Genomic DNA, 144,179 nt, shown 5'->3' with positions numbered 1-144,179 from the left:
AATTAACGTTGAGAATCATTCCACATTTTGATTACACGCGCATCGTATAAATTGACGAGATAATTAAGACCGTTTGTAGAAAATATATTGCACTCGATGTACCATAAACATGTGTTTTCAATATTGTTCACCATTTAAAAAGCATATGCTTTTATTCACAGGAAATTATGTCCATGTCCTTAACACCATATGCATAGCTATATTTCATGTTCTATGTTATTCTAAAGTGTTCATGTATTTGCTTGATTGAACTTTTAGTTTAATCGAAATGCTCTAAAATATAATCACAAAAATAACGCGAACCCATTGAATAGCTACGCAGACGGGTGAAAGCTAACTGATATCATCATGCGCCTACCTTGTGATACTTAAATTGTATTAATACCGTGGACGTTATATTTTCCATTGTAAATAACCTTAATATAAAACGACTATTCGATAAACAAAATGTATCCGTTTTAACTTTGTAATTTAATTTAATTATTAGTCGGTTATACGTTTCTTACCTCTTTTAGATTTTGTTTGCGTTCCATTTTTATTTTGTTTAAAGTACCCACATTGATTTAAAGTATAGCCAAATAGGTACAATAATAAAATGTTCCCAATGAAAGGTAATTAGAATCAATCAAAAATGAACATACACTAAATTGCAATTTATTAAAACAATAGTAATAGCAGGTATTACATAGTAAACTATCTATGTGCACAATGACACATGCACATTGGGTAAAATTATGCGCACACTTCTAGTGTCATGACATATCTCGTTTCTTTATTAATCGACACATTTAATCTTTAACCGCATTATCAGAAAATCGCAACAGAGCGTCTAGCCATTTAGATAGATATAGTAAAGTTTTTTTACTAGTGCAACAGAAAACACAAGTCGCTAACACACACGCACAATAACGCACACACATAAAATAAACAAACACAAACAAATATATATTGGATCCACATGTTTGGAGCTGTGCAAATAAAAGGCGTTATTAACTTGTTGTTGAGAAGACCCGCGCCTCAGTCCTGGCGCAGTGTCATTCATAAACCATTATGTGAACATTATAATTCACCTCATATAATCGCAGTTCAAATTAATTAGCAGAATCAGAGCTAATTGATTGAAATTTAATTTACATATACGCTTACAAGGCATACGTTCTTATAGAGGTCGGATCCTCTCTTAAAGGCGAGAGATTCTCATACAAGAGGGATGTTCTTGGACAGGATAAGTCTCATACGGCGGAAGCAGGAAAGTTGTCATGCAGATGAGAGATTTTCGGCAAGAAGAGATATTACCATTCAATAGGAAGGTTGTCAGACATGAGGGAAGATTTGCAGCAATAGTAAGGTTCCCAGACAGAAGGAATCTTTCATGCAGGTGAGTGATTATCAGGCTTGAAAAATGTTCTCAAGCAGGATTACAATATCTTCCGAATGTTTAGTTATTCGCAGCAAATGCGTTGACTACATGACAATTAAATGCTACACTCATATCCGAGATATACGCCCGGTCCTTATATATACGGTGGTATCACGTACATCTTAAATGTATTAATAACAATTATCTCTATTTAATGCATTGATCTTGTAATAAACTTTGTGAAAACATTCAGTAAACGAGTAACCTTTTTCAAATCATACTGTATGTAGTAATGTGTATATCGTTGTAAGATACGATGACTCGGCGATTTTAAAAATGATGTCTTACTGGCGCTGTATATGTGATAATCGTAACGGAATTGTACAGGTCGAGATAGGATATATATAAAGAAGTGAAACTCTAGCTGCTGGAGCAGTGTTGCATTATTATCATTTACAATTTGTTGGTACTATATTAAAGGCAAATGACCACTTGCCTAAACAGTACAAAATAATACAATACAAAACAACATAAACACATAAAAGAATAAAGCTGGCGTCACCGCCTTGGAACGGTCAATGCAAAACACTGGGAGTTTAAACCGATTTAAGAGAGTTCAACCTCACTCTTGGCAATACTCATGAAACATATAGGTGTAAAATAAAATGTAAACTCATAGCATTGCAACTCAAATTAATAGTACAAGGGAATTAAAACGCATTCAATTTAATTAAAATTTAATACTCAATGGTAGGAAGGAGACCAACAACATTTTGGAGGAACGATGAGTGAAATTTCGGAAAAGTGTGAACTACAGCCCTTATTTTTACAAAACGATTTAAGAATAGAGCATCATATAGTTAATATTTCAGATCAGCATCGTTCAAATACAGGAAGAAGCAAAATTGGGTGTCGAAGATCCATATAAGAAAGATTGGTTGTTTTTATGAATGCTAAAATAATAATCAAAAAAGAAACGCCCGTCAGAGACAAAATATTAATAAAGTTTAACGATATAAACACGATGACCTATGCATAGAGCCAAATCAGTCAAAGTGGATCGGATGACGACATATAGAAGCGATAACATGATGACGTCACCAGTAACAAATTCCAATATATTTGAATGGGCAGTACCATAAAATAAAAATAATATTAGAGGGACATTACTGTAAAATCGAATATATAATAAAACAAATGCTAAGTGCATTGAATATTTTAGAATCAAACATATAAAATGGTCATTCCATTAGTAATTCCAAATTTTAAGAGAATAAAGATATAGTGATTCGAAAGTGCAGTAATGTCTGCAACACTTTGTACAATATTCCCATAAAGATGTTTCGATTTCCTGTATCACAATCGATTGAAATAAAAAGTCAACACTTAGGACCTCTGCATAGTAAATTGCTTACTTTTTTATTTTTAATAAAATAAAGATCGCCAGTAAAACATGACAAACTAGACTATATTTTTTTTTTGAAATGGGACCAGTCAAATGATGTCAAGTTTATATGGCATTGATATATGTGGTAATAGCATTATAATTAAACACGATACTTCTAATAGGTTTACTATATTTGTAGCAAATTAGTGGCTATTCAGTATCGCGGAAATAAGGGGTTTCAACCGACGCACATTTTTATCATAGAATATTTTAAGAAGGTCATTTAAATCAAGACCTTTGTTACAAATCCCATTTAATATGATTTCTCGTTCTGTAATTTGAACTTTCAATGACAGTTTTAAGATAAAAGTCAGTATAATATTCATTGATAAAATCACAGTCATTAAGTGGGGTGAGATTAAAGTAAAATAAGTTTTCATGCTTTATCGCTATGCGTCTAAAAAATAACATAACGAGAGCAAAGTGCACGTAGTAATTAATGTTCACCCCCATGTTGTACTATTGTGTATCAGTCATTTAAAGAAAGCAGTCGTCTAACTTTACATCTTATGTTACCATTTTCTTTTTGCCATGTGAACGTTTATTTCTTTAACGTTTACTGAAAAGAGAAAAGGAATTTATCCATTTGTTTTAAGAAATATGTTAAACATTAAATATATTATTATTTAATATAAGTGGGTAAGCTGATTGTAAACGTTTAATCCATTCAAATTCCGACACGCGCCTTGCTTTTAATTGGTACTGATTTCAAGTACTTTTATCAAAAATAAGTTGTTCAAAATGTTGAATATAAATAGTTGTTACGCAATGAGCAGTTTTGTTAAGTGGTGTTAAATAAGTTGCAAAATGTATCATTATTTTTAGTTTTATATAGATGCTCTCTAAAACGTGTTTTAAGTGATCTTCCAGTCTACGAAACGTATTGCGGACAGCAACAGGGTACGTTTTAAATAACGACATACACTACATTCATAGAATTTCATGAGATATCGGATTTAATGTGATAGCATATTGTCGAAAGATCGCGAAGCGTTTTATTTTTATATTATCAATGATTTATACGAATTTATGTGTGCGTCCAATTAAATTCAGTTTAAACATACATTTATACAAGTGTGTTCCTCACTTGAATTCCATAAAAAAATTATGGACACAAGTTTGTTCACAAGCATAATATATTTAAGACAAACTAGATAGCTACGCAAATACATAATATATAATTTATAGCATCATGCGCATACCGTGTGATGATAATATATATGAATTGTCAGCTCGATAAACGGCTTTCAGCCGTTTGGACTTTGTAATTGTATTCACTAATTGAGCGCGCATCCTTTGCTGACCTATTCAATTGACGTGTGTTTAATCTATTCAAACATCCGTTATATACACATTTGTAGAAGACCTATCAACAGTCAGCCAAATTAATGCACATAAACGCAGTATTAAAATGTGTATACTGCAAAGATGTGAGATTGAAACGAAAATAAGCATATGCTGTATCATACGAAATTATTCGATCAAGGAAAAGTACAAGTACTTAATATCAGACTATCGAAGTGCACTATTGCAAATACTAATTGAATACAATTCGCAAAATAATACGCACACTTAATATTGCAATTCATGTGTTGACCAATATAACTCAGCTTAGATAGTGTCAGGTTAATCATATCGCCCAAGTTTACTAAGGATAAGAAGTATTGCCTAAAGCGTGGACACATTTTTTGTAATTTTTGATCTGACGACTTAGTTTAAGGATGCAATTTACTAACATTCAAACTACGCTTAGATGTGCACAAGATAAACAATCTGACAAATTGTATCTCGATTGAGTAACAAATGTGGCCTATTAAAGTTTACCTCTTGATTTAGTTTTAAGACGCACCTGACACTAGATAAACATACTTACCACTTAATATTCTACACGTTTCATCAATGTTTTGTTATAAATGTACCCGCTAGAATGATAACAATGATTGTTTTTACAATTTGAACTCATACGCCTAGATTTTGGACACATATGAACCATATTACAGCTCTTCTTAGTTGTCAAGATTGTCAAGATAAATGTGGTTACACATTTTTAGCAAGACTAAATTCTAAATATGACCCCTATATTAAAACTAAGTTTTTTTTAATGCAAATATTGACTTGGAAAATTAATTTTTGGAACACATACTACCAATTAAAAAAATCAGCCAATATATTTTCAAGATATACATTCGTACCAAATTAAAAATGTATTCGATTACAAAATATGGACTCACATTCTATACCGAGCTAAAAGGTAACAACGCAAGACGCAGGTCGCCGGACACAATGTGATCACAAGACATCACCATGACCACTTCGTGGTCAAGTGAGCTAATACAATACAATATTACACCTGCATGTTTGCTTCAAGTTTTCTGCGGCCGCGTTTGTGTAGTGAACTCAATGCACGCTCTTATGACTAAATAGCAAACGTATGTACTTTTATTAACTATAATATTATAGTATAAGTTGTTGTATATCACGTAAAATGCGATGATATTGTTTTATTGGCATGGGCTTTTTCTTTAAACAAAAAACGCACTAAAACAATGCTGCATACACCATCGTATTATGTCATTTGTAAGCTATACAAACATCTATTTTGTGTTCATTTTAAGAAATTAACCCCACAAAGTCAGCTTGCACGAACGTCAAGATCTTAGATGCAACGTTGATCATTATCCTTGGACACTATTTGTCGGACACAATTTCGGCAATACATAGCTGAATCTCATGATTTAAAGTTATTTAGTTTCGAAATCATTGACCAATATTGTTGAAAGCAGATTAATTAATACAACTAATGACATGAATTTATTTTGATTCCGGTCATGGCATTTATAGCGGATTTTGCGAATGTCTGGATGGCATATACACTTTACGCACTTTTTATAAAAGAATTATTTAAAACGAAATTTTAAACAATATAATAAAATATTTATTGTTTATATACCATGACATGTACTGCAATAGTGTAGCCTTTACAATCCCAATTAAACAATGTGCTAATGGACGATGCCATCCCCACACGTGTTAAAACTTGTTAGCAACCAAATAAAGTCCATACCTCTAACATTATAACAAGAACATTATCTTACCTGAATACTTCAATCTGTTCGATAAATGTCCACAGTTACCGCTAATCTAAGCTTATAAACTATGTTTGAATATTATCTCGAGTTTTACCTTCGCCACACGGTGCAGCGATGTGTCTAACGTTATCAAAATAGCTACGCAAATAGGCGATTTCTAACTGATATCACCACGCTCTATGCTTGTGATACTTGAACGTATTCAAGACCTTGACCGTTATCTGTTCCTTTATAAACAACCTATATAAAGAAGACGGCTCGATAAACTACATTCAGTTGTCGATCATTTTCTACTGACGCATTTAAGAGTTGGATTTTCGTTTCATTTGTCCATGATTAAAGGTACCATATGTCGACGATGCAATGAATACAATGTGCGAAATAAAAGGTTATGAGATTGCATCGAACAGTCAGGTACATTATATCAAAGTGCAATACCGTGAGCTAGGGAAATAACAGGTACTGAATATTAACTATCGAAATGCAAATTTGCCCATGCACATTGTATACAATTATTCTGCTATACCATATCTGCTGTTCCATGTATAAACACATTGGACCTTCAGTTGTATCATAAGAAAAAAACTGTAATATAACACCTTTTTAGTTATGGCAAAGTATATACTGTCAAATAGTCAGACAAAACAAATGTTGCAAAACTAGCAAAGAAATAGAAAACACAGTACACAAACACAATACAATAAATACGGGATCACTGATTTTTAACGGTGAATGCATATCAGTGGGGTTTTACACCGGTATTAAGAGCATAAAGCCCATACTTATACAATAGTTATTCATAAAGCATTTATGTGTAAATTATTATAGAATTTCATAGCAATGCGATTGAATTAAAATACGTATACAATAAATATTTCGTTTTCATGTAATTACCTTTAAAAGCATCGCACTGGTTGGATATAAATAAGGACATCAAGATTTAACTGTATTTAGGTTGGATGAATTACCGATGATAAAATTAAGAACATGCGTTTATCTAATATATTCAGCATAAGTTATTTTAATTGAATCTGTGAACGCTGAAGCCGCTATTCATGTGCATCAGTGTACTTTGTACACACAATACGAACTAGAAATCGTACACGCTTACTGCGGACATGCTAATATTGGGGTAAACAGACTGTTATATAAAATTTCGTCAACAATAGTTCGCGTGTAGCGTCAACGTGTAATCTGATACAGTGTTGAAAACTGTTTTTTCTTTGCGTTGATAAAATATGCCCAGTCAGCATATACTATTATGGCGCATGTGTATTCAATCAAATGTATAAATTATTATTTTTGTATATGTATGGTATACATATGAATATTGTAGGTTGTACGTCTTGTCACATTTTTAGAAAGGTTCTTAAAGGTGGAAATTTATGTCGACCAATTTTATACAACGTAGTATGCATTAAACGGAAATATACACCCCATACAATGGACCAAAACATTAGCCAACTAGTGGGACTTTACAACAATATTTATTTAAAAAAAAACAAACGTTTTTTACATCTAATAATAAGGTTTCAAATTCAACAATTCTTTTGGAATAATTAAATTAGTTTGTATCTGATTCGGCAATCATTGAAATCGTTCTCTGAATAATATTCATTTTCGTAAGTTTTCACGTGCATTCATTCGAGCAAACAAATAGCCCTCACATTTTCATACAACGAATATGACTACAAAATCGGTTCTACCCCCTGGTTGTTGTTTTTTATGTAGAGCACCTCAGAAATGACCCCAAATACAAGATAAGATCCCTGGAAATTTGTTGATGGGCGAAAACATCACAACCCTGTTATATTGTATGCTGAACTAGAACATTTACGTTTTAGTAGCATCATCATGCTTATTCCTCGTAATATGTGCTATTATAATATAATTTCCCAGTTTACAAATTGTTCCTGTACGTTGCAAAAACATGTCCGCAGCGATGTTTTCATAACATGGTTACACTAAATCCGTGCTAACACTCAAGAAGTGGCATGTGTGTAACTTGCTTGAACTTTTATCTTATCGCAAATGAGTTAAAAATTGATTACGGTCGTACGAAACATATAGCTGCTATGTTTTAATTGAGGGTGTTATTTTGGCTTAATTGCAACCTTGTATGAAATATTGATGTAACTTCTTTCTAAAGATCGTTAAAGAAAGTAATTAAATTTATGTAGTTTTGTTTTAAATTGTTATTAAATGATTAAGAAGATCATGATGATTATACGTATCAGTATCATGATTTATGTTATTAGTATAATGGGAAGAGTTAATTTAGGAAAATGAACAATAACCCACATTTGTAATACGTTTCTATTTCCCATTATTCAGATTAATAAAGCTTTTCCAAGAAAAGCACACAGTGCTTAAATAGTTTTCAAAAAGAATCGTATCGTTTGAATCGTATTTGACAGTTCACTCTATTTAGCTACTCAGGGCTAGTTTCCATGGACAAAAATATCAGTCAATCGGTATAATAAACAGTCATAGTAAGTTTGATTTACTACAAGCATTAATACAATGAATCAAATACGCATCCATAAATACTGGGTTTGCTGGTAGATTTTCGAAGTATTGACTGTACACAACACACCAAACATATCCAAAGTCAACCTGTAATATTGCAAGTTTTGGAATTTACCTCAAAAACGAAGACTTTTAATTTCTGATAACAAGTCATCTGGGAGAACCGGTACTTTTCTGCATCCTCATGAACGCCAAAACGAGAAACCCTTGTATTTTCGCGCTAAACCATTACAGTTCTATCTCTTCAAACTAACATGCATATAATCAACACGATGTATCAAAAAGAGAATTATTTAATTTACTCATAGCTATGAGTAAACATATAATTATACATATTTACAATAACTCTCATGACCTCCTCCTCATTACAAATTTCCTAATACATTATTATACACAGACACAATATATATTTCGAGCTGTCTTGCTACTATGGTGTTCTCCAAAATTTAATATGCCATTCAAACTATCCAGTTACTGAAAAGATCAAGTGGAAAACATCTGTTAATGCAATATAAATTTGCGTTTTAATAAATTTTGTCCAACTGACCACACAAGTCAACTGGCCCATCCACATCCGACCAACTGGCCTAAGAAATGTAAACTGACCTCGTAAGCTATCCGCGTTTTACTTGTCAGACCAACTTGCCTTCCAAACAGAAAACAAACACAAATGATAAATTAACAACAACAAAATTGCTTAACAACTCACACAACTCACGTTCACTGCTATTAGTATTGTTATAATTACAGTATTTAATTAAGCAGATGTGCATTACATTACGAATTATGCATGACACTAATGCACCTAAATCATTATCACAAATCATAATCGAACATAATCGATCATCTTCCGCTCATAAAAATAATGGCAAAACACACTTTCAGTTGAAGCTCTTTTCTACCTGCAACGTTTCTACCACAATCTATCCACATTATTGTTATGAGTAGTAGGCACCATTATGGAGATAAACTCTAAGGAAAACAACAACAACATACATGTAAGACCAAGAACAATTTAACATAAACAAATAAGAGTTGAATTATATTCATACCCGTGCTTACCTCTTGTGGGCCATCAAGTGTTGCGGACGCATTCTTCGGTATTGTGCACCGTGTATAAAATGCGGATCAGTCTTCGGATACATTTGTTTTCAAATGCCTGTATATTGCGTTATGTGCCTGCCTGAAGCGTCTAGGTCTAGCAGACTTACAATATGATGGAGACTATGATGTGTACAGCCTGTTCTCGGTGAGGAAGCTAATGTAACTGCTTGTCCACAATCGCTCAGTCTAGCAATCGCTGCGGTCACCATAGCAATTATTATTCGGACATGAGCGGTACTGCTACCAAGAATAGCTCTTAATCCAGCCTGTTCTTCGGCCGGCAATTGCAAGGCCTGTCTTTTCAATCGATTGAGACTGATGCATAGCATGACTTTGGTTGGATGACTGATAAGGCTTATGGTGCGGATAATCTCGCACAACATAAGGTTGCCTTATTTGAAAGGGATTCGATCAGTGACTGGGTCCACTCCTTTGATCATTTCTACTCTTCCCAGATACATTGGCATAGTGTCTTCGGCGTCTCTCCTCCGTGCTGAATCACCTCGAAAGATACATTTTCCACTTCCGGTTCCTGTCTTAAGACTACGCACTTCTTCTTTATTTCCTATTTTGTTTTGAGTTTTGGAATTTCGGAAATGAAAACTTGGTACATTACTTTGCAGTTATTGTTAACACGAGTGATACTTAGCTTTTGAATCTCGATATAATACAGTATCGTCAAAAGTGTACTCTGGTATTCGAGCCTTACTTTACAATACATAAGACAAGGTCTGACATCAGTCACAGGTCCTACGGTTACAATGGTTGAAAACTGTACAGCGACACTTTAGAATGAAAGGTTATGGCTGAATGGGCATAAGAATAATGTCGAGAAAATCCTTAAAATCGTGTTGAATACGTTTCAGGCATCTAACAACACGATCTTCTGATATGTAGTCCATCAATATTGCCGATCCGTTTCATGACAGCGTCCGCGATGCTTTTTCTGTTGAAGCTATATCTTTTTAACTTAACACTTGTCATAAAGTACAAAAACGGAGATCAAAATGTTTGAGCCACTTAGCACTAAAACAACACTAAGGGGGTAATAACGAATATGAACGTGTAATATTGTATATTGTAAATTAACAATCGATATGCATCGAATGATTCGAAAGGCACGTATAAATTAGCATGACTTATAATGTGAAATTATTAACCTAAGAAGTGTATTAACAATAAAACAGCAACAAACAAAATCCCCACAACAAAAGTGTTGAAGGTATAACGGAACATTAAGGTAACAACTGATTAATTATAAATGATATTACGATAAATTGTGTCAGATACTTTTCAAGATTTACATACATAAGATAGATACGTGTTAACCTAACGGTCCCAATTTATACCTATTTCACGAGTCATCGTTTGTTCTTGAAATTAGTATACATAAGATAGATACGTGTTAACGTAACGGTCCCAATTTATACCTATTACACGAGTCATAGTTTGTTCTTGAAATTAGTATACATAACTTTGTTCAATGAAGTACTAAGTATCTCGAGATACGTTAAAAGTAATAGTCAATATATACTAAACCTTTGTATAAACTGCCCACAAGTTGTAATAGTCAAGATATAATAAACCTTTGTATAAACTGCCCACAAGTATTTAACGACGGGGTTGTAGTCAAGATATAATAAACCTTTGTATAAACTGCCCACAAGTAGTAATAGTCAAGATATAATAAACCTTTGTATAAACTGCCCACAAGTATTTAACGACGGGGTTGTAGTCAAGATATAATAAACTTTTGTATAAACTGCCCACAAGTATTTAACGACGGGGTTGCTGACGTCAAAATGCAATCAGTGGTATGTTTGTTTTCATAATGAGAAGATAAATTAAAACACGATAGAGGCAAACGCGTGCTTGTAAGCTTTGCATTTATTCATATCAGTCAAATTTAATCTTCACTTCGGTATAACGATCCGATATAAGCGGCTTTGGAAAGTATACGAATATGGACAAAAGGGTATGTTAACGTGTGTTTATTTTATATTTGCGATAACACGGTGCCTATACCACGTGGCTTTTTAAGATCTGTGTGAGGAGTTAAATGTCAACAAAAGCACGACAAAGGTAAGATTTTTAAGGATAACTTTTTTAATATGTCATCATTTTCAATGGGATAAAGTGGAGAGCCCGCTCATTCATGAGAGTTTTCTATAGGTATCATGATTTTGTAAAACAAATGAATTTTTTTTCAGTAAAGTGCAACCGCGCGTTTGAACGGTTAGAAAAGGTAGGATCAGTGTGGGGACATTATTTTATTATGACACAGAAACATCGTCTCTCGTGAAATAAAGCAATAAACTTTATGTGCGGAGCTTACACTATATCATTTTGCATTCTTTTTTCAGGTTTCTTTCATATATTTATGAAAAAAAATCAGAAAAATATTCTAACAGTAATATGATCTGTGTGGTATACGTGTTTAGAAGGATCTGTGTGGTATCCGTGTTTCTACAATTTACGGATAAATTAAGATAATAACGACAATATATATATTTTTTTTATTAATTTCAATTATTTCAATACAACAATTACTACTACTTATACTACTACTACTACTACTACTACTACTATTACTACTATTTCTGCTACTACTACTACTAATACTGCTACTACTACTACTACTTCTACTACTACTACTACTACTACTACTACTACTACTACTACTACTACTACTACTACTACTACAACTATTACTACTACTAGTAGTAGTAGTAATAGTAGTAGTAGTAGATCTATTATTATTATTTAAAAATTCATTCATTTCAGTAATCACCTATTTGGCACTAGTGAGCGGACAAGGGTTAAGGGAAGAAAAAATAGAGGAAACAGTTTCACGAGACAGGAATGCTATACAGAAGGGGACACTAGGAGTCAGGTGGGAGCGGGCGAGACGAAACGATAGCAAACTGTTGCCAACAATAAGAATGCGGATAGACGAACACAATGGATATTTTAATTCTGACACAAATTCTGCAATAGAAATTGTGTCAAATATTACGCAGGTTGACAAAAAGCAAAGGCATGTTCTTTCCTGAGTAATACGTATGTTTTAAAATCAAATTTGGAATGCAAACTGATAAAACAGAATCCACCAGACGTATTGGCTTGTCATTTTGTTGTTATTTAAAGTTTAAGGTAAACGGTATGTTTATTAAAAACAAAATACTGGTCATAGTAGAAACATATATATATGTGTGTGTTTGTGTGTTTTATTTCATATATGGAATTCATATTTGTTTGTTGCATTAGTTTATTATATAGTATAGATATTGACAATCATTCGCCATGTGTTGGTGATAATGTCATGTTATAAATTATGTCGTTGTATTCAGTGTAACAAGTGTATGCTTATCTTTAGCGTTAATTATTTTGAAGAGAATATAAAAAGTAAATGAATAAATATTATATTATATGATTATATATGTACGATTCTGTGTTGTGGATGGATGCAGCTCTGAAGAATGTCAACGCGTAATTCGAATTAAGGAGTATTGTATTGTATACACAACCACATTGCATACATTGTTTACTGTCAATTACCACGGCCTAGAGTAATTATTAGCAGGCAGTTAATTATGTAAAGCAATCGTGTAAAACCCTAGTATTAGAAACCCTGGCTGCTTATGATTATCGAACTAGCTCGTGACAGCAGTATTTAAAATTGAAACCAACGATAAAACATCGCAAAACTTTAATCAAGTTATAATTAAAAAAGAATCACATATTCGATAATAAAAATCACAGATGCGATATATTAATGAATAACGTACATCCAAATTATTGCACAATTATTTGAAAACACACAAACAAACTAAACGAAACCTAAAAATTAATCAAATTCGGATAACTTTAGAATCATTTTGAAAAGTAAAGTAAAAGTAAAACAACGAATTAAATAACGTAAAACGATAATGAAGTTACACAGACAAACTGTAAACCATTATGATTTTTAATCAGTATTCACGGATTTATGTGAAGTCCTCACGTATCGAGAAAGGTTTGTTTTGCGTTTGTACGTTTTGAAACACTCCTCACTACTGTAACACTTGTCATGCATGTGGGTATTGACGTGCTCTCTGAGGTCATTCTCACTCCTAACTGCCAACCCACACTGGTAACATATCACCAATCCCTCTTTTTTGCACTTTTCTCTCTAGCCACGAGTAGGTACTTGTCCGCAAAGCTCCTGCCGCACTGTACACACACGTGACATTGGGGTCCTTTGTTCGTTGAAGCCTTCTAAGATTGTAGGCATCCTGAGAAAAAACAACATATTTTATTCACGTGACATTTCAATGCGTAGACACGCTATTTAAAAAGTGTTAGTATCTGAGGACAAGCGTTCGTTAGTTTTAAATTACAAACGATTTGACGATTATTGAGTTATTTCAAAATATATGATAACCTGAGAGATGGGATATATTGTATATTTGTGTTGTTTCAAGAAAATCCGTTTAATCTTACCTGAAATGCTTTCTCACAGCATATATAGTTTCCAGAGTTAGCGTGTCCCCTAATGTGGCGCAATAATCCAGCTCTGGTCTTCGACATTTTTCCGCATTCGGAGCATTGAGCCATACCTTAAAGCAAATATAATATCAAAAATAATATACGATACATTACTTCACCTGACAGTAGTGTTTGGCGCAAAAATAAAAATGGAATTTGATACAATAACATAAAGTGTACACTTATTTAAGGTAAGCATGGACTTGTCATCGATTTAAGATGCTCCCGCGTAAGATTTTAATATTATAATGGGGATTGTACAGCATGCCTGTTAATCATAATTATGTATTAGTTCAACAAGCGGTACAAGCGTAGTGTATAGCCATTTTTAGTGCTGCAAACAGGCACACATAAGTCGCTTATTTAGGGGAGTAACTGGCCACTGATCATAAACAAAGAGTTTTATATACAGAAATGTTCGTCTGGGTCTGTAGATTATGGTATGAGATTTCATTTGTTCGAAAAGTGCTGGAGGGCTTCAAAATTCAAGATTGCGTCCAAAATGGCCGCCAAAAGTGTCCTACTCACTGTATACATTACAACTTTTATTTTATGTGGGGAAAATTTCTATTCTCCTTCTAAATCAACATTAATGAAATGGATGTGTATCTTAAATGCTTTATTTACCTATTACCATGAAATGAAATGCATTTTTGTGCATATTTAACTGAAAATCAGCAAAAAATGCTCCAATTTTGGGGGCAAAGTCTAATATCTCTATGTATAACTATCAAGTATTTGATTAAAATGTACTTAAAGTCAGGTAAAATTAATAAGTGTATTAATATCCTTTAAAACAAATGAAAAAGAAAACTTTATGGTCAAGAATACGATCCAGATATCATAAAATAATATTTTAATTGATGAAGTGATTTGTAACTGTACTTTCATTTGATACATTGTGTTCATAGCTTAAAACTTAAATTATGATTTTATACCAGTAATATGTTATCCATTTAAATGAAATTATATACCATTTTTATGAACTGAGTCAACTTTAAACTCTGAAAGCTATGACAACTATAATAATATAAAGAATTATTTGATTTTAGATACTAAACATTTGTTGAGTTACTCCCCTTTGATATAAATTTACCATATAAATAAAAGTTAGCAGACACCAATGTCAAACTTGTTTTGTCATTTTCACAGTTTTCATTTCCATGAACATCTAATATGGTAAGTATTTAACATGTTTATTCATTGTTCGTTTCATAACTACATGCTATGTTTATAGATTTTAATTGATAAAACATTTTCTCAAACATCATCACAAGGAAATTTGTCTGCAATGTCATTGATGTTATTCATCACATATATTTACTAAAATCCGTTTGAATACATGCAAAAGTAGTGTGCGTGAAAATCTGAAACCCTAACATGAAACCTACACTGTATTAAATAAGAGGTGCTACTATATGTTTTTCCAAAACTTGAGTAGTACTCGGATAGGTACTAGTAAGCAGACATTGTTTTCACTCATTTTATTATCTTTTAATTTAACTTATTTGAGTTTTTAATATTTTTTTTCTGTTGATGAATTATTGTGTATGCCTAATATATGTTAATTTCTGCCTATTCTAAACTATAGTTTGGAATATATTAATAGGTTCGACAAAAGAACTTCATCAGCCAAGGGAATGCCACAGTCTTCGGGGAAGAAAACATGGCTACATCTGGAGAGAGCTTAAACATCAAATATGACTGCAAAGTATGAAAGTATATATTGTTAGTTGTAATTCTGTTGATCCATTATTACAGTCATTTATAAAAGAGGTTTGTGTATACTTAATAGTTAGATATAAATGTACTTACAATGGGAACACAGGCAAGTTATAATTAATCAAAGATGATTTTTGTTTGCTTCAAAGAAATGAAGCAGAGGAGTGTACTGAAGACATATATGACAACCATGTGGTGATCCTGGTCTGGTATGACAATGATAATGATATTCATAAATATCATAGTTTGATTTCTCTCAAACATGATCATTGAGAGTAGAACATTAATGTCATTTCAAATTCTCTCTCTACAAATTTTTCTGCAAAGGATTTCATATGTATTTCTGTTTTTCAGGCCCAGATGGTCCTATGATGACTCAACAATGGATGACAAGGAAAACACAAGAACACCTTTTTAAGACGAGGTCCACTTTTAAGAACTTTGACTGGAAATCACAGCGCTTCATTTGTCGCGAAAAGTGCAGCCGTCATTGAGACAATACATCAAGAGGTTTTAGCAGAAGTTGGTCACTAGGGCCAAACAAAAAAAAATGTGTTTCGGGAAACGGCTGAAAAAAAAATTAGGTAGGGTAAGTATTTTTTTTCTGGTTTTGCGATGGCTCACATGCTTTTGCAATGGGAATATCCGGAAAAAAAACATCGTACCGAAGTATGCGTGTCCTAGAAATTGGACCATATTCCGTTTCTTGTTGAATTCTCAAATGCGCATAATTAAATTTGTAATCTGAAACACTCTACCCTATTTAATTTTTACTCGACGTTATCACATTTTTCAAACAAACTGTAAATGTACAGTGTGTTTTAATCTTTTCTCTTGAGAAAAGCGCGCGCAAATTATTCCCTACATGAACAACGTCACGTCAAACGCATGGAACGCGTGCGTGCATTCAATTTGCGTTTAATGTTCCGTGGTAAATTTTAGCAGAATGATATAGCGAATGATTTGGAATTTGACATTTCCTCAAAATTAATTGCAAATCAAACACAATGTATATTTATCGTTACGGACGTTTACATAAGTCACCATTGAAACAGTTATTGTACTGTATACTGGTGCAACAGAAAATCCAGACGAAACTGGATTAAGTGTTGGGTGTTGTCAAAACGAATCCCGGAATAAACCCCCTTCGGAAGAAACACCCTTCCCTAAAAACAGCATAGCGGAAGAAACCCCCTTTCACATTTTGCATAAACGGAAGAAACACCCTTCCATAGCGGAACAAACCCCCTTCCAGTTTTCAGACAGGCGGAATAAACCCCCTTTATAACTGTTATTCAAACTGTTAGAAAAACATTGACACGTAATTCGATTCACATTCACAATTTTACTGTTTGAAGCAATAATAAACATTGTGTATATTACATGCTCACATTAGTATCACTACATTATATATATATATATATATATGGTTGAGAAATATAATAAAACACCAACGAATATCCTTTCAAAAACACTGGATCCCATGAGGATAAAAGAACAATAAGAAATAAGTATATATATGAGAAAGAAATTGTTCAAACAGTGTAAAACATGAGTATCTTATACCCTAGCGCTTTTGACTATACATCTTCTTCAGGGGTGTATACAGATATACAGACGTATAGTCGAAAGCGCTAGGGTATAAGATACTAATGTTTTACACTGTTTGAACAATTTCTTTCTCATATATAAGATACTCATGTTTTACACTGTTTGAACAATTTCTTTCTCATATATATATATATATATATATATATATATATATATATATATATATATATATATATATATATATATATATATATATATATATATATATATATATATATATATTAGAGACAAAATATAAACAGTGCAGTGACAATCTTGTGTCAAGCTCGTATGTAGCAATAGGGGTCGTCGTCAACTGGGTTTCATGCTTTAGTTGTATACGTATACTAGGCCACTTTTATCTACTGAAAAGCATTTAGAAAAACAAAATTATGAAAAAAATAGTGGTTGATGTATAACAACAAACACAAATAACACTATTAAAAAGTCTTATAAGCGGTACGTTGACCATATCTTGTGTCAATTTCATAGATCTATATGTGGGCTTTTAATTGCTAATTATTAAAACAAGTTTGGAAAGTATTGGATGAAAAATTTGGACTTTATTGCATAAACACCATTTTCTCAATTCAAGGGGAGGTAATTCTGTACTTCATGGACCAATAATGCTCATTTTTGTAGGGTTCGTGTCCTCATTGATATAAAGACACTGTGCAAATTTGGAAAGGATCGGACAAAAAATGTGGAAGATTTTTGAAAGTTTTTACAAAATAGGCAAAAACGAATAAACATGCAAAGTTCAACGAGCTCCTGCGGCCATGTTTTTTGACGAATCAAATTTCTTTGAACAACTTTTTCAGGGGAGCCTTCAAAGGTCATCCCTGTGAAATTTTTTGAAAATCTGATGAGCGGTTTCTGACAAGAAGATTTTTTAAGGTTTTTACCATATATGGTCATGGCGGCCATCTTGGTCATGTGATCAATTTTTTTTAACAATTCTTTTGTCCCATGACCTAGGGATGCTCCACATGAAATTTAGTTGAAATTGGCTCAATGGTTTAGTAGAAGAAGATGTTTACAAATTGTTTACGGATGGACGGACGACGGACGCTGAGTGATCACAATAGCTCACCCCGAGCTATCGCTCAGGTGAGCTCAAAAAACAAAAAAACAACAGATTGACATGATTATACACCGAAGTTTGACAGGGAGTTATGTAGGAGTCACGCTGTTGGGCGGTCGGTCGATTGGTTGGTAGGATGATGGGTTTGTTCGTTTGTCCGAATCAAATGTTTAAAGTTTGTTGAGCAACTTCATTTGTCAAGCTATTTAATCAAAACTTGGAATATGTAATCCCCCTTAAAGTGAAGATGTGCAAGACACTTTTTCATGAGCAGTGATCCACACGTTCTTGAGATATTTAGCCTTGATAGTAAACCTATTATGCCAAAGGTATACAATTTTCTCCGATTGTGAAGTGATTTTTTCCATATTTCTCAAGCAATAGATTTTAAACTTGAAATATGGCAATAACATGAAGTGTATGATGTTCAAGACACAATTTTGTTTGCTGTTTCAAAGTGGTCAGAGGGTATGTAAAGTCATGGCTGTAGTTTATGTACGTAAAATGCATCACGTATAACGTTCATGAAGTTTAAACTTAATTAGTTTTAACCCAATTCCAAATCATGGAACAATTGTTAAGAGTTTAATGGGCAGATATATTGACTTTAATTTAACATAAATGAAATAATGCATTTTGCCACTTTTAACCTGAACGTGTTTTTAAATAAACCTTATAAAATTCTACTTGCAAATTATCTGATAACCTGTGTACTTATTTTATTATGCTTGCTAAAACTTTGCATATTTGTTTTAAATGATACACTCCATACATATATGTCAGCACATGTAATTTAATCATGAATAAGGCACAATACTAATATTGGGAGATTAATCTCCAAGTATAAACATGCTTGACATCGATGTCAATAGATGCTACAAAGTGGTTCGTTTCTGTAAGATTCTACACATCCATGTTCTCAACAAGATATTGTTCCAAAACAGTCGATGCTTACAGATAATTCTTACTCACTTTAAGATCAAAACCGTCGGTGGATACCGTAATCCTGACAAGTAAACAAAGATGAGAGCCTATTTATCATACGTTATATGGAGAGTCCTCAGTTAATCTGCACTAATCGGAGCAAATTACCAGCTACATGTGTTCGAGTGGACAGAAACCAACGCGTTTGTCTTGTAATCTAACAGTGCTCAGTTTAAAAATTATTATAGGACGGTTAACTGCATTGCTTGTAAAACTTGGTTGACAAATTAAATTGTTGGAAAATTTTGCCCAGATCTTCGACTTCAATCTGAAAAAGCCATATATACATGAACATAATACTCTGCAATTCTGTCGTGTGTGTTTCTTTCCCCATAGTAATACTGTATTCGAATAGTAAATCTTAATGCGAGTGAACTCGTTTATATTCGAGGGTGAAGATAGCTTACTAATAGCCCTCTACTGCTTGATAACCCATGCTAAAATAAGTCGTAGCTTGCTGATTCAAGCCGAAATAGGTCACAGTTTGCAACTTCGATGATACCAGTGTCACAGTACAGAACGTTTGAAAAAAGAGTCTCGCTAAACTATAATGAGTTCTTATAAAACAAAGTGTCTTTTATTTCATTGAAACGAATTTTGTTTGACGAAAAAAAATGTGTCTGTTCAAAAGCGCTTGGTGCCATATATATGTTTACATATTTTTGCGTGTGTACTTAATCGATTAACTCTTAAGGCTTCTAGCGCAATCGCTTGTATAATTCTATCTCTATGCAATTAATTATAGCAAATTGTTCGTTATTCTACCGATTACAATGCGGTTTTTTTCAGTAACGTGTTCATTTAAATCATTTTTTTTCAAAGTGTGTTTGGAATTGGATTAAAGGTAGATCCAAAAGTGTGCTTCTGCTCGTTGGCGCTGTTCGGCAAATGTTTCTGTAATTTCACCCGACTTATATTTTGAGTTGTGTCCAAATACATCCTTGCTTGAAATTAATTCCTGAGTCAGACAAAAAAATGTGATAAAAGTCATAAAACTAATCCTCGGCGGTAAAACAATTTGGCCTCCTGTGAGAAGTTTGTTTGAAAAGCTCTCCAAAAACAAGGATATTATCATTAAGTGTGGGAAATCATAACTATGCACAAATGTAAAGACAATTATCCCCATCAAGTGATTTCTACTGATAGCATGTTCTGATTTCTTCGCCAAGCTGTTTGTTTTCACTGTTGATGTGTGCACAATGATTTTATCTTATCTGAGTACACATTGCTCACGAAGACCTTTTGTGACAATATTGTGTGCGTCGTCTGTTCGTTATCATGTACCATATTAACACTTCAGAGCACACATGGATTGCTCAATTTTCACGAAATTTTTAAGCACATTTGTCGCAATGATATTTCGGACAACGTCACTAGGTCAGATTAAACAAGAAATATCTTTAAAAAAAGATATACGGCGTTGATTGTGGTCGATGTTTATGAACGATCAAAAGTTATCTCTATGAGATAAAAAGTAGCGGATGCTTTTTTTCTGCGCAGTTCTTAGCTACATCATAAGCAAATCAATTACGGGGTGCTGCGCCAGATTTCGTGGCTTATTTTGCTTTATGTGATATTATTACTCAGATATCTATATTTACAGAATAGAAAAACACAAGAAGCATGAAAATAAACGAGTGCATATAGGTCAGCCGGCAATACTCGAATCTTATTTAATTGCATAATTATAGTATAGTGAATTATTGTGCTCATAAATAAACTGGTCTAAATGGATAAATATTTCTAATTAATTTTATCAAAATTGGTCCTTATCATGCAAATGTTGAAACCATATTAAAAATCGATGATTGACATACCACAATAATATCGCCGAATATCTTTATTTAGTATCTTTCTGATCAAAACAGACTTCAAGTGCACAAAGTTTACGAGACGGCGTTTATATAAAGATTTCTGCAACTGACCGCAAACTGACCTTGATACCTTGCGGATTGGAATGCAATGCATTACAGTCACTACGTTATTGTCAGTAAGACCGGTGTAACACTTCGCAACCCCTTCTGCGAACTCCGGTGATGAACTGTATATAAACTCTGACTTTCACAAATGGCCGCGAATTGACCCGAAACCTCGCGAGTTGAAATGCAATGCAAGTAAGTACTAAATATGACAACATAGCCTTTAGTATAAACGCTTTTGCGCTGGTAATTCTCTGAAAATAAAGGTGAAAGCACAAACTGTATTTATGTCGAAAATTGATTGTAAAACTGTTCTATCTATTGAGCCTTTTCATTAGAGATAAAATTGTTTCATGCCGTAAAACAGTGTTACAAAGACGCGGATATGTTTCCAATGTTCTGGTGTTATACTCAAATCAGCCAATGGAATAAATGAAGTGTATTCATTCGTACCTAGCCGCGGGAAATTTTATTTGAGTATTATTGGACACTTACAAAGGTCAAGTCAGGGTGAAAAGCTGGCTTAATACAGCTTACGCCGAAAAAAGGGCTTGTGAAAACTCTAGAAGAAACATGTGTTACACAATCTTCATGAAGCGTACCCAGAACATGTGTTTTTATGATATATCAGAAGAGTGTTTGCAAACGATTTTTGTTCGTTAAAAACATGGCTGTCTGCGGGAGGGGGTAGCAGCTGTTTTAACATGGGTATAGTCAAACCTTGTGACACTCTAGAAGATGTTTTGCACAATCATTATGAGACTTGCATAGAACCTTTTTTTATATCAGCATAGTTTGAAAATGGCCCTTGTCCTTTTAAAAACATGGCCGCTGTTGGGTAGGGCAGTTTTCTTATGTGGCTATAGTGAAACAAGGAGGTGAGGCAGTTGTTCGAGGCTATAGTGATATATTGTGGACGCGCTAAAAGACAATCATCATTAATTTTAATCAGAACATTTTTTAATGATATCTCGGCTGAGTTTGTAAATGATTCCGGTATGGATTTTCTTCTTTTGCGTCTGGGAAACCATGTAAACACTTAAAAACACATATCATTTTGTCCAATGATCATTAAACTTGCTCAGAACATTAGTTCTAATGATTTTGAGGTCGAGTATGAAACAAGTTCCGGTCCTTTAAAAAACACGCTTAGCGGTTCTACTGACCTATTGTGTAGACAGCGATGTTTCAACAAAAGGGATTAAAATGTGCGAACGCGACTCTTTGCGGATAATGGAGCGTGTCTGTCAAAATCGTCAATACTATGCGTATCCTTGGACATTTATGAAATTCTACGCTGGATTATAGTGTGCAATCAATAATTGCCGGGCGTAAAATCGGATGATTGATAACGATAGCGGTAGTGGCAAATGCGCGGTTATTTCCGGGCACTATTTTTTTCGGGTTTTTTTTTACAAGACGAAAAAAAGTAGGGTCGGGACCAAAGTCGTAGGTAGGGTCGGGTTACCCGAAACACACATTTTGTTTTGTTTGGCCTAGTTGAAACCTCTTATATTCAGACTCTAACTCTATATATCGCAAAGTGTAAGATATTGCTACTGCAATAAATGATGTAGCCATTATTGACAGATTGGCAAGTGTTCCAAATGGTTATCTTGTAGCCATTGAGGCTCGATATCATAGAAAAAAGGTTGTTTGACTAAATACTACCAGTGTTATACTTATGCATTTTCCGGGCTGACACCCAATAAGGCCACTTCTGAAAACCAACCAATTTCATACACAATAATTGACGAGATAATTAAAAATGAATTTGAGCATTCTATTGTTGTTGATAAAAAGATGTTCTTCTTTCCTACATTAAAAAAACGTTTTGTTGAAATTGCTGAATCAGAAGGATGTTCAAATGATGCAAACTCTTATAAAAGTTCCAATTTGAAAAAGTTGTTTGAAAAATTATGGCCAGAGGTATCCTTTATTCATCAGCATGAAAAGCCTGACCTAGTTTGTTCGTCTAGTTTGACTATTAATGATGCTGTCAGAAAGTCAAAGGAGATGGAACAGGTCATTCAAGATGACAATGAGTGTTCATACGACCAGAGTCAGAGGACGACACAGATGAAGCTGTAGTTCATAAGGCGATGGGTATTTTGAGAAGACGAATTATAGAGAATAAACCTAAATTTGATGATTTCTTTAACGCTCCAGAAAAAATCAAATTGTCAGATCAGAAGCAGTTTGTGGAGCCTCTTCTCTACAAGGCAGTGTGTTGGTTAAATGACAAAAATGCTACAAGGAAGCTTCTGAGAAGACCATTACAAGATGTCTAGCTGTTGCTTGTGACCTAACTACAGTTGCCACGTAAAACCCATCCCCTAAACACCTGGGCTTAGAGATACAACTCAACAACGAGTTTGGCAGCCGCCATCTGATTGAAGATATGTACTCTCTTGTTTATTCCATCTCATATCCAGATCTTCGGTTATTCTTGACATTAGCAGCCCAACAGAACATTGCATCACACAAAATAACAGACTCTGGTGGCATTGTACCAGACAATATACTACCTAGAGACCAAAGGGGGAAGCTTGTAGTGGCAGTTGCTGATAACTGGAATCTGAATGAGCGAACAGTTGATGGTAAAAGGACGACTCATGCGATGACAAGCATGTTGGTCAGCAGTGCGCCAGCCGAGTCAACGAGGATTCCACGTCTTCCGAAAGCAACAAGTAGGACGTTTGACAGTCAGTCACTATCTGGTTTACAGGAGTTGTTTTTCAGTGTTTGTAACTTTAAAACATATTTTGTAATTTGCATCATTTCTATTAGTAAATACAATGTAAAACCTCATAATTTACAACATTTGTAAATAACGTTTATGAGTCTGTATCAAGCACTTATACCTGGTTAGATTTGATTGTTGAATAAATATGATACATGGAACACTGCATAGCTGTTCTTTACATTTGCCTTGATAAGTCTTAAAGTATTTATTAACGATTAGAAGCAAACTTATTAAACTTGATGGTTATAATGCCAAATGACTTTCCACAAACCAGGAAAATGGCCACATAGCGTATGTAGTCTTGGTTACCATGGTTATCAACACAATTTTAGGCATTTACTTTTGTTTAAAATGAAGCTTGTAAATGTGGCAATATAATAAAGAGGTTAGTTATCACAGCAAATGTAAAGCATTTGAATTAAAAAAGAAAATGATATGTCAATACTCAAATTTTCGTTTATTTTTCCATTTTGACCATGAAATGACCTTGACCTTTGGTGACCTTGGTGATCTGTTTGGTAGAAGCCGCCCTATATCAATGGAATACTTTTATCAGATATTAAAGGTAGTACATATAGATTTTCAATAAACATATTCAATTCATCTTTATAAGTATTTGAATCATAAAACGGCGGCCATCTTGGACGCCATCTTGGATTTCTAAGCCCTCCAGCACTTTCCAGAAAAACGACATCTTGTTCTGAAATCTACAGACCCTGACGAACATTTTTGTATATTAAACTCTCTGTTTATGAGTTGTGGCCGGTTGGATGTTATAAAGCTTAACAAATTTGCAGCAATATATGTGTTTTACATGCTAGCGCATTTAAAATTCCAGTTTCAAATACATTGTTGACAAGCATTTTTTTAAACAACCAAATAGAACTGAAAAACTTAAAAACAGTATACCACACAGATCCGTTGAAAAACGTATACCACACAGATCATATTACTGTAAGAATAGTTTTCTTGAATTTTGTTTCGTAAATAAATAACAGAAACCTGAAAATGGATGGAAAATGATATAGTGTAAGCTCCGCCCATAAAATTTATTTCTTAATTTCACCAGAGGTGATGTTTTTGTGTAAAAAATAAATAATGTCCCCACACTGATCCTACCCTTTTCTAACCGTTCAAACGCGCGGTTGCACTTTACTGAAAAAATACTTATTTGTTTTATAAAATCATGATACCTATAGAAAACTATCATGAATGAGCGGGCTCTCCACTTTATCCCATTAAAAATAGTCATATTAAAAAAGTTATTCATAAAAATCTTACCTTCGTCGCGCTTTTGTTGATATTTTACTCCCCACACAGATCTCAAAAAGTCACGTGGTATAGGCACCGTGGATAAACAAATGTTACTATATTTTTTTGTAATTAATGTTACCACGCTGACAATCATTTTAGTAATATTTAGTATGAAAGCTAAGACGCAATTTTTGCATCAGTAGTTTAATTCGCTCGTCCTGGACACAAATGCACTGCGCGACTCATCTATATATTCTATATAAATCCACTGTCTTAAACTTTAAAATATGTCATTTTTATAAGGCGCTCAAAGTGATGAATGTACAGTGCATTTTATCGATAATAACCGTGATCCGGAAGTCTTTTGCGCAAAGCTTTCAGATATAGAGCTGAACTCAAGCATGCGAGTCCACCTTGCATTATTTACAGATGGATTGTGAGTTATGTTTCGGTTAATTGATTTATGTGTTGCTGGCCTTGGACTTGGAAATTCTAAAATAACCGTGTCCCGGAAGTTGTTCCTGAAATGCTTTCAGATTTGAGCTGATTTTTGGTATATAAGTCAAACTACATGACTTACAGATCAAGTGTGAGTTTCGTTTCGGTCCATTGATTTTTTGCGAAGTAATAATATTGGTCTATCTTTTTTGTATTAATTTGAAGATTGTATGGAATAACATTCTAACACGAATTGATGTTGTAATTACATTTCACAGTGTGTATCGTATTTTAAAGTTTTATTTAACGCAACATAAACTTGTAACGTTTATCAAAATGTACAATAAAACACACAACATCATAGATTATTCAGTAATAACAATATATTAATAAAATAAACAATTATGTCATAACACATCAACGTTAAAAGGTGATTATACGATGTTGTCAAATATTAATGAATTTATATTTAATGTGTATAATACTTATTATACATATAGTTCAATATACATTAAAATAAAAGTTAAGAAGAACATTTGACAATACAAGCGAAATAAGCAAGATACTTAATTCTGAAATCAAAAATGTCTGAACAGTCGAATTCGCCAGCATGTATGTCATGCATGTACGATGTGAATCTAAATTTAGTTATACGATTTTAATTTCCTGCAACGATATCCATTCATACGACACACGAACACTAACGCCGATCCAAATAAAAAGACGAATGCTTCGGTTATTGATGGAAAATATTCACGAAATATCTTCGATGCAATCGGCTAAGTGCGCTAATTCTATCTTTGCTGCATTTTATGAAATTCGTGTTCTTGCCTATTTTATGTTATGTTAACATAATTTTATGAAAACATTACAATTTAACACATATACAATCGTATAATCTCCCTTTAAAGCAACAAACAATCTTAATATGATTTGCTCGAATGTAGTGAGCTAGTTTCACAATCGAGTGTTTAATAATCAGAGAGGACAGTTTAATATATGCGCGTTAGATAACTCGTTGTGCAAAACACATTTGTGAATTCACGTTCAGTTTTACTATACCCAAAAGTAGTGTTTCCTTCGATTGTATTGATATACAAAACAAGTAAACCATCCGTACATTTTTAGTCACCATATCTATGACTATTTGTAAGTTATTTTCAATATAGTTTTGCAAGTACATGTATAGTCAGATGCCTAAAAATGATCAATTTGTCAATTTGTTGTGTTTGAGTTTGTTATTTGCGTAGTGTTTAGGTCTAACAAACTGTATAACACATTTATGGATATAAAGTTAGCGATGTACCCGAAATGGCTTGATGGATAAAGCGGCAAGACAATTGAAGATATTGTATCAACTATATCTACCGCAACGTATACATATATATTGCTATAATGATTATATATAACACATAGACTCCATACACGAATTGGCTCGGAAAGACAACTTACTTTCCAAGGTTAAACACAGAGCAATCTTCGTAACTTAAACGTTGCAAAAATATTAGCCCTCTTACAATAACAGTTTGGTATTGAATATACTGATGATGGAAGTATTGAGGTAAAATACACTGAAGATTGCATCCTCGGCGATGAATCTAAGATCGCATTAATTAACATAGGCGGGTAAATAAACAGCAATTATGTTCCGATCATTAAACAATAGTGTTTTCTCTAATAGGTATTTGAACAAAATATATGTTGACCCCTATCATGCTGTTGGGGATGCCGACACGTTAAACACGTTTACAGTGATACAAGCTAAATAAAACAATGAGAATGAGTAAAATCCGACATTTCGCTAACAATCAAAATTATAACAGTGTCCATAAACCAATCCTCTCGTTAATCTGAGTAAACACGATGTATAGATTAATGTGTTTAATGACATGTTAAAGTTCCAAAAATGGAACTAGTTATATAAGTGCATAGGGCTAACATATACACTGGTGGTGAGGTGTAACCAAGAAATATTGAGCGCTTGAAAGCGATGATCCTTAAATACCATGTGTGCCAACGTAACTTGTTTAGTTCCTGTTAGTTTACACCTCTTTATTTTAGCTCGATAGCATCAAAAGCCTAAGGCTTATATAAACGCTCTCGTGTCCGTTTCCTGGGCCTAGAGCCAGTACGTGTTGTATTTGGGCGAGATCTAAAGAACGCTCCAATGGTGCGGATCGAACCCGTGACCTCCCGGTCGCTAGGCGGACACCAAATCCATTGCACCATGGCGACCTTAGACCATAGTTCCTGTTCAAGAATGTTTTGTTTTAGTTCCACTAAAAACTACATGTACTTTTGTGACGTTTAGGCCAGGAACTTAAAGCCAGGGGAGCCAGGTCCAAGATTGTATGAAGAAAGAACACAGGTATTTATTTCCACCTCAAAATCAAACTGATGCGTATCCTACGTTACTCATGTGGTATGTTTCGAACGATTAGACACTTAACAGTTGAACTGCGTGAGAAGTATTTATTAGTGAAATAGCTAATCAAATTATTATATAACGGATCAAATACGCCCCGCGACTGTAAAAGCGCCCAGGAAGAAGCGCACGATCTACGTACTTGTCTTAAACACCATTATCTAAAACGTCTGATGGAAACTTAAACGTATAAAAAGCATTAAATTCTAAGACAGATATTTCCATACACATCGTGTTTACGGAGGCGAAGTGGTTTAAAGTAAGCAAAAACTTACACATCTGATTTAAAGACTAAGAGAGTTACACGATGTAAAGAGTAAAATGTATCAACGCAAGTAGAAATGAGTAAATACAATTATTCGCGGTTGGATATGTATCGTATGTAAAATGTTATTAAGTGGATATAGTACAGTTATGTTTTAGCGCGAAACATGCACTGCTTTCTCAGTATTCGAGTTATAAATATATTTATTCCCAATTCGATGTGTGTTATTTACTAATTTAGAGGAAACCGTTATAAAGAAGGAGAAACACATAGTAACAAACCCGCATGTTCGCATCATTTTGAGCACATTTGTGATAAAATGATGGGCTTCATTATCTTTAAGTGTATAATGTTGCAATATTAAAATAATACGGTAAGCATATAGTCAGTCTAGTTTTTTAGTTCATAGGCGTGATGTTACTGCAAAGACGTGAGTATTGGTTTTATAAAGCTGATGCACAATTCCCTCATATGTAAATATGCAATATTCGAATTCTTATGATTTAACTGCACTAGTAAAAATCATAAGTTTATGGATGTTATTGCTAACATAATTTCTTATTGAAGTGCATGCATTATGCTTTTTAACGTTAATTTAGTATGTTATTTTGCGAAAATGAATGTCGAAATATGTTATATATATAATTCGCTAAAATAAAAATTAATGTTAACGAATTAGTCATAGTTGCGTTGTGTATATTTCTCTCAAACTAAAGGTTGCATAATGTAATGAAGTGAGCTTAATATTGAGCCATTGGTCCTAATACATCCCGCTGTCATTAAACTTAAATAACAAGAATACAAAAAGAAATAAGCAGTAGGTTTAAGCATCCCGCTTGCCATTACATGAATATGTTATTACTATCGAGTATTGTATGGGGTATACGTATAGACATGCAAACTTTTCTTAAACATATTAAGTTCAGGTCCGTTGTCTGAATTGTGTGAAGAATATTGCATTAATGGCATGCCACACGTGCACATGTTTAACCATACATAAAACAAAATACCTCAATAATTGGCGTTTCCACTGAGGTCGGTCCCCGTTGCACATTGAAGACATACGGGCATATGGGCGTCATAATATGTATGTGTTTGTCATTTATGTGTAAAAAAACAATATCAGATACAAACACCATTTCATTTTGTATGTGTTATGATAGATTGCATACGAAAATAATGTGCTAAAATAAAACATAGAGAATTGAATAAGGACTATTTTATTGATGATGCTGATGATAATATGTACTCATAACGTATATGTGCAAAGTATATAAAGTGTTAACAGACCGGGGCAGTGGTTATTGACAAAAAGGGTTGAGCGCACTAGACGTCTACTGTATTTAAAACTCAGGGCGAACAATGGGGTTATTTTGGGGTTATTGATGTCAACACACTGCTAATGAGACTTTCTTTCAATCTGTTTATATGTCTGCTTGACGGTCTGCCGGTTTATTCCTCTACCGTACCAAACATATATTCGTCAATGCATTCTATTGTTTTTCAGTTCCCAAATGTCATCGATTTAAATGTTGACGGTCGATATGTAACAACAAAATTGTCCACACTGACCAAATACCCTAGAAAAATGTTGGCTTCAATGTTTAGCGGACGTCAAGAGATTGACAAAGACAAGGATGGAAGATACGTGATCGACTGCGATAGTAAGATATTTGGTCATATTCTGGAGTTCCTTAGATTCGAAAGTCTGCCATATGGCAACGTGGTTGACGCGGTTCTTGAGTATTTGGAATTCTTCGGATTACGAGCTGTCAGATAAAATACGTAAACCACGTGCCGATGATGACCAATCTACTGGTGTGAACTGGTAGTTACCTGGAACCGGTACCCAGTAAAATGTATGACCGAATATACTGAAAATATGAAATCTTAACAACTTTTTTCAAGTAATGTTATATACCAGTCGTGATATTGTAATCAATATAAACTAATAATAGTAAAAAAAGCGGTATTTTTTTATAAATTTTTTTGTCGTCATTCGTGATTGAAGTTACCTTTAAAAGGGCGTTTGCCTCAAAAGCGTTGCTCACATTCATTTTACAATTTATGTTTCATTTTTCGGAATGTAAGGAATGTATATATCTGACAGGCTTACATACGTCTGCCGTAGGAAATATCACGAGTAAGGTAGTTTACAACTAACCAGTTAAACCTTATGCATAATCGATAATTTTACGCCCACTGCCTTCATTTCAAAGTGTGCCCTCATTTTGTTAAACCGCTCTATCATTGTTATTATAAACATATTACAGCGATTCGCTAAAGTTTCTGTATTACTTAGCTGCAAGTATTGAACATGGCAGATTATATTTTGTCATAACATGTACACTTTAGGGGATTTTTGCTTGATCGACATAATGGCATATGGAAGAACATAATATTTGTATTAGTACCAATATAAAACATTCAATAAAACCAGAGCGAAATAAACCGGGTTGTTTTAACTTGCAACTATAAACATATGAATAAAAATTGTAGCATATTCCGCAAATGAATGTATGAACAATACCACACCTTACCTAAATTATACTAATTGTGTAAAGCGTGCATCTAAACTCGCCTGTAGAAACTTAGTGTTAACATTAATTTGGTCAAGTATAATAACTATAAGTTTAACTTTTATTAAAGTCAAAACTTTACAAATACACAATTTAATGAACAGTATATGAATATTTTAATGTTTTGTATTGATAGGTTATGTATTTGGACGCGTTGGCATTCATCTTGAATTAAATTGATTGTAAATAAATGGTTTCAAATTTAAACGAAATACATTCAGCTCTGTTTATTCCCGTAACAAAAAACCTCGGTGCTGATATATGATTGTATTTGCAAAGTATTGACAGTCGATAGAATGTATCCAGTTTTCTAAAGATCACAAAGAATGATAACGAAAACGAAACGCATTACAGAACTAGCTGACGTATGCTATCAATTATTAATGATAGTGAATAAGACCGCTTTAAGTAACCCATTAATGCGCAAAGAAGTCCATGATCCTTCTTCAACATGCTTTATTAAAATTTATTTAAACAAATAGTTAACTGTTCCTGAGATGTTCAGTTTAATGTGTTAACATTACCGTTGTACGTCAACTGAACTGGGAGAACATAAACAATGATAAGTTTGATGTTAAAATTAATACAACAAATAATGTACAAATGGATGCTACTGCAGTTGTTGACAGGATAATACATATAAACAAAGTGATATATACTATAAACTGTCTACGATCAAACATAATTCTAATTGCAGATTAGTTAAAATACTTTGTAAGATTTATATCATAAATACTGTTGCAACGCATAATATTACTTTCATATAATATACCTTAATATTTTGCATTTTTACGGTGAAATCTACCCGATTTAAAACTGCAACGTACACATGTATGAGAACAACATACACGTTATTTTTGCCCTTTACATCTAAAAAACTATGGTAGGTGTGTGGCGTAAAGGTAAACGAAGTCAGTGGGGTGTAAATTAACTTCAGTACCTAAAAAAAGGGTTGATTCTCATACATTATATAGTTAGAAGATTGCGTGTAACTTAGACCTCTTAGTAAAATTGTCAAATCTTCCGCAGACTTTTAACATGCTGCCACAGAAGTCGAAGCATATACAGAACGGTCGCAGTTTGTTGACGTTTCCATTGTACAGAATGTGAGCAAGTCTGCAAAGCAAAAACTAATTTCCCCTCCATTTCCAAGCAATGACCAAGCATATTCAAAGATGTATCGAAATGCTTTCGAAATCGTATGTTGTTCTGTTTTCCGTTTTCAATTTCAATTAAGGGAATTAGAGCTTTGAACGCTCTCCAAATGTTTTAGGCGCATTCGCGTGCGTTGGTTTCTTTGTTGAGTTTCCTGTATGCAAGATACTGCAGATAGTAGAGGAATGTCTCAATTGGCACAGAAGAACAGTCATCGGGTGTGTAAATGGCTTTGGGAGGCCCGTTGGATCTGTCGTTCCGATACAGGGTCGGTTAAATTCATATCGCAGGAATTAAGGAACACACATTGCCTCTGCTTCTCTAAATAACATAAATATATAGTGCATTTGTTTAAAAGATTCTGCGTACGGTTGCTGGGCTGTCCTTTCTTATACCAAGGAATCCGCTGGTGAATCAAAACATTTGGTAACATTGTTGTACTGCTCTTCTTGTATTATATTCTGCACCTGGTCAAATATTTCACTCGCTGCAATAACATCATCGACGCAGTAAAGGAATGAAGCATACTACATATAGCAGGAAACCATTTTCGATTTTATTGACTCACGAAACAAGTTTTCTGCTCCATTCATGCCTGCCTTGACAGACCGGGAAACTATGCATTTATCCAGACCAGCTAACTATTCATGCGGCTTGACAGTTATTGCGTCCCGATTTAAATATGCGCCATAACTGAGATCACACTGTGCAAAGCGTAGTTCCAATTATCTGTACCTTTACGTGCTTTATCTAGTTTGCGTGGATGGACAATGTAGATTCAGAACCATATATTGTTTACAAAGATAATTTGTTTCATAGTGACACCGTTGTCATTAAATTCAAATCGATCGAAAGGAGGAAGAAATGTGCGAAAATGTAAAACCATATAGTTGGACAATGCTGACCTTATTTGATGATCCAAGTTTATTTCTTTGATTAATTTCTTCATATATTGTTTAAGTATCGGCCCGAGACTATCCATTTGTATTTTCTCGAGTGTTTCAGGTATTGACATCACAATATCTGACAGTGTATTGAGAATTTGCGGGAACTCGTGTCTTTCAATTTTCCCATCAAACAGGTTAACTTTCTCAATTGTAAAATGTGGAAAACACCGGCGAGTTAAGAAACGCCTCAAGGTCGAAAGAATGTACTTAACACAATTGACAAGATTTTCATTTTTCCACACATCCGGCGGGGAATTTTCGACAGCAAAAAACAAGGCTGTCTTGAAATGACATGTGCTCATCTTGTCGATGTCATACCTAACAAAGTTCTCTTTTCTGATCATTTTTTGCAAGAACATATGCTTTGAGATGTACGGCGCCCAAACTGAACATAAGTTGTCGTTCTGTAAAATTGTGGATATTCGCCAATAATCATTAAAACCATCGTTTCTAAAAATATTCGTGATGTTGGGGAGTCTCTGTCGAACTAAAACAACGCCATTTTTCTCAACACTATCGTACGTTCAAATGGCCGTACTATGGGGGGGTCCTTGTGGAACAATAAAGACGCCATACCTCTTGGCTTTGTTCAACGTCTTTTCGGAGGGCCAGTAACCATGGCGGGCATATCAAAAACAAAATTGCACTCGGGCGGTATACTTTTGCAGTAAAATGCGTATACATGATCTCTTTCTCCGCAACGCTGCGTCGGTCCGTGCCAATAACTTTTTTATATTACATCCTCCCGCTGTCGAACAATTTTGTACAATATGTCATTGTTAATATTACCTGTAAGTGTCCTATGTTCTAATTTTAGGTTTAAAAAACTCTGAAACAAATATTTTCAGTTGAAAATGTTCACTTGGACACACGTTGTTTCGAAAATGATCCTCTTGTTTGACCGGTTCAGTCAAAGTACGTTTACAGTACTGGGATGCACAACACTGAGTGCTCATAACACTCTCACTTTTAAACGACACCGCCGGCTCTTCTGAATCCAATATCAAACGAAACATTTTAATACACCATAATTCATCAGTGTCGGAATTCATTCATTTCGTGGTTGATCCTTCAATTTGACTTCCAAAACAATTAATTCGATTTTTTTGTATTCAAACATTTGGTGTATATAAGATTGTTCAAGTTCATAATAGTTATATTTCTATTATTTTTAAGGTTTTTTGAAGTCTTCACTAAAGGTGTGGTCATCAAGAACACGTGAAAGTCTGAGTGAAAATTCTTCATCACCTGTTAACGTATATACCACATCTGTATTAATTTTCCACATTTTCCTCTGTTACCGTGTTGTATGTGTAGGCTTGTTTCGCGTTGTTCGAGTCATCTTCAACCAGAAAAATAACGTTGTTATTATGATATAAAATTTAACTTTACATGTTCATATTGTCTGTATAAGCAGTTCATTTATTACTCATACTCCCGTTTACAAGTGAAATTCACACAAGCTCACCTTAACGAATATTTACGTCGAACGAACTCTAAACGATCTGTCGTTAATTTAAAATGAATTTTGAAGTAAATATCAAACCGTTGAATAGCGGAATCGTTAGATCGATAATGTTTGATTCTAGCCTCAGTGATTTTGTTATTTCAGAAATTGCTTATAATTCGTCTGCAAGGGCGTCGGCAATGCGGCGAAAACATCATATACACTGTAATAATAATTACCGACGCTTGTAAGCGTGCGGCTTTGTAATAAACTTAATTTTACCTATTAACTAATACGATGAGTTAAAAGGTGTTTTTGGTGTTACACATGTAAGCAGTATCAGGAATGTTTATTGTTTTTCAAGTTTACACAGCACGTTTTTGCTTAAGGATAAATTAGCAATAACCTTAATCTTACCTTACTTCGCAGTCAAACAAAACAAACATGTTCATGTGCAACTATGTTATTACTATCGATTAATATGCATTTTACCAATCATACGTTTAACCTCGTTTCGGAATGAGATTTCAAAAACAACGTTCATGGAAACCTTAGTCTGTATGCCCCTTTGAAATAATATTTGCATGGCATTATATGATGTCGCGTGTGCGTGAACTAGGCGAGATTATCGATCCTAATTTTGTTTGGATGTGCTGAATGTGTGCGCTATGTCATTTGGAATGCTTTCCGCATAGAGTAATATTGCAGAGACCAGTATTATCATTTTGTAAATAATGAATTTGCATTGATATAATTGTTTATATAGTTATATGACTATTTTATAGTTGTAGTTGTTGTTAATACAGAGAAGTTGTTTTAATACTTTATTATATAAACAAAATAATGATTTTTATTTATACCCAACATTGCATAAAATTAACATACTAACTGTATAATTATTAGTTTGACAAAAAGGCCAAAACGAACGAAGTAATGTTTGATGATATTATTCAGATTAAAAAACGTGTTAATTATCTATATATTTCAATTAAATAGCTTTTTAATTTTAAATAAAGTGAATTACTACAAAACAGACTTATATTGGAATGCTGCCATGCATGAACCTACAAGCAATGACGTTTACTTTATCGTTCTGTATAAATTAACAACGAGTGTTCGTTCGGATTTGTGCATTGACAAAAAAATGGCTAACGCCATAAGAACTTATATTCGTTGTTTTTCAACTGAAAAAAAACTGTTAAATAAAACGTATCCCGTAGATTCTAACTCTTAAAAATAATGTATGCTTATTTTTGTAAAATTGATAAATAATAAACCGCACCAGATGAATCCATAATCCTTCTGATAGAACCGTAACATTTAATTCTCATAGTTGTCAGATTACGTTAGAATCAAATAACTCGTTATTTCGTATTATATACATTCCAATTAATAATTCATTTTTATATGTGACTTTTAATACCCTCGAACACAAGCTTTGCTCTTTAGAATACTATGTGTTTTTTAACCATAAACACGAACCAATCTCAAATAATGTAGTATACATATAAGTGTAAAGATGATTACAGTGCGACCATTATGATCGTGTATCGTAATTTGGTTTAAATGATGCGTAATTACCTCTCTGTATCGATATTTTGAAAGGTCAAACGCTATGATTAGTACAATAAAAGACAATCATGTGTAGTATAAAGACATGCATTTACATTTATTATACTCATCAAAGAACGTATGAGACAATAATGTTGTTGCCATCATGCTGGGATATGTTTTCACAAGGACAATTAAAACAATACAAACAATTCATCGTCAAATCTCAGCATCCAAGCCAAAGCGGTAGGTTAGGTTTATAATCACCCTCAGTGTTACCTCTTGTTTGAGTATCATTGCATTAACAAAGAAAGCATTTTCCTTTTTCTTTAATTCGAGATTGGAGTTCAAATGTCCCTAACTCCGCATACCTTGAATAACTTGCCTTACACGTCGAGTTATATGAATAATGACCGCATTTATTTTAGGTAGCCCAAGTTGAGAATTTATGTAAGACTTCTACACAGATTCAAACTTCTGCTCCAGGTCAAAGCAGAGCCCTTGCATGTTCAAAGTGGAATCAAAGTGGGCGAATAAAAGTAATATATCGTCATCAATGAGATGAATCGTGTTGGTATACTGATTTCAGTGAATATCGATAATTTTCAACAACGCTTCCGACCTTTTAGGTTTTTGGTGGAGTTCCCAATCACGTGCAGTGACGGGACGGACCAAATCACCAGCAGTTACAACGTGGACATTTTTGACGCGGTACGTGTAGAATTGAGCTGCGTTCTGGAAAAAAGGGCTTAATGCATGTGCGTAAAGTGTCGTTCCAGATTAGTGTTCGCAGTTCTCTCTCTAATGAGCTTTCCGCTTTTAAATGAAACCTCTTCTTAGTGAAAATACTGTGAAGCGGAAAGTGCCGTCACTGATAAGCCTGTGTATTCCGCATTTCGCACAGTGAGACGACAATTTACGCACATGCATTACACCCGGTTTTCCCAGAGCGAGGCTTATTTTTTTATTTTCTCCCACATGAGCTTGCATCCGGGCCATGGACGAAGTTTAGGAGAAGCTCGGTCGGTCGGTCCGTTTATTTGTCCCCCAAAAAGCGCCTAAGAATCTATAAATTTCTGAGTTATGTACCATTACAGTCATAGGCATGGCTGTTATATTAAATATAACAGGATCTAACGTACCCTAAATTTCTCATTTGACTGAATTAAAAATTGAAATACATGTATGTGTGTGTTATCTCCATGGCATGCAAGAAATCGCCCGTGGTCCACACATTCCTGAGTTATTTGAACTTGACAAAGCGGTGCGGGGTGTGGGGGCGGTGCGGGGTGTGGGGTCCACACATTCCTGAGTTATTTGAGCTTGACAAAGCGGTGCGGGGTGTGGGGTCCACACATTCCTGAGTAATTTGAGCTTGACAAAGCGGTGCAGGGTGTGGGGTGGTCCACACATTCCTGAGTTATTTGAGCTTGACAAAGCGGTGCGGGTTGTGGGATCCACACATTCCTGAGTTATTTGAGCTTGACAAAGCGGTGCGAGGTGTGGGGTCTACACATTCTTGAGTAATTTGAGCTTGACAAAGCGGTGCGGGGTGTGGGGGCGGTGCGAGGTGTGGGGTCCACACATTCCTGAGTTATTTGAGCTTGACAAAGCGGTGCGAGGTGTGGGGTCCACACATTCCTGAGTAATTTGAGCTTGACAAAGCGGTGCGGGGTGTTGGGGTGGTGCGAGGTGTGGGGTCCACACATTCCTGAATTATTTGAGCTTGACAAAGCGGTGCGAGGTGTGGGGTCCACACATTTCTGAGTTATTTGAGCTTGACAAAGCGGTGCGAGGTGTGGGGTCCACACATTCCTGAGTAATTTGAGCTTGACAACGCGGTGCGGGGTGTGGGGGCGGTGCGAGGTGTGGGGTCCACACATTCCTGAGTTATTTGAGCTTGACAAAGCGGTGCGAGGTGTGGGGTCCACACATTCCTGAGTAATTTGAGCTTTACGAAGCAGTGCGGGGTGTGGGGGCGGTGCGAGGTGTGGGGTCCACACATTCCTGAGTTATTTGAGCTTGACAAAGCGGTGCGAGGTGTTGGGTCTACACATTCCTGAGTAATTTGAGCTTGACAGAGCGGTGCGGGGTGTGGGGGCGGTGCGAGGTGTGGGGTCCACACATTCCTCAGTTATTTGAGCTTGACAAAGCGGTGCGAGGTGTGGGGTCCACACATTCCTGAGAAATTTGAGCTTGACAAAGCGGTGCGGGGTGTGGGGTCCACACATTCCTGAGTAATTTAAGCTTGACATAGCGGTGCGGGGTGTGGGGTCCACACATTCCTGAGTTATTTGAGCTTGACAAAGCGGTGCGGGTGTGGGGTTGGTGCGGGGTGTGGGGTCCACACATTCCTGAGCTATTTGAGCTTGACAAAGCGGTGCGGGGTGTGGGGTCCACACATTCCTGAGTTATTTGAGCTTTACAAAGCGGTGCGGGGTGTGGGGTCCACACATTCCTGAGTTATTTGAGCTTGATAAAGCGGTGCGGGGTGTGGGGGCGGTGCGGGGTGTGGGGTCCACACATTCCTGAGTTATTTGAGCTTGATAACGCGGTGCGGGGTGTGGGGGCGGTGCGGGGTGTGGGAACCACACATCCCTGAGTTATTTTAGCTTGACAAAGCGGTGCGGGGTGTGGGGTCCACACATTCCTGAGTTATTTGAGCTTGACAAAGAGGTGCGGGGTTGGGGGCGGTGCGGGTGTGGGATAATAATAATGATAATAATAATTATTATAATAATAATAATAATAATAAATGAGTGTATTTACTATTCAGCCTCCGACGTTCGTTTCGGGAATTCCCGGAACATCTCCGTCTATTTCCGACTCGACCGTCATCGCGACGTCACTTGGTGTATTCACCGTTACCGACCCCGACACGACGTGCAGTATTATGTCACCGGTGACGTCAGTGTATGAGATCAGACCCTTGATGTCACCGGCAGATCCTCAAAAGCCGGGTATGTTTCTTCAGTATACAGCTTGGCATAATACAACTTGTCCGGGCGGAAGATGTATATTTCATAATGAATTTTATTATTATAATAACTACACAAATAATCCGTCTTTCCAGGTTTTCGAATCCAATGACCTTAATGAGCCCATTCCTTGAAACTAAAAATACCATACAAGCGGAAAGGATCGTCCCAGATTAGCCTGTGCCGACTGCACAGGCTAATCTGGGACGACACTCTACGCACATGCATTAAAAACCCTTTTTAGGAATAGTCCTTATGATATTATACAATGACGTCACATTTTTTACTTCACGTCCGATTGATATGACGCTTATCAGGAACCAATCTGTTTTCTGATATTATAATTGTTGCAATAATTAAGTAGTGCATCCAAAAAAATCAATCGTAAAACGAGTTACATGTTCCTAGCTTAAAGATCTAGCATCTTATTTTTTTTGTTTTCTAACCACAGGAATTTAAAGCTGGTTCGGTGGCTGTGCGACGCCATTGGGGAAGTTCACAACTACGGACCCGGATACGACATGTTCTGTGACGTCACCTGTGACAACAGTCTATGAGATCAGAAAAGTGGCGTCACCGACCGATCCCCAGAAACCGGGTAACAATTTAGTAAAAAATAAATGGGCCGCGCTCTGTGAGAAAGGGGTTTAATGCATGTGCGTTAAGTGTCATCCCAAATTAGTCTGTGCAGTATGTATCAGGAACGACACTTATCGCTTTTATGATATTTTTCGTTTCAAGAAAGTCTCTTCTTGGCAATTTGTCTTGTTAAGGCGAAAAGTTTCGTCCCTGATGAGCCTGTACAGGACCGGGCAGGATGATCTGGGACGACACTCTACGCACATGCCATACCCCCATTTTCACAGAGGGCGGTTCATATAAATATCTGAACTGTTACTGTAAGTATTTAACTTATTTTTATATGTCGGTATTTAACACGTCTTAGTAAACGTAACTCATGCGAGCCTCGTCCTTGGAAAACGGGGCTTAATGCATGTACGTACAGAGTCGTCTCAGAATAGCCTGTGCAGTCCGCGTACGCTCATCAGAGACGAGATTTTCCGCTTTGAAATATTAATTGTGAGGGCTGGAATCTAGTTCCATTGTATTACAGAGTTCGAAGTGTGGATCAGAAACGCCGTTACCCAGGCGTCTATCGACTTCAATGACTAGGCTGTTCCGCTGCCGCTAACAATCAAGTGCACAGACGGAAATGTTGTCAATGACATCACGGGGACGTTTAACGTCAACATCGTGGACTCGGTAAGTTGCGTTCACGTTTTTAACCCATGTATGCCTAGTGGACTCTCTCATCCTTCTAGATGGGATCAAGTTCTTTCCAAAATTAGGGATGTACAGTATATTTATAACTATAGTTAGAAAATATTTCTTACAGAAATTCATTTAAGCAAACAGCGCAGACCCTGATGAGACGCCGCATCATTCGGCGTCTCATCTGGGTCTACGCTTTTTACCAAGGTCTTTTTACTAGACGCTAGACATAAATGGGTTAAAGGATATGGAAATTCTAATGAATTGCTTAAGGAGCATTATACTGTTTGTATATTGTGTATGCTCTTTCAAAAACGACCAATCCTGATTTTTTAAAATACATTCTCAAGAACTGATGCAATTCATATAAACAGTGACACTTCGTTTCGAGTGTTTGTCGCTTGAACCCAAAAACGCAAATTGCGCGTAGCTATGCCTGCAGCAACAACTTATTCCGAGTCTATAATGTTTGACATATATATTTGCTATCGAGAGAAACATTCATTTTTTGGCTTGAGCCGATGTTGTTGGCTTGAGGATTTAACAACGTTTTGTTGAAAGATACGAGCCTATTTCTGAGAAGACCGGGTTTGATGCGTGGGACTTTTAAAGTGTCGTCCCATATTAGCCGGTGCAGACAGCACTGTTTTGGACGTGTGGTCTTCGATTATTGATAAAAGTATTGACTTGACTTTGTTCTAGCTAGAAATTCAGTGAATATCCATGCCAAATGGTAACTAGTAACAGAAAATCTTTGATAGTGATGACATAATATCCTGTGTAATGATTTTATTATTTGACTTCAGCCACCGGTTTTCACTGCACTGCCTGCTACCGGATCCAACATTTTAGACGGTCTCAAACACGCCACCGAAACCCTTCACACATTCAGCGTCACCGATAGCGACGACACCGTTACGTGCTCTGCAAGAGCGCCGGAAAACGCCCTTTTTGAAGTGGTCGCCGGCGTGGCACCAAGTAATAAACTGGAAAAATCAATACCAATTTAATCCTCGTTCTGGGAAAACTGGGCTTAATGCATGTGCTTTAAAAGTGGTCTCTGAGCGGACCCAGGCTAAAAGGTGACGATACTTTTCGCTTTTATATGTTGTTTTCGTTTTTATGAAGTCGATTCTACACGAAAATCCAGCTTAAGCGGAAATTGTCGTCCCTGATTAGCCTGTGTAGACTGCACATGATAATCTGGGACGACACTTTACGACCATACATTTAGCCTAGTTTAAAATGAAAAGACTTAATGGAGTCACGGATAAATGCGTTTTAAGGTCACATCAGTTTCAGTTTTATATGACCTCGTATATAATACTCCTTTTTAATTGGCTAAGTCAGATAACGCGGAGACGTTATTTTCTACTGTATGCAATCACAGTTGTGCCTTTTATCATACCGTTATGGTGATATCAACGTTATACACGATGCAGGATCGACGCGGGGTTCAAAGGGCTTTACACATGAGCTGGACAGAATGTAAACACAACGTTAAGAACTTTATTTTGCAAATATCTTAAGTTTTTGAGATACATTTGCACAAATCTTTTGTGCGTACAAGAAAGTTTTTTATCCAGCATTTTATTCCGATAGCTTAAGATTAAAAAACACATCATTGAATACGTCTAAAATCGGTGCCTAAATTTCACGTTGCGTGCAGCATAGGCGTGTACATGAATGCGTTACAAATCAATTTTTGAAAAAGAACATAGGCTTATTAAATCAATTAATTCTGATGTATTTCACATTGCCATAAGCAGCATTAAAACTGTCTTTTATGCACAAGTTGAACATCTCAAGAAAAATTGTTTAAACAAATTATTTGAAGAAGCACCACAAAATTAATTGGATTCCTGCATCAGCGCTAATAACAAATATTTATCGAGCAAGTTGCCAAAAGAGGGCATTGAATAAGAACATGGATGAAATAAGTGAGTTTAAAGCACGGACATCGGTTAAAAATCCCCACTATTTGGTATAAACACATGCAAACGTCGAGAAGTCTTCTTGCTTATAATAACAATGTTATGTAATGTTTCATTTGAATGTTGTTAATCGTTGTGAAGTAGGATTATATAACGCATTTTTTCAGATAAAAACATTTTTAACACTGGGTATGGACGCGCGATCGGAAAACGGGGTTAAATGCATGTTGGAAAAGTGTCGTCCCAGATTAGCCCATGTTAATTAGCACAGGCTAATCAGGAAAGGCACTTTTCGCCTAAACTTTGTTTACCAATAAGAGACTTTCCTCACAAGATAAATGCAAAAAAGAGCGGAACGTATCGTCCCTGATTAGCTTGTTCGGACTTCACAGGCTAATATAGGACGACACTTTATGTCCCGTTATCCCTATCGTCCTTGATTAGCTTGTTTTTACTGCACAGGCTTACATAGGACGACACTTTACGCACATGCATTAAGCCCCTTTATCCCAGATTGAAGCTCATATAATTCATCGCTTGAACGTTTTCAGGATTTACAGTTAACGTAAGGATGGGGGTTACGCTAAGAGCAGAGAACGGACCTTACGTCATCAACGTCGACTGCTCAGATGGCGACAATGACGTCACTGCGACGTTCACACAACCAGTGATGGATACGGTAAGTTGTCTTACGTGGGCAAATTTACCGGATTTACCGAAAACCTAACAAATAAACCGGTATGTAAGTTTTCAACAATAGATGTTCAAGTAAATGTCGTTACACCGAAACCAAAGGAAACCAAACAGTCATCCCGACCAATGTGCCTTCAAAAATAGATGTTCAAATTAATGTTGTTATACTGGAACAAAATGATAACCAAAAAGATCATCCCTTCAAATGTTCCCTCAACAATAAATGTTCCCGCTCATGTGGTTACACCGAAACCAAATGTAAACCGAAAGTCATCACGGCACCTTAAAAAGTGCCCAAATAATAGATGTTCAGATACATAAGGTTATGGTAACCAAAAAAAATAAAATGACGCCTGGCTGTTAAAGGGATTATTTTGATTGTCCTTCTGTTTTGGCAGCCGCCGACCGTTGTATCCGGGATCCCCTGAAGTTCCCCAACGTATCTGACGCCACTGTCACGCAGACGTTACTCGGGAAGTTTACAACTACAGACCCAGATACGGCGCGCTCTGTGACGTCACCATCCACCACCGTGTATGAGATCAGAAATGTGACGTCACCGGTGAATGTTTCTCAGCCAGGTGAAAAGTCATTAGAAACATTAGTACAGTTAGTTTAGTTTAAACCTATTTATTTTAGCTCAGTTGCATTGCAAGCCTAAGACTTATCGTAACGCTATCGAGTCCTTTTCTTTTCTTGGGTAGAAATAGAACATAGTGTATTTTGGGGAGATCTCAAGATCGCTATCACAGTGGGGATCGGACCCATGACCTCCTGGTCATGCCGCATCATGCGGCATCTCATCTGGGTCTACGCTGTTTGCCAAGGCCTTCTTTCTAGACGCTAGGCATAAATGGGTTAATTTCCGTCAGAATTATCTTATTATATATATATATATATATATATATATATATATATATATATATATATACACACATATGGCCAGTTACGGGGTCTCTGATTTAGAAATAGGTTATGGGGTTCCCACTTTAAATACATGTATCTCCATACCCTTTTTTATCCGATATAAACACGAAATAAGGTATATAGGGGTACCTACTATTATTATTGTATATAAATACGTCATTTATTTAACGTCTTATACAAGGAAATATATAGCGAACTTATTTGCGAGGTATATACAATTTCAATTTCAGACCTGATTGTGGTTTTCGATTTAAGACCTTATTGTGAGATTTGATTGCATTACCTCCCCTACACCCCCCTCATAGTAATTAAAGGAGCCTAGATTGCGGGGTTGTATATAGACCCCGTTTTTTATATTGACCTCGTAAGTACAGTCTGAAAACTACAGAGACCGCGTAACTGGCACTATGTATTGGTATATATATATATATATATATATATATATATATATATATATATATATATATATATATATTCACACATATGGCCAGTTACGGGGTCTCTGATTTAGAAATAGGTTATGGGGTTCCCACTTTAAATACATGTATCTCCATACCCTTTTTTATCCGATATAAACACGAATTAAGGTATATAGGGGTACCTACTATTATTATTGTATATAAATACGTCATTTATTTAACGTCTTATACAAGGAAATATATAGCGAACTTATTTGCGAGGTATATACAATTTCAATTTCAGACCTGATTGTGGTTTTCGATTTAAGACCTTATTGTGAGATTTGATTGCATTACCTCCCCTACACCCCCCTCATAGTAATTAAAGGAGCCTAGATTGCGGGGTTGTATATAGACCCCGTTTTTTATATTGACCTCGTAAGTACAGTCTGAAAACTACAGAGACCGCGTAACTGGCACTATGTATTGGTATATATATATATATATATATATATATATTTATATATATATATATATATATATATATATATATATATATTTATATATACCAATACATAGTGCCAGTTACGCGGTCTCTGTAGTTTTCAGACTGTACTGTACGAGGTCAATATAAAAAACGGGGTCTATATACAACCCCGCAATCTAGGCTCCTTTAATTACTATGAGGGGGGTGTAGGGGAGGTAATGCAATCAAATCTCACAATAAGGTCTTAAATCGAAAACCACAATCAGGTCTGAAATTGAAATTGTATATACCTCGCAAATAAGTTCGCTATATATTTCCTTGTATAAGACGTTAAATAAATGACGTATTTATATACAATAATAATAGTAGGTACCCCTATATACCTTAATTCGTGTTTATATCGGATAAAAAAGGGTATGGAGATACATGTATTTAAAGTGGGAACCCCATAACCTATTTCTAAATCAGAGACCCCGTAACTGGCCATATGTGTGAATATATATATATATATATATATATATATATATATATATATATATATATATATATATATATATATATATATATATATAAGGCGCAGTCAGTCACTATAACACGTTGTCAACCAGTATAAGGCGCTGTCAGTTGCTATAACACGTTGTCAATCAGTATAAGGCGCTGTCAGTCGCTATAACACGTTGTCAACCAGTATAAGGCGCTGTCAGTCGCTATAACACGTTGTCAACCAGTATAAGGCGCTGTCAGTCGCTATTACACGTTGTCAACCAGTATAAGACGCTGTCAGTCGCTGTAACACGTTGTCAACCAGTATAAGGCGTTGTCAGTCGCTATAACACGTTGTCAACCAGTATAAGGCGTTGTCAGTCGCTATAACACGTTGTCAACCAGTATAAGGCGCTGTCAGTCGCTATAACACGTTGTCAACCAGTATAAGGCGATGTCAGTCGCTATAACACGTTGTAAACCAGTATAAGGCGCTGTCAGTCGCTATAACACGTTGTCAACCAGTATAAGGCGCTTTCAGTCTTTATAACACGTTGTCAACCAGTATAAGGCGCTGTCAGTCTTTATAACACGTTGTCAACCAGTATAAGGCGCTGTCAGTCGCTGTAACACGTTGTCAACCAGTATAAGGCGCTGTCAGTCTTTATAACAAGTTGTCAAAAAAAGACCATAGTTTGTTGTGTAATTTCAGGAAATCCTCCAGTAAGGATAAGAAGTTTATTGCGGCTGATGTTGACACATATCTCTATGAGGTTAGGGGAAACATTGGTGAACGCTGCCTGCCCGACAACACGAAAATGTTGGCTCTGTACAAGGTCAACCCCAACGCTGAGTGGGTCTTGAAACACAGACAACGCATGAAAGCCGATTAACCGCATCTTAAAATTGTTCGACAGAGACTTAAATTTTGCTGGCAGAGAGATTGGGCAAAACCTCGTATTTAGCGGTTCTGACAAAAGCCCTCCATCCCATTTCTGTGTATAGCTCTCATTTCCATTTAGAGCTCCAATAACTATTTTGAGCTCCCATTTCTATTTAGAGCTCACTTGTGTTTTTAGAGCCCTAATGTCTGTTTAGAGCTCCAATTTATATGTATTGCTCCCATTACTATTTAAAGCTTCTTTGTTATTGTATGTTTTCTGCAAAGTATTATACATGTATTATAATTACTGATGCTGGCCCTTTTTGACCCATATCCGACAGTGTTGTCTCATTACATTTAATGTTATGTGCATCACAAATGTTGCGCTAAGTTATTTCTTGTGTTTGTATACTAGATGACTATTAGGAATATGTACTATAATAGTAAATATGGCTATACACATGTTATTAAATACGTCTGAAGATGAAAGGGTGTGTTTGTATTTTTTGTTGTTGTCAGACTTGATCCTTGTATAAATTTGTATTTGGGACAACAGGGCTTAATGAATGTGCGTAGAGCATCTTTCCAGAATAGCCAGTGCAGTCCGTACGGGCTAATAAGGGTGGACACATTCCGGCGGATTTTTTAAGCGTAAAGGAAGAAAACAAAAATCCCGTCTATTCGGGAAGTGTCGTCCCTGATAAGCCTGTGCGGACAGCATTAAGCCCTGTTTTCACAGAGTGCGGCTCATTATAATCCATGTTTGCGATTGAATAGGAATACTTAAGGGTATTTACCATAAACTCCCTGGTTTAATGAAAGAAATTTCTGATGTAAACACCATCACCAGCACATATTGGGCATTCCACACTTTATAGCCGCTTAATTTTCCGAGCAATTAAAACATACCAACATAAAATCATGTAAGTTACCTTTGTACCCATTGATCTCCATACTCAAATACTGTAAACTTAACTCAAAAACAAAAAATGACAGAAAAAGATCAAGTCCCGAATAATAATGCGTTTTACTGTATAGACTTCAATGACTAGTTTTATTCCAAAATTATATTTTAGCCCCGCTCTGTGAACAGAGGGTTTAATGCATGTGCGTAAAGTGTCGTCCCAGATTAGCCTGTGAATTCCGCACAGGCTAATCAGGGACAACATTTACCACTTTTATGATGTTTTTCGTTTTAAGGAAGTCCGTTCTTAGCAAACATTAATTTAGGCGGAAAGTGTCATTCGGACCGCTTATCTGGGACGACACTTCGCACATGCATTAAACCCCCCTTTCCACAAAGCTAGGCTCATTTAATTAGCGTTAATCTTTCATCTTTACTTTATTTGTAGAAACCATACGATCATCCTACTGGTTCTACCCAGGGTTTTTTGTCTGAAAATATTAAAATTAATACACACATCAGTGTATTAATATTACAGACACTCGCTCGTTGAATCAATATTGCCTTGAGTTAAGCGAAAAGACTTCAAACACAAAAGTGCGAACAAACTTACACTATTATTTAAGGGCTAACTGTATCCGATAATTAAAACCAAAATCTTGATCCGCGAAATTAAATGACTGATTGACTGAGTGAGTGACTTTGTGATTGAGTGACTGACTGAGTGAAGGAGTGAGTGACTGACTAAATGAGTGATTGATATGCATCTATTTAAAATGTATTCTTCACCATTAAGGCATAATAATGAACGAATCGAAACTACTGGAAATGCGTCCCTGGGTTCTCGCTGTGATTTGTGTTGGAAGCTTAAAGTGATATTATGGGCATCTAACAGTATGAAGGCGTCTATCGCAACCGTTGTGTTTATTTCTGGTGTGTTCACTTCATATACACTTATATTTGTTAATGCAGCATCAACCTACTAAAACAATATGCTGGAAAGAGCAAAATAATCCATTTGAATGTCAACCGTACTTTCGTTTTGACAACTGACGACAGAAATGATTCGATGAACGATGTGAGTCTAAATGCAGTTTTCATGCAGATTCGTTCATACGACACAAAGACACAATTTTGTTTTACGGATCGTTTCGGCTTAGAGGACTGGGTGAGTCATGTAAAATATAGAAAATAATACATATTTTTTGTAAACAACTGGTAGCAAGATGAGTTGTAGATAATGGGTCAGTTACCACATTTTAACTAATTCTTTTGACCTGTTAATTCTTTTCAGCTCAATTCAACAGTGAAAAAATGCCCATACTATCACTTTAACAATTGTTTATTTTCACACTTTCTTGTTTATCTATTCATCCATTCATTTTTTAACATGATCGTCCGTGTTAGTGAGATAAACAACTCTCAAATCTTGAATGCAGCGATTAGGTGTAATGAAATGTTTTATTTTCCGTAGTTAAAAATACAACAAATGCTTAAATATAATGGTTAGACTTAACCACCAATCACTCAAACATCAATAATTCTTTAAGGGGTCCATATATCGGAAAAGTAGCACCGGAATCGGATTCAGGAAGACAAAATCACATAGATTGGACTATCTTATTGTTTTATTTCACTGGAATGTAAGGTGTACTGGGTTTTGCGCTTCTATTAAAAGGGTGCTGCATTCTTATCGAAATGCACAATTTAAACTCAATAATTCTTTAACGAGTTGAGACATCGAAAAATTAACACCGGATTCAGATTCAGCGACACAAATTCATAGAGATTTCACTATCTTATTGTTTGATTTCGATGGAGCGAACGAGCTAGCGAGCGAGCGTATTTCATTTGTGAAGGTAAATAGGACTGCGTGAGAAAAGGGTGCTTAATGCAAAACATTTTTTGATTATACCTTTTTTATTTTTATGTTTTTTTCAATTTTTTTTCAAACTTTTAAACAACACTATAAACTGTTTATGTTTTATTGAAAACAAAAAAAAAAATTTTTTTTTCATTATATGATACATATGTATTTTTTTATTTATTTTTTTAAAATTGATAACTTTTGAACGGCTGTAGAAATCTTAAAAATTCCAACGAATTCGTGATCAGCGTTGTCATAGGCATATAGAGATAAACATCTCTTTATTTATTTCAACGTTTTTTTTTTAATAAATAGATTATTTATTTATGTTTTAAATGTTACGAACATAACATTCTGCATCTATCGCTTCAATATCATGTTCTTAATTCTATCCAACAATTCTGCATTATAAAACAAACGTTTACAATATAGTTAGGAAACTAAATCACTCGCATCTTGCCAACAACTGAGTCTGGGATTGAAGCCGGATCGCCTTGGTGAGAAGCGTGTATACCGTAAAACAAAAGAGTGTCTTTGTGTCGTATGAACGAATCTGCACTAAAACTTAATTGAGATTAACAAAGTACGGATGATATTCAAATGCATTAGTTTTCTTTTTCCGGGATGTTGTTTTAGTATGTTGATTCTGCATTAACAAATATACATGTGTATGAAGTGAAAACACCAAAAATAAACAACGGTTGCGATAGACACCTATACGCTGTTAGATGCCCATAATATCACGTTAAAAGAGCAACCGACATTGATTGCTATTAAAATCGTTGATTATACACTGATTGATACCCAGGACAAAATGTTCAGTACATAACCCAGAGGGGTAAATGAGAAAACCCAATAGTGACCAGCCTGGCAGCCTCAAACTGTATGCGGCTTCGGTCAGTATACGATTTGGGGTTGCCTGACTGGTCAAGAGTATATTTAAGCAGTTATTACTTAGTTGACACTGCATCGGATGAACGGCCGACGTTTATGATCCTGCCTCTTCTTTGCATCAGAGTGTGCAAGGCTAGTATCAGTTTTAAAGATCAATCGATCTTATTCCGAAAGATGCAATCAAAAACGCATATCACGCAGCTTCTAAGAAAATCCCATTCGCCCAAATGCAAGCGAGCGATACACCTTCACTTCAATAAATGTACCACAAACTCTCGTCTGTCAACGTCGCTGCCCATGAAATACACGTTGCATGTTGCAGACACACTTAGGAAACAGTTGATAACCACAAAAGGAATGGGCGCGATCGCGAAATGGCTTTTCATCCAGAAGAGAAAGAGAACTCGCTACAAATAGGCACTACTTTCGACAATCACCACGTGAAGCAAATATCTTAGTGTGTTTTCACCATAAATCAGCCAATCGTGATGCAGCGACTATTTCCGGAATCCCCGGCAAAATGGGAAAATTACCATAACTATTTCCGAAATCCCTCCCAAAATGTGAAAATTACCATAATTAACCAGACATACGCGCATGCCCACAACATAGTCCGCATACACAGCAACTCTGAGTCTCTTCGCAAGTGCATTTACGCTACAGTACAGTGCACACAGCATACATTCATTTATCTCTTGCGCTTATCATCACCGCTCAATAACAAATCACTCAAAACACAATATGAAATCCGCTTCGAACTACTTTCCACATCCACTTCTACTTTCCTTTTGCTTTCACGAGGATGCCCCTTTCAGTTTCACTTTACTGGCGAAATCCGCAATTACATGACTTTGCTCACATACGCACGCAAATTAACAAAGCAACATATCACATACATAGAATAAATACAGAAATAACAACGTACTAAATCACTTGGCTTATATCTAAAAAATCAGTGCCATCAAATGCCCCTCATACGCGCTATTCGCTATGTCGACAACAGCCCTTTCAACATAGTAGTACATAGCCCTACAGCAACAACAACAAGCGCGCGCCAAATATGGCCGATTGAGGAAAGACACGATGGATTTCTCGCAAGTTAGCAGTCAGAATAGCTTTGTATCAATGTATAATGCACACCAACTCGTTAGATGACCATTTACCACGTGAATACAACTGCACGGAGTATTTGGTACGTAGACACAAACATGTGATGTGAAACTTTCAAAAAGTCGAGCCCACGATGTTCCAACGACTTTTTTTCAAAAATTCAAAACTTAACAAAAGCCCAGTAAATTCTCTCGTCCGATCGAGTGTGATTTGATTTTATTTTATTCGAGTTTAAATTTCGTTTAATCATCTTCATTGCGTACAATACCTAAGGATTATTGAGAGTCCTTCCCTTGGCTTGAACCAGTTCATGCCAGGTGTCCTGTCTACTTTGAACAGTTGATCTCAGTGGATTAAGCTAGGCAAGCTTGCGTAGCTACTCAAACAGCGTAATCCAGTTCTGTGAACACGTCAATCCTTACCTTGATGGCTCTTTTACACCAGGACGTGATAAGACTGGAAGTACCTTGCTAGCGCCACGTGCGACGAAAGGGCTCCAGAACTCCTGTATTTTCATGGGAAGGTAACCATCCCGTCCTTGCTGTCTCATGAAGTCGGATTGCCAGTGAGCTTTGTTTGGAGTATAAAACTCAAATTAAAAAAATGCTTGTAAATAAAAGCTAAGGCCTGCTTGCTCTTGGTAAATGGGACTAAAATTATGTGCCTAAAGTGTTGTCTGAGACAGATCAGCCTGTGCAATCAGCACAGGCTAATCACGAACAACACTTCACTTTAATGGAGATTTTTTTATGTAAAAAAAGTCTCTTTTAACCCTTTAACACACAGATATGTTATTTGACGCATTTGTAGTCCCTTACAAAGTTAAATTTAATTAAAGACCTTTTTGACTAGATTCAACTGGATTCAAGTTTTTAAGGCTTCTTTTCTAACCCTTAGATACTGATGAGCAGCAAACAGCATAAAACCCGAACAGACTGCGAGTAACTCGCAGTCTGTTCAGGTTTTATGCTGTTTGCACATAGCCATTTTCACTTTGCTTGTGAGTGGGAAAGGGTTAAACAAAAATACAGCTACAGGATGATGTTTTATGCACATGTATTAAGCCTCCTCATCCCAGAGTGCATCTCATATATTTGTTACCTCTTCTAACAGATAGTGCATGGAAAGCCGGTTGTAAAGGCTACAAAAGCTCCAACTTGCAAAGACCTGCCAATGCAAGATCAACCAATCAAAATTCAGCAGCCAACTAACAGTGAACCAATCAAAGTTCAGCATTCAGTGGAAGTGCAGACCAGTTTCATTGAGCTCAATCCACCAACTTTACAACAGACAAAGGAGAGCTTACCTCATCCTGGTCCTGTCACACATGGTAATTTAACCCTTTGCATGCTGGGAAATTTGTCGTCTGCTAAAATGTCGTCTGCTGAATTTCTAAAATTTGCATTTCTTCGATTTTTTCAAAGAATACTATCAGAGTAGCAAACAGTTTGGATCCTGATGAGACGCCACGTTCTGTGGCGTCTCATCTGGATCCAAACTGTTTGCAAAGGCCTTCAAAATTCGGTTCCAGCTCTGAAAGAGTTAACCCATGAAAGGCGAGTGTTCTGTTAGAAGTTACATGCAATAAATTTTGAAATCATCTCAGCGGAAGCATACATGTATAGAGAGAAAATTATTATACATTTCATTTTTTTGCAATAGTGCTCATGTCCAGTGATTACAATTTATAAACTCTTTTTCTCACCAATAATAAGCAAACTCGTAGGATACTTATTATGAATTGTGTATTTTTTATTGATTTTTTAGTATTTAAGCTTTAAAACATTTTGTCTGGAGTCCCTTTATGAATGACGTCATGAAAACGCGGAGGGACTTAAAGCAATGAAACAGACACAGCATTTTTTGTACGTTTGTATATGTACATATTTATTCAAAATGAACATTGGTACTTCTTTGCATCTTTTTTATTACTTTTATTTTAATGCTCGATATACATGTTTTTTTATTAGTGTACTCTTAGTGTACTACTACAGTTTTAGTGGGCTATGTATATTTAATGCAGCCTACGAACTTTGGCTGAAGGCTGGGTCAGCGAGTACGCTGAGTCATGACGTCACCGCTGCGGTGGCTATGACAATCACGTGCAGTGACGGGACGGACCAAATCACCAGCAGTTACAATGTGGACATTTTTGACGCGGTACAATAGAATTAAATTGCGTTCTGGAAAAAAGGGCTTAATGCATGTGCGTAAAGTGTCGTTCCAGATTAGTGTTCGCAGTTCTCTCTCTAATGAGCTTTCCGCTTTTAAATGAAACCTCTTCTTAGTGAAAATACTGTGAAGCGGAAAGTGCCGTCACTGATTAGCCTGTGTATTCCGCATTTCGCACAGTGAGACGACAATTTACGCACATGCATTACACCCGGTTTTCCCAGAGCAAGGCTTATTTTTTTATTTTCTCCCACATGAGCTTGCATGGACGAAGTTTAGGAGAAGCTCGGTCGGTCGGTCCGTTTATTTGTCCCCCAAAAAGCGCCTAAGAATCTATAAATTTCTGAGTTATGTACCATTACAGTCATGGGCATGGCTGTTATATTAAATATAACAGGATCGAACGTATCCTAAATTTCTCATTTGACTGAATTAAAAATTGAAATACATGTAAGTGTGTGTTATCTCCATGGCATGCAAGAAATCGCCCGTGGTCCACACATTCCTGAGTTATTTGAACTTGACAAAGCGGTGTGGGGGCGGTGCGGGGTGTGGGGTCCACACATTCCTGAGTTATTTGAGCTTGACAAAGCGGTGCGGGGTGTGGGGTCCACACATTTCTGAGTTATTTGAGCTTGACAAAGGGGTGCGGTTTGTGGGGTCCACACATTCCTGAGTTATTTGAGCTTGACAAAGCGGTGCGGGGTGTGGGGTCCACACATTCCTGAGTTATTTGAGCTTGACAAAGCGGTGCGGGGTGTGGGGTCCACACATTCCTGAGCTATTTGAGCTTGACAAAGCGGTGCGGGGTGTGGGGTCCACACATTCCTGAGTTATTTGAACTTGACAAAGCGGTGCGGGGTGTGGGGTCCACACATTCCTGAGTTATTTGAGCTTGACAAAGCGGTGCGGGGTGTTGGGTCCACACATTCCTGAGTTATTTGAGCTTGACAAAGCGGTGCGGGGTGTGGGGTCCACACATTCCTGAGTTATTTGAGCTTGACAAAGCGGTGCGGGGTGTGGGGTCCACACATTCCTGAGTTATTTTAGCTTGACAAAGCGGTGCGGGGTGTGGGGTCCACACATTCCTGAGTAATTTGAGATTGACAAAGCGGTGCGGGGTGTGGGGTCCACACATTCCTGAGTTATTTGAGCTTGACAAAGCGGTGTGGGGTGTGGGGTCCACACATTCCTGAGTTATTTGAGCTTGACAAAGCGGTGCGGGGTGTGGGGTCCACACATTCCTGAGTTATTTGAGCTTGACAAAGCGGTGCGGGGTGCGGGGTTGGGAGTATGGCACGATTCAGGAGATGCCTGAATACAGGCATAAATGCTGTAACCGTTATGAAGCACCTAGTAACGTGCAAAAAAAACCTCTACCTCATAAACACGTTTTTAAGATAACATTTCATGTTCACAGATTGGTTATTTTCCAAAGTTGTGTCAGTCATTCCCAAGATAAAAGAAATATGAATATAAAGGAGCGAAACACTATGGGCATACACTATGCATTCAGTTTGAATACTGGGTAGACTAAGAAATTATATTCTATTTAATTTGACATATTACCATACGTTATTAACTTCTCTTAATCAAAACAACATATTTAAAGGTTAATGCCCATTGAAGGTTCCCGTTCCGACCAATTTTGCCGGTACTTCCGGTCCGCTTGGAGACCTATCGCTAGTGGGCACTTCTGTTCACCAGTTCACCATAACCGACCAAGATGACGCCATTTCCTTTTCCATCAACGCTCAGGAGGTCGCAAAGTTTGGCATCACCAAGGTGGACACCGCTACCGGAGCTCAACGTAAGTTTGGTGACGTCATTACGTGAATGTGTAGACGTCGTTACAAGAGTTTGTTGATGGTAATACGTACGTTTAGTGACGTTATTTAAATGATGATTATTGTGATAGTGATTAAGTCATTAAAATGATCATGATGATTAAAATAGTGGTGTTGTTGATGAAGAGTAGGAATATAATGATCAGGATACTGCTGCTGCTTATGGCGATGCTGTTATGGTGGTGGTGATGGTGATGATGATGATGATGCTAAAGATGATGATGATGATGGTGATGATGATGAGGAGGAGGAGGAGGAGAAGGAATATTTGTTAATGCGAGTGTTCAAAGATGGTAAAATAGTTTAAATATCGGTGACACCTTTGACTAAGCAATCATGTTAAGGTGCTTTTTTTGACAGGGTTCGACGTCATGACGATTGCCACGCTTGATTACGACTCTGCTACGAGTTACACGATCACCGTCACGTGTACTGACGCTATCAACCCTGTGACGTCATCAAGGACCATCAACTTAGCAGATGACGTAAGCATAGTAAAAATCAATATCTTAAAACGATTTAGGTATTTGTTAAAACGTGTTTTTCGAATAAGTCAAAATGTTTATTGTCAAGCAAATACTGTTTACTGAAGTCGAGGTAAGCGTTCAGCGTATAAAACTATTGACAACATACATATGTCTGCATTGGCGTAACTTTTCCCAATATACATTATAGCACTCATTCCGTTGTATTTGTTATTCCACCGCCTGAAAAGTGGGAATATATTTCTTCTAACATATATGTCGGTCGGTCGCAATTGTGATGCATCAATTATCTCCGTCAATCTTTGTAAGATAGATCACAACAATCATGATACATCGACTATTTCCGGAATTCTCCTTAAGATTGATTATGCAACAATTCGTCTCCTGAACCAGACTGTGTAGATCGGCAATTTCGTTTCCCTTTGTTATCAAGAGACCGTTTTGACTTACGACCATCTGAATTGGTATGCTGGCTACTTGGAAAGAGCAGATGACGCCTTTTACGTTTCTGGTCAAAAGGTCACATGTCAAAGTCATAGTGCTTGTAAGATGAATTTCGTAATAGCAGCAGGGCTAAAGAATGCTTCGATCTTGGATAATCAAGTTAAAGGTCCCGGCACACGGGCAACATCTGTAACATGTAAACTCAGTTAATTTCTGCATGATATATAGATAACGCTTCGACTAACGATATCCCAAACAAGTGTGTTGGTTATTCTTAAAGAAAGGAAGTGGCCAAAAATGTTGAGGTTAATTAACTGGACAGGCGTGTTTTTTTTACATACGATATGTCGTATATATTAGTTCGCTGTCAATATGGAGATGGGATACGCCTGTCGATTTGAACATGAAGAAATCAAAGATCACTAAGGCTTTTGCTATTGAAAAACACAATTTACATACTGATGCATTGGCTGTATGTCGGGGATATGAATATTTTTCGAACATCATTTTTAACTTGTATAGTACTCTTCTGTGGTCGTTATGGCTTCAAGCTGGTAATGATGTTTCCAGATTCATGATAAAACCTCATTTAATTTACACGCTGCTTCAGAAACCCGTTTTCTCCGGACTTCCGGCTACGTTGTCGCCGGCACGTAACGACGGCTTTCAGACGGCGATGTTACTTTGCACGTTCAGCGTCACGGACGCCAACGACCAGAGTATTATCACGTGCTTGATACAGGTTAGTAACTTCGGGCTGTTTCGGGAATTCCCGGTACTTCTTCGTCTATTACCGTTTTGTTTAAAGTTTTAATATGACACCAATGACCAAAGTGTGATCATTTGCTAGATACAGGTAAGTAACTTCGGGCTGTTTCGGGAATTCCCGGTACTTCTCAGTCTATTTCCGTTTTGTATAAAGTTTTATATGACGCTAACAACCAAAGTGTTATCTTTCGCTCGATATAGGATAGTAACTAGTAGAACTGATCAATAAAAAATCTTCATTGTTGTTTCGGGAATTCCAGGTACTAATCTTCTATGTCCATGTTGTTTACAATTTTGTTTTAAGGCTTGTTTTGTTTTGTTCAAAGTTTTGTTTTGGAAATTGCCGTTACTTTTCCGTCTATTTCCGTTTTGTTTAATGTTTTGTTAAAATATTCAGTAATACCCGGTACTTCCAAACCTTTTCCGTTTAGTTAAAAGTTTGGACATCCCTGTCTTTCCATGTCCATAGCCGTTTGTTTAAATTTCAGTTACCCCGGGTAGCTGTTTTCGATACACATTTTTACTTGTATTACAAACAGCTATTTCTATTTATACTTAACATATGTACTACCTGTGAAACAAAATAGAGGGATTAAACTCTTTTAAGTGTAAACAAGTGTTTGAAAAGCATAACACAAATAATAAACTTGTTAGTTTTCGAATATAATCGATTTTTTATCACCTCATGCTCGCAAAAATATAAACCAGTAATTCACGAGTGGCGCAGTCCTAAATGCAAATTACAATTGAGTGGCCCAGAAAACCGGGCTTAACTCATGTAAGTAAAGCGTGGTACTAGATTAGCGGATGCAGTTAACACAGGCTTATCAGGTACGACACTTTGAACCGAGACCGTATTTTTGTTTAGAAGAGACTTCACTTAAACGAGCAAATTCCATAAAAGATGAAACTGTTGTTCGACGTGCACATGCAAATCTGGGACGACAATTTACGCAAATGCTTTACGTCTAGTTTTCCCATAACGAGTCTCAATTCATCTTATCACTCGTAAAATAAAATGGACTAATCAGGGACGACACTTTCCGCTGTTATAATATTTTTTCGTTTAAAGAAAGTCTCTTCTAAGCAAAAGTCAAGTTTAGGCGGAAAGTGTCGTCCCTGTTTTGCCTGTGCGGACTGCACACAAATAACCTCTTCTTATCCTGCAGGCGCCGATGGACAGCTTCTTAAACCTGGTTCCCGTCAAGGTGCCGACATTTGCGATCTGGGTCAAAGCCAGTGTGACGTTGGACTCAGCGTCATCACTCTCCTCGTTAACGTCCAGTGCGTTGACGACAGATCGCCCGCGAATACCATTACCGAAACGTTCACTGTTCCCTTATTTGACGAGGTATTGTGAAACTTTGTTAATTCGTCGGCAAGATATTTCGCAATCGAGATACATCGGCTTTCTCCGGGCTCCTCCGTAAGATAGGCAGATTTAAGCAATAAATCGTCTGCTGATCCAGAGTGGAAATTTCGTGTTTGTTTTTTACTACTTAATACTTACTTTCACAGTTGCTTCACTTGATAAGGTACTATAAAATCGTTATATTCGTAACAATGAAATTTCGTGGTTTAAAAAAATGAATTGCTCGTTGACATTTAAATTCGTTGATTTCTGATTTTGGATAAGAGAAAGACAAAAATGCCTCGATCATTTTTCTATTTTTGTGTTTCTATTTGATTCGCGGATGATCAACGAAAATAACAACAAATGATCTTACAGTATGTTACGCAAGATTATAATGCTCACACAAAATATAGCTTATCCACATCTGTGACTTCTTCTTGATATTGTGATATTTTCAAAATGTGTGATTTTTCATAGTTTTCATCGCATTAATTATTTTGAGCAAACAAAATGTTGCGCATTTAAATGTGTTATCTCATTAAAAACAAACACGAATAAGCCTCTTGGAAAACGTCGCTTAATGCATGTTCGTTCCAGTTAAGCCTTTGCAGTCTGAACGGGATAATCAGGACGATCTTATCCACTTTAAAGGAATTTTTTGTTTACAGTGCGTCTCTTCTAAAATCCATTTAAGCCGGTAATTAATTAATGTCTTATGATATTTTAATATAGATTTTCTTCTTTCTTAAGATAAATGTATAGTAACAATTGTTGGTCGCGACTCGTTTTGTCAAATTGACTGCAAAAAATGGTAAAAAACCCAAATGGATGATGATGATGATGATGATGATGATGATGATGATGATGATGATGATGATGATGATGATAAAGATAATGATAATGATCAAAATGATGGTGATGATGATGATGATGATGACGATGATTATGATGATGATTATGATGATAATAATGATGATGATAATGATGATGATGATGATGATGATGATGATTATAATAATGATAATAATAATTATTATAATAATAATAATAATAATAATAAATGAATGTATTTACTATTCAGCCTCCGACGTTCGTTTCGGGAATTCCCGGAACATCTCCGTCTATTTCCGACTCGACCGTCATCGCGACATCACTTGGTGTACTCACCGTTACTGACCCCGACACGACGTGCAGTATTATGTCACCGGTGACGTCAGTGTATGAGATCAGACTCTTGATGTCACCGGCAGATCCTCAAAAGCCGGGTATGTTTCTTCAGAATACAGCTTGGCATAATACAACTTGTCCGGGCGGAAGATGTATATTTCATAATGAATTTTATTATTATAATAACTACACAAATAATCCGTCTTTCCAGGTTTTCGAATCCAATGACCTTAATGAGCCCATTCCTTGAAACTAAAAATACCATACAAGCGGAAAGGATCGTCCCAGATTAGCCTGTGCCGACTGCACAGGCTAATCTGGGATGACACTCTACGCACATGCATTAAAACCCCTTTTTAGGAATAATCCTTATGATATTATACAATGACGTCACATTTTTTACTTCACGTCCGATTGATATGACGCTTATCAGGAACCAATCTGTTTTCTGATATTATAATTGTTGCAATAATTAAGTAGTGCATCCAAAAAAATCAATCGTAAAACGAGTTACATGTTCCTAGCTTAAAGATCTAGCATCTTATGATGAATCTTAAAATGAATAATAGTACTGTATTAGATATGTATAAAGCTTTTAAAAGCTGTTTGGAATATGAACCATATTTAGATTTACTTCCTAGAAGTCTTCGATTATTTTTTGTAAGATTGAGAGTCTCTGCACATCCGTTGAGTATACAAACTGGCAGATATGCCCGAAATAACATACCACGTAATGAACGTTATTGTTTATGTTGTAATGTCTTGGATTTAGAAGACGAATACCATTTTATATGTATATGCCGCTGTTACACTGATTTAAGGAAAAAATATATTAGTCGTATATTTTATATTAACCCATCTGTATATAAATTCCACAAGTTATTAGCCTCATGTGACAAACCAGTCATTTCAAATGTATGTAAATATATGAAAGAAGCTTTTGCTATAAGAAATGCAATTCTTAATAATGCTGTTTAATAAATTTCATTACCGCTTTGATAGAATTTACGTATTCATGCAATTTGATTGTGTTTATTTATATTTGAATTATTAAATGACCATTTATGTTATGTAATGTTATGTTGTTATACCTATTCATGTGACAGAAAATAATGTGTATATTTGTGTATTAAGACGATGTACTTATGTATAAGTCTGAATAAACTGTCTGTCTGTCTGTCTGTCTTATTTTTTTTTGTTTTCAAACCACAGGAATTTAAAGCTGGTTCGGTGGCTGTGCGACGCCATTGGGGAAGTTCACAACTACGGACCCGGATACGACATGTTCTGTGACGTTACCTGTGACAACAGTCTATGAGATCAGAAAAGTGGCGTCACTGACCGATCCCCAGAAACCGGGTAACAATTTAGTAAAAAATAAATGGGCCGCGCTCTGTGAGAAAGGGGTTTAATGCATGTGCGTTAAGTGTCATCCCATATTAGCCTGTGCAGTATGTATCAGGAACGACACTTATCGCTTTTATGATATTTTTCGTTTCAAGAAAGTCTCTTCTTGGCAAATTGTCCGGTTAAGGCGAAAAGTTTCGTCCCTGATGAGCCTGTACAGGACCGCGCAGGATGATCTGGGACGACACTCTACCCACATGCCTAAACCCCCATTTTCACAGAGTGCGGTTCATATAAATATTTGAACTGTTGCTGTAAGTATTTAACTTATTTTTATATGTCAGTATTTAACACGTCTTCGTAAACGTAACTCATACGAGCCTCGTTCTTGGAAAACGGGGCTTAATGCATGTACGTACAGAGTCGTCTCAGAATAGCCTGTGCAGTCCGCGTACGCTCATCAGAGACGAGATTTTCCGCTTTGAAATATTAATTCGTGAGGGCTGAAATCTAGTTCCATTGTATTACAGAGTTCGAAGTGTGGATCAGTAACGCCGTTACCCAGGCGTCTATCGACTTCAATGACCAGGCTGTTCCGCTGCCGCTAACAATCAAGTGCACAGACGGAAACGTTGTCAATGACATCACGGGGACGTTTAACGTCAACATCGTCGACTCGGTAAGTTGCGTTCACGTTTTTAACCCATGTATGCCTAGTGGACTCTCCCATCCTTCTAGATGGGATCAAGTTCTTTCCAAAATTAGGGATGTACAGTATATTTATAACTATAGTTTGAATATTTCTTACAGAAATTAATTTAAGCAAACAGCGCAGACCCTGATGAGACGCCGCATCATTCGGCGTCTCATCTCGGTCTACGCTTTTTACCAAGGTCTTTTTACTAGACGCTAGACATAAATGGGTTAAAGGATATGGAAATCCTAATGAATTGCTTTAGGAGCGTTATACTGTTTGTATATTGTGTATGCTCTTTCAAAAACGACCAATCCTGATTTTTAAAAATACATTCTCAAGAACTGATGCAATTCATATAAACAGTGACACTTCGTTTTGAGTGTTTGTCGCTTGAAACTAAAAACGCAAATTGCGCGTAGCTATGCCGGCAGCAACAACTTATTCCGAGTCTATAATGTTTGACATATATATTTGCTATCGAGAGAAACATTCATTTTTTGGCTTGAGCCAATGTTGTTGGCTTGAGGGTTTAACAACGTTTTGTTGAAAGATACCAGCCTATTTCTAAGAAGACCGGGTTTGATGCATGGGACTGTGAAGTGTCGTCCCATATTAGCCGGTGCAGACAGCACTGTTTAGGACGTGTGGTCTTCGATTATTGATAAAAAGTATTGACTTGACTTTGTTCTAGCTAGAAATTCAGTGAATATCCATGTCAAATGGTAACTAGTAACAGAAAATCTTCGATAGTGATGATGTAATATCCCGTGTAATGATTATTTTATTTGACTTCAGCCGCCGGTTTTCACTGCACTGCCTGCTACCGGGTCTAACATTTTCGACGGTCTCAAACACGCCACCGAAACCCATCACACATTCAGCGTCACCACCGTTTCGTGCTCTGCAAGAGCGCCGGAAAACGCCCTTTTTGAAGTGGTCGCCGGCGTGGCACCAAGTAATAAACTGGAATTTAATCCTTGTTCTGGGAAAACAGGGCTTAATGCATGTGCTTTAAAAGTGGTCTCTGAGCGGACCCAGGCTAAAAGGTGACGACACTTTGCGCTTTTATATGTTGTTTTCGTTTTTAGCTCATCTATTTTTTGAAAAAAAATTATGAGCTATTGTCATCACCTTGGCGTCGGCGTTGGCGTTGGCGTTGGCGTTGGCGTTGGCGTCGGCGTCCGGTTAAGTTTTGCGTTTAGGTCCACTTTTCTCAGAAAGTATCAATGCTATTGCATTCAAACTTGGTACACTTACTTACTATCATGAGGGGACTAGGCAGGCAAAGTTAGATAACTCTGGCGTGCATTTTGACAGAATTATGTGCCCTTTTTGTACTTAAAAAATTGCAAATTTTGGTTAAGTTTTGCGTTTAGTTCCACTTTTCTCAGTAAGTATCAATGCTATTGCATTCAAACTTGGTACACTTACTTACTATCATGAGGGGACTGGGCAGGCAAAGTTAGATAACTCTGGCATGCATTTTGACAGAATTATGTGCCCTTTTTATACTTAGAAAATTGACAATTTTGGTTAAGTTTTGTGTTTAGGTCCATTTTATTCCTTAAGCATCAAAGCTATTGCTTTCATACTTGCAACACTTACTAACTATCATAAGGGGACTGTGCAGGCAAAGTAATGTAACTCTGACTGGCATTTTGACAGAATTATGTGCCCTTTTTATACTTAGAAAATTGAAAATTTGATTAAGTTTTGTGTTTAGGTCCACTTTATTCCTACAGTATCAAAGCTATTGCTTTCATACTTGCAAGATTTATGAACTATCATAAGGGGACGGTGCAGGCAAAGTTATGTAACTCTGACTGGCATTTGGACGGAATTATGGGCCCTTTATACTTAGAAAATTGAAAATTTGGTTAAGATTTATGTTTTGGTCACTTTACCCCTAAAGTATCATAGATATTGCTTTCATACTTGGAACACTCACAAACTATCATAAGGGTACAGTAAAAGGACAAGTTGCATAACTCTGGTTGTCATTGTTACGGAATTATGGCCCTTTTTTGACTTAGTAACTTTTAATATATGGTTAAATTTTGTGTTTCGATCCACTCGAAGTATCAAGGCTATTGCTTTCAAACTTCAAATACTTACATGCTATCATGAGGTTACTGTACCTGGCAACTTGAATTTTACTTTGACCTTTGAATGACCTTGACTCTCAAGGTCAAATTATTAAATTTTGCTAAAATTGCCATAACTTCTTTATTTATGATTAGATTTGATTGATACTTTGATGAAACTACTCTTACCTGACATACCACAATAGACTTCACCCAAACCATCCCCCGTGCCCTCCCCCCCCCTCCCCCCCCCCTCCCCCCCCCCCCCTAATTTTTTTTTTTTTTTTTTTTTTTTTATAAGATCATCTCACAAATGACCACCACACCCTCACACTATACCCCCACCCCACCCCCCCCACCCCCCCCCCCCAAATTTTTTTTTTGATTTTTTTTTTTTTTTTTTTTTTTTTTTTTTAAGATCATCTCACAAATTATCACCACACCCTCACACTATACCCCCCCCCCCCCCCGATTTTTTTTTTTTTTTTTTTTTTTTTTTCGCTTTTTTGGAAGATAATGTAATAAATGTCCACAACCCCACACTATACACCCCTCTTCACTCCACTCCTCCCTCCTTTGTGATTGAAAATGAGAGTCCCTTCACCTTTAAAAAGAAAATAGATGAGCGGTCTGCACCCGCAAGGCGGTGCTCTTGTTATGAAGTCGATTCTACACGAAAATCCAGCTTAAGCGGAAATTGTCGTCCCTGATTAGCCTGTGTAGACTGCACATGATAATCTGGGACGACACTTTACGACCATACATTTAGCCTAGTTTTAAATGAAAAGACTCAATGGAGTCACGGATAAATGCGTTTTAAGGTCACATCAGTTTCAGTTTTATATGACCTCGTATATAATAATCATTTTTAATTGGCTAAGTCAGATAACGCGGAGACGTTATTTTCTACTGTATGCAATCACAGTTGTGCCTTTTATCATACCGTTATGGTGATATCAACGTTATACACGATGCAGGATCGACGCGGGGTTCAAAGGGCTTTACACATGAGCTGGACAGAATGTAAACACAACGTTAAGAACTTTATTTTGCAAATATTTAAGTTATTGAGGTACATTTGCACAAATCTTTTGTGCATACAAGAAAGTTTTTTATCCAGCATTTTATTCCGATAGCTTAAGATTAAAAAACACATCATTGAATACGTCTAAAATCGGTGCCTAAATTTCACGTTGCGTGCAGCGTAAGCGTGTACATGAATGCGTTACAAATCAATTTTTGGAAAAGAACACAGGCTAATTAAATCAATTAATTCTGATGTATTTTACATTGCCATAAGCAGCATTAAAATTGTCTTTTATGCACAAGTTGAACATCTCAAGAAAAATTGTTTAAACAAATTATTTGAAGAAGCACCACAAAATTAATTGGATTCCTGCATCAGCGCTAATAACGAACATTTATCGAGCAAGTTGCCAAAAGAGGGCAAAGAATAAGAACATGGATGAAATAAGTGAGTTTAAAGCACGGACATCGGTTAAAAATCCCCACTATTTAGTATAAATACGTGCGAACGTCGAGAAGTCTTCTTGCTTATAATAACAATGTTATGTAATGTTTCATTTGAATGTTGTTAATCGTCGGTGAGGTAGGATCATATAACGCATTTTTTTCAGATAAAAACATTTTTAACACTGGGTAAGGACGCGCGATCGGAAAACGGGGTTAAATGCATGTTGGAAAAGTGTTGTCCCAGATTTGCCCATGTTAATTAGCACAGGGTAATCAGGAAAGGCACTTTTCGCCTAAACTTTGTTTACCAATAAGAGACTTTCCTCACAAGATAAACGCAAAAAATAGCGGAACGTATCGTCCCTGATTAGCTTGTTCGGACTTCACAGGCTAATATAGGACGACACTTTATGTCCCGTTATCCATATCGTCCTTGATTAGCTTGTTTTTACTGCACAGGCTTACATAGGACGACACTTTACGCACATGCATTAAGCCCCTTTATCCCAGATTGAAGCTCATATAATTCATCGCTTGAACGTTTTCAGGATTTACAGTTAACGTAAGGATGGGGGTTACGCTAAGAGCAGCGAACGGACCTTACGTCATCAACGTCGACTGCTCAGATGGCGACAATGACGTCACTGCGACGTTCACACAACCAGTGATCGATACGGTAAGTTGTCTCACGTGGGCAAATTTACCTAATTTACCGAAAACCTAACAAATAAACCGGTATGTAAGTTTTCAACAATAGATGTTCAAATAAATGTCGTTACACTGAAACCAAAGGAAACCAAACAGTCATCCCGACCAATGTGCCTTCAAAAATAGATGTTCAAATTAATGTTGTTATACTGGAACAAAATGATAACCAAAAAGATCATCCCTTCAAATGTTCCCTCAACAATAAATGTTCCCGCTCATGTGGTTACACCGAAACCAAATGTAAACCGAAAGTCATCACGGCACCTTAAAAGTGCCCAAATAATAGATGTTGAAATACATAAGGAAATAAAAATGACGCCTGGCTTTTAAAGGGATTATTTTGATTGTCCTTCTGTTTTGGCAGCCGCCGACCTTTGTATCCGGGATCCCCTGAAGTTCCCCAACGTATCTGACGCCACTGTCACGCAGACGTTACTCGGGAAGTTTACAACTACAGACCAAGATACGGCGCGCTCTGTGACGTCACCATCCACCACGGTGTATGAGATCAGAAATGTGACGTCACCGGTGAATGTTTCTCAGCCAGGTGAATAGTCATTAGAAACATTAGTACACAGTTAGATTAGTTTAAACATATTTATTTTGGCTCAGTTGCATTGCAAGCCTAAGACTTATCGTAACGCTATCGAGTCCTTTTCTTTTCTTGGGTAGAAATAGAACATAGTGTATTTTGGGGAGATCTCAAGATCGCTATCACAGTGGGGATCGGACCCATGACCTCCTGGTCATGCCGCATCATGCGGCATCTCATCTGGGTCTACGCTGTTTGCCAAGGCCTTTTTTATAGACGCTAGGCATAAATGGGTTAATTTCCGTCAGAATTATCTTATTATATATATATATATATATATATATAAGGCGCAGTCAGTCACTATAACACGTTGTCAACCAGTATAAGGCGCTGTCAGTCGCTATAACACGTTTTCAACCAGTATAAGGCGCTGTCAGTCGCTATCACAAGTTGTCAACCAGTATAAGGCGCTGTCAGTCTTTAAAACACGTTGTCAACCAGTATAAGGCGCTGACTGTCGCTATAACACGTTGTCAACCAGTATAAGGCGCTGTCAGTCGCTATAACACGTTGTCAACCAGTATAAGGCGCTGTCAGTCGCTATAACACGTTGTCAACCAGTATAAGGCGCTGTCAGTCGCTATAACACGTTGTCAACCAGTATAATTCGCTGTCAGTCACTGTAACACATTGTCAACCAGTATAAGGCGCTGTCAGTCGCTATAACACGTTGTCAACCAGTATAAGGCTTTGTCAGTCGCTATTACACGTTGTCAACCAGTATAAGACGCTGTCAGTCGCTGTAACACGTTGTCAACCAGTATAAGGCGTTGTCAGTCGCTATAACACGTTGTCAACCAGTATAAGGCGATGTCAGTCGCTATAACACGTTTTCAACCAGTATAAGGCGCTGTCAGTCGCTATAACACGTTGTCAACCAGCATAAGGTGATGTCAGTCTCTATAACACGTTGTCAACCAGTATAAGGCGCTGTCAGTCGCTATAACACGTTGTCAACCAGTATAAGGCGCTTTTAGTCTTTATAACACGTTGTCAACCAGTATAAAGCGCTGTCAGTCTTTATATTAGTTGTCAACCAGTATAAGGCGCTGTCAGTCGCTATAACACGTTGTCAACCAGTATAAGGCGCTGTCAGTCTTTATAACACGTTGTCAATATAAAAATATTCAGCAATTAAGATGTTATCAATATTGGCACATTGTGATCCAGCATACTGTACCAATAGAGGATGGAAAACAGCTGATGCTCAAGAAAGGGCAGGGCGGCCTTTGGAAAGGGCTGTGTGGCGCTAAATTGCTTTGAAAGGGGGTAGTGTGGCGCTACAAGAAATGGCTTGGCGCCGCGCCACGGTATAACGGCATTGATAAACACTGTACTGATGTCTGCTGCCAAGTGTCATGATTCATGGGCAGTCAGATGAGTTGTTGAGATATTTAGAATAAATCAATTGCAATCTAAAAAAATAAACACAATAAACGTTGTCGGGTAGTAGTGAATTTGGTTTTATTTAAAAAATAAAAAACAGTTATCTCCAAGTTAAAATTTGAATTTGTAGTTAAGTCAAATACATTTTCCTCCCAAACACGCGTTAATACTGGGGACCTTTGGATTGGAAAGGACAACGTTATTGCGTTTAAAACTGGGAAATTGATATTGTTTTTTTTGTGCATACAAATACCTAAAAATGAAGAATAGTTTTGTTTTCAAATATTGCATTTACTATGTTAAAATGTTATAGCTAAACTAGGAAAATAACTAAATGTTGCAATTTATTATAAAAAAATAGATATGAATATTTGTTTATCATTTTTGTTTAAACCTTTAATTTGTGAATTTAGGTAGTCATTTCAGAAAAAATATGAACATTAAGGGTTAGAAATGATGCCGAATTTCGGCCTCAAATTTCACCAAAAAAAGACCATAGTGTGTTGTGTAATTTCAGGAAATCCTCCAGTAAGGATAAGAAGTTTATTGCGGCTGATGTTGACACATATCTCTATGAGGTTGGGGGAAACATTGGTGAACGCTGCCTGCCGGACAACACGAACATGTTTGCTCTGTACAAGGTCAAGGAACACAGACAACGCATGAAAGCCGATTAACCGCGTCTTAAAATTGTTCGACAGAGACTGAAATTTTGCTGGCAGAGAGAATGGGCAAAACCTCGTAGTTAGCTGTTCTGACAAAAGCCCTCCATCCCATTTCTGCGTATAGCTCTCATTTCAATTTAAAGCTCCAATAACTATTTTGAGCTCCCATTTCTATTTAGAGCTCACTTGTGTTTTTAGAGCCCTAATGTCTGTTTAGAGCTCCAATTTATATGTATTGCTCCCATTACTATTTAAAGCTTCTTTGTTATTGTATGTTTTCTGCAAAGTATTATACATGTATTATAATTACTGATGCTGGCCCTTTTTGACCCATATCCGACAGTGTTGTCTCATTACATTTAATGTTATGTGCATCACAAATGTTGCGCTAAGTTATTTCTTGTGTTTGTATACTAGATGACTATTAGGAATATGTACTATAATAGTAAATATGGCTATACACATGTTATTAAATACGTCTGAAGATGAAAGGGTGTGTTTGTATTTTTTGTTGTTGTCAGACTTAATCCTTGTATAAATTTGTATTTGGGACAACAGGGCTTAATGAATGTGCGTAGAGCATCTTTCCAGAATAGCCAGTGCAGTCCGTACGGGCTAATAAGGGTGGACACATTCCGGCGGATTTTTTAAGCGTAAAGGAAGTAAACAAAAATCCCGTCTATTCGGGAAGTGTCGTCCCTGATAAGCCTGTGCGGACAGCATTAAGCCCTGTTTTCTCAGAGTGCGGCTCATTATAATCCATGTTTGCGATTGAATAGGAATACTTAAGGGCATTTACCATAAACTCCCTGGTTTAATGAAAGAAATTTCTGATGTAAACATCATCACCAGCACATATTGGGCATTCCACACTTTATAGCCGCTTACTTTTCCGAGCAATTAAAACATACCAACATAAAATCATGTAAGTTACCTTTGTACCCATTGATCTCCATACTCAAATACTGTAAACTTAACTAAAAAACAAAAAATGACAGAAAAAGATCATTTCCCGAATAATAATGCGTTTTACAGTATAGACTTCAATGACTAGTTTTATTCCAAAATTATATTTTAACCCCGCTCTGTGAACAGAGGGTTTAATGCATGTGCGTAAAGTGTCGTCCCAGATTAGCCTGTGAATTCCGCACAGGCTAATCAGGGACAACATTTACCACCTTTATGATATTTTTCGTTTTAAGGAAGTCCGTTCTTAGCAAACATTAATTTAGGCGGAAAGTGTCATTCGGACCGCTTATCTGGGACGACACTTTTCGCACATGCATTAAAACCCCTTTCCACAAAGCTAGGCTCATTTAATTAGCGTTAATCTTTCATCTTTACTTTATTTGTAGAAACCATACGATCATCCTACTGGTTCTACCCAGGGTTTTTTGTCTGAAAATATTAAAATTAATACACACATCAGTGTATTAATATTACAGACACTCGCTCGTTGAATCAATATTGCCTTGAGTTAAGCGAAAAGACTTCAAACACAAAAGTGCGAACAAACTTACACTATTATTTAAGGGCTAACTGTATCCGATAATTAAAACCAAAATCTTGATCCGCGAAATTAAATGACTGATTGACTGAGTGAGTGACTTTGTGATTGAGTGACTGACTGAGTGAAGGAGTGAGTGACTGACTAAATGAGTGATTGATATGCATCTATTTAAAATGTATTCTTCACCATTAAGGCATAATAATGAACGAATCGAAACTACTGGAAATGCGTCCCTGGGTTCTCGCTGTGATTTGTGTTGGAAGCTTAAAGTGATATTATGGGCATCTAACAGTATGAAGGCGTCTATCGCAACCGTTGTGTTTATTTCTGGTGTGTTCACTTCATATACACTTATATTTGTTAATGCAGCATCAACCTACTAAAACAATATGCTGGAAAGAGCAAAATAATCCATTTGAATGTCAACCGTACTTTCGTTTTGACAACTGACGACAGAAATGATTCGATGAACGATGTGAGTCTAAATGCAGTTTTCATGCAGATTCGTTCATACGACACAAAGACACAATTTTGTTTTACGGATCGTTTCGGCTTAGAGGACTGGGTGAGTCATGTAAAATATAGAAAATAATACATATTTTTTGTAAACAACTGGTAGCAAGATGAGTTGTAGATAATGGGTCAGTTACCACATTTTAACTAATTCTTTTGACCTGTTAATTCTTTTCAGCTCAATTCAACAGTGAAAAAATGCCCATACTATCACTTTAACAATTGTTTATTTTCACACTTTCTTGTTTATCTATTCATCCATTCATTTTTTAACATGATCGTCCGTGTTAGTGAGATAAACAACTCTCAAATCTTGAATGCAGCGATTAGGTGTAATGAAATGTTTTATTTTCCGTAGTTAAAAATACAACAAATGCTTAAATATAATGGTTAGACTTAACCACCAATCACTCAAACATCAATAATTCTTTAAGGGGTCCATATATCGGAAAAGTAGCACCGGAATCGGATTCAGGAAGACAAAATCACATAGATTGGACTATCTTATTGTTTTATTTCACTGGAATGTAAGGTGTACTGGGTTTTGCGCTTCTATTAAAAGGGTGCTGCATTCTTATCGAAATGCACAATTTAAACTCAATAATTCTTTAACGAGTTGAGACATCGAAAAATTAACACCGGATTCAGATTCAGCGACACAAATTCATAGAGATTTCACTATCTTATTGTTTGATTTCGATGGAGCGAACGAGCTAGCGAGCGAGCGTATTTCATTTGTGAAGGTAAATAGGACTGCGTGAGAAAAGGGTGCTTAATGCAAAACATTTTTTGATTATACCTTTTTTATTTTTATGTTTTTTTCAATTTTTTTTCAAACTTTTAAACAACACTATAAACTGTTTATGTTTTATTGAAAACAAAAAAAAAAAATTTTTTTTCATTATATGATACATATGTATTTTTTTATTTATTTTTTTAAAATTGATAACTTTTGAACGGCTGTAGAAATCTTAAAAATTCCAACGAATTCGTGATCAGCGTTGTCATAGGCATATAGAGATAAACATCTCTTTATTTATTTCAACGTTTTTTTTTTAATAAATAGATTATTTATTTATGTTTTAAATGTTACGAACATAACATTCTGCATCTATCGCTTCAATATCATGTTCTTAATTCTATCCAACAATTCTGCATTATAAAACAAACGTTTACAATATAGTTAGGAAACTAAATCACTCGCATCTTGCCAACAACTGAGTCTGGGATTGAAGCCGGATCGCCTTGGTGAGAAGCGTGTATACCGTAAAACAAAAGAGTGTCTTTGTGTCGTATGAACGAATCTGCACTAAAACTTAATTGAGATTAACAAAGTACGGATGATATTCAAATGCATTAGTTTTCTTTTTCCGGGATGTTGTTTTAGTATGTTGATTCTGCATTAACAAATATACATGTGTATGAAGTGAAAACACCAAAAATAAACAACGGTTGCGATAGACACCTATACGCTGTTAGATGCCCATAATATCACGTTAAAAGAGCAACCGACATTGATTGCTATTAAAATCGTTGATTATACACTGATTGATACCCAGGACAAAATGTTCAGTACATAACCCAGAGGGGTAAATGAGAAAACCCAATAGTGACCAGCCTGGCAGCCTCAAACTGTATGCGGCTTCGGTCAGTATACGATTTGGGGTTGCCTGACTGGTCAAGAGTATATTTAAGCAGTTATTACTTAGTTGACACTGCATCGGATGAACGGCCGACGTTTATGATCCTGCCTCTTCTTTGCATCAGAGTGTGCAAGGCTAGTATCAGTTTTAAAGATCAATCGATCTTATTCCGAAAGATGCAATCAAAAACGCATATCACGCAGCTTCTAAGAAAATCCCATTCGCCCAAATGCAAGCGAGCGATACACCTTCACTTCAATAAATGTACCACAAACTCTCGTCTGTCAACGTCGCTGCCCATGAAATACACGTTGCATGTTGCAGACACACTTAGGAAACAGTTGATAACCACAAAAGGAATGGGCGCGATCGCGAAATGGCTTTTCATCCAGAAGAGAAAGAGAACTCGCTACAAATAGGCACTACTTTCGACAATCACCACGTGAAGCAAATATCTTAGTGTGTTTTCACCATAAATCAGCCAATCGTGATGCAGCGACTATTTCCGGAATCCCCGGCAAAATGGGAAAATTACCATAACTATTTCCGAAATCCCTCCCAAAATGTGAAAATTACCATAATTAACCAGACATACGCGCATGCCCACAACATAGTCCGCATACACAGCAACTCTGAGTCTCTTCGCAAGTGCATTTACGCTACAGTACAGTGCACACAGCATACATTCATTTATCTCTTGCGCTTATCATCACCGCTCAATAACAAATCACTCAAAACACAATATGAAATCCGCTTCGAACTACTTTCCACATCCACTTCTACTTTCCTTTTGCTTTCACGAGGATGCCCCTTTCAGTTTCACTTTACTGGCGAAATCCGCAATTACATGACTTTGCTCACATACGCACGCAAATTAACAAAGCAACATATCACATACATAGAATAAATACAGAAATAACAACGTACTAAATCACTTGGCTTATATCTAAAAAATCAGTGCCATCAAATGCCCCTCATACGCGCTATTCGCTATGTCGACAACAGCCCTTTCAACATAGTAGTACATAGCCCTACAGCAACAACAACAAGCGCGCGCCAAATATGGCCGATTGAGGAAAGACACGATGGATTTCTCGCAAGTTAGCAGTCAGAATAGCTTTGTATCAATGTATAATGCACACCAACTCGTTAGATGACCATTTACCACGTGAATACAACTGCACGGAGTATTTGGTACGTAGACACAAACATGTGATGTGAAACTTTCAAAAAGTCGAGCCCACGATGTTCCAACGACTTTTTTTCAAAAATTCAAAACTTAACAAAAGCCCAGTAAATTCTCTCGTCCGATCGAGTGTGATTTGATTTTATTTTATTCGAGTTTAAATTTCGTTTAATCATCTTCATTGCGTACAATACCTAAGGATTATTGAGAGTCCTTCCCTTGGCTTGAACCAGTTCATGCCAGGTGTCCTGTCTACTTTGAACAGTTGATCTCAGTGGATTAAGCTAGGCAAGCTTGCGTAGCTACTCAAACAGCGTAATCCAGTTCTGTGAACACGTCAATCCTTACCTTGATGGCTCTTTTACACCAGGACGTGATAAGACTGGAAGTACCTTGCTAGCGCCACGTGCGACGAAAGGGCTCCAGAACTCCTGTATTTTCATGGGAAGGTAACCATCCCGTCCTTGCTGTCTCATGAAGTCGGATTGCCAGTGAGCTTTGTTTGGAGTATAAAACTCAAATTAAAAAAATGCTTGTAAATAAAAGCTAAGGCCTGCTTGCTCTTGGTAAATGGGACTAAAATTATGTGCCTAAAGTGTTGTCTGAGACAGATCAGCCTGTGCAATCAGCACAGGCTAATCACGAACAACACTTCACTTTAATGGAGATTTTTTTATGTAAAAAAAGTCTCTTTTAACCCTTTAACACACAGATATGTTATTTGACGCATTTGTAGTCCCTTACAAAGTTAAATTTAATTAAAGACCTTTTTGACTAGATTCAACTGGATTCAAGTTTTTAAGGCTTCTTTTCTAACCCTTAGATACTGATGAGCAGCAAACAGCATAAAACCCGAACAGACTGCGAGTAACTCGCAGTCTGTTCAGGTTTTATGCTGTTTGCACATAGCCATTTTCACTTTGCTTGTGAGTGGGAAAGGGTTAAACAAAAATACAGCTACAGGATGATGTTTTATGCACATGTATTAAGCCTCCTCATCCCAGAGTGCATCTCATATATTTGTTACCTCTTCTAACAGATAGTGCATGGAAAGCCGGTTGTAAAGGCTACAAAAGCTCCAACTTGCAAAGACCTGCCAATGCAAGATCAACCAATCAAAATTCAGCAGCCAACTAACAGTGAACCAATCAAAGTTCAGCATTCAGTGGAAGTGCAGACCAGTTTCATTGAGCTCAATCCACCAACTTTACAACAGACAAAGGAGAGCTTACCTCATCCTGGTCCTGTCACACATGGTAATTTAACCCTTTGCATGCTGGGAAATTTGTCGTCTGCTAAAATGTCGTCTGCTGAATTTCTAAAATTTGCATTTCTTCGATTTTTTCAAAGAATACTATCAGAGTAGCAAACAGTTTGGATCCTGATGAGACGCCACGTTCTGTGGCGTCTCATCTGGATCCAAACTGTTTGCAAAGGCCTTCAAAATTCGGTTCCAGCTCTGAAAGAGTTAACCCATGAAAGGCGAGTGTTCTGTTAGAAGTTACATGCAATAAATTTTGAAATCATCTCAGCGGAAGCATACATGTATAGAGAGAAAATTATTATACATTTCATTTTTTTGCAATAGTGCTCATGTCCAGTGATTACAATTTATAAACTCTTTTTCTCACCAATAATAAGCAAACTCGTAGGATACTTATTATGAATTGTGTATTTTTTATTGATTTTTTAGTATTTAAGCTTTAAAACATTTTGTCTGGAGTCCCTTTATGAATGACGTCATGAAAACGCGGAGGGACTTAAAGCAATGAAACAGACACAGCATTTTTTGTACGTTTGTATATGTACATATTTATTCAAAATGAACATTGGTACTTCTTTGCATCTTTTTTATTACTTTTATTTTAATGCTCGATATACATGTTTTTTTATTAGTGTACTCTTAGTGTACTACTACAGTTTTAGTGGGCTATGTATATTTAATGCAGCCTACGAACTTTGGCTGAAGGCTGGGTCAGCGAGTACGCTGAGTCATGACGTCACCGCTGCGGTGGCTATGACAATCACGTGCAGTGACGGGACGGACCAAATCACCAGCAGTTACAATGTGGACATTTTTGACGCGGTACAATAGAATTAAATTGCGTTCTGGAAAAAAGGGCTTAATGCATGTGCGTAAAGTGTCGTTCCAGATTAGTGTTCGCAGTTCTCTCTCTAATGAGCTTTCCGCTTTTAAATGAAACCTCTTCTTAGTGAAAATACTGTGAAGCGGAAAGTGCCGTCACTGATTAGCCTGTGTATTCCGCATTTCGCACAGTGAGACGACAATTTACGCACATGCATTACACCCGGTTTTCCCAGAGCAAGGCTTATTTTTTTATTTTCTCCCACATGAGCTTGCATGGACGAAGTTTAGGAGAAGCTCGGTCGGTCGGTCCGTTTATTTGTCCCCCAAAAAGCGCCTAAGAATCTATAAATTTCTGAGTTATGTACCATTACAGTCATGGGCATGGCTGTTATATTAAATATAACAGGATCGAACGTATCCTAAATTTCTCATTTGACTGAATTAAAAATACGTATACGATTTGGGGTTGCCTGACTGGTCAAGAGTATATTTAAGCAGTTATTACTTAGTTGACACTGCATCGGATGAACGGCCGACGTTTATGATCCTGCCTCTTCTTTGCATCAGAGTGTGCAAGGCTAGTATCAGTTTTAAAGATCAATCGATCTTATTCCGAAAGATGCAATCAAAAACGCATATCACGCAGCTTCTAAGAAAATCCCATTCGCCCAAATGCAAGCGAGCGATACACCTTCACTTCAATAAATGTACCACAAACTCTCGTCTGTCAACGTCGCTGCCCATGAAATACACGTTGCATGTTGCAGACACACTTAGGAAACAGTTGATAACCACAAAAGGAATGGGCGCGATCGCGAAATGGCTTTTCATCCAGAAGAGAAAGAGAACTCGCTACAAATAGGCACTACTTTCGACAATCACCACGTGAAGCAAATATCTTAGTGTGTTTTCACCATAAATCAGCCAATCGTGATGCAGCGACTATTTCCGGAATCCCCGGCAAAATGGGAAAATTACCATAACTATTTCCGAAATCCCTCCCAAAATGTGAAAATTACCATAATTAACCAGACATACGCGCATGCCCACAACATAGTCCGCATACACAGCAACTCTGAGTCTCTTCGCAAGTGCATTTACGCTACAGTACAGTGCACACAGCATACATTCATTTATCTCTTGCGCTTATCATCACCGCTCAATAACAAATCACTCAAAACACAATATGAAATCCGCTTCGAACTACTTTCCACATCCACTTCTACTTTCCTTTTGCTTTCACGAGGATGCCCCTTTCAGTTTCACTTTACTGGCGAAATCCGCAATTACATGACTTTGCTCACATACGCACGCAAATTAACAAAGCAACATATCACATACATAGAATAAATACAGAAATAACAACGTACTAAATCACTTGGCTTATATCTAAAAAATCAGTGCCATCAAATGCCCCTCATACGCGCTATTCGCTATGTCGACAACAGCCCTTTCAACATAGTAGTACATAGCCCTACAGCAACAACAACAAGCGCGCGCCAAATATGGCCGATTGAGGAAAGACACGATGGATTTCTCGCAAGTTAGCAGTCAGAATAGCTTTGTATCAATGTATAATGCACACCAACTCGTTAGATGACCATTTACCACGTGAATACAACTGCACGGAGTATTTGGTACGTAGACACAAACATGTGATGTGAAACTTTCAAAAAGTCGAGCCCACGATGTTCCAACGACTTTTTTTCAAAAATTCAAAACTTAACAAAAGCCCAGTAAATTCTCTCGTCCGATCGAGTGTGATTTGATTTTATTTTATTCGAGTTTAAATTTCGTTTAATCATCTTCATTGCGTACAATACCTAAGGATTATTGAGAGTCCTTCCCTTGGCTTGAACCAGTTCATGCCAGGTGTCCTGTCTACTTTGAACAGTTGATCTCAGTGGATTAAGCTAGGCAAGCTTGCGTAGCTACTCAAACAGCGTAATCCAGTTCTGTGAACACGTCAATCCTTACCTTGATGGCTCTTTTACACCAGGACGTGATAAGACTGGAAGTACCTTGCTAGCGCCACGTGCGACGAAAGGGCTCCAGAACTCCTGTATTTTCATGGGAAGGTAACCATCCCGTCCTTGCTGTCTCATGAAGTCGGATTGCCAGTGAGCTTTGTTTGGAGTATAAAACTCAAATTAAAAAAATGCTTGTAAATAAAAGCTAAGGCCTGCTTGCTCTTGGTAAATGGGACTAAAATTATGTGCCTAAAGTGTTGTCTGAGACAGATCAGCCTGTGCAATCAGCACAGGCTAATCACGAACAACACTTCACTTTAATGGAGATTTTTTTATGTAAAAAAAGTCTCTTTTAACCCTTTAACACACAGATATGTTATTTGACGCATTTGTAGTCCCTTACAAAGTTAAATTTAATTAAAGACCTTTTTGACTAGATTCAACTGGATTCAAGTTTTTAAGGCTTCTTTTCTAACCCTTAGATACTGATGAGCAGCAAACAGCATAAAACCCGAACAGACTGCGAGTAACTCGCAGTCTGTTCAGGTTTTATGCTGTTTGCACATAGCCATTTTCACTTTGCTTGTGAGTGGGAAAGGGTTAAACAAAAATACAGCTACAGGATGATGTTTTATGCACATGTATTAAGCCTCCTCATCCCAGAGTGCATCTCATATATTTGTTACCTCTTCTAACAGATAGTGCATGGAAAGCCGGTTGTAAAGGCTACAAAAGCTCCAACTTGCAAAGACCTGCCAATGCAAGATCAACCAATCAAAATTCAGCAGCCAACTAACAGTGAACCAATCAAAGTTCAGCATTCAGTGGAAGTGCAGACCAGTTTCATTGAGCTCAATCCACCAACTTTACAACAGACAAAGGAGAGCTTACCTCATCCTGGTCCTGTCACACATGGTAATTTAACCCTTTGCATGCTGGGAAATTTGTCGTCTGCTAAAATGTCGTCTGCTGAATTTCTAAAATTTGCATTTCTTCGATTTTTTCAAAGAATACTATCAGAGTAGCAAACAGTTTGGATCCTGATGAGACGCCACGTTCTGTGGCGTCTCATCTGGATCCAAACTGTTTGCAAAGGCCTTCAAAATTCGGTTCCAGCTCTGAAAGAGTTAACCCATGAAAGGCGAGTGTTCTGTTAGAAGTTACATGCAATAAATTTTGAAATCATCTCAGCGGAAGCATACATGTATAGAGAGAAAATTATTATACATTTCATTTTTTTGCAATAGTGCTCATGTCCAGTGATTACAATTTATAAACTCTTTTTCTCACCAATAATAAGCAAACTCGTAGGATACTTATTATGAATTGTGTATTTTTTATTGATTTTTTAGTATTTAAGCTTTAAAACATTTTGTCTGGAGTCCCTTTATGAATGACGTCATGAAAACGCGGAGGGACTTAAAGCAATGAAACAGACACAGCATTTTTTGTACGTTTGTATATGTACATATTTATTCAAAATGAACATTGGTACTTCTTTGCATCTTTTTTATTACTTTTATTTTAATGCTCGATATACATGTTTTTTTATTAGTGTACTCTTAGTGTACTACTACAGTTTTAGTGGGCTATGTATATTTAATGCAGCCTACGAACTTTGGCTGAAGGCTGGGTCAGCGAGTACGCTGAGTCATGACGTCACCGCTGCGGTGGCTATGACAATCACGTGCAGTGACGGGACGGACCAAATCACCAGCAGTTACAATGTGGACATTTTTGACGCGGTACAATAGAATTAAATTGCGTTCTGGAAAAAAGGGCTTAATGCATGTGCGTAAAGTGTCGTTCCAGATTAGTGTTCGCAGTTCTCTCTCTAATGAGCTTTCCGCTTTTAAATGAAACCTCTTCTTAGTGAAAATACTGTGAAGCGGAAAGTGCCGTCACTGATTAGCCTGTGTATTCCGCATTTCGCACAGTGAGACGACAATTTACGCACATGCATTACACCCGGTTTTCCCAGAGCAAGGCTTATTTTTTTATTTTCTCCCACATGAGCTTGCATGGACGAAGTTTAGGAGAAGCTCGGTCGGTCGGTCCGTTTATTTGTCCCCCAAAAAGCGCCTAAGAATCTATAAATTTCTGAGTTATGTACCATTACAGTCATGGGCATGGCTGTTATATTAAATATAACAGGATCGAACGTATCCTAAATTTCTCATTTGACTGAATTAAAAATTGAAATACATGTAAGTGTGTGTTATCTCCATGGCATGCAAGAAATCGCCCGTGGTCCACACATTCCTGAGTTATTTGAACTTGACAAAGCGGTGTGGGGGCGGTGCGGGGTGTGGGGTCCACACATTCCTGAGTTATTTGAGCTTGACAAAGCGGTGCGGGGTGTGGGGTCCACACATTTCTGAGTTATTTGAGCTTGACAAAGGGGTGCGGTTTGTGGGGTCCACACATTCCTGAGTTATTTGAGCTTGACAAAGCGGTGCGGGGTGTGGGGTCCACACATTCCTGAGTTATTTGAGCTTGACAAAGCGGTGCGGGGTGTGGGGTCCACACATTCCTGAGCTATTTGAGCTTGACAAAGCGGTGCGGGGTGTGGGGTCCACACATTCCTGAGTTATTTGAACTTGACAAAGCGGTGCGGGGTGTGGGGTCCACACATTCCTGAGTTATTTGAGCTTGACAAAGCGGTGCGGGGTGTTGGGTCCACACATTCCTGAGTTATTTGAGCTTGACAAAGCGGTGCGGGGTGTGGGGTCCACACATTCCTGAGTTATTTGAGCTTGACAAAGCGGTGCGGGGTGTGGGGTCCACACATTCCTGAGTTATTTTAGCTTGACAAAGCGGTGCGGGGTGTGGGGTCCACACATTCCTGAGTAATTTGAGATTGACAAAGCGGTGCGGGGTGTGGGGTCCACACATTCCTGAGTTATTTGAGCTTGACAAAGCGGTGTGGGGTGTGGGGTCCACACATTCCTGAGTTATTTGAGCTTGACAAAGCGGTGCGGGGTGTGGGGTCCACACATTCCTGAGTTATTTGAGCTTGACAAAGCGGTGCGGGGTGCGGGGTTGGGAGTATGGCACGATTCAGGAGATGCCTGAATACAGGCATAAATGCTGTAACCGTTATGAAGCACCTAGTAACGTGCAAAAAAACCTCTACCTCATAAACACGTTTTTAAGATAACATTTCATGTTCACAGATTGGTTATTTTCCAAAGTTGTGTCAGTCATTCCCAAGATAAAAGAAATATGAATATAAAGGAGCGAAACACTATGGGCATACACTATGCATTCAGTTTGAATACTGGGTAGACTAAGAAATTATATTCTATTTAATTTGACATATTACCATACGTTATTAACTTCTCTTAATCAAAACAACATATTTAAAGGTTAATGCCCATTGAAGGTTCCCGTTCCGACCAATTTTGCCGGTACTTCCGGTCCGCTTGGAGACCTATCGCTAGTGGGCACTTCTGTTCACCAGTTCACCATAACCGACCAAGATGACGCCATTTCCTTTTCCATCAACGCTCAGGAGGTCGCAAAGTTTGGCATCACCAAGGTGGACACCGCTACCGGAGCTCAACGTAAGTTTGGTGACGTCATTACGTGAATGTGTAGACGTCGTTACAAGAGTTTGTTGATGGTAATACGTACGTTTAGTGACGTTATTTAAATGATGATTATTGTGATAGTGATTAAGTCATTAAAATGATCATGATGATTAAAATAGTGGTGTTGTTGATGAAGAGTAGGAATATAATGATCAGGATACTGCTGCTGCTTATGGCGATGCTGTTATGGTGGTGGTGATGGTGATGATGATGATGATGCTAAAGATGATGATGATGATGGTGATGATGATGAGGAGGGAGGAGGAGAAGGAATATTTGTTAATGCGAGTGTTCAAAGATGGTAAAATAGTGTAAATATCGGTGACACCTTTGACTAAGCAATCATGTTAAGGTGCTTTTTTTGACAGGGTTCGACGTCATGACGATTGCCACGCTTGATTACGACTCTGCTACGAGTTACACGATCACCGTCACGTGTACTGACGCTATCAACCCTGTGACGTCATCAAGGACCATCAACTTAGCAGATGACGTAAGCATAGTAAAAATCAATATCTTAAAACGATTTAGGTATTTGTTAAAACGTGTTTTTCGAATAAGTCAAAATGTTTATTGTCAAGCAAATACTGTTTACTGAAGTCGAGGTAAGCGTTCAGCGTATAAAACTATTGACAACATACATATGTCTGCATTGGCGTAACTTTTCCCAATATACATTATAGCACTCATTCCGTTGTATTTGTTATTCCACCGCCTGAAAAGTGGGAATATATTTCTTCTAACATATATGTCGGTCGGTCGCAATTGTGATGCATCAATTATCTCCGTCAATCTTTGTAAGATAGATCACAACAATCATGATACATCGACTATTTCCGGAATTCTCCTTAAGATTGATTATGCAACAATTCGTCTCCTGAACCAGACTGTGTAGATCGGCAATTTCGTTTCCCTTTGTTATCAAGAGACCGTTTTGACTTACGACCATCTGAATTGGTATGCTGGCTACTTGGAAAGAGCAGATGACGCCTTTTACGTTTCTAGTCAAAAGGTCACATGTCAAAGTCATAGTGCTTGTAAGATGAATTTCCGTAATAGCAGCAGGGCTAAAGAATGCTTCGATCTTGGATAATCAAGTTAAAGGTCCCGGCACACGGGCAACATCTGTAACATGTAAACTCAGTTAATTTCTGCAATGATATATAGATAACGCTTCGACTAACGATATCCCAAACAAGTGTGTTGGTTATTCTTAAAGAAAGGAAGTGGCCAAAAATGTTGAGGTTAATTAACTGGACAGGCGTGTTTTTTTTACATACGGATATGTCGTATATATTAGTTCGCTGTCAATATGGAGATGGGATACGCCTGTCGATTTGAACATGAAGAAATCAAAGATCACTAAGGCTTTTGCTATTGAAAAACACAATTTACATACTGCTGCATTGGCTGTATGTCGGGGATATGAATATTTTTCAAACATCATTTTTCACTTGTATAGTACTCTTCTGTGGTCGTTATGGCTTCAAGCAGGTAATGATGTTTCCAGATTCATGAAAATACCTCATTTAATTTACACACTGCTTCAGAAACCCGTTTTCTCCGGACTTCGGCTACGTTGTCGCTGGCACGTAATGACGACTTTCAGACGGCGACGTTACTTTGCACGTTCAGCGTCACGGACGCCAACGACCAGAGTATTATCACGTGCTTGATACAGGTTAGTAACTTCGAGCTGTTTCGGGAATTCCCGGTACTACTTCGTCTATTACCGTTTTGTTTAAAGTTTTAATATGACACCAATGACCAAAGTGTTATCATTTGCTAGATACAGGTTCGAATCCAATGACCTTAATGAGCCCATTCTAACGCGTTTCCGCTGAAATCTACAGGCTTTTAAGGACAACAGCGTTGTGTCTACTCGCTGTATTAGTACTAGGCGTTTGTTCCACGTTTGTGATGATGGGCATTACAAACGCTATATTATTTTATTGATTTTGATAGATAATTATCCATACACGAATATATATTTTAAAGATTGTTCCAACTCACAAGTGCTCTTTTGCTTGTGTGAGTAAATGCATGCATTCTGTCGTTGAATCAATGATACATTTTTTGAAAAAAACAAAAAAAACAACATTAGTCCGCACGGCTAATCAGGGACGACACTTTCCGCCTAAACTTGATTTACGGTAAGGAGGGACTTCCTTGAAACTAAAAATACCATACAAGCGGAAAGAATCGTCCCAGATTAGCCTGTGCCGACACTCTACGCACATGCATTAAAAACCCTTTTTAGGAAGAGTCCTTATGATATTATACAATGACGTCACATTTTTTACTTCACGTCCAATTAATATGACGCTGATCAGGAACCAATCTGTTTTTTGATATTATAATTGTTGCAATAATTAAGTAGTGCATCAAAAAAAAAATCAATCGTAAAACGAGTTACATGTTCCTAGCTTAAAGATCTAGCATCTTATTTTTTTGTTTTCTAACCACAGGAATTTAAAGCTGGTTCGGTGGCTGTGCAACGTCATTGGGGAAGTTCACAACTACAGACCCGGATACGACATGTTCTGTGACGTCACCTGTGACAACAGTCTATGAGATCAGAAAAATTGCGTCACCGACCGATCCCTAGAAACCGGGTAACAATTTAGTCAAAAATAAATGAGCCGCGCTCTGTGAGAAAGGGGGTTTAATGCATGTGCGTAAAGTGTCATCCCATATTAGCCTGTGCAGTATGTATCAGGAACGACTCTTATCGCTTTTATGATATTTTTCGTTTCAAGAAAGTCTCTTCTTGGCAAATTGTCCTGTTAAGGCGAAAAGTTTCGTCCCTGATGAGCCTGTACAGGACCGCGCAGGATGATCTGGGACGACACTCTACGCACATGCCTAAACCCCCATTTTCACAGAGGGCGGTTCATATAAATATTTGAACTGTTGCTGTAAGTATTTAACTTAATTTTATATGTCAGTATTTAACACGTCTTAGTAAACGTAACTCATACGAGCCTCGTTCTTGGAAAACGGGGCTTAATGCATGTACGTACAGAGTCGTCTCAGAATAGCCTGTGCAGTCCGCGTACGCTCATCAGAGACGAGATTTTCCGCTTTGAAATATTAATTGTGAGGGCTGAAATCTAGTTCCATTGTATTACAGAGTTCGAAGTGTGGATCAGAAACGCCGTTACCCAGGCGTCTATCGACTTCAATGACTAGGCTGTTCCGCTGCCGCTAACAATCAAGTGCACAGACGGAAACGTTGTCAATGACATCACGGCGACGTTTAACGTCAACATCGTGGACTCGGTAAAATGCGTTCACGTTTTTAACCCATGTATGCCTAGTGGACTCTCCCATCCTTCTAGATAGGATCAAGTTCTTTCCAAAATTAGGGATGTACAGTATATTTATAACTATAGTTAGAATATTTCTTAAAGAAATTCATTTAAGCAAACAGCGCAGACCCTGATGAGACGCCGCATCATTCGGCGTCTCATCTGGGTCTACGCTTTTTACCAAGGTCTTTTTACTAGACGCTAGACATAAATGGGTTAAAGGATATGGAAATTCTAATGAATTGCTTAAGGAGCATTATACTGTTTGTATATTGTGTATGCTCTTTCAAAAACGACCAATCCTGATTTTTTAAAATACATTCTCAAGAACTGATGCAATTCATATAAACAGTGACACTTCGTTTCGAGTGTTTGTCGCTTGAACCAAAAAACGCAAATTGCGCGTAGCTATGCCGGCAGCAACAACTTATTCCGAGTCTATAATGTTTGACATATATATTTGCTATCGAGAGAAACATTCATTTTTTGGCTTGAGCCGATGTTGTTGGCTTGAGGATTTAACAATGTTTTGTTGAAAGATACGAGCCTATTTCTGAGAAGACCGGGTTGGATGCGTGGGACTTTTAAAGTGTCGTCCCATATTAGCCGGTGCAGACAGCACTGTTTTGGACGTGTGGTCTTCGATTATTGCTAAAAGTATTGACTTGACTTTGTTCTAGCTAGAAATTCAGTGAATATCCATGCCAAATGGTAACTAGTAACAGAAAATCTTTGATAGTGATGACGTAATATCCTGTGTAATGATTTTATTATTTGACTTCAGCCACTGGTTTTCACTGCACTGCCTGCTACCGGATCTAACATTTTCGACGGTCTCAAACACGCCACCGAAACCCTTCACACATTCAGCGTCACCGATAGCGACGACACCGTTACGTGCTCTGCAAGAGCGCCGGAAAACGCCCTTTTTGAAGTGGTCGCCGGCGTGGCACCAAGTAATAAACTGGAAAAATCAATACCAATTTAATCCTCGTTCTGGGAAAACTGGGCTTAATGCATGTGCTTTAAAAGTGGTCTCTGAGCGGACCCAGGCTAAAAGGTGACGACACTTTTCGCTTTTATATGTTGTTTTCGTTTTTATGAAGTCGATTCTACACGAAAATCCAGCTTAAGCGGAAATTGTCGTCCCTGATTAGCCTGTGTAGACTGCACATGATAATCTGGGACGACACTTTACGACCATACATTTAGCCTAGTTTTAAATGAAAAGACTCAATGGAGTCACGGATAAATGCGTTTTAAGGTCACATCAGTTTCAGTTTTATATGACCTCGTATATAATACTCATTTTTAATTGGCTAAGTCAGATAACGCGGAGACATTATTTTCTACTGTATGCAATCACAGATGTGCCTTTTATCATACCGTTATGGTGATATCAACGTTATAAAAGATGCAGGATCAACGGGGGGTTCACAGGGCTTTACACACGAGCTGGACAGAATGTAAACACAACGTTAAGAACTTTATTTTGCAAATATCTTAAGTTTTTGAGACACATTTGCACAAATCTTTTGTGCGTACAAGAAAGTTTTTTATCCAGCATTTTATTCCGATAGCTTAAGATTAAAAAACACATCATTGAATACGTCTGAAATCGGTGCCTAAATTTCACGTTGCGTGCAGCATAGGCGTGTACATGAATGCGTTACAAATCAATTTTTGGAAAAGAACACAGGCTTATTAAATCAAAGTATTTCACATTGCCATAAGCAGCATTAAAACTGTCTTTTATGCACAAGTTGAACATCTCAAGAAAAATTGTTTAAACAAATTATTTGAAGAAGCACCACAAAATTAATTGGATTCCTGCATCAGCGCTAATAACAAACATTTATCGAGCAAGTTGCCAAAAGAGGGCATTGAATAAGAACATGAATAAAATAAGTGAGTTTAAAGCACGGACATCGGTTAAAAATCCCCACTATTTGGTATAAACACGTGCGAACGTCGAGAAGTCTTCTTGCTTATAATAACAATGTTATGTAATGTTTCATTTGAATGTTGTTAATCGTCGATGAAGTAGGATTATATAACGCATTTTTTCAGATAAAAACATTTTTAACACTGGGTATGGACGCGCGATCGGAAAACGGGGTTAAATGCATGTTGGAAAAGTGTCGTCCCAGATTAGCCCATGTTAATTAGCACAGACTAATCAGGAAAGGCACTTTTCGCCTAAACTTTGTTTACCAATAAGAGACTTTGCTCACAAGATAAATGCAAAAAAGAGCGGAACGTATCGTCCCTGATTAGCTTGTTCGGACTTCACAGGCTAATATAGGACGACACTTTATGACCCGTTATCCCTATCGTCCTTGATTAGCTTGTTTTTACTGCACAGGCTTACATAGGACGACACTTTACGCACATGCATTAAGCCCCTTTATCCCAGATTGAAGCTCATATAATTATTCGCTTGAACGTTTTCAGGATTTACAGTTAACGTAAGGATGGGGGTTACGCTAAGAGCAGAGAACGGACCTTACGTCATCAACGTCGACTGCTCAGATGGCGACAATGACGTCACTGCGACGTTCACACAACCAGTGATGGATACGGTAAGTTGTCTTACGTGGGCAAATTTACCGGATTTGCCGAAAACCTAACAAATAAACCGGTATGTAAGTTTTCAACAATAGATGTTCAAGTAAATGTCGTTACACCGAAACCAAAGGAAACCAAACAGTCATCCCGACCAGTGTGCCTTCAAAAATAGATGTTCAAATTAATGTTGTTATACTGGAACAAAATGATAACCAAAAAGATCATCCCTTCAAATGTTCCCTCAACAATAAATGTTCCCGCTCATGTGGTTACACCGAAACCAAATGTAACCGAAAGTCATCACGGCACCTTAAAAAGTGCCCAAATAATAGATGTTCAGATACATAAGGTTATGGTAACCAAAAAAAATAAAAATGACGCCTGGCTGTTAAAGGGATTATTTTGATTGTCCTTCTGTTTTGGCAGCCGCCGACCGTTGTATCCGGGATCCCCTGAAGTTCCCCAAGGTATCTGATGCCACTGTCACGCAGACGTTACTCGGGAAGTTTACAACTACAGACCCAGATACGGCGCGCTCTGTGACGTCACCATCCACCACCGTGTATGAGATCAGAAATGTGAAGTCACCGGTGAATGTTTCTCAGCCAGGTGAAAAGTCATTAGAAACATTAGTACACAGTTAGTTTAGTTTAAACCTATTTATTTTAGCTCAGTTGCATTGCAAGCCTAAGACTTATCGTAACGCTATCGAGTCCTTTTCTTTTCTTGGGTAGAAATAGAACATAGTGTATTTTGGGGAGATCTCAAGATCGCTATCACAGTGGGGATCGGACCCATGACCTCCTGGTCATGCCGCATCATGCGGCGTCTCATCTGGGTCTACGCTGTTTGCCAAGGCCTTTTTTCTAGACGCTAGGCATAAATGGGTTAATTTCCGTCAGAATTATCTTATTATATATATATATATAAGGCGCTGTCAGTCACTATAACACGTTGTCAACCAGTATAAGGCGCTGTCAGTCGCTATAACACGTTTTCAACCAGTATAAGGCGCTGTCAGTCGCTATAACACGTTGTCAACCAGTATAAGGCGCTGTCAGTCTTTAAAACACGTCAACCAGTATAAGGCGCTGTCAGTCGCTATAACACGTTGTCAACCAGTATAAGGCGCTGTCAGTCGCTATAACACGTTGTCAACCAGTATAAGGCGCTGTCAGTCGCTATTACACGTTGTCAACCAGTATAAGACGCTGTCAGTAGCTGTAACACGTCAACCAGTATAAGGCGTTGTCAGTCGCTATAACACGTTGTCAACCAGTATAAGGCGATGTCAGTCGCTATAACACTTTGTCAACCAGTATAAGGCGCTGTCAGTCGCTATAACACGTTGTCAACCAGTATAAGGCGATGTCAGTCGCTATAACACGTTGTCAACCAGTATAAGGCGCTGTCAGTCGCTATAACATGTTGTCAACCAGTATAAGGCGCTTTCAGTCTTTATAACACGTTGTCAACCAGTATAAGGCGCTGTCAGTCTTTATAACACGTTGTCAACCAGTATAAGGCGCTGTCAGTCGCTGTAACACGTTGTCAACCAGTATAAGGCGCTGTCAGTCTTTATAACAAGTTGTCAAAAAAAGACCATAGTTTGTTGTGTAATTTCAGGAAATCCTCCAGTAAGGATAAGAAGTTTATTGCGGCTGATGTTGACACATATCTCTATGAGGTTAGGGGAAACATTGGTGAACGCTGCCTGCCCGACAACACGAAAATGTTGGCTCTGTACAAGGTCAACCCCAACGCTGAGTGGGTCTTGAAACACAGACAACGCATGAAAGCCGATTAACCGCGTCTTAAAATTGTTCGACAGAGACTGAAATTTTGCTGGCAGAGAGAATGGGCAAAACCTCGTATTTAGCGGTTCTGACTAAAGCCCTCCATCCCATTTCTGTGTATAGCTCTCATTTCCATTTAGAGCTCCAATAACTATTTTGAGCTCCCATTTCTATTTAGAGCTCACTTGTGTTTTTAGAGCCCTAATGTCTGTTTAGAGCTCCAATTTATATGTATTGCTCCCATTACTATTTAAAGCTTCTTTGTTATTGTATGTTTTCTGCAAAGTATTATACATGTATTATAATTACTGATGCTGGCCCTTTTTGACCCATATCCGACAGTGTTGTCTCATTACATTTAATGTTATGTGCATCACAAATGTTGCGCTAAGTTATTTCGTGTGTTTGTATACTAGATGACTATTAGGAATATGTACTATAATAGTAAATATGGCTATACACATGTTATTAAATACGTCTGAAGATGAAAGGGTGTGTTTGTATTTTTTGTTGTTGTCAGACTTAATCCTTGTATAAATTTGTATTTGGGACAACAGGGCTTAATGAATGTGCGTAGAGCATCTTTCCAGAATAGCCAGTGCAGTCCGTACGGGCTAATAAGGGTGGAAACTTTCCGGCGGATTTTTTAAGCGTAAAGGAAGTAAACAAAAATCCCGTCTATACGGGAAGTGTCGTCCCTGATTAGCCTGTGCGGACAGCATTAAGCCCTGTTTTCTCAAAGTGCCGCTCATTATAATCCATGTTTGCGATTGAATAGGAATACTTAAGGGTATTTACCATAAGCTCCCTGGTTTAATGAAAGAAATTTCTGATGTAAACACCATCACCAGCACATATTGGGCATTCCACACTTTATAGCCGCTTAATTTTCCGAGCAATTAAAACATACCAACATAAAATCATGTAAGTTACCTTTGTACCCATTGATCTCCATACTCAAATACTGTAAACTTAACTCAAAAACAAAAAATGACAGAAAAAGATCATGTCCCGAATAATAATGCGTTTTACAGTATAGACTTCAATGACTAGTTTTATTCCAAAATTATATTTTAGCCCCGCTCTGTGAACAGAGGGTTTAATGCATGTGCGTACAGTGTCGTCCCAGATTAGCCTGTGAATTCCGCACAGGCTAATCAGGGACAACATTTACCACTTTTATGATGTTTTTCGTTTTAAGGAAGTCCGTTCTTAGCAAACATTAATTTAGGCGGAAAGTGTCATTCGGACCGCTTATCTGGGACGACACTTCGCACATGCATTAAACCCCCCTTTCCACAAAACTAGGCTTATTTAATTAGCATTAATCTTTCATCTTTACTTTATTTGTAGAAACCATACGATCATCCTACTGGTTCTACCCAGGGTTTTTTGTCTGAAAATATTAAAATTAATACACACATCAGTGTATTAATATTACAGACACTCGCTCGTTGAATCAATATTGCCTTGAGTTAAGCGAAAAGACTTCAAACACAAAAGTGCGAACAAACTTACACTATTATTTAAGGGCTAACTGTATCCGATAATTAAAACCAAAATCTTGATCCGCGAAACTAAATGACTGATTGACTGAGTGAGTGACTTTGTGATTGAGTGACTGACTGAGTGAAGGAGTGAGTGACTGACTAAATGAGTGATTGATATGCATCTATTTAAAATGTATTCTTCACCATTAAGGCATAATAATGAACGTATCGAAACTACTGGAAATGCGTCCCTGGGTTCTCGCTGTGATTTGTGTTGGAAGCTTAAAGTGATAGTATGGGCATCTAACAGTATGAAGGCGTCTATCGCAACCGTTGTGTTTATTTCTGGTGTGTTCACTTCATATACACTTATATTTGTTAATGCAGCATCAACCTACTAAAACAATATGCTGGAAAGAGCAAAATAATCCATTTGAATGTCAACCGTACTTTCGTTTTGACAACTGACGACAGAAATGATTCGATGAACGATGTGAGTCTAAATGCAGTTTTCATGCAGATTCGTTCATACGACACAAAGACACAATTTTGTTTTACGGATCGTTTCGGCTTAGAGGACTGGGTGAGTCATGTAAAATATAGAAAATAATACATATTTTTTGTAAACAACTGGTAGCAAGATGAGTTGTAGATAATGGGTCAGTTACCACATTTTAACTAATTCTTTTCACCTGTTAATTCTTTTCAGCTCAATTCAACAGTGAAAAAATGCCCATACTATCACTTTAACAATTGTTTATTTTCACACTGTCTTGTTTATCTATTCATCCATTCATTTATTAACATGATCGTCCGTGTTGGTGAGATAAACAACTCTCAAATCTTGAATGCAGCGATTAGGTGTAATGAAATGTTTTATTTTCCGTAGTTCAAAATACAACAAATGCTTAAATATAATGGTTAGACTTAACCACCAATCACTCAAACATCAATAATTCTTTAAGGGGTCCATATATCGGAAAAGTAGCACCGGAATCGGATTCAGGACGACAAAATCACATAGATTGGACTATCTTATTGTTTTATTTCACTGGAATGTAAGGTGTACTGGGTTTTGCGCTTCTATTAAAAGGGTGCTGCATTCTTATCGAAATGCACAATTTAAACTCAATAATTCTTTAACGAGTTGAGACATCGAAAAATTAACACCGGATTCAGATTCAGCGACACAAATTCATAGAGATTTCACTATCTTATTGTTTGATTTCGATGGAGCGAACGAGCTAGCGAGCGAGCGTATTTCATTTGTGAAGGTAAATAGGACTGCGTGAGAAAAGGGTGCTTAATGCAAAACATTTTTTGATTATAACTTTTTTATTTTTATGTTTTTTTCAATTTTTTTTTCAAACTTTTAAGCAACACTATAAACTGTTTATGTTTTATTGAAAACAAAAAAAATTATTTTTTTTTTCATTATATGATACATATGTATTTTTTTATATATTTTTTAAAAATTGATAACTTTTGAACGGCTGTAGATATCTTAAAAATTCCAACGAATTCGTGATCAGCGTGGTCATAGGCATATAGAGATAAACATCTGTTTATTTTATTTCAACGTTTTTTTTTAAATAAATAAATTATTTATTTATGTTTGAAATGTTACGGACATAACATTCCGCATCTATCGCTTCAATATCATGTTCTTAATTCTATCCAACAGTTCTGCATTATAAAACAAACGTTTACAATATAGTTAGGAAACTAAATCACTCGCATCATGCCAACAACTGAGTCTGGGATTGAAGCCGGATCGCCTTGGTGAGAAGCGTGTATACCGTAAAACAAAAGAGTGTCTTTGTGTCGTATGAACGAATCTGCACTAAAACTTAATTGAGATTCACAAAGTACGGATGATATTCAAATGCATTAGTTTTCTTTTTCCGGGATGTTGTTTTAGTATGTTGATACTGCATTAACAAATATACATGTGTATGAAGTGAAAACACCAAAAATAAACAACGGTTGCGATAGACACCTATACGCTGTTAGATGCCCATAATATCACGTTAAAAGAGCAACCGACATTGATTGCTATTAAAATCGTTAATTATACACTGATTGATACCCAGGACGAAATGTTCAGTACATAACCCAGAGGGGTAAATGAGAAAACCCAAAAGTGACCAGCCTGGCAGCCTCAAACTGTATGCGGCTTCGGTCAGTATACGATTTGGGGTTGCCTGACTGGTCAAGAGTATATTTACGCAGTTATTACTTAGTTGACACTGCATCTGATGAACGGCCGACGTTTATGGTCCTGCCTTTTCTTTGCATCAGAGTGTGCAAGGCTAGTATCAGTTTTAAAGATCAATCGATCTTATTCCGAAAGATGCAATCAAAAACGTATATCACGCAGCTTCTAAGAAAATCCCATTCGCCCAAATGCAAGCGAGCGATAAACCTTCACCTCAATAAATGCACCACAAACTCTCGTCTGTCAACGTCGCTGCCAATGAAATACATGTTGCAGACACACTTAGGAAACAGTTGATAACCACTAAAGGAATGGGCGCGATCGCGAAATGGCTTTTCATCCAGAAGAGAAAGAGAACTCGCTACAAATAGGCACTACTTTCGACAATCACCACGTGAAGCAAATATCTTAGTGTGTTTTCACCATAAATCAGCCAATCGTGATGCAGCGACTATTTCCGGAATCCCCGGCAAAATGTGAAAATTACCATGACTATTTCCGGAATCCCTCGCAAAATGTGAAAATTATCATAATTAACCAGGCAGTAGCGCATGCCCACAGCATAGTCCGCATACAAAGCAACTCTGAGTCTCTTCGCAAGTGCAGCAACGCTACATTACAGTGCACACAACATACATTAATTTATCTCTTGCGCTAATCATCACCGCTCAATAACAAATCACTCAAAACACAATACGAAATCCGCTTCGAACTAATTTTCACATCCACTTCTACTTTCCTTTTGCTGCTTTCACGAGCCTGATGCTTTCACTTTCACTTTACTGGCGCAATCCGCAATTACATGACTTTGCTCACATACGCACGCAAATTAACAAAGCAACATATCACATACATAGAGTAAATACACAAATAACAACGTACTAAATCACTTGGCTTATATCTTTGCTCTTCTCAAAAATCACTGCCATCAAATGCCCCTCATACGCGCTATTCGCTATGTCGACAACAGCCCTTTCAACATAGTAGTACATAGCCCTACAGCAACAACAACAAGCGATTGAGGAAAGACACAATGAATTTCTCGCAAGTTAGCAGTCAGAATAGCTTTGTATCAATGTATAATGCACACCGACTTGTTAAATCACCATTTACCAGGTGAATACAACTGCACGATGTTCCAACGACTTTTTTTTCAAAAATTCAAAACTTAACGAAAGCCCAGTAAACTCTCTCATCTGATCGAGTGTGATTTGATTTTATTTTATTCGAGTTTAAACGTCGTGATGATAATGGCGATGATGATGACGATGATGATGATAATGATGATGATAAAAATGATGATAATGTTGATGATGATGATGATTATAGTGATGATGATGATGGTGATGATGATGATGGTGATGATGCTGCTGATGATGATGATTATGATGATGATGATGATGATGATAATAATAATAATAATGATCAAAATAATTATAATAATAATAATAATAAATGAGTATATTTACTATTCAGCCTCCGACGTTCGTTTCGGGAATTCCCGGAACATCTCCATCTATTTCCGACTCGACCGTCATCGCGACGTCACTTGGTGTATTCACCGTTACTGACCCCGACACGACGTGCAGTATTACGTCAACGGTGACGTCAGTGTATGAGATCAGACCCTTGACGTCACCGGCAGATCCTCAAAAGCCTGGTATGTTTCTTCCAAATACAGCTTGGCATAATGCAACTTGTCCGGGCGGAAGATGTATATTTCATAATGAATTTTATTATTATAATAACTACAAAAATAATCCGTCTTTCCAGAATTTCGAATCCAATGACCTTAATGAGCCCATTCTAACGCGTTTCCGCTCAAATCCACGGGCTTATAACAACAACAGCGTTGTGTCTACTCGCTGTATTAGTACTAGGCGCTTGTCCCAAGTTTGTGATGATGGGCGTTACAAACGTAATATTATTTTATTGATTTTGATAGATAATTATCCATAAACGAATATATATTTTAAAGATTCTTCCAGATCACGAGTGCTCTTTTGCTCTTGTGAGTAAAATGCATGCATTCTGTCGTTGAATCAATGATACATTTTTTGAAAAAAGCTTTTTGCCAAACTGTGAACAAGACCATATAAGATCTCGAAATTATGGATAAATTATGAACAATCTTTATCAGAAACCCATATCAACTCTAAAGCAATCTTTGTTTGACATCAACAAATGTTTTATTCAAGAGTTCCAAGTGTGGATCATTGCCGCCGTTATTCAAGCGTCTATAGACTTCAATGACCAGGCGGTTCCGGTGCCGTTGACGACCACGTGTACGGACGGAAACACCACCATCACAGGAACGTTCAGCGTCAACATTGTCGACGATGTTTGTATTTTATCATATGAGTCGCGTTATCAGGCTTAATGCAACTGCGTAAAGTGTCGTTCCAGATTAGCCTGAGCAGTCCGCACAGGCTAATCAGGGACGACACTTTCCGCCTAAACTTGATTTACGGTAAGGAGGGACTTCCTTGAAAACTAAAAATACCATAAAAGCGGAAAGGGTCGTCCCTGATTAGCCTGTGCGGACTGCTCAGGCTTATCTGGGACGACACTATACGCACATGAATTAAGCCCAGTTTTTTAAGAACACGACTCATTTATTATCAGATGAAAATCAATGGTATAACAACGATAGTATAAACTTGAGCTCTTTACTATCGCTATTTTTGGATCAAACACGGATTTTTCTAAAAATTGGAGAATCTGTTTTTGTCAACTACGGAAGAAAAAACAATGTCCAAAAAAATGCTCTATTTGATTATTGTTTATGGGAAAATGTAGGAAAAATAGGATAATTAGAGCCTTGTACTACCACGGTTCTTAGCCCCGAATGAATCTCTATCCAAAACTCACATTATATTCTCTATTTAAGTCCGCGCTCTGAAAAAACAAGGCTAAATGCATCTGTGTAAATTGTCGTCCCATAATGATATTTGCCAGTGCAGTCTGCACATGCTACACAACGACGACACTTTCCTTTTTTTTGTGTGGAGTTTTACGTTGAAAGGAAGTCTTTTCCTCGCGAAAATCTAAATATTGCGAAAACATTTGACCCTGAAAAGCCTGTGCGGAATGCACTTTAGGCACATTCATTAACAGGGTACACAGTCAACGGGGTTTGCCGCGTTTAACACACGTTTTTTTTTCTCTTCGCGATTTAAGCCGCCGGTGATATCAGCACTTCCGGCGAGCGGACGGCTATCAACGACGGTCTTCAGACGACCGCCGCATTTCTCCACACGTTCAGCGTGACAGACAGCGATGACGCTGTAACGTGCTCCGTGAGGCCGCCGACTTTTGTCTCCGGCATGCCCGGAAGTTCCGCGAGCATCTCTGACGCAACTGTCACACAGACGTTGCTCGGGAAATTCACAACTTCAGACCCTGATACAACGAGGAAAGTGACATCACCGGCGAATCCTCAACAACCTGGTAAGGTAATCATTGATCATAGTGTGAATGCCTACAATTTTAAGGCTCATGAACCACCACAAGGGTACATTTAGTAATGTTCAATTGGTCATTGTCGGTTCATCGGTTCAGGTACTGTATGTACTTAAAAGTACCCGGATATTCATAAGTATACTACAAAGTACCCGTGGTACGGAAAATACATACTAAGTAAGAAAGTACCTAGGGGTATGACCGGGTACCTTTAAGCGTATTATTTGTACACGGGGTACAGTTAAGTGAACTTAAGAGTACTTTAGAGTACACGGGGTACTTCTAAATTGTAACTGAGCCGACAAAGCAATTGAACCAATAGAAGTCTCATCGTCGACCCGTCCGTTCATTCATCTTTAAATCGCATTTATTTTGCATTAGTATGTGAGATTATAAAACATATCTCCTTCAATATTAATGTAACAGGGTTCGGTATAAGAAGAACTTATACTGCCTTGCTATATGAGCTAGCTTTTATAGCGACGCGGTACCGGGTTCGATCCCCGACCACCATGGGGATCGAACCCGGGACCTCCCGGTTCCAAATCAGGCAGACACTCTACCGCGTCGCTATAAAAGCTAGTTCATAAAGCAAGGCAGTATAAGTTCTCCTTATACCGAACCCTGCTACATTAAGAGTGTTATTTCGCTTTGTCATGTTATGGGGCGGCCTATAACTGCATTAATATTGAAGGAATGATAAGTTAAATATAAATAGAGGCATTTTAGTAAAAGAGCAGAGCTTTGATTCTGGCAATTCTTTCAAATTAAACATCGACATTCGTGACATTTCACAGATAACGTTTTATATAATATGTAATTGTTTCCTCATGAATATCCCAAGCTTGGTTAAATCGCGGCCACAACTGAGTCTTTTCAAATTTCCTTGTAAACGGCCATCTAATCTGACAGTTTCTTCTTTTTCTATGTCTAACAATACAGTATGACGTCATTAATGTGTACAATATGACATCATGTATGTGTTCAGTATGAGTCATGTTAACGTCATATATGTGATAAGTGTGGATCATCTTGACGTTATTTTTTGGTACATTATGAGTCATGTCATATATGTGTATAGTATGACGTCATATATTTGTTTAACAGAGATTGAAGTGTGGATCAAAAGCACCGTAACTCAAGCGTCTATCGACTTCAACGACCAGACCGTTCCGTTGCCGTTAACGATAAAATGTACTGACGGATACGTCGCGAATGATATCACGGGAACGTTTAACGTCAATATTGTCGACGAGGTTTGTATGGAACTGTTTTAATAAGCAATTTATTCATATGTATAATACCAACTCTATAAAAACAACAACAACACTTTCATGGGCGCTACGTAATTTAACATAAATGGATTTCAAACTAACATAGCAGACGTGACGTGTCATGGTCAAAGGTCAAGGACACAATTCATGTTTTTGAAAATATAATTAAGCTGGACCAATGTAGGTTTGTAAAAGGAGCAATTTCGGAATCATTTCGGAGCACAGTATCAGCGACATGCATTAAGAAATTAAAAGTTAATGGCATGAATTAATAGGTATGACATTTCTGTTCAGATTTTTAATGGACTTCTTGACAGATTTTCGTATTAACGTAAAATATCATTAAATTGAATAAGTAACACAACTATAAGATCTGGAACTGTTTAAAAACATAAACACAAGGAAAAGATAAAATAAGATCGTGCCGTGAGGATCGAACATAAAGGAAAAACTGACTCTGTACTTCTGAACCACGAATGCTTGTGAAACTATTACGTAGTTTAAACCAAATGTCGGTGACACATTGTTTTGCTTCGACTAACAGCGATTTAAACGCTTTGTAATTTTTGTACCAATTTACAATCATATACTTTAACTATTTTTTATCAAGATGGGAGATATATCTTGCCTGTTTGAATATTATGAAAACTAACTTTTTGAATCAATGATTTTTTTGATTTTTTTGATTTTTTTCATTTTTTATTTAAATCTTCATTTCGTCAAAAATCATAAAATAAATCTATATTAACAATAACCATATTATCTTTCAAAATCATCAAACAAAAGTCATGACTATCAAGCAATTGTCATTTTGTTAGAAGATATATTTTAACGTAAAAAAAAAGGAATTTCACAAGGATGTCCACTTTTCCTTCTATTTATTATATGCATCGTTCTGGAAAACTGGACTTGTGCGTGAAGTGTTCACCCAGATTAGACTATGCCTAAACATAATTCTCGTTATGAAGAGAATTAATGTAATCGTCTCTGATATGTCAGTGCGGACAGCACAGGCTAATATGTGACGACAATTGACGCGGATGCTTTAAACCCTGTTTTCCCAGAGCAAGGCTCATATACGTATTGCCCATTTAAATTACAGTTAATTGTTTAACTACAGCCCCCAGTGATTACCTTACTACCCTCTACCGGAAGTTCCATCAACGATGGTATGCAGGCAGCCGCGGCGACTACCCATACGTTCAGCGGCGACCATCCATACGTTTAACGTCACCGACAGCGACGACGTTGTCACGTGCTCCATACGAGCGCCGGAATCCACCTTTTTTTGAAGTGGTAGCCGCAACTAGCCCAGGTACATAGTTTCACAATTATCCTCCACCTTTTAATTGCTTTTTATTAAAAATGATAACTAATTTTAATTTGTCGGCATTAAATTTCTTTTGGTATAAAAAACGACATGAAAATGAGCGGATTTTTAATTTCCAAACAAAAACATAAGTCGGACTCTGGAATCATATATTTGTAACCAAACCACGAAATCAACGATAATTCATGAGTTTCCTTGGCATGCGAGTTGTGTAAAAATGACGTCTCTATCAAAAAAGGTGGCAAAAATACCCGAGCGGTTTACGAAAAACAAGATTTCCGTTTTTTCAGTAGCATAATAGTTTTTGCCATTGCTCTTGATGATTCCAATCGGTTTAGAATATCGATATTTATTAAAGGTTTCGTTATAAAATCGGAATTTGACCTTTAATAATGATTTTACAGTAATTGCTTATTAACCGAAACGTCGATCAGAGCCGCCGTTGTGTTTTCTATAGTCATTTGTCTAGTGATGTAAAGTTGCTTGGATTGCCTTGTCAGTATGCAATAATATGCTCTCTTTTCCTACTGAAATATAAGCCAAACGTTTTCAACACAGATTCAAACAGGTTGTTAAATTCTTGATAACTATATATGATGCGTATAATATTCACAAACAATGTCTGTAATGAAAATGGAATAAAAACGACTTTTCTTTTCAGCGTTCAATATCCGCCTGAAAGCAGGAGTGACGTTGGCTGCAGCTGTCAGTCCGTACGTCATGCACGTTGATTGCACAGATGCCGTAACCGCCGTCAGTTCAACGTTCACATAAAATTTAAGAGAATTACATAAGAATTACAAAACTGAAAAATATTTGAAAATTGGTAAAACTTTAGTGAAGTTATGCCAATTTGAACATTTAAAAAAATTTTTTTTTTTCTCCTTGAAATCTTCAAAAATACAATACACATATCTTACATTGCTGAGCATGTTTTTCCAGCTGAAAATATGATAGTCCTTAAACATGTTATGACGATTTACAAACATTTCATGCGCAACACTGTCAGGAGGGTAGCTATATTTTAAATTAACAGGACCTAGTTGTTCTCAGGCCTCAATAAAATGAAACTATGATTTATGTTTAGCCACCATATACAGAGCAGGTAATCACGTGATAGTCAAGATGACTACGTCCATGCCAAGACAGTTATTTTTCGGCGTCTGATACCCTTTACTACATTAATTATCTTTTAAATGACGCTCACTATCCAGCCATATTAGTAAAATGTTTTTCGTTTCATATTAAAATTCGCTTTAAATCTTGACTTTACTACCCGCCGATTTTCTTAGTGGAGCTGTAATTAGGTCATCCCGCTAAGTTTTATGTTTGAGCCGAGATCTAGGAAAATGTGATTAAATGCATGTGCGTAAAGTTTCGTCACATATAAGTCTTTGCCGTCCGCACAGGCTAATCGGGCACTACATTTTCGCCCATAACTTAAATTTTGCTCAGAAAAGACGGCATTTTTAAAGAAGATTACAATAAGGGCGGAAAGTGTCTTCCTTGATTAGCCTTGTACGACACTCTACGCACATTAAGTCCGATTTTCCCAGAGCGTGATTCATGTGTTGCATTCAGGGTTTTATGCTTTCCAGTGGTTTATAGAGAAATATCAGTCAATTAAAAATGACAATGCACTGTTTAAAACAGTGAAAGTAACAGTGAAATAACGTTATTGCTTATATGTCGTGATGCCATTATTTTAGAGTAATTCTCCAGGTTAAATACCCAAAAAGTCATTTGTAAGCATAAAATATAATTTAATTGCTTCGCTGGAAAATCGATTTAAATTCACTCGTGATCATAGATTTCTTTATGTGATCAAGCCTGAATTAAAATCCATATTCTACCAAATCCACCAAATATCCTCTATTTCTTTTTTTCCGAGTAGCCGTCGACATTTGTATCTGGGATTAACTGGAATTCCCCTGACGTCTAAGACGACACCGTGATTGCGACGTCACTGGGAAAGTTCACAACTACGGACCCTGATACCACGTGTTCTGTGACGTTACCTGTGACAACCGTCTATGAGATCAGAAAAGTGGCGTCACCGACCGATGCCCAGAAACCGGGTTACAATTTAGTAAAAAATAAATGGGCCGCGCTCTGTGAGAAAGGGGTTTAATGCATGTGCGTAAAGTGTCATCCCATATTAGCCTGTGCAGTATGTATCAGGAACGACACTTATCGCTTTTATGATATTTTTCGTTTCAAGAAAGTCTCTTCTTGGCAAATTGTCCTGTTAAGGCGAAAAGTTTCGTCCCTGATGAGCCTGTACAGGACCGCGCAGGATGATCTGGGACGACACTCTACGCACATGCCTAAACCCCCATTTTCACAGAGGGCGGTTCATATAAATATTTGAACTGTTGCTGTAAGTATTTAACTTATTTTTATATGTCGGTATTTAACACGTCTTAGTAAACGTAACTCATACGAGCCTCGTTCTTGGAAAACGGGGCTTAATGCATGTACGTACAGAGTCGTCTCAGAATAGCCTGTGCAGTCCGCGTACGATCATCAGAGACAAGATTTTCCGCTTTGAAATATTAATTCGTGAGGGCTGAAATCTAGTTCCATTGTATTACAGAGTTCGAAGTGTGGATCAGTAACGCCGTTACCCAGGCGTCTATCGACTTCAATGACCAGGCTGTTCCGCTGCCGCAAACAATCAAGTGCACAGACGGAAACGTTGTCAATGACATCACGGGGACGTTTAACGTCAACATCGTCGACTCGGTAAGTTGCGTTCACATTTTTAACCCATGTATGCCTAGTGGACTCTCCCATCCTTCTAAATGGGATCAAGTTCTTTCCAAAATTAGGGATGTACAGTATATTTATAACTATAGTAAGAATATTTCTTTCAGAAATTCATTGAAGCAAACAGCGCAGACCCTGATGAGACGCCGCATCATTCAGCGTCTCATCTGGGTTTACGCTTTTTACCAAGGTCTTTTTACTAGACGCTAGACATAAATGGGTTAAAGGATATGGAAATCCTTATGAATTGCTTGAGGAGCATTATACTGTTTGTATATTGTGTATGCTCTTTCAAAAACGACCAATCCTGTTTTTTTTAGATACATTCTCAAGAACTGATGCAATTCAATTATAAACAATGACACTTCGTTTCGAGTGTTTGTCGCTTGAACCCAAAAACGCAAATTGCGCGTAGCTATGACTTAGCAGCAACAACTTATTCCGAGTCTATTATGTTTGACATATATATTTGCTATCGAGAGAAACATTCATTTTTTGGCTTGAGCCAATGTTGTTGGCTTGAGGGTTTAACAACGTTTTGTTGAAAGATTTGAGCCTATTTCTGAGAAGACCGGGTTTGATGCGTGGGACTTTTAAAGTGTCGTCCCATATTAGCCGGTGCAGACAGCACTGTTTTGGACGTGTGGTCTTTGATTATTGATAAAAAGTATTGACTTGACTTTGTTCTAGCTAGAAATTCAGTGAATATCCAAGCCAAATGGTAACTAGATACAGAAAATCTTCGATAGTGTTAACGTAATATCCTGTGTAATGATTATATTATTTGACTTCAGCCGCCGGTTTTCACTGCACTGCTACCGGATCTAACAGTTTCGACGGTCTCAAACACGCCACCGAAACCCTTCACACATTCAGTGTCACCGATAGCGACGACACCGTTACGTGCTCTGCAAGAGTGCCGGAAAACGCTCTTTTTGAAGTGGTCGCCGGCGTGGCACCAAGTAATAAACTGGAAAAATCAATACCAATTTAATCCTCGTTCTGGGAAAACTGGGCTTAATGCATGTGCTTTAAAAGTCGTCTCTGAGCGGACCCAGGCTAAAAGGTAACGACACTTTTCGCTTTTATATGTTGTTTTCGTTTTTATGAAGTCGATTCTACACGAAAATCCAGCTTAAGCAGAAATTGTCGTCCCTGATTAGCCTGTGTAGACTGCACATGATAATCTGGGACGACACTTTACGACCATACATTTAGCCTAGTTTTCACAGAAAAGACTCAATCGAGTCACGGATAAATGCGTTTCAAGGTCACATCAGTTTAAGTTTTATATGACCTCGTATATAATACTCATTTTTAATTGGCTAAGTCAGATAACGCGGAGACGTTATTTTCTACTGTATGCAATCACAGTTGTGCCTTTTATCATACCGTTATGGTGATATCAACATTATAAACGATACAGGATCAACGGGGTTCACAGGGCTTTACACACGAGCGGGGCAGAATGTAAACACAACGTTAAGAACTTTATTTTGTAAATATCTTAAGTTGTTGAGATACATTTGCACAAATCTTTTGTCAACCAGTATAAGGCGTTGTCAGTCGCTGTAACACGTTGTCAATTAGTATAAGGCGTTGTCAGTCGTTATAACACGTTGTCAACCAGTATAAGGCAATGTCAGTTGCTATAACACGTTGCCAACCAGTATAAGGCGCTGTCAGTCGCTATAACACGTTGTCAACCAGTATAAGGCGCTGTCAGTCGCTATAACACGTTGCCAACCAGTATAAAGCGCTGTTAGTCGCTTTAACACGTTGTCAACCAGTATAAGGCGCTGTCAGTCGCTGTAACACGTTTTCAACCAGTATAAGGTGCTGTCAGTCTTTATTACACGTTGTCAACCAGTATAAGGCGCTGTCAGTCGCTATAACACGTTGTCAACCAGTATAAGGTGCTGTCAGTCTTTATAACACATTGTCAACCAGTATAAGGCGCTGTCAGTCGCTATAACACGTTGTCAACCAGTATAAGGCGTTGTCAGTCGCTTTAACACGTTGTCAGCCAGTATAAGGCGCTGTCAACTGCTGTAACACGTTGTCAACCTGTATAAGGCGCTGTCAGTCGCTATAACACGTTGTCAACCGGAATAAGGCGTTGTCAGTTGCTCTAACACGTTGTCAACCAGTATAAGGCGCTGTCAGTTGCTGTAACACGTTGTCAACCTGTATTAGGCGTTGTCAGTCGATATAACACGTTGTCAACCAATATAAGGCGATGTCAGTCGCTATAACACGTTGTCAACCAGTATAAGGCGCTTTCAGTCGCTATAACACGTTGTCAACCAGTATAAGGCGCTTTCCGTCGCTATAACACGTTGTCAACCAGTATAAGGCGCTGTCAGTCGCTTTAACACATTGTCAACCAGTATAAGGCGTTGTCAGTCGCTATAACACATTGTCAACCAGTATAAGGCGATGTCAGTCGCTATAACACGTTGTCAACCAGTATAAGGCGCTTTCAGTCGCTATAACACGTTGTCAACCAGTATAAGGCGCTTTCAGTCGCTATAACACGTTGTCGACCAGTATAAGGCGCTGTCAGTCGCTGTAACACATTGTCAACCAGTATAAGGCGTTGTCAGTCGCTATAAAACATTGTCAACCAGTATAAGGCGATGTCAGTCGCTATAACACGTTGTCAACCAGTATAAGTTGCTGTCAGTCGCTATAACACGTCAACCAGTATAAGGCGCTGTCAGTCTTTATAACACGTTGTCAACCAGTATAAGGCGCTTTCAGTCGCTATAACACGTTGTCAACCAGTATAAGGCGTTGTCAGTGGCTATAACACGTTGTCAACCAGTATTAGGCGCTGTCAGTCGCTATAACACGTTGTCAACCAGTATAAGGCGTTGTCAGTGGCTATAACACGTTGTCAACCAGTATAAGGCGCTGTTAGTCGCTTTAACACGTTGTCAACCTGTATAAGGCGCTGTCAGTCTTTATAACACGTTGTCAACCAGTATAAGGCGCTGTCAGTCGCTATAACACGTTGTCAACCAGTATAAGGCGTTGTTAGTGGCTATAACACGTTGCTACCAGTATAAGGCGCTGTCAGTCGCTATAACACGTTGCCAACCAGTATAAGGCGTTCTCAGTCGCTATAACACGTTGTCAACCAGTATAAGGCGCTGTCAGTCTTTATAACACGTTGCTACCAGTATAAGGCGCTGTCAGTTGCTATAACACGTTGCCAACCAGTATAAGGCGTTCTCAGTCGCTATAACACGTTGTCAACCAGTATAAGGCGCTGTCAGTCTTTATAACACGTTGTCAACCAGTATAAGGCGCTGTCAGTCGCTATAACACGTTGTCAACTAGTATAAGGCGCTGCCAGTCGCTGTAACACGTTGTCAACCTGTATAAGGCGCTGCCAATCGCATTTTATTCCGATAGCTTAAGATTAAAGAACACATCATTGAATATGTCTGAAATCGGTGCCTAAATTTCACGTTGCGTGCAGCGTAAGCGTGTACATGAATGCGTTACAAATCAATTTTTGGAAAAGAACACAGGCTTATTAAATCAATTAATTCTGATGTATTTCACATTCCATAAGCAGCATTAAAATTGTCTTTTATGCACAAGTTGAACATCTCAAGAAAAATTGTTTAAACAAATTATTTGAAGAAGCACCACAAAATTAATTGGATTCCTGCATCAGCGCTAATAACTAACATTTATCGAGCAATTTGCCAAAAGAGGGCAAAGAATAAGAACATGGATGAAATAAGTGCGTTTAAAGCACGGACATCGGTTAAAAATCCCCACTATTTGGTATAAATACGTGCGAAGGTCGAGAAGTCTTCTTGCTTATAATAACAATGTTATGTAATGTTTCATTTGAATGTTGTTTATCGTCGATGAAGTAGGATTATATAATGCATTTTTTCAGATAAAAACATTTTTAACACTGGGTATGGACGCGCGATCGGAAAACGGGGTTAAATGCATGTTGGAAAAGTGTCGTCCCAGATTAGCCCATGTTAATTAGCACAGGCTAATCAGGAAAGGCACTTTTCGCCTAAACTGTTTTTACCAATAAGATAAATGCTAAAAATAGCGGAACGTATCATCCATGATTAGCTTGTTCGGACTTCACAGGCTAATATAGGACGACACTTTATGTCCCGTTATCCCTATCGTCCTTGATTAGCTTGTTTTTACTGCACAGGCTTACATAGGACGACACTTTACGCACATGCATTAAGCCCCTTTATCACAGATTGAAGCTCATATAATTCATCGCTTGAACGTTTTCAGGATTTACAGTTAACATAAAGATGGGGGTTACGCTAAGAGCAGCGAACGGACCTTACGTCATCAACGTCGACTGCTCAAATGGCGACAATGACGTCACTGGGACGTTCACAAAACCAGTGATCGATACGGTAAGTTGTCTTACGTGGGCAAATTTACCGGATTTACCGAAAACCTAAAAAATAAACCGGTATGTACGTTTTCAACAATAGATGTTCAAGTGAATGTCGTTACACCGAAACCAAAGGAAACCAAACAGTCATCCCGACCAATGTGCCTTCAAAAATAGATGTTCAAATTAATGTTGTTATACTGGAACAAAATGATAACCAAAAAGATCATCCCTTCAAATGTTCCCTCAACAATAAATTTTCCCACTCACGTGGTTACACCGAAACCAAATGTAAACCGAAAGTCATCACGGCACCTTAAAAAGTGCCCAAATAATAGATGTTCAAATACATAAGGTTATGGTAACCAAAAAAATAAAATTGACGCCTGGCTGTTAAAGGGATTATTTTGATTGTCCTTCTGTTTTGGCAGCCGCCGACCTTTGTGTCCGGGATCCCCTGAAGTTCCCCCAACGTATCTGACGCTACCGTCAAGCAGACGTTACTCGGGAAGTTTAAAACTACAGACCCAGATACGGCGCGCTCTGTGACGTCACCATCCACCACCGTGTATGAGATCAGAAATGTGACGTCACCGGTAAATGTATCTCAGCCAGGTGAATAGTCATTAGAAACATTAGTACACAGTTAGTTTATTTTAAACCTATTTATTTTAGCTCAGTTGCATTGCAAGCCTAAGACTTGTCGTAACGCTATCGAGTCCTTTTCTTTTCTTGGGTAGAAATAGAACATAGTGTATTTTGGGGAGATCTCAAGATCGCTATCACAGTGGGGATCGGACCCATGACCTCCCGGTCATGCCGCATCATGCGGCGTCTCATCTGGGTCTACGCTGTTTGCCAAGGCCTTTTTTCTAGACGCTAGGCATAAATGGGTTAATTTCCGTCAGAATTATCTTATTATATATATAAGGCACTGTCAGTCACTATAACACGTTGTCAACCAGTATAAGGCGCTGTCAGTCACTATAAAACGTTTTCAACCAGTATAAGGCGCTGTCAGTTGCTGTAACATGTTGTCAACCAGTATAAGGCGCTGTCAGTCTTTAAAACACGTTGTCAACCAGTATAAGGCGCTGTCAGTAGCTGTAACACGTTGTCAACCAGTATTAGGCGCTGTCAGTCGCTTTAACATGTTGTCAACCAGTATAAGGCGCTGTCAGTCTTTATAACACGTTGTCAACCAGTATAAGGCGTTGTCAGTCGCTATATCACGTTGTCAACCAATATAAGGCGTTGTCAGTCGCTATAATACGTTGTTAACCAGTATAAGGCGCTGTCAGTCGCTATAACACGTTGTCAACCAGTATAAGGCGTTCTCAGTCGCTATAACACATTGTCAACCAGTATAAGGCGCTGTCAGTCGCTATAACATGTTGTCAACCAGTATAAGGCGCTGTCAGTCTTTATAACACGTTGTCAATATAAAAATATTCAGCAATTAAGATGTTATCAATAAGGGCACATAGTGATCCAGCATACTGTTCCAATAGAGGATGGAAAACAGCGGATGCTCATGAAAGGGCAGGGCGGCCTTTGGAAAGGGCAGCGTGGCGCTAAATTGCTTTGAAAGGGGGCAGTTTGGCGCTACAAAAAATGGCATGGTGCCGCGCCACGGTATAAAGGCATGGATAAACACTGTACTGATGTCTGCTGCCAAGTGTCATGATTCATGGGCAGTCAGATGAGTTGTTGGGATATTTAGAATTAATCAATTGCAATCTAAAAAAATAAACACAATAAACGTTGTCGTGTAGTAGTGAATTTGGTCTTATTTAAAAAATAAAAACAGTTATCTCCAAGTTTAAATTTGAATTTGTAGTTAAGTCAAATACATTTTCCTCCCAAACACGCGTTATTACTGGGGACCTTTGGATTGGAAAAAAACAACGTTATTGCGTTAAAAACTGGGAAATTGATATTGTTTTTTTTGTGCATACAAATACCTTAAAATGAAGAATAGTTTTGTTTTAAAATATTGCATTTACTATGTTAAACTGTTATAGCTAAACTAGGAAAATAACTAAATGTTGCAATTTATTATATATAAAAAAGATATGAATATTTGTTTATAACTTTTGTTTAAACCTTTAATTTGTAAATTTAGGTAGTCAGTTCAGAAAAATATGAACATTAAGGTTTGGAAATGATGCCGAATTTTGGCCTCAAATTTCACCAAAAAAAGACCATAGTTTGTTGTGTAATTTCAGGAAATCCTCCAGTAAGGATAAGAAGTTTATCGCGGCTGATGTTGACACATATCTCTATGAGGTTGGGGGAACATTGGTGAACGCTGCCTGCCCGACTACACGAACATGTTGGCTCTGTACAAGGTCAACCCCAACGCTGAGTAGGTCTTGAAACACAGACAACGCATGAAAGCCGATTAACCGCGTCTTAAAATTGTTCGACAGAGACTGAAATTTTGCTGGCAGAGAGAATGGGCAAAACCTCGTATTTAGCTGTTCTGACAAAAGCCCTCCATCCCATTTCTTTGCATAGCTCTCATTTCCATTTAGAGCTCCAATAACTATTTTGAGCTCCCATTTCTATTTAGAGCTCACTTGTGTTTTTAGAGCCCTAATGTCTGTTTAGAGCTCCAATTTATATGTATTGCTCCCATTACTATTTAAAGCTTCTTTGTTATTGTATTTTTTCTGCAAAGTATTATACATGTATTATAATTACTGATGCTGGCCCTTTTTGACCCATATCCGACAGTGTTGTCTCATTACATTTAATGTTATGTGCATCACAAATGTTGCGCTAAGTTATTTCTTGTGTTTGTATACTAGATGATTATTAGGAATATGTACTATAATAGTAAATATGGCTATACACATGTTATTAAATACGTCTGAAGATTAAAGGGTGTGTGTGTATTTTTTGTTGTTGTCAGACTTAATCCTTGTATAAATTTGTATTTGGGACAACAGGGCTGAATGAATGTGCGTAGAGCTTCTTTCCAGAATAGCCAGTGCAGACCGTACGGGCTAATAAGGGTGGACACTTTCCGGCGGATTTTTTAAGCGTAAAGGAAGTAAACAAAAATCCCGTCTATACGGGAAGTGTCGTCCCTGATAAGCCTGTGCGTACAGCATTAAGCCCTGTTTTCTCAGAGTGCGGCTCATTATAATCCATGTTTGCGATTGAATAGGAATACTTAAGGGTATTTACCATAAACTCCCTGGTTTAATGAAAGAAATTTCTGATGTAAACACCATCACCAGCACATATTGGGCATTCCACACTTTATAGCCGCTTAATTTTCCGAGCAATTAAAACATACCAACATAAAATCATGTAAGTTACCTTTGTACCCATTGATCTCCATACTCAAATACTGTAAACTTAACTCAAAAACAAAAAATGACAGAAAAAGATCATGTCCCATATAATAATGCGTTTAACAGTATAGACTTCAATGACTAGTTTTATTCTAAAATTATATTTTAGCCCCGCTCTGTGAACAGAGGGTTTAATGCATGTGCGTTAAGTGTCGTCCCAGATTAGCCTGTGAATTCCGCACAGGCTAATCAGGGACAACATTTACCACTTTTATGATATTTTTCGTTTTAAGGAAGTCTGTTCTTAGCAAACATTAATTTAGGCGGAAAGTGTCATTCGGACCGCTTATCTGGGACGACACTTTTCGCACATGCATTAAACCCCACATTCCACAGAGCTAGGCTCATTTAATTTGCGTTAATCTTTCATCTTTACTTTATTTGTAGAAACCATACGATCATCCTACCGGTTCTACCCAGGGTTTTTTGTCTGAAAATATTAAAATTAATACATCAGTGTATTAATATTACAGACACTCGCTCGTTGAATCAATATTGCCTTGAGCTAAGCGAAAAGACTTTTCAAACACAAAAGTGCGAACAAACTTACACTATTATTTAAGGGCTAACTGTATCCGATAATTGAAACCAAAATCGTGATCCGCGAAACTAATTGACTGATTGACTGAGTGAGTGACATTGTGATTGAGTGACTGACTGAGTGAAGGAGTGAGTGAGTGAGTGACTGACTAAATGAGTGATTGATATGCATCTATTTAAAATGTATTCGTCACCATTAAGGCATAATAATGAACGTATCGAAACTACTGGAAGTGCGTCCCTGGGTTCTCCCTGTGCTCTGTGTTGGAAGCTTAAAGTGATATTATGGGCATCTAACGGTATGAAGGCGTCTATCGCAACCGCTGTGTTTATTTCTGGTGTGTTCACTTCATATACACTTATATTTGTTAATGCAGCATCAACATACTAAAACAATATGCTGGAAAGAGCAAAATAATCCATTTGAATGTCAACAGTACTTTCGTTTTGACAACTGACGACGGAAATGATTCGATGAGCGATGTGAGTCTAAATGCAGTTTTCATGCAGATTCGTTCATACGACACAAAGACACAATTTTGTTTTACGGATCGCTTCGGCTTAGAGGACTGGTTGAGTCATGTAAAATATAGAAAATAATACAAATTTTTTATATACAACTGGTAGCAAGATGAGTTGTAGATAATGGATCAGTTACCACATTTTAACTAATTCTTTTGACCTGTTAATTCTTTTCAGCTCAATTCAACAGTGAAAAAGTGCCCATACTATCACTTTAACAATTGTTTATATTCACATTGTCTTGTTTATCTATTCATCCATTCATTTATTAATATGATCGTCCGTGTTAGTGAGATAAATAACTCTCAAATCTTGAATGCAGCGATTAAATGTAATGAAATGTATTATTTTCCGTAGTTCAAAATACAACAAATGCTTAAATATAATGGTTAGACTTAACCACCAATCAGTCAAACATCAATACTTCTTTAAGGGGTCCAGATATCGGAAAAGTAGCACCGGAATAGGATTCAGGAAGACAAAATCACATAGATTGGACTATCTTATTGTTTTATTTCACTGGAATGTAAGGTGTACTGGGTTTTGCGCTTCTATTAAAAGGGTGCTGCATTCTTATCGAAATGCACAATTTAAACTCAATAATTCTTTAACGAGTCGAGATATCGAAAAATTAACACCGGATTCGGATTCAGCGACACAAATTCATAGAGATTTCACTATCTTATTGTTTGATTTCGATGGAGCGAACGAGCTAGCGAGCGAGCGTATTTCAGTTGTGCACGTAAATAGGACTGCGTGAGAAATGGGTGCTTAATGCAAAACATTTATTGATTATAACTTTTTTTTTTTTTTTTTTTCATTTTATTTTTCAAACTTTTAAACAACACTATAAACTGTTTATGTTTTATTGAAAACAAAAAATAAATAATTTTTTTTTTCATTATATGATACATATTTATTAAATGCTTTCCGGTGGTTTATAGAGAAATATCAGTGATTTAAAACTGATAATTTCACTGTTTCAAACAGTGAAAATTATCAGTGAGAATTATCGATAATTTTCATTGTTTACTGTGAAATGACGTCATTTTTTTGACGAAATGACGTCATTATCCCAGCAAAATTCGTTAGCTGAACTCTTGAACAATGTATATAAACTGTGAAAAATGCATTAAATAAAAAGAAAATTTGTTGGATTCGGTGGATTATCGATTTTAATTCACTCGTGATCAGAGAAAACAAATATTTTCACTCGTGGCTGCGCCACTCGTGAAAATATTATTTTCTATGATCACTCGTGTATTAAAATCGATAATCCACCGGATCCCACAAATATCCTCTATGTATTTTTTTATTTATTATTTAAAAATTGATAACTTTTGAACGGCTGTAGATATCTTAAAAATTCCAACGAATTCGTGATCAGCGTGGTCATAGGCATATAGAAATAAACATCTCTTTATTTTATTTCAACGTTTTTTTTAATAAATAAATTATTTATTTATGTTTTAAATGTTACGGACATAACATTTCGCACCTATCGCTTCAATATCATGTTCTTAATTCTATCCTACAGTTCTGCATTTTAAAACAAACGTTTACAATATAGTTAGGAAACTAAATCACCCGCATCATGCCAACAACTGAGTCTGGGATTGAAGCCGGATCGCCTTGGTGAGAAGCGTGTATACCGTAAAACAAAAGAGTGTCTTTGTGTCGTATGAACGAATCTGCACTAAAACTTAATTGAGATTCACAAAATACGGATGATATTCAAATGCATTAGTTTTCTTTTTCCGGGATGTTGTTTTAGTATGTTGATACTGCATTAACAAATATACATGTGTATGAAGTGAAAACACCAAAAATAAACAACGGTTGCGATAGACACCTATACACTGTTAGATGCCCATAATATCACTTTAAAAGAGCAACCGACATTGATTGCTATTAAAATCGTTGATTATACACTGATTGATACCCAGGACAAAATGTTCAGTACATAACCCAGAGGGGTAAATGAGAAAACCCAATAGTGACCAGCCAGGCAGCCTCAAACTGTATGCGGCTTCGGTCAGTATACGATTTGGGGTTGCCTGACTGGTCAAGAGTATATTTACGCAGTTATTACTTAGTTGACACTGCATCTGATGAACGGCCGACGTTTATGATCCTGCCTTTTCTTTGCATCAGAGTGTGCAAGGCTAGTATCAGTTTTAAAGATCAATCGATCTTATTCCGAAAGATGCAATCGAAAACGTATATCACGCAGCTTCTAAGAAAATCCCATTCGCCCAAATGCAAGCGAACGATAAACCTTCACCTCAATAAATGCACCACAAACTCTCGTCTGTCAACGTCGCTGCCAATGACATACATGTTGCAGACACACTTAGGAAACAGTTGATAACCACTAAAGGAATGGGCGCGATCGCGAAATGGCTTTTCATCCAGAAGAGAAAGAGAACTCATTACAAATAAGCACTACTTTCGACAATCACCACGTGAAACAAATATCTTAGTGTGTTTTCACCATAAATCAGCCAATCGTGATGCAGCGACTATTTCCGGAATCCCCGGCAAAATGTGAAAATTACCATGACTATTTCCGGAATCCCTCGCAAAATGTGAACATTATCATAATTAACCAGGCAGTAGCGCATGCCCACAGCATATTCCGCATACAAAGCAACTCTGAGTCTCTTCGCAAGTGCAGCAACGCTACATTACAGTGCACACAACATACATTCATTTATCTCTTGCGCTAATCATCACCGCTCAATAACAAATCACTCAAAACACAATACGAAATCCGCTTCGAACTAATTTTCACATCCACTTCTACTTTCCTTTTGCTGCTTTCACGAGCCTGATGCTTTCACTTTCACTTTACTGGCGCAATCCGCAATTACATGACTTTGCTCACATACGCACGCAAATTAACAAAGCAACATATCACATACATAGAGTAAATACACAAATAACAACGTACTAAATCACTTGGCATATATCTTTGCTCTTCTCAAAAATCACTGCCATCAAATGCCCCTCATACGCGCTATTCGCTATGTCGACAACAGCCCTTTCAACATAGTAGTACATAGCCCTACAGCAACAACAACAAGCGATTGAGGAAAGACACATAGAGAATAATAGGTTAGTGTTGATTATAGATCAGGTTTATCATGCGAGGCTTAGAAAACAAAAAGCACGAGCCTTGGCGAGTGCTTTTTCGTTTTCGTGCCGAGCATGATAAACCTGATCTATAATCAACACTGACCTATTATTCTATTTATCCCACTTTTTATTCAGTAAACTTTTTTTATTTAAACAAAATAAGTTTTCACGAGTGTTTGTCGTACTTTGATAATGACTGTAGTGTAACCAAGGTCAGTGTATTACTCCGCGTTCCAAAAATAACCGCTGATCAAATAATCATTTTTTTAAATCAGAATATCGTTCTGTAACAAAGTGTCGAGCGTTATTAATTACAATTTTAATCATATTGAATTGCAAATCTTTAAGTTTTATGATATCAATATGACATTAAGTTGTTATATACAAGGAACTACATTTGTTTACAACGTAGCCTAACACCACACACAATTCACTTTCGATGTCAAACTATCGAGTCGATCACGACGTGCACATTATTTGCTTCTTTGTTATAATATGTGGTTATTTCGTGACGAAATAACAAAGATTACTTGGATTTAAGCTAATTATATACATTAACATTTTGAATGTTGAAAGTGGCACCAAAGAATTGTGAGGCAAAGTTGTTCGAACGCTGGTGAACCGTGAAGTGACTGGGTGGGGCGAACATCAAGATCAACTTGTTCGACGGTAGACAGTGGTTGTCTAGGCTGCATTTCGGCCATAGTTTCGGTGCGTGAAGGTGTACAAGAGGAACTGTTGGATTGTTACATTTACTGGACTGAGCAAGAATGAACAATTTTGCAGCTGTTCAACAGATATGTTGGAATAATTGGTTAAGGACTGGCCATTTTTGTGCCCTGTTATTGCCATGGTTTCAGTGGGTGGATATTTGTATTTCGAAATTTTTGGACCAGGAATTTGCGAACTGAGTGGTTCGTTATTCTCTTGTGCTTGAGAAAGCCGGAGTCTTTTGCCATGGCCTTCAGCATCTGACCTAACTTGTTGACACCCAATTGTTGACGCAAGAATCACCGGGATGCAGTGTCATTTGTGCGTATTGCCAGGTAGAAAAGATGCTTTGAAGAAAAATCAGATGGATGCATATCCGAGTACAGCTTGTAAATTAACACAGGATTTCTTGGTCCAGACGATTGTTTTCTACGGTCAAAGGGGAGCAACTCGCACTGACTTCTTCAAAGGGGAGCAACAACAACAGAACCTATTTACATAGTGTTAAAGGGGCCTTTTCACAGATTTTGGCATTTTTTAAACTTATTCATTAAATGCTTTATATTGATAAATGTAAACATTGGATCGTAAAAGCTCCAGTAAAAAAATCAAGAATAAAATTTAAAAAAGGAAAAGAACATTGCCCGGAGCAGGTTTCGAACCAGTGACCCCTGGAGTCCTGAAGTAAAAACGCTTTAGCCTACTGAGCTATTCCGCCGAGTACACATACTAACCGTATTTTATACGTTATATAAGCAATCTTCGTAGTTTCACAAAATTTAACGACAAAAACAGAACTCTCCAAATTATTCAATCGTTTCGCGTTGCAACGCTTTATAATTTTTAGGTTTTAAAATCGTCAAAAGATGCATATAATGGCTATATTAGACCATGGTAAATGTTCAGTATTACTGTTTCCTCACAAATATCATAACTAAAACGAAAATTTGCGAATCTGAAACAACTTTTTTCAATTTTGTCAATTTACCAAAGCGTGAAAAGATCCCTTTAAATTTACCTAATACTTGAGGTTTTAATAAAAATAAATGACAAAAAAACACGTTTTTTTTTGCTACTTTCCTTTGTTTTAAGGTCATTAAGATTGACAAACATTTGAGATTGTTTTTATTATTGATGCACTTGGCAAACACAGGTGACGAGGTGCGTGGGAAAAAGTAGTCCCGGTTCGGCAGTTGATGACGTCATTTCGTGCCATTGATTATAGCCTTGCCGTTGATTATAGATGAAATTTAATAAACGGGGCTTTAATCAACCGATTTCGCTGTAAAAGTGGGATAAAATGAATTTCTCAATCTCCATGCAGAGTTGTCGTTCCTTGCTCTCACATACAACCTCTGCCATCACAAGAAAATCCTACCAGATTCGGTAGGACGATATTATTTTTTTATAAGTGTTATATTATGAAAAGTAGTATCATTCTCTTTTAGATTTTCAACATATTGAATAAGTTTAGGTTCATAATAAAAAAATAAATTACCTAAATTAAAAAAGTAAAAATAACGACGGGACATTTTTTCGATTTTGTAAACATGGCGTTCACTTCTGAAATAACGAGAGCTTTTATTGAATTTTGTCCATCTTTTCAGCCTAAAGCGAAACAGATTGAATGTTTGGAACATTTTTTAGCAGGGAGAGACATAATTGCTAACCTTCCTGTAGGTTATGGAAAGAGTTTGGTGTATCAGATAATTCCAAAGTTGTTGTCAATTGTGAAAAAAGATGAACCGCAAGCGACGCTATTAGTCATCTCTCCATTAACAATCATTCAAAATGAGCAGATTGAAACTCTGAAAAAGTATGATGTAAAGGCCTGTAGGCTTTCTTACCATGAATGTGATGGAGAAGTAGAGGTAATTGCATTGCATTATCATTATTACTATTAGAAATATTATGAAGACTTATTACCAGGAGACTTTGCATGCCTTTTTGTGACTATTTTATACCCATATTTTCAACAAAACAAAATATATATGTACCTTTTTGTTTGTAGCATTTAAACATCTCTTTATGTGTGGAATGTATGTATCCCGGAAAAGTAGTCAATATAAATTGCCGCCATAGAGTCTTTTGGTGATTTTTGCTTTGGCAGACTCTTGGCGTCAATAGTCCTCTCTATCTTTTTAATAGCGAGAGTTCCGACACGAATTTCGATCGCATCACTCCTGAATTTAAATACACACATATTTGTGACTATTTTGAAAGAACGTTGCCTAAATAGTATAAATTGAGCAAAATATATCGAAATTTACCTGTTAATAAACTATATTTCGAGTTTGTTTCATCCAATATAAATCCTTGTATAGTAAAGGTTCAAGTTATCTCCCTGGAACTGGAGGTTAAATTCAACTATGTTTGTAAGTGAGTTCGAACACAAAATTTATTGTGCAATCTGCGCAAAACAGTAAGAAATGAAATTGGAAATAGTAAGAAGAAGAAGCAAAAAAGAATTATAACTATTATAACTCAAAATATTAGAATTGACAGTAACGAAATACCCCAAAAGTAATAGGTACGAAATAGCTATGGTACGAAATAACAACAACAACAACAATGCCAAAATGGTTGCCTTTGAGAAAATGATTGTTCCACGTCTTTGATTTCGAATGAAATATAGGTAATTTTTGTGATCTAAGTTCATATTTGTCAAACAACGGGTAGATTTCAGATATATACACTTGTACATACTGTAATTCCCATAACAGTATTGTATTTATTTTTCGTTATGGTTTTTACAGACCGGAGTTTCAGCGTTCTTCTTCTTCTTCTTCTTCAAAGTCTTGACGATCCTAGTGGATCAACCGAGTTGTAGCACCCGTCAGGCTTTTTAGTTATCAGTAAATTCCCAGCACTATTCCCAGAACAAACACTCTTTGAAATTGTATTAAGCGGACGCGCGGATGCAGCACCTTTCGACAACTCAAAAATTTTAAAGCGTTTCGTATGCAATGTAAAAAATAGACGCCGACATTGAAAATCAATTTTGTGAAGTCTCTGGCATTCTACTTTGGAAAGTTTGTGCTTTTTGTAAAGAACAGTACAATCAATGAGAGCAGTTACTTTCTGATCTTGTGTGTACGATTGCCACAGACATGGGAAGGATTTTTCAATCTCACTTTCTATGTCACGGAGGATAGGATCTCGTACCGCAGACAAGCCCGAACATTCAAGGACCATGTGTTGAAGTGTCTCAGGAGACTTGTAGCACACTCTGCATGTGTCATCTACCTTGTTTTTACTAAAGGATGCCCGGTCACTCTGCAAAATGTACTTGCCACACATAAACTTGAGTTTGAGTAATTGCCGGTTCGCATCGTATGTAGAGACCGCCTGTTGTTGTAGAAGAGGGTGTGGTTTTCTTGGCTTAACCATGTTCATGTTAAGATTTTGCAAAGTTTTCATTGTTTTTGATTCAGCAATTGTCTGTTGTAACCATATATTATCTATTGTCCTGTTAACTGTTCTCTTCCAGTGTTCCTTCTCTGTTGGAGACTCGAGCAAATCTTCTGGATCGCCAAGTTCATATAGCCAGAATAACTTACGGATGTCTACAAACCAACTAGCGCTCTTGTTGCTCTTTATAGTCAACTGTCTAACAGCTATACGACGTTCCACTGCACTTTCACTTTGTAGACACACATTGTTATACATGATTAAAGCTCTCTTGTGTATTTGGATTTTTACTGGAAGGAGACCACTTATTGAGTAGATTGCAATGTCAGGTGTACTACTAGGTAACACAAGTAGTTGCTTTAGTATTCGTTTTTGAAAAATTTCGAGCTTATCAATTTGTGTCTTTTTAGGTAAAATAATTTCTAGTCCATATAACAGAATGGGAATGATGTGCATTTTCAAAATATGTAGAATTGATGGGACGTCCAAACCACCAGCACCATAGAAACCTGACGACATAAAGCTATATACTGTTCTTCGTGCTTTTTGAATATTGTTATCAACATTTTGTTCCGCTGTAGAGCTGATAGTGTGAGAACGTTTCAAACCTAGATGAGTACAAATATCAGCGTTTGTAATTTTATTTCCATATATTTCAAAATCTTCTTCAACTATTTCTTTTCTAGAACTTGTAACCACTTTGAGAGCCTCCGTCTTTTTAGGCTGTAAAATATATCTTTCATAGTTGGCAAATGTTTCGGCCATGCTTATAAGAACTGATGTTTCTCCTGGTTTTTCAGAATTCAATGTAACATCATCTGCACATGCACTAGTGTTGCACCTAACATCACCTATAACACATCCTTCTTCCGCCATCTCTAAACGTTTCAGCAGAGGGTTTATGTAAATTTTGTATAGGTCAGTACTGGTGATCCCTCCTTGTCTCACACCTTGTAGAACCTCAAAGGGGTCTGATCTTGAATTTGCCCATTTCACAACACTAGTCGACTGCATATGAATACTTTTAAAAATTGTCCAATGTCTATCATTAACGCCAGAGTGGTATAACCTGCGTAGTAGGTGATGATGATCCACAACATCGAAAGCGGCTTTTGCGTCAAGGAAAACAAGGTCAATGTCCTCTCCCTTATCTTTATACTCGCGGGCAACCTCTTCAACTATCAACGCTGCGTGAAGTGGTGAGGTTTTGGCAGTGAACCCCCGTTGGAAAGCACTCTGGTCTTTTTCAAGAGTTGGAACGAGTCGTATTTTCAGAACCATTTCAAGAATCTTTTCTATGACAGGTAGCACAGTAATTCCTCGGAAGTTACAAGCGTCGTTCCTGGAACCCTTATTTTTGTATATCGGTGTTAAAATACCAATTTTCATACACTCAGGCACATATCCAGATAACATGATAGAATTCAAAAGTTTCAAAATCACATTTTGTAGAATAGGGCCACCATTTATTACACATTCAATAGATAACCCATGGTAGTCAGGTGCTTTCCCGCGGTTTATTCCCCGTATTGCCCTTTGAAGTTCCTCAGGAGTAATTGGCTGTACTTCTGTTTCAAAAACCATATCACTGATGTGGTTACACTCTTTGATTACTGTTTTGTGATATTCATTGTTAAAATTTGGGTTTTCTGAATGTCCCGCTAGCGCTTTGAAATGCTTCTTGAAACCATCAGCTACCTTGTCGACTCCTGTGAAAGATTCACCATCTACATTTAAGTATTCAATGAAACAATTCTTGTTCTTTCTATTTTTATTGATAAGTTTATGAAATGTCTTAGGATCTTGGGCTCTAGAGTTCAAAATTTTGTCACGGTCTTGCATTGTTCTTCTGGCTTGCTCACAGCGGATTGAACTACGAAAGAGTCTCTTTGTGGTTTTGACGTTAGAGAGTAACTGACTATTTGGATCTTGCGGTTTGCCTTCGGTAGCCCATTTCTTATACGCTTCACGCTTGTCTCGAAGAGCGATTCCAATGTCTTGCGTCCAGACTTTTAGTTTAGGTTTGGAGTTCATATGTTTTATTTCAGTTGAATGCATATTCATAGTGTCTTTCATAACAGACATAATGTTCTGAGCAAAAACTTCGATATTCTGATTTTCTTTAAGTTCATTTGGTTTAAGCATTAATAAACCTTTTCTCATGTCTTCTGCAAATGATTCCTGATTGATTTTGTCCCATGTAATTTTAAACTTTTTTACAGATTTTTGAACTTTGTTTTTCAAAAGAATTAGTTTATTAACTTTAACTGATATTTGAACTGGGTGGTGATCAGATACATTAGAGTCGAGTTGGTTCAACACAATTTTTCCCATGGACTTACTGTTTGCATTTCTGAGTTTCACAAGAAAGTAATCTAGTTCACTTACTTCCCTGCCAAGAGAGTTTATGAAAGTTTTTCCACTGCAGTCATATTTTAAATTCAGTTCGTCTATCATATGTTTGATGTAAACTGTTCGTTTTAGAACTGGACCGTTCACCGACAGATCAACGTTCAGGTCACCTCCTATAATGATGTCATGCGAGTTTTGATATTGTAGAATTATTTCTCTTAAGATGTCAACACATTCTAGAAATTCTGTTTCAGTTTCAAGTCCACCTGTCGTTGGGAGATATGCAGCTACTATCAGATATTTTGTATGTTCTAACGCTAGCTCCAAACACTGGAGTCTCTCATTTCCGTCGGGTAGCTCTGTAATGAGGTGATTAATTTCTTTCCTCCATAACACTGCTACGCCAGCGTGGCCCCTGTTACGTTGTCCAGGAGGTACTGGATTGTAGAGATCACTGCATTTTCCTGCTGAGCAGATATTACTTCCTATTTCATTCAAGAGATAAAGTTCATATTCATAAAGCCATGTTTCAGATAACAATACGAGTTGAGCAGTTTTAAATAGTTCATTGATGCATGTAACACTAGTTTTAACATTCTTGCAGTTGTATGCGACCATATTTATAGTGTTTGAGTTAGTTTCTTTGTTTTGTGCTATCTTCTTTGGTTGATATCCTGGCGCTCGGCTAAAAAATGATTCTTGTCTATTGATTGCCCTTTTGTTAGGTTAATCGTTTGGCTTACAATAGGTTTGTTTGCATTGGACAGTTCAGCAGGTTGGTTATCAGGTTGTTCACTTTTATCAGTATTAGATGGTTCGATAGTTTCAATATCAGGGTTAGTGTTACTAGATTTAAGCTTTAAGTCCTGTTTAATAACTTTATCGACTTTTACAGTTCTTGTTTGTGGTTCAGTTATTATATTGCAGTAGTTGCTAATGTTATGCTTAACTGTCTTGGACAGTGTTAGACTTGAATTACTCTTGTTACTGTTTGTGTTATACTGAGTGTTGCTTGGAGGTTTGTACGAACGAGACTTTAGTATAGGTCGTCCCTGCATCACAGCGTGGAGCTGGTTCCTTGGAAATGCCACGAATCCTTCAGGGAGAATAACGTCACCTTCAACCTTCGTCACACTGCCTGTTGACTGAGGCACACCAGTATGAGTTCGCCCATCTCTTTGATTTGTAGTGTTAGCATTTTTTATAACATTGGAGTATACTGTATTTTCATTCAATTTTTGGTTTGGAATAGTTTCTTGAGCAGTCTGCTGTTTCTCAATGCTTGTGGTAGTTGGTTGTGTTTGTGTACTAGATTTATTAGCGGTGTTACTTGATGCAAGCCATTGTGAACCAAAGCTTTCTAATTATTGACTCACTTTTTTTAGAACTAGACTTGTCACTTGACTGTGAATTGAAGCTGCAAGCTCATTGTTTTCGGATGTACCATTCGACTGTGTTGGGTGGTTCGAATATTTAGCAGTTTTCTCAAGGGATTCAACTTTGTTTTCCAAGAACTCAATTTTATTCAATAGAGTTTTAATTGTCCTTTCGTGTTCTTCACATTTAGCTTCATGTTTTTTAATATATATGTCAGTTTTTGGCTTATGCTTGTATGCTTCTGATAGTTCTTTATCTTTTAACTTTAAATCATTTTGCAATTTCCTTATCTCTTTGTCTTTTTCATTCAAACCTTTTAGTAGAGCTCGTTTTTCGTCTTGGATAGCAATCACATCTGTGTCTGTACTAACCAGCTGGTTCCCCTGTAACTGCAGGTTGCTATCGACAGACTGCTCTCCTGCCAGATTTAGCTGCTGATTTTCCCCTACACATGCCAAGCAGGAAGCTGTAATATTGTCAGTGTTAAACACAACACAATCATGATGACAAATACCTTGACAAGTTTCACAGACAATTTGATCCTGTTGTATGTTCTTACAACAGATATAGCATTGTTCAGTGTAAAGAACAGGTTCAGTGTTAATCTCTTCCTCGGTAAGAATGGCAAATGCATTTGAAACGGGTATATTTGGTAGAGCAGGAATGTTTAACGTAGAACGGTTTGCCGTTATTTTTACAGGTAGAGTCCTTGTATTATCATGCTTGGCACACAATGTACATGTGTATGGAGCATCTTCAGGTTGGTTTTTAACAAGTTCAAGTTCAGTGTCGTTCAAATTCAAGCATCCATAATGTATCCAATGAGATTCATTCTTATGATTTACTGTACATTCAACCCCAGTTTTTAGAGTTCTATTACACTTGAAACATTTAACCTCAGGTTCATCACTATTGGTAGGTTTACTTTCAGTACTTTTCGCCCTAGTATTAATTGTGTTTTTTGAAGAAATAGAAGTTTTTGCCTTACTTGATTGTTCAGTTGCTATTGTAGAGTTGAGCAGTGCACTCTGGATACTTTCTGCCAACAGTTGATTCACACTGTCTAGGTTTACAGGTTGTCCATTCACAGTAGCATGCCTTACAATGTTCTGTATCGCTGAAAGGTGCTGCCCTACAAACAACTGTGTATTCTGTCCATTTACCATGAATTTACTTGTAGTTGCATAAATGTTCATAGTGTAGAATTTATATTTTATGGCATATGAAACTGAACTATTTTTCTGATCGACTGTCGATTGGATAACTGTATCATCTTTGACTGATGTATCATTTTTATAGAAATACAGAGCAGCTTCCTTAAGCAGTTCGAAGGTAGCCAGATCAGCGACGATTACAACATTGCCGTTCTTAATTTCGAAGTCCAAATGTTTTGTACGTCTAGCTGCAGATAGTGTTTTTGCTAGACTCTTATCCATTCGGAGCTGATATTCGGTTACCTTTTGTACTTGTACGGTCCGACTTCCAGAGGAGCCGGGTACTTCAGGTCCCTTACTTTATTCTGAACGCGAATTATTTCAGCTACCCGGAAAAGTAACCTTTTGAAAAAAAAAACTAATCTAGTACAAATAATTCTGACCCATTCATAGTACTTTCAAAATCACACACGGTATCAACAGTTATAAGTTAAATCAAGATATCATTAGTTGATATAAATATAATGGACCAGCGTTAGCGATGGGCACAAGGGAGGCAACTGCGTACGGCTCATTTATTACTGAACAATTCCTGCGCGAAATCTCGTTCATAAAAATAGTGCCGATAGGGGGTCGGAATTACGTCGTTTTTAAGGTGGTTTTCGATTGGATATGGTTAAAATAACCACTAATCATATAAGTTAATACATTTATGTTCGCTGGCAAAGCACTTTCGTTTCCACACAGTTGCGTTGAAGATTAAAAGAAAGCCTAAGAAAATTTCCAAGATCGAGAAAAATAGGTAAGATACATTGCCCAGTAGAAAAATTGCTTTTATTTTGAAGGTTAATCATTCTCCTTTCCATTCATGCCACTAATTGCTTTGCAAAATGCCGTAATTCTGCTGGTTGTTGCTAATGTATGGACCCACTATTGACCCATTTCATGAATGGCAAGATGGCCGCCGTTGTTGAAAATTCATACGACGTAAATATCAATTGTTCTTTTTTTGCTCTGTAAAGTTGCCAAAAAATGTGTTGTACGTGCTAAACATCATTGAAGGATATATTTATGCCGACATTATATCGTAATGGTAGATTTCATTCGTATATCTGTAAATAGACGTTTCGATAATACAAAATACAGACTTGCACTATTCGGACAGCAAGTATTTCGGATATAGCAATAATGATACAAGATACAAGAATCTTTATTTAACGTCGGATGTGAACAACAATTCGATACAGTCACTGTATTTTAGTTATATTATGTAGATATATTATTTCTTTGATTTCAATTTTTCTTTTTGCAGACATATCTTTGATACTAATAAGTCAGAGTCTCAGGATTGGGAAGAGTTTGACTCGGAGTCTAACAGTGAGCGTTCGGAGTCTGACAGTGAACGGTCGGAGTCTAACAGTGAGCGTTCGGAGTCTCACAGTGAGCGTGTATCACCGCAGCCAGGTCAATTTACACAGGACAGGGCTGCAAAAGCTGAAAAGTTGAAGCTTCCGCATCAGGTACTAGATAAAAAATAATATGCAATTTTAACCAATAAATATTATTCTTAGTATATCAATGACATTTCAGCAGAATGACATTTTGAAACATAAACCCCATGTAATTTTATTTTATGGCAATGTATCGGTCATTTTGAAATACATTTATTATCAACATTAATTAATCATCATTATTGTAATTCACTAATGTTTATGCATTTGAAATATATACTGTTATACTTTTAAGAAGTCAGATATCACAAAATGTAGTTTAAAAAGACAGATATCTCATAATTGAATTTAAGAAGACTGATATCACAAGATAAGGAAAAGCAGTCTTTTTTTTTTAATTCTAAAGCTGTAGCCTAATCTAGTCTACAATCCCTCGGAAATTTTCATAAAAAGGCTACATCCTCTCAATTTTTTTCATTATATTCATGCACTTAACCCAAAAAAAGAAACTTTCACCTGGAAATTACATTCCCCTATGACTAACAATGCGTGAGTTGTGTCCCCAAATTTTGGGTTTCACACACTTTCCTATATAATATGAAGGCTAAGGCCCCTTCCCCCAACAGCCTTAAATGGTAAAAACAATGAACCTTTAAGCTATTTTCCGTTTAAGAAAGTCCCTTCTTAAAGAAAATCCAGTTGAAGCAGAAAGTGTTGTCTCTGATAAGCCTGTGTGGACTAAACAGGCTAATATGGGATGACACTTTAGGCTCATGCATTAAGCCCCGTTTTCCCAGAGTGCAGCTCAAATGTTCATTTACATGTTACAGAGTACCGCAAGAAGCTGCCGTTTGTGAATGCGCCCCGATAGAGGAGATTGAGGCAAAGAAGCTGAAGGCAGCGGGGGGAAAAGAGAATAAATCAGGAAGAAATCGCCATAGGCGATAACTGAATATAAGATTTTTTAAACCATTGGATAGGTTTGTTAGTCACCTATCTTAGGAAAAATACTTACAGATACATTGAAGTTCAAATAACTAGTGTTAGGTCTTATTTAAATAAGAAGAATTTTGGTTTTTGAACCTATTTAATGAAGCAAATGATTTTACTTTTGTTAAACATGTGTGGCAGTGAACTATTGTCTGCATGTTAACCTTATATAAGTATTGGCTGTTGTTATTGGGGTGTATTTATAATTTGAGGACTTATTTTACCTAATGGACAATTTATTTTAATTGAGTGAACAACATATAAAACTTGTCAAAACTTTTGAAAGCCCCCATAAGAATTTCATTGTTTTGTAGTGACCACTATGTCTGCTCGTGACACTGTCGGTCTGACATGTGAGAGTGCAGTTGAAGTAAAATGATTCATCAATCATCACATATGAAAAATTTCAATCTATGGGATTAGTTTTTGCCTATCTACCAAACTATACCTTTGCTACCTTTGACTGACAAAAAAACCAACATCAACAATGTTTTTTTTTTAAATTTGAACAACTCGTCATCGTGATTGGGAGGCATGTGTCATTTTAATTCATCATTATGTAATGTCGGGTAATTGGACATTTCACAAGTATTTGTATATTGTGTATGCACAACAAATATAAATTGTGTCAACAAATTATGTGTTAGTTCACCATTAGTTATCATTGAAAATAAAACCTTAAAAAAGCTGCAGAGTTGTTGTTGATAGCAGTAAAGACAAAGGCTATTCACGCACATAAATATATATATATAATGTATGCCCCCTTATTTTGCCATAAACTGTGCAGTAAAAAGTGCAAAACCAATAAAAAATACGTGTTATTAAAATGTTTTAATGTGTTTTATATCTAAAAAGGCATTCACATAGATAAAAATAACTTATAAATGGCCAAAATAGCTGGTTAAATGCAAATGTCAGTTGTTTGCTGGCAATGAACCAGATTTTTGGCAGAAAAAACAGCAGAAAAATTCACCTATTTTTTTACGTGTTTTAAAAAAATCATAAACAATCTATTTTTCATCCTAATAAAAAAAGAAAGACATCATTATGTTTGTTTTAAGTAGTATAACATCAATGCCAAATATCATTCAAATATTCCCATTTTAAAAAAATCATTGCCTCTTGCTACCAGCGTTGTTTTTACCGGTATGATAAGTGTTGTTGTTTTTTACAATGATCATAACATTCATGTAACATTGATTTTAAATGGGGGGAATTTAACACTTTAGTAGATCCAGCAATAATTGTTAATAAGTACATGTTACACTTACTAACCTTAATTCATTGTATGACGTATTTCAAATTTATTTTTAATACTGCTTTAATAAATGATATTTTAGAATAAATGGTAGATATATATATAACATGTATATGCTTTGCTGTACTGATATAAAGCCATTGTAATTGTATTTATGGTCCGTATATATACCATATTATTATTATTCAAGAAATATAATATATATATAATAATCGATAATTATACCAGTAAACGTAGTACCATATTACTTCCACTCGGACTTGACCAAGAGTGAAAGAAGAGTTATTATTCACATCATATAATCTGTAAGTTAGCAACTATTGGTATATTTATTTACAGCTTATGGAGAAAGATATGATCCAGAATATTGCAGAAGGGGAATTCGCAATTGTGTTTGCTCATCCTGAAGCACTTCTTAACACAGTCAGTGGAAAAGACTTGCTGAGCAAAAGACAATTGATTGATCATGTAAAAGGGGTAGTGATAGATGAATGTCACATTGTAAAAGAATGGTAAGTAACTAAGTAAGATTCAAGATTTTATTAACAGCATTTTTAGAAGGCCAATTGCCCATGTGGACAGATTTTAATACATGCAATATGATAATAACATTAATAGACATATATACATTATTTTAACAAGCACTTGAAATTATGATTAAGCAAGGTTACAAAACGTTTAAAATAATAATAACATAAGTAGTACAAGCAGTGTGCGAAATTCAAATTTTAAAGTAATATCCCAAATTCTTTTACACATGTATAGAAAAGTTAAATTTCTTACTGGCCCGACTATATACATTTTTAAATTCCCACTACCTCGAAAGGATTTTCACTAGCCAAAAGCCCAAAACCCTTCAAGCTAGTGCGAATTTCGCACACTGAGTACATGTATCAATAAATAATTTACATCAGGAAATACATATTGACTGTAATTATATTTAAGAGGAGTACTCATACTTATCAGTACATAAATTAATGCATTAATTTTAACATACATTTACTCTTTAAACTAAATCTTATGAGGCGTGAACAAGAACTCACACAAAAATACTGTTTATACAGGATTTCACATGTATTCACATACAAAATCAAAAACAGCAGAAAGTGAGTAGGGAATATGGGCCCCATAGAACAGTCAAGACATATATCCTCTTAATTTCATATACAATTTATTAGCCTTTGTAGTTCAATGTAAGAACACTTCCCCTGCTCTGTGGGAAGAAATCTGGGTTCAACTCCCAGCAAAGGCCATAATTTACACATGTGTTATTTGGAGGATAAAATTCTTTTGCAGGGCATTTGTTTAACATAAGTATATTTTGATCATTAATGTATTGATCAAATCAATACATTTCTTCAAAGAATGATTCTTATTGGTATTTTTTCCCTTTTCATTATTTATGCACAAAGACAATTTCAATAGCTAAATCCGTTGTGATGTAGGTATACATGTTTAATTATATATGTACACCATTTTATATGGATTCAGTCAAATCCATGTAAAATGTTTTGTGCTTGAGCTGTGAGTGCTTGTACAAGTTAATGATCACAGAAGAAGTAGACTACTAACAAGATGTGTTTGTGAAACACAATGTCCCCCTATATGATGTTTGACATTGTAGGATGACCTTGACCTTGTGAAGGATGACCTTGACCTTTCACCACTCAAAATGTGCAGCTCCATGAGATACACATGCATGCCAAATATCAAGTTGCTATCTTCAATATTGCAAAAGTATTTATAAAATAAGCGATTTGGGCCACATATATTTGACCTCTGACCTTGAAGGATGACCTTGACCTTTCACCACTCAAAATGAGCAGCTCCATGAGATACACATGCATGCCAAATATCAAGTTGCTATCTTCTATATTGCAAAAAGTATTCATAAAATGAGCGATTTTGGCCACATAAATTTGACCTCTGACCTTGAAGGATGACCTTGACCTTTCACCACTCAAAATGTGCAGCTTCATGAGATACACATGCATGCCAAATATGAAGTTGCTATCTTCAATATAGCAAAAGTTATTGCAAAATGTTAAAGTTGGCGCAAACAGACAGACCAACAGACAGACCAACAGACAGGGCAATAACAATATGTCCCCCACTACTATAGTGGGGGACATAAAAATTCTAGATTGCCATTAAAAATGGAAACTTCACTGATGCATTTAGGTTTGTTTAAGTCTTTGCCTTATCATCACTTAATACATGTTTATAAAATTATGTTCATCATATTTTCTCTTTATAATCTTCAAAGCACCCTACAGATATTAATGGTTCTAAAAATGTAAAAGAGAACTCCTGTATAGTTATAATATTGCGACTTTTGTTGTTAAAATCTTCTTTCATTATTAGAGGAGAGGAATTCAGGACAGCCTTTCAAAAGCTGAAGACTCTTCCTGCGGTGTTTAATGATGTCCCATTGATGGCATTAAGTGGGACATTACCAACCAGTCTGATGAAGGAGCTGCCAAACATATTGGGTCTCAACAACCCAGTGACAGTCCAAGAAAGCCCTGACCGTACGAATATATTTCTGAAAAAACTTCACAAGTCGAAATTTGGTGACACTAATGAAATTTATGAATCAATTTTCAAAACAGAATGTGATGACCTTAAGAAAGATCCCTACAATTATCCTGTTACAATGCTTTTCATGCCTTTGTACTATATAAGCCAGGCAGCAGCATATCTTAAGCATTTGTTTGGAGATGGTGATATTACAACGTCTTGCTATGCAGTGTTGTTTTCCAGACAAGACAAAGTTGTTCTTAATACAACAGCTGAGGAGCTACAAATGGAATATCCCCGAATAAGACTGATTTTAACATCATCAGTTGCTGGCATGGGGTTTGATCCCCCAAGTGTGATGAGGATCATTCATGCAAGACCACCTCGTAACTTGTCCCAGTACCTCCAGGATATAGGTAGAGCGGTCGAAGGGGACAAAACAGTTCTGCAATTCTTCATTACAACAAAAGAGACATTGCCAAAAATATTCCTGGAATTCAAGAAGACATAGTGCAGTATTGCAATAATGAGGAAACATGCCTAAGGGAATTGTTGTTAAAACCATTTGGATTTTCAAAATCTCCAGGAATTGCAAATGAAAATTGTTGTTCATTTTGCCTGAATGAAGACATTTCAAAATTAGACGAAGCTGGAGCATTTGATAACAATGTTTGAATTGTAATAACAATTTCATTTTTTATGTGCCCGATACAACAGGTTGGTGTTTGGTTTGAAATTTGACAGGTCATTTCAGAGTTAATAAATAAAATGTGTGCTATATTTTTTAAATCCATTTTTAAACCATCAAATACACACAAAAGACAAATCATACCAAAGACAACTTGACTCTAAAAATGTTTATTTCTGTACATTTTTATCAGTATTGTTATTGCAATCCTCTTTTTTTATTCTGAAAAACAGTACACCCCATTCTAATAATGCAGCTTGTATTGTATCACTAATCTGTATTGCTGTTCAAATATGTCTGTTTGCATCTCACAGTGGAGAAACAATCTACTGATCTCAAAATTGTGAATTCTACATTAACACATTTTAAAATGAACATCTGACATAAATCTAAATTGTATTTAAGTATGTCAAACTTGAAAAGCATGTCACATCGTCTACTGAATTGCATGAAAATGGCATGTTTAATACACTTTTTACTTTTTTTCATTTTTCTGCTTATGTAGGTGACAATCACATACATCAACTATTTAAATATTAGGACAACCTCTTTGGTAAAAATGTTTTTACCATATTTTCCAAATTGATACCATCAAACCCATGTTGTCTTCTGAATGTAAAAAAACTGTAAATGACATTTTTTAACATTTTCAGGAGAAGCAAAAAAACTGTTTAATTAAAATAATAACATTTTTCCGTATTCCAATTTCTGATAAGTATTATAAATTAATTTTAAAAACAAAACATCGAAATTGAGATGTATTTTGGCAAACAATTAATAATTAAGTAGGAAGCATTTACCATAATTTTAACGCTGAGATATTTTGAATGCAAAAAAGTTAAATATGGGCTCTTTATGTATTTTGTAAAATATATACTCCTGAACAATTTACAAAATGCCAGTTACACATGTTATAACATTCGGTAGACAACATAGTTTATGTCTTGTTTTGCACTGGAAACTAATACAGAGCTGACCTAAAACAAATAATACTGAATAAAAAAAACACATGACTAACCTGTTGGTAAATGAACATAAACTGTAAATCTTCAGTGTACAGACAGAACATATTTGTGTTCTACATAAACATGTGTTCTTGCAATGAGTAGTTGATTAAAAAGTTGATGTGAATGTACCATGATATTAAATTAAATGTTATTGGTATGGTATTTTGTTATGCATATTTGTTCTTGCTAGGCAAACATTAACTCTTTCAGTGCGGGAACCGAATTTTGAAGGCCTGTGCAAACAGTTTGGATCCAGATGAGACGCCACAGAACGTGGCGTCTCATCAGGATCCAAACTGTTTGCTATTCTGATAGTATTCTTTGCAAAAAATCGAAGAAAATGCTTATTTTAGAAATTTAGCAGACAACATTTTAGCAGACGACAAATTTCCCAGCATGCAAAGGGTTAATGTAGTTCAGATAGAATTATACATGTAGTCCCAATCAACAAAATACTTCGCACATTTGAACGTAAAACGTATTTCTTCTGAAAACTGTCGTTTATAAAGAAACACTTTATTTAATGTCTTTATTTAGAATATCTTGATTCAAATGGAATGCACACTGAAGGTTGCATAAAGTACTGTTAAAACTTGAGCACAACAAACAGCTATCCCAATACAGAATATATGTCATATAAATGTTATCAAAATGATGTTTTTTTCAATTTTTAAGCATTTTTTGCTTGCATTGTGGTTAATAAGATGTCCATAACAAACAATTTCAAAACGCTTAGTTTCAAATCAACTAATATACAGGACTGAGGTTTAAAATTGTAGGGCACACTTATTACGTCACTCCATGTAACACACCCTAGCAGTCCTCCTCAGACGATTCATGGTCAAAATTGATAGTATGTCCATAATACAGCCTGTCAACTACTTGCTTGATCCTGAACTTAAGATCAACAGAGTTAATTTTTCTGACTGGTGAGCACAGGACATTTGGCATGACTTGACACACTCTTCCTATTGTTTTAGAAAACGGTCGCAAGTCCCTCAAAGAATTGGCAATAACTTCATTATCTTTTATTCTGGCTGGCGTTTGATGCCTACTAGAAACTTTCCTTACTGATGTGGAAATCTCTATTTTCTCAAAAATGTCGGACACAGTGTCTGCGGCTCTGCAACTTCTTTGAATTGCTTTTTCCGACTTATTTGCACCCAAAGCCCTGATTAAATCCTTTTGGTTTCTTACAGAGTTTTCTTGTACAAGATCACTTTCAATATTTCCTGCAGCTCCACCTCTCAGGTTAACAAATGCACCTTCCAATGTCCTAATTGTTTGCATAGGGCTCATGCAGTACTCACACTTCAATACAAAGTCCAAACACTCCTGAAAATATTTTGATAGTCTGGAGTTTGAGAAGAAAAACTGGGCACATACCATTAGGCAAGGAATTATTCTGGCCACATCTCCTTCTTTAACAATGTCCTCAAACATCATCAGGTGCATATACCAGTGACAGAGATTGCAACAGTAATTATACACAGTATCATCTGTGTCATTGGACACCACATCATCAGTCTCATGTACATAGTCTAGATAGCCAAAGTGGTCAAGGAACTGTCGCAATGAATTTAACAGTGATTCATAGTTTTCGGATTTTGACTTCACCAGCTGAATAACATTTTGGGTGCAACTGGAATCAGGGCTCTCCATGCCAAAGAACTCCATCAGCTGCTCCTTCACCATCTGTTTACCTGCCAGCGACAGGAAATCGTGATGCGCTTTAAAGGCGCCCTTAACCTTTCCATTTACATCGCTCCTTTGCAACTTGCCCTTGTAATGGTATAGGGTTCCAGCTTGTCTCAGAGTTTTGGAACTGAACAGCTCTTTAAAGCATTTCTAAAAAAAACATGACAATGTAATATATTTTATACTTGTATTACTATTCGAAAATTGTATGAAAGTATTCCACATATCAAAAAAATCCATTAAAATGCTTTGAACCTTTGCTGAAGAAGGTTGATAATTACCTCCAAGAAGTCTTGCTTGATGTGCCAGAGCTCTATTATGAAAGGGTGGAGATCTTCAAACCGCTTTTCTGGTGAGGTAGCTAAGGAACGAAGTTGTTTCGCTTCCTCTAGACGCACACGAGTTAATTGATCACCACCAACAGGGACTTTATAGGACCGAAGAAGGTCAGTGGAGCCTGTTTAAATGAAAGTTTGTGATGCTTGACCCTGAAGTTAATTTTTGTTTACATGCAAATAATTTTTTATTTATCCTTATTTTTGTAAAATGAAATTTAGTTTGTAGCATTTCAAATGCTACTTACTGATGCAAACCTGATTAACGCACACAAATGAATATAATAAATTATAAAATAATGTGCTGAATATATTAATTTTCTGTCATTTACTAGGATACTGACGTTGGCAGTAAATAAGAATCTATCAAAGTGTTTATAATACCTGTATCCTAACTGTCTGTAAAACCTGCAGTAACTGGAAGGTCAAACAAAAACAATAACAAATTTGAACAATAACATCAAACTGTAAGATTTATGTGCACAGTTGTATTTGATGTGGCAAGATTTATCATTGTACATAACTTTGATTTATTGGAATGCTCTATGCATCAGTTGCATGAAATTTATGCATTTAAAATAAATTGCCTTTCAATTTACTATAAACTGCAGATGAAAAAAAAACAACTTGGCTTAAGCAAGGCAAAAGAAGGTTACATCATGCCACAAAAACACATCTACTTGCATTATAGTAATAACAACAAGAAAATAATAACAAATAACAACATGCATGCTGAGAACAAACTATATATTGAATAAATAGAAAATACGAAAGTCAAAGATAATCTAAATAAATTAATATTCATGAACATATTTTGCATGTTCAGTAATGCTTAATGATTTCTTGGAAAAAATAAGTTTGTTTCATTATCAGCATCTTACATTTGCATAGGACAAAGAAAATTGGAACGGCAAAAATGAACAGCAGCTTTTTATTCAATATTCATTATCTTGATGATCAAGTAGATGGAAGATACTAGCCTAGGTCAATTTCAACTGTACTTCAAAGAGATTTTTATTTGACAATACTTCACTGTATAAACTGCTTATTGTGCTATGTCTTCTGAACAAGTATTTAACAAATAAATAGATTGACAAACTTACATATTGGCTACCGGTAAATGACTAGCAATGCATGGTGTACATACACAAACCCATTCTAATCTTTATAGACTCCAATGGTACTTGTGCCGCTGTGCGTATAGAAAGGTCTTATAATAGTCCTGTTTACTTTCCAGTATTTGGATATTATTATCTTTATGTATTATATTATTTAGAATCTATTGACAACAAAAGTACATTTTGCACAAGCACATTTGGTAAACACCAGGAATTATGTTCAGTCTTAGTGTATTGATTAGAATGGGCAGATATGAATGCAGAACAAAAATTCCAAATTTATAACAGAAAGCAAACATATTTACATGCAACATAACATATACATACCAAATGCCTTCATGTAAACATCACCAAGGACCTGTTGATACTGGTCCAATATATCTATACAATCCTCATGCTTGGCCTCATTCTTAAGGATGATTGGTAGCTGAAAAACTTCAGATTTTTGCCTCATCTCAGCTTGGTAAGGATGATAGATGTGGGCTGGGAGCACTTTTTGAAGCCAGGAGAAGTCTTTAAACTCAGCCAGTATTCTTCCTGGAGTAAAACAACATAATAAACAATAAATACAGTAGTCGCAACTATTTTCTATACATAACAATTCTTGCTATTTTGTATTACTTGTTTATCTAGCATTCTTCAGTGTACTACTTTAATGATTATACATTAATAACAACAGATTTGAGGAAAAACATGCATAAGCAACTTAACAGAAGAAAATTGTACATGTTATGATATCCGAGGTTTCCGTTAACTTTTGAAATCTGGAAGTCTCTGTATTTTCCACTTTGAAGTGTTGGATTTGGGAAGTTTTGAGACTTCCTGGGATGCAATTTTGAAAGTTTTTATGAACACAACTGGGAGTTAATTACTTCCAAACTTCCTTTAACAAAAGCCCAGTCTACTCAATATAAAGACTATATGTTTTAAGAGTATTTTATTAAATTATAGTGCCTGTACAAGAATTGTTTAGCTTATAGATAGATTCATGCTCAACCATAGACAATAAATAAAAAAACACTTCACACGTCAAACAATACCAGCACTCAAATAATTTGAATTTTACCTAACAATACACAGTAGGTGTTTGTCAAAGTGTCTCTGTGGTGACCATTGGGAAAGAACTTCTCTGGAGAAAGTGTTCCAAGTGATGGCATGGTGAAACTAGTGCTGAACGATCCTAGTTGTGCAATCTGAAATACAAATAGACATACACATGTTTTTGATTTACAACATTTTTGAACATCTTTAAATTGAGTTATTTTTCCTCATAAATTTAATTTGCTGTGTTTGGCACTTTGTATTAAGTGAATCAGAATCATGATATTTTTTTAGATAACTGTTGTATACATTCATTTATTTTAACTAATAAACAATGTTATCCTGTACACATGTTTAATAGAGTGGAAAGCTTCTGATACCACCAATGTGAACAAAAATGCATTACGACTATTTACTCAGTATACTGTTAACAGATCATAATATCAACAGTTTAGTGATGCTATTGTTAACATCACTAATCAAGCCAGACAAGAAGGGGTGTAATTTTAACCTTTAGCTCAAACATTACCTACCCTGCTGAAGATGATATTTGAGGCAAACATGTGGAGGTCCTTGTTGTGTCTGTCCAGTGAATGATGTCCTGTTCTGACATAGATGTCCAAATTGTCACCCGTGATTTTGACAAGTGGGTTTTTTCTTAGACTTCTGGCGATGTTGTCTTCAAGCATTTCACCAGCTTCATCCAGTAGACGCAGTTTGGATGATGTCGACATTGTCAGCCCCATGCGGTTGAAATGTGTTAGTGCCTGCCAGTAGTCAATTATAGAAATGATCCATATATTAACAGTAAGAGAAACTAATTAGAAGAAGCCACTTCATGACTTAAAGTGTTAATTATATCATTTTATTTTCACCTTAAAACCTAAGAATGCTAATGGATTTATGCAGCAGATATTAATGATTTTTAATAGTATACAAAATCAAATGCTTTCAATAACAGATAATAACAATAATGGAAAAATCCTCATTTTTGGGTCAGGTTCCAAATGGCAAAACAAATGTATATCCATAGGCATATTATGTAATTAAATTTTCAGATTGTTGTGAAAAGATATAAAATAAGTCCTGTTAATATTTTTGTGATCAGAATTTGCATAAAACATAATTTGAACCACGCTGTTAAAATACTTTAACGACAAATTTAGTTTCATTTCCAACCTCATTGATCAGATTCCTACAGTTGTAAAAACCAAACTAGGGCCATCTTTTCCTTTATTTTTTAGCTATGATGAGGCCACATATATAAATATCCCCCATTTTTTATTCCTTTAAATTAGTTTTCTGTCTACAGCTCGTTTAACTGGAATATAAATCCCTGTCTTTAGAAAATGTGCTTGTGCCAACTCTAGAGCTTACCGAGTCATCCAAGTGCCCTTTGATGGATACAACTGTTGTGAGTCTGTGCCACGCTGACAACTTCTCATTCCTGGCATTCATGAGGATGGCATAGGCAGCAACAATCGGGGCAATCTTATTGGCCGATGGGTTTTTCCCAGCTATTGCCATTGTGCAGAACAGGTCAAGGACGAACGGAAGGCTAAAAAACAACAACAAGGCATGATGCATGTCAATTTATTATTGTGATTTATTGTGAATAAGACCTGTCAACAGAGAGGAATACTGACAATTTCTTTTGCTCTTATTTGAACAAAACGTGTAAAACGAAAAAAGAAAAAGAACGCAATTCTAAATACATCCACTTCTGACAGATAAATATAAGTTTTTTATACTCTGTATTCATCACACTAAATTGAAAATGATGATCCAATAAGATAAAGTGGAAGCTTTCGTTCTAATCATAAACTGACACAAAAAACAAACATGTATATAGTATTAGTAATGTATACAACATATTAGAGGGAATTTTCAAAATATAGAAGAAAACCTTTTAAAGACTTTTAAGATGCATAGTCATGATTGGCAGAATTTACACTTCATCAAGGTATTATTTAAATGTTAATGTTAAAGTAATGCCTACAGAATCCACTTTGACAAATGACAATATCCTAAACAGAAGTAGGGTTATAACTTAGGAAGAACAGCTAGTGTGCTTGCACATTCAGGTGTACTTTAATGTTCTTTTCATTCATAAAAAAATTACTTCTACTAGAGTTCTATGCACCCGATAGGATCAATTTTTACAGTTTCACATTTTTTGTATAGATTGCTTATTAATGTATAGTAAAATTTAAGTCTTTACCTTTCTGAAATTTCCTGTAATATTTCTGGAATAATGTTTTCCCCATTCTGCATCAACTGTGAGACACTTTTCTTTTTCAGAAGAATGCTGTTAAATGCAGCATTTCTAGAGGACAATCGTGCGCAGACATTGTTGATTTGTTCCAAGAATCTTGCTTGAACTCGAGTGGATAATATCTACAATAGACCGAAAGGTTACTGGTATATTAAATAACATAGTTGCTGTCTATTTACAGAAAAACGTTTATTGTGGAAAAGGGAAATTATCTGTTTAATTTTATAGCTGGTCCTTAGAAGAATATGTACAATTTATTAGGGATTATTCTTCATTTCCTTTGAGGAATCAACACCAGTTCAAATAATTTGTAAACAATATAATTATCCCGCTGCTATTTTAAGCCCATGTTTTCATTCTACCATGATTTTAAAAATGATACAAAAATCCACATGGTGACTTTGAAACCAACAAAATAAAATAATGCCTAATACAATATATCTGAAAGTATTTGCATTTATTTTCATGTTACATACATGTTTGATGACAGCATAGTTGGATAAGTAGCTTTGAATAAATGTGATGAGTGGTGGATACAAATTAAGACTTTCATGCTGTGGAATGTCCCTTAAGCCTCACACAATAAAGTTCATCTCTATCTAACACTATAAATCTTATATTCAATACAGATCCTGATTTAAAAAATTGTATCAATACTTCCAATATGCAGATTTAAGTTGATAAATTGGTAAAAATTATAAATGTAGAAGCAAATTATTATCAGTAATTGTTAGTACAAACCTTGTTATTGGCGACAATATCCACTATTTCATCCACTATTTCAGTGCTCCCACTTGTCTCACACAAATGCTGCTTGATAATGTCCATGGCAGTTATTGTATGGATGACATGAATGTCATGTGGTTTCATGTCTGTGTTTAAAGCCCTGGTGTAGTCATGATCTGACCCAACAGCTGTGGCCATATAGTCATGATCTTTTGTGAACACAGAATGAACTACAACAACTTCAACCTCTGAAGTCTCCTTGGAAGGACCTGGTATGGCCATGTCACCAAGTGAACGCCTTGCAGGTTTTTTACCAGCAGTAGGAGCATGTTTGCTACGCTTCACAGTTGAAGATAATTTTGGTGTTATGGGCGAGACTGTGCCACGCTTAAATCGAGTTGAGTCTGATATTTGAACGCCATCATTCAAAGCCAGGTCCAGTTTTTTAACAATTTCATGAGCAGACTGAATTTTGGCGTCACACCCTCTAAAAACTCCTAATTCAATTAGTGCCTCTTGATTTGCAGAAACAAAATCCTTAAATGGCCGATTTAATAAATAAGAAATTGCTTCATTATAATTTGATTCTTTTTTTCCAGTCAAACTAAAAACTCTTTTGTTTTCACAAAGGAAACAATTCTCCGGCACTTTCTTCTTCGGCGTACACATGGTTACCTATCATTTCTACGTCGTCTGCCTGGATTTCGATGAGACATAACATATTATAGGTCCCTGCATTGTACTAAACTTACTTTATTAGCGGGCGCACTCGACTTTATTCTGTCCACTTCCCTAGTTATCATTTATTGGTTTACACTTATAACTAACTAAGTTACAGGCAATTTCTAAGGCTTAAGGAACAGAAATAAAGAAACACTTTATATTGTAAGGCGCCATTATATTTTATCGTATCACGTGGCTCGAATATCATCACGTGGTTGCTTATGATGGCAGGGTTTTGATCCAGCTATGCTGGTTCCCGTCAAATCACTGCGCGGAGGTTGTGAATTTCTCGCAAGTTAGCAGTCAGAATAGCTTTGTATCAATGTATAATGCACACCGACTTGTTAAATCACCATTTACCAGGTGAATACAACAGCACGATGTTCAACCAACATTTTTTTTTTTAAATTCAAAACTTAACGAAAGCCCAGTAAACTCTCTCATCTGATCGAGTGTGATTTGATTTTATTTTATTCGAGTTTAAACGTCTTGATGATCATGGCAATGATGATGACGATGATGATGATAATGATGATGATAAAAATGATGATAATGTTGATGATGATGATGATGATTATAGTGATGGTGATGATGATGATGATGATGATGGTGATGATGCTGCTGATGATGATGATGCTGATGATGATGATGATGATGATGATAATAATAATAATAATGATCAAAATAATTATAATAATAATAATAATAAATGAGTATATTTACTATTCAGCCTCCGACGTTCGTTTCGGGAATTCCCGGAACATCTCCGTCTATTTCCGACTCGACCGTCATCGCGACGTCTTTTGGTGAATTCACCGTTACTGACCCCGACACAACGTGCAGTATTACGTCAACGGTGACGTCAGTGTATGAGATCAGACCCTTGACGTCACCGGCAGATCCTCAAAAGCCTGGTATGTTTCTTCCAAATACAGCTTGGCATAATGCAACTTGTCCGGGCGGAAGATGTATATTTCATAATGAATTTTATTATTATAATAACTACAAAAATAATCCGTCTTTCCAGAATTTCGAATCCAATGACCTTAATGAGCCCATTCTAACGCGTTTCCGCTCAAATCCACGGGCTTATAACAACAACAGCGTTGTGTCTACTCGCTGTATTAGTACTAGGCGCTTGTCCCAAGTTTGTGATGATGGGCGTTACAAACGCAATATTATTTTATTGATTTTGATAGATAATTATCCATAAACGAATATATATTTTAAAGATTCTTCCAGATCACGAGTGCTCTTTTGCTCTTGTGAGTAAAATGCATGCATTCTGTCGTTGAATCAATGATACATTTTTTGAAAAAAGCTTTTTGCCAAACTGTGAACAAGACCATATAAGATCTCGAAATTATGGATAAATTATGAACAATCTTTATCAGAAACCCATATCAACTCTAAAGCAATCTTTGTTTGACATCAACAAATGTTTTATTCAAGAGTTCCAAGTGTGGATCATTGCCGCCGTTATTCAAGCGTCTATAGACTTCAATGACCAGGTGGTTCCGGTGCCGTTGACGACCACGTGTACGGACGGAAACACCGCCATCACGGGAACGTTCATCGTCAACATTGTCGACGAGGTTTGTATTATATCATATGAGTCGCGTTATCAGGCTTAACAGGCTTAATGCAACTGCGTAAAGTGTCGTTCCAGATTAGCCTGAGCAGTCCGCACAGGCTAATCAGGGACGACACTTTCCGCCTAAACTTGATTTACGGTAAGGAGGGACTTCCTTGAAAACTAAAAATACCATAAAAGCGGAAAGGGTCGTCCCTGATTAGCCTGTGCGGACTGCTCAGGCTTATCTGGGACGACACTTTACGCACATGAATTAAGCCCAGTTTTTTAAGAACACGACTCATTTATTATCAGATGAAAATCGATGTTATAACAACGATAGTATAAACTTGAGCTCTTTACTATCGCTATTTTTGGATCAAACACGGATTTTTCTAAAAATTGGAGAATCTGTTTTTGTCAACTACGGAAGAAAAAAAAATGTCCAAAAAAATGCTCTATTTGATTATTGTTTATGGGAAATTGTAGGAAAAATAGGATAATTAGAGCCTTGTACTACCACGGTTCTTAGCCCCGAATGAATCTCTATCCAAAACTCACATTATATTCTCTATTTAAGTCCGCGCTCTGAAAAAACAAGGCTAAATGCATCTGTGTAAATTGTTGTCCCATAATGATATTTGCCAGTGCAGTCTGCACATGCTACACAGCGACGACACTTTCCGTTTTTTTTGTGTGTGGAGTTTTACGTTAAAAGGAAGTCTCTTCCTCGCGAAAATCTAAATATTGCGAAAACATTTGACCCTGAAAAGCCTGTGCGGAATGCACTTTAGGCACATTCATTAACAGGGTACACAGTCAACGGGGTTTGCCGCGTTTAACACACGTTTTTTTTTCTCTTCGCGATTTAAGCCGCCGGTGATATCAGCACTTCCGGCGAGCGGACGGCTATCAACGACGGTCTTCAGACGATCGCCGCAATTCTCCACACGTTCAGCGTGACAGACAGTGATGACGCCGTAACGTGCTCCGTGAGGCCGCCGACTTTTGTCTCCAGCATGCCCGGAAGTTCCGCGAGCATCTATGACGCCACTGTCACACAGACGTTGCCCGGGAAATTCACAACTTCAGACCCTGATACAACGAGAAAAGTGACGTCACCGGCGAATCCTCAACAACCTGGTAAGGTAATCATTGATCATAGTGTGAATGCCTACAATTTTAAGGCTCATGAACCACCACAAGGGTACATTTAGTAATGTTCAATTGGTCATTGTCGGTTCATCGGTTCAGGTACTGTATGTACTTAAAAGTACCCGGATATTCATAAGTATACTACAAAGTACCCGTGGTACGGAAAATACATACTAAGTAAGAAAGTACCTAGGGGTATGACCGGATACCTTTAAGCGTATTATTTGTACACGGGGTACAGTTAAGTGAACTTAAGAGTACTTTAGAGTACACGGGGTACTTCTAAATTGTAACTGAGCCGACAAAGCAATTGAACCAATAGAAGTATCATCGTCGACCCGTCTGTTCATTCATCTTTAAATCGCATTTATTTTGCATTAGTATGTGCGATTATAAAACATATCTCCTTCAATATTAATGTAACAGGGTTCGGTATAAGAAGAACTTATACTGCCTTGCTATATGAGCTAGCTTTTATAGCGACGCGGTACCGGGTTCGATCCCCGACCACCATGGGGATCGAACCCGGGACCTCCCGGTTCCAAATCAGGCAGACACTCTACCGCGTCGCTATAAAGCAAGGCAGTATAAGTTCTCCTTATACCGAACCCTGCTACATTAAGAGTGTTATTTCGCTTTGTCATGTTATGGGGCGGCCTATAACTGCATTAATATGGAAGGAATGATAAGTTATATATAAATAGAGGCATTTTAGTAAAAGAGCAGAGCTTTGATTCTGGCAATTCTTTCAAATTAAACATCGACATTCGTGACATTTCACAGATAACATTTTATATAATATGTAATTGTTTCCTCACGAATATCCCAAGCTTGGTTAAATCGCGGCCGCAACTGAGTCTTTTCAAATTTCCTTGTAAACGGCCATCTAATCTGACAGTTTCTTCTTTTTCTATGTCTAACACTACAGTATGACGTCATTAATGTGTACAATATGACATCATGTATGTGTTCAGTATGAGTCATGTTAACGTCATATATGTGAATAGTGTGGATCATCTTGACGTTATTTTGTGGTACACTATGAGTCATGTCATATATGTTTATAGTATGACGTCATATATTTGTTTAACAGAGATTGAAGTCTCGGGTAAGCCTGTGAAGTTCGCACAGGCCAGTCGGGAACGACACTTAACATTGGAATGGTATTTTGTGTTTTAAGGTGGTCTCTCCATAGCAAAAACACAGTTTAAGCGGAAATTATTTTCCCTAGAATGACACTTCATGCAAATTCCTTTAAGGGGCCTTTTCACAGATTTGTGCATGAATTGAAGTTGGCATTAAATTCTCTTTATTGATAAATGTAAATATTGGATCTAAAAAGCTCCAGTAAACACACGAATACAATTAAAGAAATAAAAAAGTAACCCTCAACTCGGCTCAAACCACTGACCCCTAGAGTAAAACTTACGCTAAGACCACTCGGCCATCCGTGCTCATACAATTAGTGATGTATTTTATACTTTATATTAGCAATCATCGTATAACAAAATATAACGACAACAAAAGAACTCTCAAAATTATTCAATCATTTCGCGTTGCAACGCTTTATACTTTCCAGGTTTTTAAATCGTCAAAATATGCATATAGTAATGAAAATTTTAGTGCATGGTAAAATTTAAGTATTACAGTTTCCTGGCGAATATCATAACAACAACGAAAATTTGCGAATCTGAAACATTTTTGTTTAATGTTCTAAGTTTACCATAAAGTAAAAAGGTGCCTTTTAAACCCCGTTTTTTAATCAAACCGGCTCATTTCATTAAATAATTAGTGTGTGTTTCTCTTTCAGCCTTCGGTGTTTGTTAATCTTCCTGCGGTTATTTTACCGTCAATGGCCGAGTCAGTGACGTCTAAAACATTACTATATACTCTCACAGTATCGGACCTAGGCGGTATGTGTAACTTTGTAGGATTTTAACCCATTTATGCCTAGCGTCTAGATAAAAGGCCTTGGCAAACAGCGTAGATCAGATAAGACGCAGCATGATACGGCGTATCATCGGGGTCTGCGCTGTTTGCTTAAAGGAATTTATGTAAGAAATATTCTAAAAATAGAAATAAATATACTAGACATCCCTAATTATGGAAATAAATTGATCAAATTTAGAAGGATGGGAGAGTCTAATAGGCGTAAATGGGTTAATTTCACAAACCATTTGCCTTGTGTGGAAATATAGATCCATTCATCGTCGAAATATGCCTTATGTTATAAACTCGGATTTAAGAATTTTAAAGTGACATTATGGGCATATTTCACTGTTGAATTGAGCTGAACCGAATTAACAGGTCAAAAGAGTAAGTTAAAAAATGTGGTTACTGACCAATTATCTGCAACTCATCTTGCTACTGGTTTTTTATAAAAATATATTTTATATTATATATTTTACGTGACCCACCCAGTCCTGTAAGCCGAAATGATCCGTAAACAAAATGGTGTCTTTGTGTCGTATAAACAAATCTGCACTAAAACTAAATTTAGGTTCACATTGTACATGAGTAATCAGTTGTCAAACGAAAGTACGGTTGATATTCAAATGCATTATTTTTCTCTTTCCGGGATATTGTTTTAGTATGTTGATGCTGCATTAACTAATATAAGTGTATATGAAGTGGAAACACCAACAAATAAAGAACGGTTGCGATAGACACCTATAAACTGTTAGATGCCCATAATATCACTTTAAGAATTGATTGGATAAAACTATTGATATTTATATAATAATGTCATTGTTTAAACGACGTCGAGCTTGTGGTTTAGGATTTCTAACTTTATTTGAGTCGCGCTCTGCAAAAATGGGCTTTAATGCATGTGCGTAAAGTGTCGTCCCAGATTAGCATTAGCAGTCCGAACAGGCTAATAATAGACGACGCTATCCCCCTAAACTTGATTTTTGCTAAATAGAGACTTTCTTGAAACGAAAAATATCATAAAAGCGAAAAGTTTCGTCCCATATTAGCCGTGTGTGAACTGGACAGGGTAATCAGGGACGACACTTTACGCACATGCATTACACCCCTTTTTCACAGAGCACGGCCCATATACTTTTAATTTATTCAATTGTAAGGCCAAACAAATTTGATCAAATTGAACATCGTATTAAAAATAATAATTATTGCGCCTTCATGATCCAATTAGCCCCGCATCCATTTTTTTAAAGCAGAGTTGATTTCTATTATTTTCAATTTGGTAAAGCCTACACATTTTACCACACATACTGTTTAGTTTTCTTAAAACGGATTATAATACAAAATGACAACATCTAATAAGATGAATGCGTTTATTAGATGATCAGCAAATACACAATGACTTTTATTATTTTGCACGTTGCGCTCACCTCTGATGATATCGCAAATTAAAAACTATTTTATTCTGTATGTGTATGGCGCTCGATCGCTCACATGTTTCGGAAGATTATTCCGTCATACAGTTGCTCAATGCATTGTTACCAAACCAAATACGTTCTATGTTACCAGCCAAAGTGTGCTATTTTAATTTGCTATAACATTTTCTTCGGATTGTTTTCTTCAAATTAAGTTTTAACAAAACGTTGTTTGTGTGTAAAAAGATAATTGCGTCAATAGAACATCACGCTTTGTCAACAAAACAAAACGCCTCAAGTGAGGATTTGTTAATTTTGGTATTCAAGGGTATAACTATGTTCAAGGAGCTTTTTCTGTTTATTTTCAGTTCCACCATAAAACTTGAGCGATACTGCACTTGCCGTGGGCAT

At 36.8% G+C, this 144,179-nt stretch overlaps 6 protein-coding genes across 57 annotated transcripts in view; 3 read left to right on the top strand and 3 right to left on the bottom strand.

Moving 5' to 3' along the window:
• LOC127864471 (insulin-like growth factor-binding protein complex acid labile subunit) overlaps positions 1-6,034 on the bottom strand; it is a 349,772-nt gene extending 343,738 nt beyond the window's left edge. For 2 of the 5 annotated variants that reach the window (XM_052404090.1, XM_052404096.1), the window contains exon 1: positions 5,758-5,878. In XM_052404090.1, the coding sequence (XP_052260050.1) occupies positions 5,758-5,826 (69 nt within the window). In that variant the 5' untranslated portion in view covers positions 5,827-5,878. Of the gene's footprint in view, positions 1-5,757; positions 5,879-5,902 lie in introns of those variants that run through there. The other 3 variants (XM_052404091.1, XM_052404094.1, XM_052404092.1) reach the window with 3 other exon arrangements.
• Positions 6,035-11,328: 5,294 nt separating this feature from the next.
• LOC127864470 (BTB/POZ domain-containing protein KCTD7-like) lies at positions 11,329-30,442 on the top strand. Of its 4 annotated transcripts, none has more exons than XM_052404089.1 (3): positions 11,336-11,504; positions 28,105-28,161; positions 29,991-30,442. In XM_052404089.1, exons 1-3 carry the CDS (start codon positions 11,493-11,495, stop codon positions 30,261-30,263), a joined length of 342 nt encoding a protein of 113 aa, XP_052260049.1. In that variant the 5' UTR covers positions 11,336-11,492; the 3' UTR covers positions 30,264-30,442. The 4 variants fall into 4 exon arrangements, 2 of the variants coding, with proteins under 2 accessions (XP_052260049.1, XP_052260048.1); XM_052404088.1 differs by lacking the exon at positions 11,336-11,504 and adding an exon at positions 25,803-25,944; XR_008042054.1 differs by lacking the exons at positions 28,105-28,161; positions 29,991-30,442 and adding an exon at positions 12,314-12,643 and having other exon boundaries at positions 11,329-11,504.
• LOC127864469 (zinc finger and SCAN domain-containing protein 26-like) lies at positions 13,343-25,511 on the bottom strand. Of its 2 annotated transcripts, none has more exons than XM_052404087.1 (3): positions 25,383-25,511; positions 14,012-14,127; positions 13,343-13,803 (listed from the first exon to the last, which is right to left on the bottom strand). In XM_052404087.1, the coding sequence occupies exons 1-3, from the start codon at positions 25,507-25,509 to the stop codon at positions 13,642-13,644; spliced, it is 405 nt and encodes a 134-aa protein (XP_052260047.1). In that variant the 5' UTR covers positions 25,510-25,511; the 3' UTR covers positions 13,343-13,641. The 2 variants fall into 2 exon arrangements, 1 of the variants encoding a protein (XP_052260047.1); XR_008042053.1 differs by lacking the exon at positions 25,383-25,511 and adding an exon at positions 19,425-19,574 and having other exon boundaries at positions 13,344-13,803.
• An 8,477-nt stretch (positions 30,443-38,919) lies between the features above and the next one.
• Positions 38,920-108,186, top strand: LOC127864454 (uncharacterized). Of its 42 annotated transcripts, none has more exons than XR_008042013.1 (14): positions 50,155-51,074; positions 51,437-51,557; positions 52,106-52,322; positions 53,016-53,152; positions 54,794-54,974; positions 55,372-55,496; positions 56,551-56,682; positions 57,878-58,059; positions 60,442-60,588; positions 61,107-61,255; positions 84,781-84,952; positions 105,191-105,318; positions 105,731-105,914; positions 107,528-108,186. XR_008042013.1 is itself a non-coding variant. In XM_052404077.1 (10 exons), exons 3-9 carry the CDS (start codon positions 52,166-52,168, stop codon positions 60,545-60,547), a joined length of 1,020 nt encoding a protein of 339 aa, XP_052260037.1. In that variant the 5' UTR covers positions 50,149-51,074; positions 51,437-51,557; positions 52,106-52,165; the 3' UTR covers positions 60,548-60,588; positions 83,819-83,958. The 42 variants fall into 42 exon arrangements, 1 of the variants encoding a protein (XP_052260037.1); XR_008042009.1 differs by having other exon boundaries at positions 84,781-85,056; XR_008042023.1 differs by lacking the exon at positions 105,191-105,318 and adding an exon at positions 86,451-86,578 and having other exon boundaries at positions 84,781-85,056.
• LOC127864460 (uncharacterized) lies at positions 93,070-140,949 on the top strand. 2 transcript variants are annotated; one of them, XM_052404085.1, is made up of 4 exons: positions 93,070-93,116; positions 93,545-93,728; positions 139,152-139,294; positions 140,146-140,949. In XM_052404085.1, exons 1-4 carry the CDS (start codon positions 93,102-93,104, stop codon positions 140,233-140,235), a joined length of 432 nt encoding a protein of 143 aa, XP_052260045.1. In that variant the 5' UTR covers positions 93,070-93,101; the 3' UTR covers positions 140,236-140,949. The 2 variants fall into 2 exon arrangements, with proteins under 2 accessions (XP_052260045.1, XP_052260044.1); XM_052404084.1 differs by lacking the exon at positions 139,152-139,294 and adding an exon at positions 94,267-94,409 and having other exon boundaries at positions 140,146-140,900.
• On the bottom strand, positions 128,519-137,974 carry LOC127864453 (uncharacterized). Of its 2 annotated transcripts, none has more exons than XM_052404074.1 (8): positions 136,992-137,974; positions 136,197-136,372; positions 135,353-135,533; positions 134,509-134,742; positions 134,001-134,127; positions 133,262-133,471; positions 131,763-131,938; positions 128,519-131,631 (listed from the first exon to the last, which is right to left on the bottom strand). In XM_052404074.1, exons 1-8 carry the CDS (start codon positions 137,643-137,645, stop codon positions 130,597-130,599), a joined length of 2,793 nt encoding a protein of 930 aa, XP_052260034.1. In that variant the 5' UTR covers positions 137,646-137,974; the 3' UTR covers positions 128,519-130,596. The 2 variants fall into 2 exon arrangements, with proteins under 2 accessions (XP_052260034.1, XP_052260035.1); XM_052404075.1 differs by having other exon boundaries at positions 137,729-137,974.
• Positions 140,950-144,179: the final 3,230 nt, after the last annotated feature.

Source organism: Dreissena polymorpha, chromosome 1 (assembly GCF_020536995.1).
Source record: "Dreissena polymorpha isolate Duluth1 chromosome 1, UMN_Dpol_1.0, whole genome shotgun sequence".
Taxonomy (NCBI): Eukaryota; Metazoa; Mollusca; class Bivalvia; order Myida; family Dreissenidae; genus Dreissena; species Dreissena polymorpha.
This window is presented reverse-complemented; position numbering and strand designations above follow the sequence as displayed.

Bases quoted from the DNA above. Each gene is read 5' to 3' on its own strand.
- LOC127864470 (XM_052404088.1), top strand. The intron at 28,162-29,990 runs GTATTTATTTCC...ATTGTTTTTCAG, and splicing joins TGTATGAAGAAAGAACACAG to TTCCCAAATGTCATCGATTT.
- LOC127864469 (XM_052404087.1), bottom strand. From the start codon at position 25,509: ATGATTGTCAGCGTGGTAACATTAATTACAAAAAAATATAGTAACATT. The intron at 14,128-25,382 runs GTAAGATTTTTA...ATTTGCTTTAAG, and splicing joins TCAACAAAAGCGCGACGAAG to GTATGGCTCAATGCTCCGAA. The intron at 13,804-14,011 runs GTAAGATTAAAC...GTTTTTTCTCAG, and splicing joins GCTGTGAGAAAGCATTTCAG to GATGCCTACAATCTTAGAAG.
- LOC127864453 (XM_052404074.1), bottom strand. From the start codon at position 137,645: ATGTGTACGCCGAAGAAGAAAGTGCCGGAGAATTGTTTCCTTTGTGAA. The intron at 134,128-134,508 runs GTAGGTAATGTT...TTTGTATTTCAG, and splicing joins CAAATATCATCTTCAGCAGG to ATTGCACAACTAGGATCGTT. The intron at 131,632-131,762 runs GTAATTATCAAC...TGTTTTTTTTAG, and splicing joins TCAAGCAAGACTTCTTGGAG to AAATGCTTTAAAGAGCTGTT.
- LOC127864460 (XM_052404085.1), top strand. The intron at 93,729-139,151 runs GTATGTTTCTTC...GTTTTATTCAAG, and splicing joins GGCAGATCCTCAAAAGCCTG to AGTTCCAAGTGTGGATCATT. The intron at 139,295-140,145 runs GTTTGTATTATA...TCGCGATTTAAG, and splicing joins TCGTCAACATTGTCGACGAG to CCGCCGGTGATATCAGCACT.
- LOC127864454 (XM_052404077.1), top strand. From the start codon at position 52,166: ATGCAAGATCAACCAATCAAAATTCAGCAGCCAACTAACAGTGAACCA. The intron at 53,153-54,793 runs GTACAATAGAAT...TGCCCATTGAAG, and splicing joins ATGTGGACATTTTTGACGCG to GTTCCCGTTCCGACCAATTT. The intron at 58,060-60,441 runs GTATTGTGAAAC...TTCAAACCACAG, and splicing joins CTGTTCCCTTATTTGACGAG to GAATTTAAAGCTGGTTCGGT.